The sequence below is a fragment of the Silurus meridionalis genome, chromosome 5, assembly GCF_014805685.1.
Source record: "Silurus meridionalis isolate SWU-2019-XX chromosome 5, ASM1480568v1, whole genome shotgun sequence".
Classification (NCBI taxonomy): domain Eukaryota; kingdom Metazoa; phylum Chordata; class Actinopteri; order Siluriformes; family Siluridae; genus Silurus; species Silurus meridionalis.
This window is the reverse complement of record NC_060888.1, coordinates 26,721,776-26,854,268: the sequence shown is the minus strand read 5'-3', so window position 1 is coordinate 26,854,268 and position 132,493 is coordinate 26,721,776. Positions and strand designations below refer to the sequence as shown.

General features: G+C 39.3%; 1 protein-coding gene across 1 annotated transcript; it reads left to right on the top strand.

The window, feature by feature from the left end:
• The first annotated feature begins 30,724 nt into the window (after positions 1-30,724).
• On the top strand, positions 30,725-101,288 carry si:dkey-106n21.1 (solute carrier family 23 member 2). Its single transcript, XM_046849907.1, is given in 13 exon segments — positions 30,725-31,016; positions 48,056-48,202; positions 72,679-72,836; positions 72,935-73,106; positions 74,242-74,423; positions 77,381-77,498; positions 79,575-79,620; positions 79,623-79,730; positions 86,344-86,597; positions 91,209-91,373; positions 95,099-95,207; positions 99,082-99,177; positions 100,929-101,288. Coding segments are annotated over 13 exon segments (1,821 nt in total). The 5' UTR covers positions 30,725-30,941; the 3' UTR covers positions 101,120-101,288.
• The last annotated feature ends 31,205 nt before the right edge of the window (positions 101,289-132,493 follow it).

The following is a 132,493-nucleotide window of genomic DNA, read 5'->3' as shown; positions in this document are numbered from 1 at the left end:
ATACACACATGAAACCTATTTCTCTGGGAAGTTATTAAATATATTTTACTGATCATGAGATTTATTTTTTTATTTCTTTGTCTCCAATTACCTATTTTAACACTTACATACATACATATACATATTCTTATACACATCATTATATACACACATAGTCTCATATGTACCTACACATAAACACTCTCATGTACTTAAATACTCATATATTAACCCTTATACATACATAGTTACATACATACTCTAATACATACTTACATACTTTTATATGTACGTACTTACACACACACACACACACACACACACACACACACACACACACACACACACACACACACACACTCATACATACGTGAATAACTTACTTACATACACACTTATACATACTTACATATGTACTTATATACTTTTATACTTACAAATATTAATACATACTTACATAGACACTTTAATATGCACACACACACACACACACACACACACACACACACACACACACACACACACACATATATTCTCATACATACATACATATATATATATATATATATATATATATATATATATATATATATATATATATATACTCATACAAACTTACTTACATAATTACATATATACACTCATATGTACATATTTACATACATTACATAAGGAAAGAAGGACATATGTAAGTAAGTAAGTGAGTTCTAGTTCCCCTAAAAGAAGTAACATGTGTCCTAGTAACCAGTCTGTTGCTTCACCACTGCTGTTCTGTTTGTTGTAACACTTGGTACCAGGAGAGATATGTCACTGAGGTCACTTCCTGCTCAGGAAGGCCCCGAGCCGTCAGCATATCGTGAGAGCACCTGTGTGCTTGCTAATGACGTATGGCTATTTGATAATCCGGTTTATGTTCTGAGATAAAGAACACTTTCATTTTGCAGGAAGAGAAGCGCCTGAAGCATGGTCCAGTCACAAAACCCGAGAACTATTTTTAATCCTGCTGTATTAGTATCCAGGCCAGAATGGGGACTCTGGAGCTCTTTAGGCTATTAGTGAAATCATGGATTTTCTACAACTGCTCTTTGTACAGGCAGAAATCAGAGCCTTGGGATTGTTAATGATGTTGCGTGAGATTGCTCAGTGTGTGTGTGTGTTTGCTTGTTCTCCTATTACTAAAATATCCAAGTTTATACTAGAGCTGTAACTGAATCCAAATGCATTCTCCTGTGCTTTGATAGAAGCCTTTGACACAAAGAGTAATAGATACTATACATTTTTGGGCTTTTACACGAAAGTTTGGGGGAAAATTGATTGAAACTTAAGTCTGAGGTGTGGACTTGGGACTGGGATCTCACAACAGAAAGAAATCACATGACTAAGAGGTTTGTTTACTTCTACAGGTGGAAACGAGCAGGAAAAACTATAAAGCACATGCTTATTAACAAAATACTGACTTCCTTACTTTCTGGTCAGGGTCAAAGTGATTACGATGAAGTTCCTTACTTATACATGTACTTTTTACTAACTTTTAGTAAAGGTTTTTACATACTTTTACACTTATTTACTTATGTATGTCCTTCCTTCCATCCATCCTTCCTTCCTTACTTATATATGTACATATATACATACTTACTTACTTTTTACATACTATGTCTTTTTTTCTGTCCTTTTTTCTTACTTTCTTACTTACTTACTAATTTACTTATTTACTCATGTACTTATCACATAATTCTCTCCATACTCACTTCATTACTTATGTTCTTACTTACATACATACATACATACTAATACACACTTATATACTTATATACTTACTTACTGACTTACTCTCAAATGTCCTTCCTTCCTTCCTTCCTTTTGCCTACTTCACCTACATTCATCTACCTTATTTACTTATAATACTTACATACTTAAATACTTACTTACATACTTATGTCCTTACTTACATAATACATACTAATTTGCTTATGTCATTACTTCCCTACTTCTTTCCTTTCTTACTTACTTGCATGCTTTCTCACCAACAGTGGTACAAAAATGGGATATGTAGTATATGTAGTGCTTAGAGGTGCTGCACATGGGGGGCGCCATTGCATGTAGCGTCTTTATTGATCTTGCCTACCCCTCAGCAAATGTGCAGTTGCACCCTTGTCAGCTACTTAATTCCTTCTGCCCATACGTACTGTACGTACATTCCTACTTACTAATATGCTTACTTTCTTTCTTGTATTTTTGTTGAACAGATGTCATGAGATAGAGAGAAAAAAATGAAGGCCAGTTATGAAGATAACACTTGTACTTGGCTCCACATGACCACCAGACAAATACATCTATTCATGAGCTCCATCAAGGGAAGAGCTTTGTGTCACTGGCTGTGTTTGAATTCATCCAGCTTTATTCGGGACAGGAAACATTGAAAGTGACCAAATTAAAGTTGGAGCCAAAACACAGAGTTTAAACTACCAATGCTGTGATCAGATCGGACCCTGAACTCAACCAGAAATCTAATAAAACTCGATTCTCTGTGGAACCGAGTCGTCTTACCTGTTGCATTACCTCTGAGTCAGAAAGTGTTGTGCATTTGATTGGGGAACTTATACATGGGGTACATTCATTATGGGATGTAATGCATTCAGGTTGATTCAGACATGTGTCCAAGTCCAAGTTATTCTCAAACCTACAATGTGGGTTTGGTTAGAAAAACATATTCCAAACTTTAAATATTACACTTTTTCACAGTGTAAATTAATCTGTTGAGCAGGTAAAGAGGACATTAGCCAGAAAAACACACTTCTATATAGATTTTCTCTACATTATAGGATACGGGGAACCGGAAAGCAACTTTGTGCTGTTCACGGGATTTAGATCCAACGACTAACCCACAGTATAACCTTAACTGCACAGACTCATATTTTTCAATTTTGACCCCCTCCCACACACACACACTTATTTGATCCCACGACCCTTAGTATTGTGTTTTATGTACTGATTAATAGAGTTTTACGGTTGGAACAGAATCTTTATTGCAGCACAACTAAGGAAAATGTGATGTGTGCAGCTGTGCCAATAGCATATAAAATAACAATAAAATTCATGCATGGTGGTGATCCAGGAACTTTTACTACAGTCATCACAAAATTAATGACGAGGCTGATTCACCTACACACATTGTAATATGCATTGTGGGATTGTTCTTTCCTTCCTTCCTTCCTTATTTAGTATGTAGATACTTACTTGCCTACTTATTTATGTTCATACTGACTCAATTATTTTCTTACTTATTTGAATTCCTATATTACATATATTACTTACTGACTTACATTTATACATACATATTTACTCATGTGCTTAGTTTTATGCTTACTTACTTACTTATATACTGACTTACTTACATAAGTATTTACTCAAGTAATTTACTAACTCATGTACTTACATAATGACATACATATGTATTTATTTATGTATTTACTTACTTATATACTCACATACTTACGTGTGTACTTACTAACATACTTAATTATATTCTTACTTACTTATATTCCTATATTACATATAATACTTACCTACTTACTTATATTATTACTTACTTACATACTTTTCTACATACATATTTACACATGTACTTAGTTGTATATTTACTTACTTACTTATATACTTACTTATTTGCATAAGTATTTACTTAAGTACTTTACTTACTCATGAACTTACATAATTATATACATATGTATTTATTCATGTATTTACTTACTTATATACTTACGTGTGTACTTACATACTGACATATTCTTACTTACTCATATTCCCATATTACATATATTACTTCCTTTTTTTTACTACTTACTTACATACTTTCCTACATACATATTTACTCATGTACTTAGTTGTATACTTACTTGCTTACTTACTTACTGACATACTTAATTGTATAATTACTTATATACTGACTTACTTGTACTTACATGTAAGTATTTACTTAAGTACTTAACTTATTCATGTACTTACTTACATAATGACATATGTATTTATTAATGTATTTACTTACTTATATACTCACTTACTTTCATACTAACATGTGTACTTACTAACATACTTAATTATATTCTTACTTACTTATAGTCCTATATTACATATTACTTACTTACTTATTTATTTTATTACTTACTTACATACTTTTCTACATACATATTTACACATGTACTTAGTTGTATACTTACTTACGTATATAAGTATTTACTCAAGTACTTTACTTACTCATGTACTTACATTATGACATACATATGTATTTATTCATGGATTTACATATATACTTACTTACTTACATACGTGTGTATTTACATACTGACTTATATTCTTACTTTCTCATATTCCTTTATTACATATATTACTTACTTACATACTTTCCTACATACATATTTACTCATATACTTAGTTTTAACTCACTTGCTTACTTACTTACTTACATACTTACTTTCATAATTACATTCATATGTATTTATTCATGTATTTACTTACTTATATACTCACTTACTTTCATACTAACGTGTGTACTGACGTGTGTACTTAATTAATTATATTCTTACTTAATTATATTGCGATATTACATATATTACTTACTTACTTACTTATTTTATAACTTACTTACATACTTTCCTACATACATATTTACTTACTTTAATACTTATCTTTTCTTACTTACTTTATAACACATATATTCTCACTTACATACTTACATACATACTTACTCATGTACTTACTTACATATTTACTTATATACTCACTTATATACCTATTTACTCATGTACTTACTTACTTGTGTATTTACTTATATACATGCATACTTACATACTTATGTACTTACTTACTCATATACTTACTTATATACTTACATACATACTAACTTAGTTACATACTTCTGTATTTACTTGTGCATTTACTTACATACTTACTTATGTATTTACTTACATACTTAATTACTAACTCATGCATTTACATACTTACATACTTACATTCATGTCCTTATTTACATATCTATGTCTATTTATGTAGATTCTCTATACCATATCTACTTACTACAATCTATAACTCTGCCTGATCTGCTAACACCTGACGCAAACATTAGACCTCTCTGGCCCTGCTCAAACACACCTCCCCTTCTCTCTCCATCCCTCCATCCCTCCCTCTTTCCTTTACCACCACTTTATCACCAGTAATAAAAATTCCTCTGTGCTCTGCTTGCTGTTGGAGTGCTGAATGTTCTGTCTATTGGCAGGAGGTTCAAAAGGTCAGCGTGAAGGAGCAGGAAGAAGGCCACACCTGATAAGCAGGAGATTACATTACGTCCCACAGCCAGCACATGCAGGGCTCCATTCAACCTTTCCAACAGGAGGATAGTGACGTCTACACAGTGTGGGGTAGAGCAAAGGTGCTGGAACCATGCTCCTGCTTTTAATGATGCTCTCGTTTCAGAATGTCCAATTTTGCCTCAATTGATTGTTAGAAGAACTGGGAAGATTTTCCACTAGATCTTGTGGAAATTTGTGCTGAATTCAGCTACAAGGGTGTTAGTAATGTCAGGTGTAGTTGAGGAGGCCTAAGGTGCAGTTACCATTCCACCTCATCCCAAAGGTGTTCTGTAGGGTTGGAGCTCTATAACTAGAGATCTTTCACTCCAACTCATGCAAAGTAAATCTTAATGGATCTGGCTTTGAGAAAAAGAGCATTGTCATTCTGGAACAGGTATGGGTCTCCTAGTAGAAGTGAAGGAATAATTTCATGCTACCGCATCCAGCGACATCCAATGATACAAATGTGTGCCTCCAACATGGTGGGAACAGTTTAGAGAAGAACCACATCTGGCTGGGAAAGTCAGGTGTCACTATACTTTTGCCCAAAGAGTGTAATATCTCAAAATAGTTCTAGAATGAATTTTGTAGGAGAAAAATGACAGCTGTGGGAGAGAATGAGTAAGAATGCGTTACAAAAAAAACCTGGAAGTCAAAGTGAAATTGTCACGCTGTTTTTCCAAAATGTGCAGAATACTGTGAAAAATGTGGATGCATCACGTTTCCGGAGCAGATCCGGAGTGTGTGAAAGTGTGTGTGTGTGTGTGTGTGTGTGTGTGTGTGTGTGTGTGTGTGTGTGTGTGTGTTGTTTGCTCAGGCTTCAGCTTGCCATGCACTTACTCACCCTGCTCTCCAGTTACTGAGCAAAGAGAGCATTAAAGCCAAAGAGTTAAGACTGCATTAAAGCCGATTGATGCCAGAATCAGCTCCTCTCAAGTGCTGAGAGAGAGAGAGAGAGAGAGAGAGAGAGAGAGAGAGAGAGTGGGGCAATAATAGGTAAAGATAAAAGAGAAATTGAATTTTCTACAGAGAGAGGAATGGAGGAAGAAACAGATAGAGAGAGAATGGAGGAAGAAACAGATAGAGAGAGAAAAGATAGAGAGAGGAAAGGAGGAAGAAAGGAGGAAGAAAGGAGGAAGAAAGGAGGAAGAAAGGAGGAAGAAAGGAGGAAGAAAGGAGGAAGAAACAGGTGGAGTGATAGAAAAGATAGAGAGAGAATGGAGGAAGAAACAGATAGAGAGAGAATGGAGGAAGAAACAGATGAGAGATAGAAAAGATAGAGAGAATGGAGGAAGAAACAGAGGAAGAGATAGAAAAGATAGAGAGAGGATTGGAGGAAGAAACAGATGAGAGATAGAAAAGATAAAGAGAGAAAGGAGGAAGAAACAGATAGAGAGATAGAAAAGATAGAGAGGAATGGAGGTAGAAACAGATGGAGAGATAAAAAAGATAGAAAGGAATGGAGGAAGAAACAGATGGAGAGATAGAAAAGATAGAGAGAGGAAAGGAGGAAGAAACAGATGGAGAGATAGAAAAGATAGAGAGAGGAATGGAGGAAGAAACAGATAGAGAGATAGAAAAGATAGAGAGAGGAATGGAGGAAGAAACAGATGGAGAGATAGAAAAGACAGAGAGAGGAAAGGAGGACAAAACAGATGGAAAGATAGAAAAGATAGAGAGAGGAAAGGAGGACAAAACAGATGGAGAGATAGAAAAGATAGAGAGAGGAAAGGAGGACAAAACAGATAGAGAGAGAAAAGATAGAGAGAGGATTGGAGGAAGAAACAGATAGAGAGATAGAAAAGATAGAGAGGAATGGAGGAAGAAACAGATGGAGAGATAGAAAAGATAGAGAGAGGAATGGAGGAAGAAACAGATGGAGAGATAGAAAAAGACAGAGAGAGGAATGGAGGAAGAAACAGAGGAAGAGATAGAAAAAGATAAAGAGAGAAAAGGAGGAAGAAAGGAGGAAGAAAGGAGGAAGAAAGGGCAGTGTAGCTGAAATCTTGATGAGGTAAACACACAGTAAACTGCTTCTCGCTACATCTCATCCTTCATCACAGGAACGACTGCATCACTCATCAACTCAAACACACACTGAAGGATGCAGATGTTCGTTGAAGACACAAGCAGATGAAACTGGAGGTCATGAGTTCCTCGTCACGCTTTATCTTTTGATGATGTTATGTTCAGGAAAATATCAGAGATTCAACCGTTTTGCAATTTGATGTTGAGGAACATTTTTCTGAAATGATTCCACAATTTCTAGCCACAGTCTGGAGAAGCTCCGCCCATCATTACTTCTGAGAGACTTTTATTTATACCTGATCATCTCACTGACCTGCTGTCAATTTACCTCATTCATTGCAAAATGTTTCTAACTTTAATAACATTGACTTTTTTTTGCCTCGTCCCAACTTTTTTGAAAAGTGTTGTAGCCATCGAATTAGAAAAAACATTATTTCATCCTTCGCACAACGAGCAGCGTTCAATCAAACCAGTGATGAAGGTGACCAGAGACTGTGATCTTCATGTGATGATAAATCAAAATCCTATTAGACATTTATTTCAGTTCAACTCAATTCAGTTTGATGTGTTTATTTGTTTCATATTTTTCTCTCATTAGAGCGAGAGAAAGACTTTGTCCTGGTCAGGAACACTGTATTGTAGAAGCGTATTCAGGATCAGAAGAAGTGAAAACACACTCTGGATTAAACCCTGAACTACGAAATCATCTTCACGCTGAATTTCCTGTCGTTTCCAAACTCGGCGGTTACGCAATCTTGCATCACGCGGTGTGTTTAAATGTGTGTAACGCGTCAGGTAGAGTCTCGCTGATCTACAGAACAGCTGTGTGATTCTGCTGTTACACAACATGGATGGAAACCTCATCAGGAGGAGTAGAAAAGTGAGTAACAGGAGCCGCTGGAAGCCTGGAGCTCGATGGAGAAACATCCTGAAAGAGGAGAGAATCGATTAATGGCTTCCAGCGCTTTCAGCTCCACTGTCAGGCTCACATTCAGGCACGTCCAGGCCTCGTTCCCCAGAGTCCAGGAAGTGATCAGATGTATGGAGAGAAAGAGAGAAAGGACGGGTAAAAGAGTGAGAGAAACAGATGGGCGAGAGGGAGACATTGAGAACAGAGAGAAAGAGAGTGATAAAGTAAGTAAACAGAGAGAGGGAGAGACATTTAGGAAAGAAATAGGAACAGAGAGGTATTAAGGAGAACGATAGAGGGGGAGAAAGATTAAGGAAAGAAAGAGAGGGAGAGATTTGGGGAGGGAGGAAGAGAGACATTAAGGACAGAGAGAAAGAGAGAGAGATGGATTAAGGGAAGGGAGAGGGAAAAGAGAAGAGAGAAACATTTTGGACAGAGAAACAAAGAGGGTGGCATTAAGAAGAAGGATAAAGAGAGAGAGAGAGAGAGAGAGAGAGAGAGAGAGAGAGAGAGAGATGGGAGAGAGAAACATTATGGACAGAAAGAAAGGATAGAAGAAGATAAATAGAGCGAGGGAGAGACATTTAGGACAGAAACAGAAAGAAAGGAATTAAGGAGAGCAATCAAGGAGAGAGATTAAGAAAAAAGAGATACAGAGTGGGGAGAAAGAAAGAGAGACATAAAGGATAGAGTCGGAGAAACAGAGAGGGGACGACAGAGGGACCAGGTGATAGAAGGAGAAACATTGAGATTAAGAAAAGAGGGAGAAACATATTGGGCCAAGATCGAAAGAAAAAGTTATTAATGAGAGGAAGAAAAAAGGAGAGAAAAAAGAGAGAGAGAGAGAGAGAGAGAGAGAGAGAGAGAGAGAGAACAGGATCTAGTGTGTGTTTGTTGTTCAGCCATAAATGTGCAGAAGTGATCTAGAAGGTATCAGTAACTCTTCCTCTTCCTCTCATTTCCACTCACATCCGATGAACAAACCTCACGTCACACCTTGTCAGTGTGTGAACCAGCGTGATTTACTAACCTGTCTAAAGTGTTTCTCACACACACACACACACACACACACACACACACACACACGGCTCTGGCTTATTATACCGTACCAAATCACATTACACCATGGTACTGTTGAATTCTTGAATGTGATTGGTCGGAACTGCGCTTTCCTGTGAGAAAATGTTCATTTCCTGTTTATGGAGTGTCACTTCCTGTTTTCTTATGTGCATGATAAGTGGCTTTGAAGAAAAACATGGCACGAATGATGTTATGATGAGCGAGCTAATTAGCTGCAACAGATTTAGTTAGCTAGCACAGATAGCAAGCACAATTAACAAGCACAGTTAGCTAGCACAATTAGCTAGCACAGATAGCTAGCACAATTAGCTAGCACAGTTATCTAGCACAATTAGCTAGCACAGATAGCTGGCACAATTAGCTAGCACAGATAGCTAGCACAGTTAGCTATCAAGACAAGCAAAAATAGTATTATTGTATTATTTCGATTTCAAGAAAACAACAATATGCTGCCATTTTGTACAAATCGGATTCGCTCTTTCTCTCTCTCTCTTTCACTCTACACACACACACACACACACACACACACACACACACACACACACCAGAGCTGAGTAGGAGGGGTGTTGCTGCCTGTTCTGGACAATTGTGTGTGACACACATTCCCACGTCCTGAAAGGTGTTAGATTAGGCTGCGAGTGTGAGCGGTTATTCTTAGTCCGGTCTGTGTGTTCCTGTCAGAAGCAGTGCTGGAGGAGATGATGGCCATTCGGCAAGCTTGCCTTGGTACCACCTCTTCTTCAAGTGTGTGTGTGTGTGTGTGTGAGAGTGATAGAGACTTAAACTTTAAGAAAATCCTCCATATCTATTCCAGTCCTCAGTCCAGAACTCTGTACAGTTTCAGTGTTCGGGAGAGATGAAGGTTCTTGAGAGCTTCCTGATTGGGTGAGGATTCGTGTCTCAGGAAGATCAGGATGGTTTCATGATTGTGGTGCTTGTTTAGGTTCTTTGCGATGAGTTTCTTAGCATAGAAAAACCTTCATAATGAATCATTTAGATTAATATATATATTCACCAATCAGGTGTAACATTATGACCACCTGCATAATATTGTGTCGGTCCCCCTTTTACTGCTGAATCAGTCGTGACTCGTGGAGCATCAACAGCATGAACTTCTTCAGCGGTTTGAGCTACAGGAACTCGTCTGTTGGATCGGACCACACGGACCAGCCTTCGCTCCACACGTGCATCAATGAACCTCGACCCCCATGACCCTCTCGCTGGTTCACCACTGTTCCTTCCTTGGAGCATTTTTGATAGATTCTGACCACTGCAGACCAGGAACATCCCACAAGAGCTGCAGTTTTGACCCAGTCGTCTAGACGTCATACTTTGTCAAACTCGCTCAAATCCTTACGTTTGCCCATTTTTCCTGCTTTTAACATCAACTTTGAGAAGAAAATGTTCACCTGCTGCCTAATAAATAAATCCACCCACTAACAGGTGCCATGATGAAGAGATCATCAGTGTTCTTCACTTCACCACTCAGAATGTCCTAATGTCATAATGCAATGCCTGATCATTCCACATTTAGTCTCCATTTTCCCTTTTAATAACCTTCACTCTTCTGGAAAGATGTTCCACTAAATTTTATGGAGATTTGTGAGTCAGCTATAAGTAAAGTCAGGTACTGATGTAGGTGATGTGAGGAGACCAGGGATGGAGTCAGTCAGCATTTACATTCATCCCAATTGTGTTCTAAAGGGCTGTGGTTCTCTATAGCAGGAGATCTTCCACTCCAACTTATAAACCCATGTAAAGAATATCTTTATGGAGCTGGTTTTGTTCACAGGTGGGATTGTCATGCTGAAACAATGGAAGGAAAATGTAATTCTACTGCATTCTATATATAGTCATATGGAAAAGACACACTCGTATATACACAAGGGGTCTTAAAAGGTCTCAAATGTGGAAAAACCTGCAGAAACTCTGTATATACCTGTGCTCATGTCTTTTCTTCTCTCAGGATCAGAGAGATTGAATTATTATTAAACGAATGGCACAGTTACAAACAGAAAGAAATCAGAAACCCACTTGAAAACACACATGCATGAGAAGATTTCAGCTTCCAAACCGTGAAGGCACACAGCAATCTGTGCGATGTAACATCTTCACGGCCAACCTCCTCCCGTCTGTGCCGGGAAAAGAAGACAAAACAGACGCGCAGGGCGTCAGACTGTCTCTACTGCGCCCTGGACTGGATGTGTGAGAGAAATATCTCACCTCTCCTGCAAACCTGGATCAAACACATACCTGCTGACTTTAACACACACACACACACACACACACACACGATCTGGCTCTTCCTCGCCGACGCTGTCCTTTTCCACTGTGAGATGCTTCATGCTGAACGTGTGATGAGTTCCCGTTATGCATCAGACCTTCATGCAGGTAGAGTAAGAGCGAGAGAAAGTCTGATGGAAGTCAAAAGTTCAGGTGTAACACTGGAAGAAGATTCTCGAGATCTCGCCTCACAACACGTCCTTCTGAAAAACCCTTTGTTATTCATTTTGACAAAAAGCTTCTAAGGACAAGGTTTTCACATGCTCTCGTTTATTTTTCTTCCATACAATCCTGTGTGAAGCTTCTTTTTTTTTTTTTACTTCACAGAACAACTTTTATTTCCTTCCGAAGGGCGAAGTGTTGGTGGAGAAGAAATGACTAGAGGATATTTGCACTGTGTGTAACTGAAATTACACCACCACACACACACACACACACACACACACACACACACACACACACTGCTCAGACCCATTCAACATTATAAGGACACATTTTGTGGACACCTGAACATATGATTGATTTTTTTTGAACATCCACATTAAGTCTCTATTTGCTGTTATAATGAGCTCCACTTTTCTGGGAAGATGCTCCACAAGATTATCTGAAAATCTGTGGAGATTCATTCATTCACGTACTAGTGTAGGTGAAGTGAGGAGGGCTGGGGTGCCGTTCCAAATCATCCCAATAGGTTTTATGATCTATAGCAGGAGATCTTCCATTCCAACCCATGTAAAGCAGATCTTCATGGAGCTATCGTTATGTACAGGTGCATTGTCATGCTGGAACAGGTTTCGGGTCTCCTAGTTCAAGTGAAGGGAAAATTTTCATGCTACAGCATCCAGAGGTCCTACACCATTGTGTTCCTCCAACTTAGGGCTGGAAATCCAATGTCTCTTATTAATTTGGGGAAAATGAACAGTAATAAAACAGATGAATAAGTAAATCATCACACACTCGTTTGTCGCTCTGGACATTTTGATTAAACATTTTGCCTTACATTTCTTGGAACCAGGAACGCTTACTGAAAAAAAACCTCTCCAGCTGAAGAACTCGACTTGAACTGGGGGTGTGAGAGAGAGAGAGAGAGAGAGAGAGAGAAAATGAACCATGCCAGGATGACTAATGGTTTACGTAAGTGCAGAGAATCCCTCTCGGTGCTCCTCAATGGGCTGCGGATTGCATTTTTTTCCATCGTTTTCTTTTTTTTTTTTTTTGGAAGCCTCCCACTTCCCCTAAATAAAGATCATACGCTGTGAAAGTTCACCGCCATCAATCATTCAAAGTCTCCTTTTTTTTCAAGGAGGTACGAGTATGGAAAGTGTGAAAAAAAGGAGAGAAAGGAGGGAAAAAGTTGGCAAAAGAAGAGAACAGCCAGGTTCTGTTTCACAGGGTTTTTGGTTTCTTGAAGCAACAATAAAAATTGAATTTAGATTTTTTTTTACAAAGCATTTTACAAAGCTGCTTGACAGAAATAAATACATTCGGAATATACCTTTTAAATTCTGGAACCCGGACCCCAAAGCAAACCCATTCTCACCCAGACACCAGATCTACTATCCACTGTAATCTCATGTGTCCATTTGGAGAACATGCTCAGCAGAATGGCTTGGCTCTGGCAATTCCAGAATCACTGGTATCTCCAGACCTTTTATATTTGTAGCAAAAGATCAAAAGCAGGATCCTTGAACACCCAGTGGGTCCCCAGCCTTCTGGAGGAACCTAACAATACTTTTACTGATTACACAATTATACATTCTTGACCATATCTTTATAATTTATGTAGAATCTGGTGTCTTGATGAGGACAGTATCTCTTTCAGTCTGGTCCTTTCAAGGTTTCTTCTTCATATTGAAGTTGCATCTTCACTACCGATCAATATACAAATCAAAATTGAAAAATAAAGGACGCTCATGTCATACACAAGACACGTTTGTCATACAGGATGTTCTCATAATATTATATTTTGAGCATTTTCATTGTACAAAAATGTGAAAATAGAGTTTTCATCTAAAACACTGAATCTAAATCCGGACTTCATATTCCATCGTTTCCCAAAAGTCGCTCATCCACACTGAAACACGTCCCTGTACTGCGCATGAGGTAAACGTAAGACACTTGGACCTGCGTTTATTTGATGACTAAAAAGGTGACATCGTTCTCGAAAGCCTTTTTTTTTTTTGGTCCACACTGCGACGGAAAAAACCTCGTTTTCAAATCTCTCGTTGGACGAAATTCCAAAACAGAGAAAAATATGCGTTTTCGAATGAAGACGTATTAGTGTGGACGTGGCCTTCACAAAACAGATTGCGTAAAAATGGAGAGAGAGCGATAAATGGAGGACTGTCTCGTTATATATAAAATGGAAGACGCTCTCACCATAGAAAAATGGAGGACTGTCTTGTCGTTCGAAATGAAGGACACTTTTATCATACAAAATGGAGGACTGTTTTGTCATAAAACGCTCTTACGTCATACAAAATGGAAGATAATACATTATCCTATTAATACGTTACCGTTTCTATAGTAACAGAGTAAAAATATGTGTGGCGTATGTGACGTGTGAGATGATAAAAAATGACCAGGAAAAGATTTTATTTATTTCGATTTTTTTGACTTTTGAATTGTTGTTTTTCTCTCACAGCGACGAGTCTTTGAAGAAGTTTCTCTCGTTATTAGTTTTTAACATATATGGATGTTTATGAGTTGAAATTCAGCTGCGTAAATGTCAGCACTACGTTCCTCATGAGTAAGTACGTGACAGATACGTACGCATCTGATGGATCTGTATTCTTCTGTGTGACTGTACAGGTTTTGACGTCACCCCCGGGTCCAATATTAGCTAAAAAACGAATCATGTTTAGAAACCAGTGGTGAAATGGAGTGGGAGACTGGCGAGGAAATCCTTCTTGAGGTGAATGATGGGTAAGTAAGCGTTTGTGGGCGTGTATTAATATCCTCATTGGTGTTGCTCTTTAAAACAATAAAAAAGAAAAATCCCACTTCCTGTCCTATTTCCATCCACACTGCGGTGGAGATTTCTGCGTTTGCATCACTGACAGCGTCATCAGCCTCCTCCAGCCGTAAGTCTCTCTCTCTTTTTCTCTTTCCATCTCCCCCCCCCCTCTAAAGTTTGTTGCCTCACTGAAACCGAAATAATCTTCCTACAGAACGGGATGAATCACTCGTCCCCTCGTTCGTCCCCTCCCTCTTTCCTTTTTCCTGTACTTTTACAGGGCACTTCTCCCGGAAATCACGACGCTGCCTGAGTTTTATTTTGAGCCCTGAGTGCTTCTGGGAGAGAGGGAGGGGGAAGGTGTTAGCAGCTGAGATGTCCCAGAGATCTGCAGGCGCCAGCGGTGAAGTTTGAGGCCCTTCTAGGCGCCGTATTGTTTTCCGAATGACCCTGGACCTTTTTTTCTGTGCGCCCAAAATTAAAACGCTTGACTGCTCGTTCCGTCCTTGATAAATGACCAGCTGTGTCCCACACTTTTCCTGAGAAAGTTTCTCTCGTTCATACACTACCAGGATCGCCTTCTTTCACCTTAAAAATATTGCTAAAATGAGAAATATAGTGTCGTTACAGGATGCAGAAAAACTAGTTCTAGTAAATGGACATTCGGTGCAACCTAGATGAGGATGAGGTTCTCTCTTGAGTCTGGTTCCTCTCAAGGTTTCTTCCTTATGCCATCTCAGGGAGTTTTTCCTTCACCACAGTCTCCACTGGCTCGCTCATCAGGGACAAACGTACACTTATAAAGAACATTTTATTCATTTTTATCACCACATTATCTGTGTAACGCTGCTCTGAGAGAATGTTCATTGTAAAAAGCGCAATACAAATTAAAATTGAAGTCAATTGAATTGAAGGCTGCTGGCATTTTTAATAAAACAATTTCTAATAAATGACTAGAAAAGCTTGCACTCTTGAGTTGTTTGCTTTTTGGTCAATAAAAAAAGAGAGAGAAGGTTTAATTGCTCGTTATTCAGTTCTCTTTCTGTTGCTTGCTGTACGAAAGCTAATTAGCCATTATGATATTGTGATCGTAAAATTAGCAACAAGGAAACTACATTTCTTCAGATGACCCTTATCCAGAGCGACTTACATTTCTCTCATTCATACACTGAGCAGCAATGGGGTTAAGGTCCTTGCTCGGGGGACAGCTTTGCGTGGCTGGGATTTGAACTCACAACCTTTAGATCAAAAATCCAATGTGTTACTGTGAAAACACGTGTTTCTAAATGGTTCTGGCTGCTTCTTCAATTCAATTCAATTCACGTTTATTTCTATCGCGCTTTTCACAGTGGACGTTGTCTTAAAGCAGCTTTACAGAACGTAAGAATTATAGAACAAACTTCACTTATACTTAAAGTAAGTGTATAAATGTGTCACATGACCACATCAAATGAAAATACGTAATGGTTTTCCTCACTTTACACTACATAACTGAGCCAATCAGGAGAGATTTCCAAATTGATCTGAATTCATGTAGCCTCAGGGCCCATTTGTCATCATCATCATCATTTTCGTCATCATCATCATCATCTTCCTATTGGAATAGGGAGGAAACAGATTTGGCTTCTCCGAACATTTGCATCAGTTCTGCGGCTGAGTAAAAAAATTTCGATGAACAATTTCATCATCGTAATGAAGAGGTGCTCAAAGCTCAGAGGTTAAAGCTCTTCGTTACTGATCGGAAGGGTTTTTTTATGAATCCAGCACACGACCCAGTAAATCTCTTCCAAAACCATCCACATCTCGCATTTTTCAACAAAGACTTCTTTTTTTAGGAACACTTTGTTCTTCTCTTTGTTCACCGTCTTCATCTTGATGCCCGGCGAGCGAGTGCTGTATTACATTTTTTTTTGTCTGACTGCACCCGATGATGTCATCTAGGCTACGTCGAGCACAAACGTCACCGAACACACCGGCGCTGGCCTGCTTTCACTGCGCACTCAGGTTTAACGGAAGAAAAAATACGTTCCTGGTCCGATCTCCATCTCCAGTGCCACCCTGATCTTCTACATCTTCTCCATGGTCAGCACTGAGTTCTCATAAACTCATACTGTAGACAATTACATTGATGTTATTGTCCTGTCATCTGAGCATCCAAAGTGTGTGTGTGTGTGTGTGTGTGTGTGTGTGTGTCAGACTGCAGTGCTGTTGCAGAATCCAGCCCCATGTACTGTGCTGCATTTACCACAGCGCAGCAGTGACGTCATCAACCTCCTCATCCTCACTCAGTGATGAAGGTGGGGGATAGGGTGAGGCTGACTGATAGATAAGACCCTCCCACTCAGACCAATCCCTCTTCCCTTCATTTCGCCACTCTCGGATGAAAGGAGGTGAAAAAAATATATATGAATGAATCAACAGCCATCTCTCTGACACTCGTTCATTCACCCTTCGTTTTTCCACTCTCAAGTTTTTCCCCCTCCTTTTCCTTGTTGATTCCTCTCTTTCTCCATTATCTCACTGTGGGTGAGAGAAGGAGAGAATAGAGAGAGAGAGAGAGAGAGAGAGAGAGAGAGAGAGATGTGGAGACTGTTGCCGTGCAGATTATGGGCTGTAATCCTCAGCCAGTGGGGCTTTGAATGACAGATCTGCTTCCGTTTTCTGAAAACTAGGCCGGATGTTTGCGTGTACATATTTAAATATATCATGCCGACAGCAGATGCAGATACCTTCAGCATCCCTCCTCCTCCTCCTCCTAGTCTACTCTTCATCCCTCTTCCCTCCCATGCATCCTTTCTTCCATGCCTCAGTCAGGTACAGTCGAGGAGCTGCAGAGTGATGGAGGTTTCATTCAGCATCTCTTTCTTAGAATCCATTGAGAAAAAAGAGACAGCCAGCCAGAAGGGGAGGGTTGGTGCTGCAGTGTGTGTGTGTGTGTGTGTGTGTGTGTGTGTGTGTGTGTGTGTGTGTGTGAGTGAATGAGACAGAGCGAGAGATTATGAGTGTGCAGTCACACCCTGTGAACATTATGACACTTTGCACCAGCGGCGCACTGTAACGCCACATTTTAGGAGAGTTACGATGTTTAAATGAAAAATGCTTAAAATAAAAGAATAAAATGAATTAATAATAATATCATATCATTTAAATAATATTATATAATAATAATATCATATTTAAAATGTTTTAATATTAATACAAATAAAATTATAATGATTATAAATGAGATAATAATGTCAAAAATATAATGATAGGTGTAATAAAATGTAATTCATATAATTAGTGTAATATGTTTTTGTTAAAAATATATTTTTTATAGTAATACCATTAATAGAATTAATAATAATATAATGATTATAATAATAATAATCACTATAAAATAAAAAAATGAATCGTAATAATGATGATCATGATGTTTATATTAAATAATAATAATAATAATAATAATATTAATATTATTAATAATAATAATAATGAGAATGATGAAACAATAATATAATATAATATAATATAATATAATATAATATAATATAATATAATATAATGACAATAATAATATTAAGAAAATAGTAAAAGTAGTGCAGATAATAATAATAATAATAATAATAATAATAATAATAATAACAGTGAATATAAATGCATACTGTGGAGTTTAAAGGAGCATCAGGAAGGAAAGTCTGAACAAGCACTCAAGATAAATTTACTGATAAATGAATGAATAAATTTGGTGTAAAATGGATGTTTGCTTTTTCTGATTGTTTCCAGCCATTTGGACTTATACAGAATATGAATATATATATATATATATATATATATATTTACACTGCTATGCGTAGGTGATGAAACTCCTCATGCCCTGTTTCTGCTCCTTGCGCCTTTTCTCAATACAGACACTCCTTTACAAAGCACCTTTGTTTTCAATCTCATGATCCCACTGGAGATTTGCCCCGAGAGCTGCTGCTGTAGTCATAAACACTGTTCTGTACACATCCCAGGATTCACACATGCTCACCCTTTCAACACACTCAGTACTTATGCTCATCTTTTCATTTCTACACCTAGATAATGATCTATAATCCCATCCATGTGCTGTTACTCAGAAGAGGATGAGAGATCTTCCTCATCACAGCTCTCTACCTTGCCATTAAACACACTTAACTCTACAAGTGACTGCAACTCGTACTTTCAATCAGAGAGCAGTTTTTTGAGTTCATACCTACTCTCATAATTCACCTTCTAGCTGTCGATAATTGAAATAATTATTGAGACAACTCCAGAAATAGGTGGTTCTTCCCCAAACCCTTAGCACAAAATTGGAGGCACACGGATGTCTTTGAATGATGGTGGCATGAAATATTTTCTTCACTTGAACTAGGAGACCCAAACCTGTTCCAGCACCACAATGCCCCTGTGCACAAAGCCAGCTCCATGGAGATCTGCTTCACATGGGATGGAGTGAAAGATCTCCTGCTGTGGAGCTCCAAACCCTATTGAACCCTTTTAGGATAAATTTCTCATGCTGACTGCACCCCAGGCCTCATCGCCTCACCTACATCAGTACCTGACTTTACTAACACCCTTACTAGAACTAAGAAGTAGTAGAACTAATAGAACTAGTTAAGCTAGTAGAAGACTTAATGTGGAGTGGGACGTTCAAGAAACACAAAATCTTATGGCCCACAACCTTTAGTCCATAAAGTGTGTTTTCCAAAGCTGATCGATCCTGACTGCTAAAAAGAATGACCCTATTTAACATCCTTTTAACACATCACAAGCAGTCAATAGTAACATAGGAAAAACAAAACATGGCACATAATTAATTGATTGCGCTTCATCACTCTGGACTTTCTGAAAGAGTCTGGACATTAGTGAGCAGCTCACGCATGGGGTAAAGGGGTGCCAATACATTGTAGCAGAGTAGCTACAATCAGTACTTATAGACCTGCAATGTTGCATGTGGGCACAAACCAAACCCTTGTGTCTTGTGGGTGTGGCCTGAAGAAACACCAGCAGTGGTTATTAGAGATACAAAATCTGGATGAACTCGAATCTGTGTGAAAATCCATGTTTTGATGATCACATGCTTTAAACTAGTCATGCTAGCTCCTTGCTAACTACTAGTTTTACAGATATCTATCTATCTATCTATCTATCTATCTATCTATCTATCTATCTATCTATCTATCTATCTATCTATCTATCTATCTATCTGTAAAACTAGTAGTTAGCAAGGAGCTAGCATGACTAGCTTGAAGCATGTGATCATCAAAACATGGATTTTCACACAGATCCGAGTTCAGATTATTTATGGCAAAAGTATTGGGACACCTGCATTTTTCCAGCCATATCTGGTTCCTCCGCAAATCAGAATCTGAAAATTGGTATGTGTTTCATTTTAAATGTTCCATTCCACATTAAGTCTTCATTTATAACCCCCTCTCTGCTGGGAAGATGTTCTACTAGATGTTGTGGAGATTTTTTGCTCATTCACACCACACCACAAGGGTGTTAGTAAAGTCAGGTACTGATGTAGGTTTGAGGGTGAGGAGGTCTGGGGTGCAGAGTTCACATTCATGGCAATAGGGTTTGGAGCTCTATAGCAGGAGATCTTCCATTCCAGCCCATGTAAAACAGATCTTCATGGAGCTGGCTTTTGTTACAGCTTTAACACACCAGAGACTTAAAAAATTTACTGTTAAACTTCTCCTTAAATATCCCTTTATTCATATTTATTTCGTTTTTAATTGTTTTTTTGTTTTAATTGGTACATAACCTTGGATTTATTTTTAAGTCATACAAGTTCCTGTTAATGAGCTGTTACTGTAGAAACGATTATCATTCTCTGGAAATTACATTTACATTTTACGGGATTTGACAGACGCCCTTATCCAGTAACACTGAGGGTTAATGGCCTCGCTCATTGATCGTTTGGTGGTGCTGGGATTAAAAATCATGCTGTTTCTATCCAATAATTATTCATTATTATTTCTTAATTCTCCCACATTAATAAATGAGGTGGTGGAAGCACAGTGATTTATGTGTTGGACTTTGGATCCGAAGGTAATGAGTTTACACCCCAACCACACCAAGATGTAACTCTTGGGCCCCTGAGTGAGGCCCTTAACCCCATAGCTGTTTAGTTGTGTGTATGAGAAAAAACATAAGTCGGGGCATCTGCCAAATGGCGTAAATGTAATGAATAAACCCGCTCTCATGTCAGCATGCAGCATCTGAAATAACTGATTGCACGAAACAGTATATAAGCAATAATTCAATCTTAGAGGAGAGAGAGAGAGAGAGAGAGAGAGAGAGAGTTATTTTTATTACTGTGTGTTACAGTGCATTGTGGGTATTGTGGCTAAAACTATTGTGGAGCAAAACAGTGAATCTAAAACAGTGTGATGCTGCCACCTGCTGGTAAATGCCTATAAAAACAGGCTTAACTGCTTTTTGGGTTTAATAAAAATAAAAATAATAATTATTAATATTTATTATTAATATTAATCATCACCTTCGTGATGATAATAATAATAATAATAATTATTATTATTTTTATTTTTTGACACTATGTCCATGATGATCCGGATTTGACCTTGAGTGCTCGAGAAAGTACGAGTGTAACACAATGAGCTGATGGTCTTTTAAATAGCAATGTCATGTACAGTGGAGCGAGATCTGGAGCATGTTGGAAAGCAGAACTTCATTTAATACAGTCACACACACGCACATTTTGGCCTCCTTTCATTCTAATCTGATTTGAATGATACGGGTTATATAACACCAAGCGGCACATATGAGGCTCATGACTCATAATGCAGCTATAATAAAGAAAGTATGATTAGATAGAGTCAGGCTTTATTCTAATTACACTGTAAAACCAACTGTAACTCGCCCTGTCGTGCCAACGGGTGGTACAGTGATTACAGCCCTGCATACCTCAGTAATTATAGAGGTTTATTGGTTCAGAAATACCAGACAAATGCACTTGATTTATTATAAGTATGTTGTTGATTAGAATGTGGATCACTTTTGTAGACTTTTTATGATAGACTGAGTTCAGGACTGATTCAGATCTTTAATGTGTTTAGTGGCTGAGGTCTTTTTGTTCGTATTTTTATTCGTAATTATCACACACATACACACACACACTGGCACATTAACTGAAGAAGTGGTAGCTTAGTGTTTAAGGCATTGGACTCTCAATTCAAAGGTCATGAGTTCAAATCCCAGCCACACCAAGCTTTGATTCCTGGGCCCCTGTGCAAGGCCCTTAGCCCCATAAGCCACTCAGCTGTATGAATAAGATACTTGTAAGTTGCTCTGGATAAGGGGGCATATACCAAATGCCCTAAATGTTTAAGTAAATAAAATGAAGGCAAGGTAACAGATTCCTGTGTCCAGAGCAACTTACAACCAAGCAGTTGAGGGTCTAAGGGCCTTGCTCAAGGGCCCAGCAGTGGCAGTTTGGTGGGCCCTATGTTATATGCATGAACAACATCTGAAGATAGGCTGGAGTAAGTCCGTTTCCTGAGAGGGGCATCTTACAAAGATTTCGAGTTCACATCACAACAATGAGTCCATCATTGACCAGGACTCAACATTTGGTTAACACTGTAACTGCAGGTAGAGGTGTTGAAGATGCAGGAGATTACACATACATTTATAGCATTTGGGAGATACTTCTATCCAGAGTAACTTGAGGAGTCGAGCAGTTAAGGGTTAAGGGCTCACCAGTATCAGTTTGGTGGTGGTGGGTTTTTAAACCTATGAACTTCCAATCCAAAGCATAATGTCTTAACCACTGAGCTACCACTTCAACATAAAGCGAGCAAGCTGGCCGTGCTAGCTAGGTGGGTGAGAAATACACAGGACAATGTCGTTTGGCACACTGACTTATGGAGTTCGGTGCTTCCTGTGACTGTGAGTGCAGCCTTGTGCTGCCATCTGTTGGCATGTTACAAAACTAGTCTTGAAACTTTTTAATACCACTTTGTACAACACCTCACAGATGTACACGATTGGCTAGTTTCGCTTTGATGGACAGGGAAGAAAACACAAACCCCTCCCACCCAGAGATCATGGTGAATTTTTGCTTCATGAAATCAGCCAACCCATGAACCAGTTCCCATGACACGGCTGCACGATGGACATGATGATTAAGAAAACTGATGAGAAACTGAAATGATTCATCCACTAACATGTTTTTTATGTTGGCCAGAATTTGTAACATAGAAACTGCAGCGAGGAGCCGATCTGCTTCCTGTACACATTAAAAAAAAATTGACTCGCACCAGAAGGAGGTAAAGAAATCATTTCTGTCTCCTGTACAGAGTCAAGCGAAAGACCAACTCGGACCAGAAGACTCCAGTTTCGGGTTCCTGTACGGATCCTGGTGTTATGCTATAAACAGAATGTTGTGCATGTGCCGCAGAACAAATGCATCACTGAGCTGAGTGGTGAATGAATCATTCCTGTTCCTCATTATTTGTTCTCGACTGCATGATCTTTTTTTTTTCCTTCCTTTTTTGAAATACCATCAGAAGTTTGCACAGATGTTAAAACATGGGGGTTTGTTGATATGGGTGGGGGTGTTCAATTATTTCAGTGATGATTGTTTAATTTTAATGATCAAGATCATTGAACATTTAAAGGTGGAGGAGTTGGTGTGGAATCTATAATGAGCTCAGATGCTTTATTGCTCAGGAGGTTCCACAACTGTACCTGACTGTAGAAAGCTGTAGAAAGGACATGACTCATAATCACACACTCCTGTGTTCATGAGATTTCTCACTCTGTTTGTAATGTTTTAAATAAGTATAATTACACTCTTGGTGTCACCCAGATGAGGATGTGTTCCCTTTTTAAGTCTGGTTCCTTCCTCATGAAGTTCTGGTTCCTTCCTCATGAGGTTTCTTCCTCATACTATCTAAGGGACTTTTTCCTTGGCACAGTTGCTCCAGGTTTCTCATCTGGGATAAATACATGTTGAGCAATAGAAATAAACTTTAATTGAATTTGAAGATCCAAAACAGTAAAATAATCCAATTTTCATGAAGGACGTTGCGTTAAAAATGGACAAATCGTTCTTTGAGACGACTCGTTAGTCCTGAGACATACCAAAATGTTGGAAATTTACGAATTGCTCAGGAATAACGCAGAGCTAATCATCAGCCAATAGCAATGGCGGACACCATGGTAACCTTCTAATTAAACATTTATTTTGTTGTCTTGAGGAAACTCAAGGAACCGCCTGAGAATCGAACGTGTGCACTCTGGAATTCCGGAGTCCTGCATTTTCATCTCTTCTCATCCTGTACACAAAATTTGACACAAACCATTTGTAGGCACATGGCCAATTCTTCTGTCTGTACACAACTTCTTTACTGGATTCTCCATATCGTCCATTCACAGCTTTCCAATCCTCATCACGCTCCTCATGTCGCATGAGTTTCCCATTAGTTGAGTCCGTTTGTGTTTCCTCTCGCTTTATTGGCACATACTTCAGGAATCTTGTTCGTTTGTCTTTCATCTCTGTAGGAATCGAAAATTCTTTCTTTCCTTTCCAGAAATTCTTTTTGTCGAACGGAGAATCGATGTTATAGTCATCTTCAAAGTTGAGTGTGCTGTTGATTAGTTCTGTTTATAATCATGAATAAATGAAGTGAGGAATACAGTACACTAGTGATCATTTTTACACATTATTCATTTATTTAACATATTTACCAAAGATTTTAGCTACGTCTACACAAATCCGGATAAATTTAAAAATGGCGTTTTATCTGAACATCTCAAAACGTGAGCAAAATGTAAGACGCCTCGATTTACTTCTCGGGATCTTTGAAGCTTTGCAGCAATGACTAAAACTGCGACATCATTTTCAAAAGCCTCCGTTTTCACAGTTTTCACACAAACAAAAATGGCGTTTTCAAATGTATTCGCTTTGAAATGAAATTTCATAGCGAAATTTCACAATTTTTCGTGAACTAAAAACGTCATCTCAGTGTGGACGGAAGGCGAAAAAAACGGAGAGAGAAAAATATGCGTTTTCAACAGAAAAAGTATTAGAGCGGACATGGCCTTATTTATTTTTAAATATATATTTTTGTATCTATTTACATGCTTTTTACATTAGTTTTTTAATGACAAATGTATTTTTTTATAACTTTTACACATTATTTGTTTATTTTAGCAATTCTTATTTTTTCACGAGTGAAATGTAGATGCAATTTATTGATTGCAGCATACGTTTTTTTTGTCAGCAGACAAATGTATAGGATAACATGGCGCATATTCATATATATATTATATACACAGTACAGACCAAAAGTTTGGACACACCTTCTCATTCAAAGAGTTTTCTTTATTTTCATGACTATGGAAATTGTAGATTCACACTGAAGGCATCAAAACTATGAATGAACACATGTGGAATTATATATGGAATTATATACATAACAAAAAAGTGTGAAACAACTGAAATATGTCATATTGTAGGTTCTTCACAGTAGCCACCTTTTGCTTTGATTACTGCTTTGCACACTCTTGGCATTCTCTTGATGAGCTTCAAGAGGTAGTCACCTGAAATGGTCTTCCAACAGTCTTGAAGGAGTTCCCCGAGAGATGCTTGGCACTTGTTGGCCCTTTTGCCTTCACTCTGCGGTCCAGCTCACCCCTAAACCATCTCGATTGGGTTCAGGTCCGGTGACTGTGGAGGCCAGGTCATCTGGCGCAGCACTCCATCACTCTCCTTCTTGGTCAAATATAATATACAAGTATATTATGGAATGCCGTTTAGGAAATTATCCACGAGAGAATTAAATGAAAATTCTAAATGTATTGAATGAAATGTGAGAATATTAAATGGATTCTGAATATATTGAATTCCGAGAAATAAACTTTTTTCGAGAATTGAGACTTTTTATCTCGCAATTCTGACTTTAGACGTACTCACCGATGTGTTAACCATTTCTTCATTTCTCAAAATGTCAGTTTTCTCTGACTCACTCATTCTGCCTTAAGTATTTTCTCTTATTCTGCCTAAAGTACAAGATAGCAGAATCCATTTAATATATTCAGCGTTTTCATTCAATTCTCTCTCCCTCTCTCTCTGACTTTACTAATACCCTTGCAGCTGAATAAATCTACACAAAAATATTTTTAGTGAATAATCTTCCCAGAAGAGTGGAAGTTATTATAACAGCAAATGGGGAATAAAAATGAAATGGGATTTTCAAAAAGAAGCCGATACCAGACTCATGGTCGGGTGTCCACACACTGAATATACAGTATATATTGGAGAAAGCAGCTGTGTTTGTAGGGGGTGAGACCCCAGGATTTGAAAACAAATTGAACTAAATGCTAAAAATACAAACTTTGCAGATTCCATCAGGAAAACAACACAAATCAAACACAGCCAATGCAGCGCAACATGCTGACCTTTCTGACCCTGAGTGAGGGGGTGTTTACGTCTCAGACACATTTTTACACATATCACAAAAACCTCACATATCGTAGTCAGCCATATTAAAGCTTTTCTTTTTTTTTTCGAAACATATTTTAAAAAAAGATAACACTTCCTGGATAAGTGACCAGTTGAGGCATAAAACATGAAAATATTCAATTGTCCGATGGTTTGATTAAGCAAAGTTACTGTTAGCATCAACAACAGTGTGTCCTGAAGTGTTTTATTCTTCTTATACCACAGCAGTTTGGCAACAATGACACTTTTTCGCTTCATGAACACACATTTTCTCCTCATGTAGTGGCAATCTGTTCTCGTTTATCTTATAGCCACGCTTCCTCACGAGCAGATCTTCATCTTTTACAGCTTTAGCTCTCATTTTAGCCTCAATACAAGTCTCTGAAAGAGAAAACTCCTTTCTTAGATGCTAAACAAACACCTCCTTAAATAAAAATTCACCATGACATTGCTTTATCTTTTATCATTTTTGTTTATCATTAGCATTCACCATAGAAAATTCATTAGCATTGGAAAAAGTAATACAGGGATTAAATTGCAAGTGTAGATCAGTGAAGTGAATAGAAGTCGACAGTGTAATTATGATCGTGATTGACGTTTAAAAAGACCGGTTCCGCACATTTAACCTTATAACATGTCTTTATGAAACTCATTACAGCTGCCAGCTTTAATGGGTGTAACAGTATATAAGGAGCGTAAACATACACTTCACATGAGAGGGGGATGAATAGGCCTACTGTTATAGACAGATAGTATTGCCGGCGGTAATAATTATAATGGCGGGGTGTTGACAGTGAATTAAACCGCTTTTGTGTCATTTTGAAGTAATGCTGTAGGGGGATGAGTCTAAAAATATAGAGCATTGTCAGGTATTCTGTACATATAAAGACAGGTGACACCATAAAGAAAAACATGCCATCAAGTAAAGCAACCGGTGACCAAACTCCTACATTTTTCTACATCATTTCCCATTTTCTCCAATTCTCCATCTCAATTCTATGCATATATGATATTTCACATCATATATATATATATATATATACAGTACAGACCAAAAGTTTGGACACACCTTCTCATTCAAAGAGTTTTCTTTATTTTCATGACTATGAAAATTGTAGATTCACACTGAAGGCATCAAGGGCTATTTGACCAAGAAGGAAAGTGATGGGGTGCTGCGCCAGATGACCTGGCCTCCACAGTCACCGGACCTGAACCCAATCGAGATGGTTTAGGGGTGAGCTGGACCGCAGAGTGAAGGCAAAAGGGCCAACAAGTGCCAAGCATCTCTCGGGGAACTCCTTCAAGACTGTTGGAAGACCATTTCAGGTGACTACCTCTTGAAGCTCATCAAGAGAATGCCAAGAGTGTGCAAAGCAGTAATCAAAGCAAAAGGTGGCTACTGTGAAGAACCTACAATATGACATTTTTCAGTTGTTTCTCACTTTTTTGTTATGTATATAATTCCATATATAATTCCACGTGTTCATTCATACTTTTGATGCCTTCAGTGTGAATCTACAATTTTCATAGTCATGAAAATAAAGAAAACTCTTTGAATGAGAAGGTGTGTCCAAACTTTTGGTCTGTACTGTATATATATGTATATTGTATACACTTAGATATAACCCTAATTCCAAAAAGAGTTGGGATACTGTCAAGTCAAGTCAAGTTTATTTCTATAGCGCTTTTCACAACAGACATTGTCTCAAAGCAGCTTTACAGAAATCAACAGTTAAGGTGAATGGTGTGTGTTTATCCCTGATGAGCAAGCCCTGGCGACTGTGGTGAAGGAAAAACTCCCTTAGATGTTATGAGGAAGAAACCTTGAGAGGAACCAGACTCAAAAGGGGAACCTCATCCTCATTTGGGTGACATCAAGAGTTTGATCATAAATCTTTCAACAATACAGAACACTGGAGAGTGAGAATTAACATGAGCACTGAAGTATAAGATTATAAGTAAATGTTCTTTCTACAGTCTTATACAGTCTTTATGGTTATAAAACTAGGAGCTACTGAGCTCATCATTTGTGATCATCACAGATCCAGCATCAGCTTCTCCATGCCAGAGCCTTTAAACACTCCAGGAGATCCAATGTCAAAACTCCACACATGTAGCGGGATCCAATTGGCACTGGTACGTCTCTAGATGGTACGTGATGTTTGCGAGTTCGGCATCTACTTCTTCAAAGGTCCATAATCTTCATGAGGTGGGACGTGACTGGAGCTGGCCAAACCTCAGGATTCCTCGGGATGGGGAGAGAAAGAGAAGCAGTGGAGAGGAATTATCTTAGCTGCTGTTCATGATATTAACAGCACAAGTTGATAATGTCAATGTGATCATATGTTCTGTTTAATATTTAAATAAAAACTGAATACAATGATTCGCAAATCTAATAACTGGATTTTTAATTCACAATAAGACAAAGAAGAACTGAAGAAATTTACTATTTTGAGGTAAAAATAAGGTCATTTTTCAGATTTGATGTCTGCAAAACATCTCAATAAAATTCGAGACAGAGGCTACAAAAGTCTGGAAAAAGTAAGTGTTATTAAGTTTAAACAGTTGGAAACATATTTTGCAACTAGTGAGGTTAATTGACAACAGGTCAGTAAGATGATTGGGTATTAATAGTGTTACATCATCAATCAATAGTTACTCAGAAGTAAAGACGGGCAGAGCTTCACCAATCAGGCAAATGCAAAGTGGAAATCTATTCCAGCAATATATATTTACATGAGATTTATACAAACCATGGAAAATGTCCTTAAACTGCCTTATAAAAACATAACTATCGAGCATTGTGTTTATGCAGGAATCGTGCACCAGACACCCTCCTGTGTGTGAACAGATGTTTAAGAACATGGAAAACACACTTGGTGACAAAAACAGATTTTCTACAAGTGAAGTTATACAGCAAAGGCAGATGATATGATTCAAGATTCAAGATTTTATTTGTCATAAGCATATTTATATACAGAATAACACCTGCAGTGAAATGTAAACTTGATCGGCTGCTGAAAAAAATTGTGCAATAAATAAAAGGAACTATAAATATAAAATAAAATATATCAGATAAAGATAAAGCGGTAGGTAAAAATAGTACAAATATGTTTAATTTGCAAAATAGAAGTACAAATTGTATGGAATGCAATGAAGTAGGAAAATATCAAAACCAAAAACAGTAAGAATATAAGGTGCTGTGTGCAAATGCAGAATTACATGAAAACAGAACAAAAATCTGGATTTATTGGATCATACATTTTGAATAAAATGTCTTTAAAATCATAAAAAACAACTGTGGTAAAGGAAAAACTCCCCGAGATGGCATAAGGAGGAAACCTTGAGAGGAACCAGACTCAAGAGGAAACCGATCCTCATCTGGGTTGCACCGAATGTCCATTCATTACAGATATACAATGTTGCGAGGGACAGTGATGGTGATCAGAAGCAAACTGTAGTCCTGAGTCAGTGTAGCAGACTGTTGACATTAACTACAGTCCAAATCCATCCTCAAAGCTCCTGTCCTTACTCTGGAATTTGATGGATCCACCCAAGGCGTTGATGAGTTGATAGTTACATTCATATTGTGTTCAAACCCAGATGAGGATGTGTTTCCTCTTGAGTCTGGTTCCTCTCAAGGTTTCTTCCTTATGCCATCTCGGGGAGTTTTTTCTTGCCACAGTCGCCACCGGCTCGTTTATCAGGGACAAACTTACTTATAAAGAACATATTCACTTTTAATCACCACATTATCTGTGTAAAGCTGCTTTGAGACAATGTTCATTGTTAAAAGCGCTATAAAAATGAATTGAATAAAAATTCAAATGAACTACTTTCTGTCTTCACTTTAATAAATACCTGTCAGCTTTTCTTTGGGGGAGCTAACGCAACATCTGATCCTTCTCCTTCCATTTCTACCACTGATCTTTAATTCAGCTACTCGCGTCTACTACCTGCGTAGATATCAACAGTGCAACTGGAGTGTAGGTTGCCAGGTTGAGGTCATAAATGCTTGAAATTAGTATAATGTGCTGTGTAGGTTGTATGCATTTTATTTTATACAATTTTTAGCAACTGGAAAACCATAGAATAAAATATTGATGTGATTATGCATATAAGGAGGTGTGGGCAATACAAATTAGATAAACAATTTAATAGTTCTTCTGAGAGGAACAAAATTGGAGGAGGGCAGGAGATGGGTGTGAAATCAGGAGTGTTGACAGATGCTTTAATGATGTTATAGCAGCTATAAACAGCCATTGTGTCACCAGCATTGATACGTATAACACTGTGATTAGACCTATATTTAAAACTGTGGTTCTAGACAATCAATCAACACCTTCTGACCAATCAGAACCCAGAAATCAAGAGCAACGGTCCTGTGAGTTTTTACTCAGTCTTTGAGTGTGGTAGTATACCTTTCGGATTATGAAATATTAATCACAAGTTACCTATAAATCAGTGACCTTTGGGTAAATTATAACATTGGAATGTGTAGAATCATCAGGTAGATGCCCTGAGCCTGTTCTGTGTGACTGTTTTTTCAAGTGTATGGAAAATAAACACCACCCTTGTGCCTGGTCAGTCCACTGAGCATTCGAGGAGGAGTGGTTAACCAGGCACATGACTGACGTAGGATTAGGGACAAAAAGCCTGAACACACAACCGTGCAGTCTGGCTGGTGATCACAGAGACTATAATTGAAGCCTGGGGCAATATGCAGCTCTGGTAACCCTGAACACCAGCTGGACATACCCTCTGAAAGCTCTGAAGGCCAGGCTTGTTTTGATTTTCTCATTTAAGTGGAGTGCAGAAACCTGGATGCTCTTCATCCTCTTCCTTCTTCTCTTCATTGTCTATACTTAAGCCAGGTCAGCCATGAATCTAACTGAAGAGGGGCGAACCGTGGACAAGGAGACGAAAGAAAAACCTGCCAGTGAGCCGTCATTTGCAGTAAGTGCAAGAGAAAATCTGCAAACTCATGCCACTGCGTTGCTCGTTTTGTTAATGTATTATTTATTTATTTTTGTAAAACATGTGACTTGAACCCCCGACCTTCCGATCAGTAGCCCAGCACCTTAACCATTGAGCTGCCACTTCCCCATAATATAAAAGCAAATGGGGACTAAACGTGGATGGGATGCCCAAAAATAAGGACAAACCAATCTTATGGTCAGGTGTCCACAAATTTATTTTTGTCCATATATTGTGTAGTGCATGAGAACAGGTGCATTGATATAAATCTGTGATTAGACATACTTTCTTTGTTGCTGTTTTACCAAATAAATTAACACCTTCAATTAATGAAAATCATAAGGTTTACACAGTCTTTGTGTATTGTAGGATACCTTTTGGATTATGAAATGTGATTTAACACATTTGGTCAAACATAAATTATTACTTTTTTTTAAAAAAGAGTTTAGTTGTTGTCCAACATCTATAGTAGGAATCTCTAAACTTTTGTACACTGTATATTTATATGATCGGAACAATCACTTATTTATTTACTTATTCAACAAATTGTCTCCATAGCAACTTCATTCAACAACAACTTAAACTGAACAGTCCTTAATTTACATTTAGCCCATATTTAGCATAACATTTAACATTATATTTAACATTTATATTTTACATGAAACCATCATGTGAGCTTTTGAACTTAAATATGAGTCACATTTTTGGTTAAAGCCTGCTTTCTTTTTCCTTTTTCTAGCTGTCTCTCTGTTATCACTAGTAGTTGGTCTTTTCTCACTTCCTCGCCCATAGAAACTTTCGGGAAATGTTTGTGTAATACTCGCGTTAAGAATCAGAATTGGAATCTGCTTTAATGGCCGAGTTTGCCTGAGAATATAAGGAGTTTCCAGTTTAAATTAAATCAGCAGTTTACATTTAGCATGCAGGTACGGCACTGCACAGCTGGAATAAACTAAACATTCTGTACAATACCGCAAACATGATTACAATTTACACAACTAAATGACCAATTAGGAGCCCAAAGAAGACAAAACACATTCTGTCAAAAAAGTGACATAATAATATAAAGAAGGTTTTAGCACATGATATTTAGAGTCATAGACTAATATAAATATGATTACACATACAACTGAAACACAACTCGCAAACATCCCGAACCATCTAGAGACGTACCAGTGCCAATTGGATCCCGCTACATGTGTGGAGTTTTGACAATGGATCTCCTGGAGTGTTTAAAGGCTCTGGCATGGAGAAGCTGGTGCTGGATCTGTGATGATCACAAATGATGAGCTCAGTAGCTCCTAGTTTTATAACCATAAAGACTGTAAAAGACTGTAGAAAGAACATCACTTATAATCTTATACTCCAGTGCTCATGTTAGTTCTCACTCTCCAGTGTTCTGTATTGTTGAAAGATTTATGATCAAACTCTTGATGTCACCCAAATGAGGATGGGTTCCCCTTTTGAGTCTGGTTCCTCTCAAGGTTTCTTCCTCATAACATCTAAGGAGTTTTTCCTTGCTACAGTCTGGGATATCAGGGATAAATGCACACCATTCACCTTGACTGTTGATTTCTGTAAAGCTGCTTTGAGACAATGTCTGTTGTGAAAAGCGCTATAGAAATAAACTTGACTTGACTTGACAACTAAAACACAACTAAATGGCCAAGCAAGAAGACAATACACACTTGTGTGCTGCCTTGTACTGTACTTTTCTGACATAACAGCAAGTGACATAGTGAGCTGAACTTCCACGTGTAGAAATGGTCTTTTCTGAAATTGTGCTGTATGTACATTTATTTGTGGGGAAAAAAGGGGTAAAGAGCAATGGTGTATACAAGAGAGAAGATGTGATCAGACTCCCTCACCCCCCACACAAGGAGGTGGAAGTTTAATGGTTTGGGGTTATATTGGAGCAGGGAAGGTTCCAGAAAGTGAAATAAATCCTGAATCAACATGGCTCCCATTCCATATTTCAACACCATGCAGTTCCGTCTGGACTGCGGCTCATTGACTTCACCGTACAACAAGGCGATGAGCCGAAGCGTACGTCTGAGTTCTGTAAGTGTTATTTAGAGAGTAAACAGTCGTCTATCATGGAATTGGCTGCCCAGAAATCTTCATCTAGTGAAGAACATCTTTGGTGAGTTTTACAAGAGGCACGGCAGCTAAATGTTTGGAGAAACGAAGTGTCGGGATGCAGAGAGCGTGTAAAGCTGTTCTTCATGCTAAAAGAGGATTTTTCAATGAAAATAAAGTGGAACATCTGGACAATTAAATATTTGTTTGGTCAAAGTAAATGTTCCTAAAGTTTCATTACAGAGTTTGTGCATAGAAACAAAAGGAACATGGTTGTGTCTCTTGAAAACCATAAAAGGCTCAGTGTTTCCACATTTTTAAAAAGGCACTGTACCAAATGCTAAGATAGTAAAGTATAGTAAATTATTGTAATCACTAATTTACTAATCTGGAATCTGTGCATGTGTGCTTCTCTGTGCAAACACAAGAAATCTGCAACACAGAATGAAAGATTGTAAAAAGTTTATTCTCCGTTCAGTATTATAGAATCTCAGGTTTCTCTAATTGATGTGAAGTTCAATTTTAAGACAAGCATCAGCTATTTTCATTCTTTGAGTCTACAGTTACATGGAGAAAAATGTGGTTGACTGTTTTTTTTTTTACCAGCTGTAAGAGAATCTTGTTGGTAAGGGAGAGACAGGAGATAAAAGGCTCAATGCTTTGGCATTCCTCACTTTTACCATAATATTGAACATATAAAATAAAATGTATGTAGTGTAAACAGTGTAAACATAATCACACTCCATCGCACAAGCCTGTAGTTGATTCATCTTCTTCTTTCGGCTGCTCCCATTAGGGGGCGCCACAGCGGATCATCTGTCTACACCCCCCCCTGTCCTCTACATCTACCTTTTTCACACCAACTACCTGCATGTCTTCTCTCACCACATCTATAAACCTCCTCCTTGGTCTTCCTCGTTTCCTCCTTCCTGGTGGCTCCATCCTCAGCATTCTCCTACTGATATACCCCATGTCCCTCCTCTGCACATGTCCAAACCATCTCAATCTCACCTCCCTCACCTTGTCTCCAAAACGCCCTACATGCGCTGTCCCTCTAATAAACTCGTTTCTAATCCTGTCCATCGTCTTCACTCCCAATGAACATCTCAACATCTTCATCTCCAGCTCCACCACTTCTTCACCCACTCCACCCTGCCTGCACTTATTCATATATATATATATATATATATATATATATATATATATATATATATATATATATATATATATATATATAGATTTAAAGTGAAGCCAGAGTGCTAAAATTTACACTGTTCAAAAGAAGTTTTTTTCATGGAAGCAAGAACCTACAATAAGATGCAAATCTAATGGTTAGCACTGAAGCTCCTCTCTGCCTGGAGATGATGCTATGCAGTGGATTGTCCATGATTGACAGGAGCCTGCTCTGCATCTGCTCAGTGCTTCCTCACCAGCATTCCAGACGTGAGGCATCCTTCTTCTCGACACCGCCGCACAGAAGAGGGCATTCGCCACAACAGTCTAATAGAACATCTTCAGCAGCTTTTTGCAGATTTTTAAGGATTCCAGTCTTCCATATTTCAACAAGAAATTGCAAAACCCCATTTCGCATCTATTACAAAAGCAAGGCTTCACATTAGAAGAATCCAGGTGCTAAAATGACCTGCCTACAATCCAGACCTTTCACCAATTAAAAACAATTGGTGTCATAAAAGAAAAAATACAACAAAGAAGACCCAGGACAGTTGAGCAGATAGAATCCTGACACATAGAGAACAACTCAAGCTCTAGCAACTGGTCTCATCAGTTCTAAGACGTATATATGGTTTGTTGAATTTTCCTTAAAATGGTACATTTCCTAAGTTCATACATTTGATATGTTTTCTATTCTACTTTGAAATTAAATATTTGTTTACGAGGTTTGTGAATCCTTGCATTCTTCTGGACATTATACTCAGTGTCTCAATTTTTTCGGGACTGGCATTGTATTAAGCAGCTGGCACTTTAAAATGAAAACTCTGCTTTTATATTTATATATATATATATATATATATATATATATATATATATATATATATATATATATATATATATATATATATTAAAGAACATTTTGTCTTTTATTACTGTAATTGTGGAAAAAATGATTGCTATGAGTTTTAATTTGCGAGTATTTTCACTAAAAAGAATCTTGTGCTTGTTTTTTTGCCATTTCAAATAGATTTTGCAAAACAATAAAGACAAAAAAAGTCACAGCATTAAGCTGTTTTGGTTTTATTGTTCTTATCAAGCTATCAGACCCTATTTTATAACGGGGTCACAACCGCTAGGTTATTTTGTGAAGAAAATACTCAAAGAAAAATGCATATTTTTTAAAAATAATCCAACATGATCTGTCTCCTAAATATCATGAAAAGAAGAAAGTAAAGTTCTTCGTTTCCAGTGGTGTTACGCACACTATACGGACAACAGTACTGGGACACATGATTTTTCCAACTGTGGTTCCTCCTCAAACTGTTAACAGAACGTTGGAGAAACGTCTTTTTAATGCAGAAGAAGCTAATTTTGCCTTCACTTGGAACGAGGAGACCTAAACCTTTTCCAGCATGGCAATGCCCCTGTGCACAAAGCCAGCTCTATTAACATGTGGTTTACATTGGATGGAATGTAAGATCTTGAGTGTTCTGCTATAGATCTTTTGAACCCTATTGAACACCTTTGGTATGAATGTGAACCCCATGAATGTGGACTGCACCCCAGGCCAGGAATGAAGAACTGAACATTACTGAGGTTCTATTGCGTACCAATCTTTTCTCAGGACGCTGTCCATCGTCTTCACTCCCAATGAACATCTCAACATCTTCATCTCCAGCTCCACCACTTCTTCACCCACTCCACCCTGCCTGCACTCATTCATATACATATATATATATATATAGATTTAAAGTGAAGCCAGAGTGCTAAAATTTACACTGTTCAAAAGAAGTTTTTTTCATGGAAGCAAGAACCTACAATAAGATGCAAATCTAATGGTTAGCACTGAAGCTCCTCTCTGCCTGCAGATGATGCTATGCAGTGGATTGTCCATGATTGACAGGAGCCTGCTCTGCATCTGCTCAGTGCTTCCTCACCAGCATTCCAGACGTGAGGCATCCTTCTTCTCGACACCGCCGCACAGAAGAGGGCATTCGCCACAACAGTCTAATAGAACATCTTCAGCAGCTTTTTGCAGATTTTTAAGGATTCCAGTCTTCCATATTTCAACAAGAAATTGCAAAACCCCATTCCGCATCTATTACAAAAGCAAGGCTTCACATTAGAAGAATCCAGGTGCTAAAATGACCTGCCTACAATCCAGACCTTTCACCAATTAAAAACAATTGGTGTCATAAAAGAAAAAATACAACAAAGAAGACCCAGGACAGTTGAGCAGATAGAATCCTGACACATAGAGAACAACTCAAGCTCTAGCAACTGGTCTCATCAGTTCTAAGACGATATATGGTTTGTTGAATTTTCCTTAAAATGGTACATTTCCTAAGTTCATACATTTGATATGTTTTCTATTGTTCTACTTTGAAATTAAATATTTGTTTACGAGGTTTGTGAATCCTTGCATTCTTCTGGACATTATACTCAGTGTCTCAATTTTTTCGGGACTGGCATTGTATTAAGCAGCTGGCACTTTAAAATGAAAACTCTGCTTTTATATTTATATATATATATATATATATATATATATATATATATATATATATATATATATATATATATATATATATATTAAAGAACATTTTGTCTTTTATTACTGTAATTGTGGAAAAAATTATTGCTATGAGTTTTAATTTGCGAGTATTTTCACTAAAAGGAATCTTGTGCTTGTTTTTTTGCCATTTCAAATAGATTTTGCAAAACAATAAAGACAAAAAAAGTCACAGCATTAAGCTGTTTTGGTTTTATTGTTCTTATCAAGCTATCAGACCCTATTTTATAACGGGGTCACAACCGCTAGGTTATTTTGTGAAGAAAATACTCAAAGAAAAATGCATATTTTTTAAAAATAATCCAACATTATCTGTCTCCTAAATATCATGAGAAGAAGAAAGTAAAGTTCTTCGTTTCCAGTGGTGTTACGCACACTATACGGACAACAGTACTGGGACACATGATTTTTCCAACTGTGGTTCCTCCTCAAACTGTTAACAGAACGTTGGAGAAACGTCTTTTTAATGCAGAAGAAGCTAATTTTGCCTTCACTTGGAACGAGGAGACCTAAACCTTTTCCAGCATGGCAATGCCCCTGTGCACAAAGCCAGCTCTATTAACATGTGGTTTACATTGGATGGAATGTAAGATCTTGAGTGTTCTGCTATAGATCTTTTGAACCCTATTGAACACCTTTGGTATGAATGTGAACCCCATGAATGTGGACTGCACCCCAGGCCAGGAATGAAGAACTGAACATTACTGAGGTTCTATTGCGTACCAATCTTTTCTCAGGACGCTTTCCACGTCTTCCAAGTGTTATCAGCTTTGGCTTGATCTCTGCTCCAAAAATAATAAAAGATGCAGCATGTGATAGAGGATTTGTGGTTTTGGCAGCAAAAGAGTTTGTAACAGGTTCTGATTTATAATTTTGCTTTTACCATCTGTTCGTCTTCTGGATTTATTCATTTCTTTTCTACTTTTTTATGATTTCGATATCATTCATTTGAATTTATTTTTCATTATATTTTGAACAACAACAAAAGTATGTGTACCCAGCATCTACTGAGCATTTCAGTATAAATAGTGCCATAAAAAAGCCCATTAGAGAATTATTGACACCCAATAACAACAATAGTTAATATATAAAATCAATAAATTGCTACAAGGATTTCTTGGCTATATAAACCAGTCTAGACTCCCAGTGTTCCTGCCACTCCCGGAACGTGTATTGGAAGTCTCCTTTTAGAAACATCTTCTGCAATTTGCGTTGGATCACCGTAATAGTGTCAAAATGCTGACCTATGTGCAGGATCTTCACTTTCAGGAAGAGGGTGAAGACAGCAGGAGCCAAATCTGGCGAAAGTGAAATCATGTGGATTTCTTTTCGAAGATCATCATGCACAAGTTGCAGAATGGTTTCGACATTTTCGGGGGTCGAGCTTGTTGACGGTCTTCAGCGAGCTCAACCCCCCAAAATGATAAAACCTTTCGGCAACTTGTGCATGATGATCGTCCGAGAACAATCTACATGATCTCACTTCCGCACCCAGCCTACTTTTGCCTTCTGCGGACTTCACCATCTTCCAAAAGATGAAAGGTCATTACACAGATCCAGTGTGAATCGCAGAAGGTGTTTGACGCGCTTCGAAAAGAAGATTTCCAGAACACTGCAGAAACACTGGGGTTCACTGGGGTACTGCTGTGCAATGGGACTATTTTGAAGGTGATAGTGTGTAAACGTAGATCAATATAGTACTCTCTTGTAAACAGAGCCTCTCTTGATACCTTTTGATACCACCTCATTCACTATATGGATAAAAGCATTGTGAAACCAGATTTTTCTAGCCATATGTGGTTCCTCCACAAATATAGAAACACAAAATTATATTGAATGCCTTTGGATGCAGTAGGATTATTTTTTCCCCTCACTTGAACTAGGAGACCCAAACCTGTTCCAGCATGACGATGCCCCTGTGCACAAAACCAGTTACATTAAGATCTGCTTTACATGGGTTGGAATGGAAGATCTCCAACTATATAGCTCCACCTCAATCCTATTGAGCACCGTTGGGATGAATGTGAATGCTGTCTGCAATCCAAGCCTCCTCACAATGAATTAAATCTTATACATTTCCACAAAATCTAGGGGAACATCTTGCCAGAAAAGTGGAGCTTATTATAACAGCAAATGGAGACTAACTGTGGACTGAAATGCTCATAAAGCACATACCGATCTTATGCTCAGGTTCCCTCAACCTTTTGTCTGTATAATTTGTCATAAAGATGTCAGATCCAAAGCATTTAAGAATCACATTGGTGATCTAGATATCTAGGTGTCTAGTCATGTCCAGGTTTTCGAGGTGTGACAGTAAAGAGATAAACATGATCCATAAAAGAAAACTCGTCTAGTCTTGACAAAGTTCGCAACGTCTGCGTCACTGTAAGAAATTCTGCTGCCAAATAAAACATATAAAAATTATAATTATATGTTGTGTAAAACATATGTCATGTAAATTTGGGGACGTTTTGACACTTTGGCCTCTGGTGGTATGATGTAATGGGATTTTAATGATGTGAATAAAATGGATTGCAATCAGCAAAGATTATAATTAATGGCTCGACTAGATTAATGGACGTGCCGTTTGCCTTCTGCGCTCGCTTCGAGTCAGGGCCAAATTCTTCTACTCGTTCTTATCAAGCTGTCAGAGTCGCCTTGATTATTTTATAATGGGGTCGGTTAGTGTGTGAAGAAAATGGAAACTTTTTAATGGTAGATTCATGTTTCTAAATCTATAAAATGAATGTCTGGAAAGACAGACACTGACTCTTGCCATAAGTCTTTACTTATCGTATAGCTTGTTCCAAATGATTTGAGGTGGAGTCCAAACACATCATCTAGCACTTCCCATACAGACAGCTTCAGACCAGACTCCTGAGAGAGCTGTTGTAAGAGCAAAAAGATCAACAAGGAGCCATGTTCAGAGTTCAAATGTATGGAAGTGATTATTCAGGGGTTGTGGTACAGGCCTTCGACTCAGAAGGTGGTCAGTTTAAATCCCAGTACCAACAAGCTTCCACTGCTGGGCCCCTCAGCAAAGGCCCTTAACCTGCACCAATTTACTGGGAAGGTTGGGCATATTCAGAGAAGGGCTGTGCACCTGCTTAAGACCATTCAGGGTTTTAAAATCTGATTAAAAAAATTATTAATCTAAAATATTTATTAAAAAAATCCCCAGCTCAGAGATTCCAGCTGCGAGGTTTTTCAATATTATTAACACTTAAAAAATTAAACTTACTTGTCATAAGATGCGGCTTTGTGAAGCAGGTCATGTTTTGTGTATTTATTTGTTTATTTGTTTATTTATTTATTATAATTTTTTTATTTATTATTTTGTTTTATATATAGATACAGTACAGACCAAAAGTTTGGACACAACTTCTCATTCAAAGAGTTTTCTTTATTTTCATGACTATGAAAATTGTAGATTCACACTGAAGGCATCAAAACTATGAATTAACACGTGGAATTATATATGGAATTATATACATAACAAAAAAGTGTGAAACAACTGAACAATGTCATATTGTAGGTTCTTCAAAGTAGCCACCTTTTGCTTTGATTACTGCTTTGCACACTCTTGGCATTCTCTTGATGAGCTTCAAGAGGTAGTCACCTGAAATGGTCTTCCAACAGTCTTGAAGGAGTTCCCCGAGAGATGCTTGGCACTTGTTGGCCCTTTTGCCTTCACTCTGCGGTCCAGCTCACCCTAAACCATCTCGATTGGGTTCAGGTCCGGTGACTGTGGAGGCCAGGTCATCTGGCGCAGCACCCCATCACTTTCCTTCTTGGTCAAATAGCCCTTGATGCCTTCAGTGTGACTCTACAATTTTCATAGTCATTAAAATAAAGAAAACTCTTTGAATGAGAAGGTGTGTCCAAACTTTTGGTCTGTACTGTGTATATATATATATATATATATATATATATATATATATATATATATATATATATATATATATATATATATCTTTGTAATATCTGGATTTTTTTCCTGCCCTATCCATTTTTGTTCTGTCCTATATGATCTTAAAACAATTACAATAAATCAAACATTAACCGGACTGGGATAAAGTGACCTATTTGTTAAAATCTGACACATTTCCCTCATAAATACTGAAGTTCAACAAACATACAGATGCATAAAGTATGAACATAACACTCTGTGGTTACTTCAAACTCTCCTCGATTCTGTAAATTCGTCCCGGGTTCTTAATATTAATGTACAAGTGAAGTATTGACTCTTTACTCTGGATAAATTCTAACACTCCTGTGCTGTAAATCTAATAATAATAATAATAAAATTATAATAATTATATTAATAATAATAATAATAATAATAATAATAATAATAATAATAATAATAATGTGCTTATACTTAATAAAATGTTTGAACTGGAGGATGTTTTTAATCACATTCCTGCCCCACCCCCACCTGAAGGAATTCTGACTAGACCCCTCCCAGAGCAATTCCTGTAAATACACATACAATTTTTTTTTTTCATTCAAAGAAAACCTTTCTTTAATCATCTGCTGACTCAGATGTGGCTTCATACATCCTCTATTTCGACCATATTTCACCCAAACTCATTTCCTGAAGCTGAATAAACAGACGTTATGAACACGTTCATGTCTGATACAATGTCCGTGTCCTTTCTTTGTCTTTAGAGATTAGCATTTTCCTGCTCGCTCCATCAGAACGCTCAGGCTTTTGTGACATTAGCAAGAACCACCATGTGTGCGAAAGCAGACTCACGTTCGCAGATCGCGTTTCAAAGTCGTCTCTAGCATGCAAACTCGTGGACATTCGTAACAACAGGAGAATGACCTTATCCTTCCCCTGTCACGTTTCTGTAAAAAACTTATTCGTAGAATAATAAATATCACTGGTATGATGGGAACCACGCTGGGGATTGGACGGTGCGTTGCTGCCTCGGTCCAGCCTCGGTCCAGCCTCCTGTGGTGCGTTCTGGGAGAAAAGGTTCTGAAGTGAGTATGATTTATGGAGTTGTTCTCAATTAAGCAGGCTCCAGATGGGCTTTCATGACAGAATAAAGCTTAAGAAGGGTTCCATCCTTCACACAGGCAAACACACATGAGCATGGACACACAAACATAAACGGGTGATGCGAGTCTAAAACAGCCTCAGCAGGTGTCGAGAAAAAAATATAGCTTATATGGACAAACTTTTGTGGACACCTGATCATAAGATTGATCATAAGCTCCACGTTTAGACTCCATGTGCTGTTATAAGAACTTCCACTCTTCTACTAGATTTTGTAGAGATTTGTGAGGTGAGAAGGCTACTCCAACCCATGTAAAGCAGATCTTCATGGAGTTTGCTTTGTGCACAATTGTCATGCTGGAATAGGTTTTGGTCTCCTAGTTCAAATGAAAAGAAAATGTCATGCTACCTTATCCAAAGACATTGGTGAAGAACCATATCTGGCTGGAAGTTCAGTGTAAAACAGATTTAATTGAGATGAAGATACCAGGTGGAGAAATAAAAAAACTCATAAGAACCTAGAAACTAACACTTTTTTTTATTTAAAACTAATATTCATTTTGATTTTATTTTACCACTCAGTCTTTTTTTTTTGTGGATTCAGGTCTGGGATTTTGCTTTTTCACCCAGCAACATTCGGACTTTCTGTTGCTTTAGATGTACGCTTTGGGCCATTGTTCTGCTGGAACCTGGTATTCATTTCCATCTTCAGATTACAGAAAAAAAAGCTGCCATTTTTGGTTTCCTTTATCTTGAGGACAAAAGTCTCATTTCCTGAAGAAAAGCAACCCATAAGCATGCTGCTACCACCACCATGTTTTAATATAGCGATGCGTTTTTATGATGTGTTTTTCTTGATGTAAGCGTCCCTTTTGGAATTTGCCTCATCAGATCATAACACGTTTTTTCCTCATGGTTTGTGGTGATTTTTTTCCCACTTGAGCTTGGATTCTATCCGCCCTACCCCTCTACCCCATGTGAGAGATATATGAGATTCCTGTCTCATGCAGAGAATAATCAATTCTCTTCAGATATTCCTGCAACTCCTTTAATGTTGGCATAAGTCTCATGGCCGCCTCCCTGGAAAGGTTTTATCTTTTGGATGTCCTGTTCATGATGAGGTAAATGTTGTTGATAGTGTTCTGTAGAACATGTTTAGAAAAAGTTTTTTATCTTTCTCCTAAATAATTCATTTTAACAAGGTGAATCTAGAAGCTGTTTGACTTCAGTGGTCAGATAAAAGCTCTACAGCAACAACTGAACTTTATTTGAGGTTAATCAGAATCTTCTTTTTCTTTTGGCTGCTCCCCCTGTCCTCTACATCTGCCTCTTTCAAAACCCCTTTGCCTCCTCTTTTTCTCTATCCCCAGCATTCTTCTACTGATATACCCCATGTCCCTCCTCTGCACATGTCCAAACCATCTTAATCACACGTCATCTTGTCTCCAAAATGTCCTAAATGCACTGTCCCTCTAATAAACTCGTTTCTAATTCTGTCTTTTACTCAATGCCACTGTCTCTAATCCATACAACATCTCAGGTCTCACCACAGTCCTATAAACTTTCCCTTTCACTCTCACAGATACTCTTCTATCACAAATCACTCCTGCTGTCACTCTTCTCCACCCACTCCATTTTGCCTGCACTTTTTTCTGCACTTCTCTAACACACTCTCTATTACTTTGCACTGTTGACCCTAATTACCTGAACTCCTCCATTTTCTCCACCTCTTCTCTCCAGCACGTACCTCCAGCTTTCCAGGCTTTTCACAACCTGGTCCCTACTCTCTCCACAAATATCATTTGCAAACATCATAGTCCATGGAGACTCCTGTCTGACAACAGCCTTCAACCTGTCCATTACCACTGCAAACAGGAAAGGGCTCAGAGCCGATCCTTGATGCAGTCCAACCTCCACCTTGAACCAGTCTGTCGTTCCTACTGCACACTTCACTGCTGTTACACTGTCCTCATACATGTCCTGCACCACCCTCACATACTTCTCTGACACACCAGACTTCCTCATACAATACCACAACTCCTCTCTCCACCCTGTCGTGCGCTTTCTCTTAATCAGAGATTAATCAGAAGAGTTTCATTAATATCATGTCTTTGGATGCTGTGGCATGACATTTTTCCATTTAAACTGGAAGACCCAAAACCTGTTCCAGCATGACAATGCTCCTGTGCACAAAGCCAGCTTCATGAAGATCTGCTCTTCATTTGTGGCATTTGCTGACTTACAATTATATAATTTATACAACTGAGTTGAGTGTTAAGAGCCTTGTTCAAGGATCCAGCAGTGGCAGCTCAGTTTTGGTGGGATTTTAACTCACAACCTTCTAATCAGAAGTCCAACATCTTAACCAATGAGCTATCACTTCCATATGCTTTACGTGGGTTGGGGTGGAATATTTCCTATTCCTATTTCATAGAACTTGGATACAGGAGCATGACAGTTTTCCTTCAAATGAACTATGAGTTCACCTGAAACCTGTCTCCACCAAATCTAGTGGAGCATCTTTCCAGGAGAGTGGAGCTTATAATAAAAGCTAATGAAGACTAAATGACTTCACTGCTGTCTACACTGCTGGACAGATGAAACCGAGAAATCTCCATCTCGAAAAAGTGTTTTTCATACCAGTAGGTGACAGTAAGTCCTCATCATTTCATTCCTCCCTGCTGGTTGGAGTGTTACGGAGGTCTGCCCGTGCACATGTGTGCGTGGGTGCATGAGAAGCGAGGGTGCTGGTTTTCTGTTGTTATTCCAGCGTGAAAAAGCTTCAGCTATTCCTTCTCTTGGCTCAGCAACCTCCAAAGAGTAAAATGTGTGTGTGGTTATAGAGGGAATGTTATTTATTACACTATGTTATGAATTAAGCTCCGATATGAGGGAGGATATAAATCAATAACATCAGCGCATAAAAAAAGTATTGCACTTTATTGTCAAATTATAAGTATAAATTCGTGATTTTGAGCAAAATCTACTCAGTGCGCATCGTTCCCTCGGGTTGCGATGTACAATATGCCATGTATTGCTGTGATATAACGCCTTGTAACCCCAATATTTATTAAACGTCTTTATATCGAAGAAAAAAATGCTGAAATGAATCATTTGCTTTGAGGCTTGTGTTTTGAAAACAATCTTGTCAAGATGAGCTTTTTGAACATCCAAGTCCACATTTCCTGTTATAATAACCTCCAATCTTCTGGGAGGATGTTCCACTAGATTTCGTGGAGATTTGTGAAGGTTCAATCAACCATGAGGATGTTAGTAAAGTAAGGTACTGATGTAGGTGAGGTGAGGAGACCTGGGGTGCAGACAGCGTTCAGATCTTCCACTCCAACCCATGGAAAGCATATCGTCATGGAGCTGGCTTTGTGCACAGAGGCAGGAACAGGTCTGGGCCTCCTAGTTCATGTGAACAAAACACTTCCTGCTAAAGACATCCTATACAACTGTGCGCATCCAAGTTTGTGCTGAGACTTTGGGGAGGAACTTCATGATGGCTGCAAAATGAGTTTAAATTAAGAATGCATGGAGGATCAAATGAGGCAACTTCCTGTCCTGGTGTGAATGAACTCAAATATACAGTTGTAACTTTTGAAAGTTTTAAAGCATTAAAAAAAAAAAAAAAAAAAAATTCATGTTTTTTTTAATAAAAAATGAAAAATTCATTCTAAAGGTGTTTAATATGGATGGAGCTCTATAGCAGGAGATCTTCCACTCTATTCAAAGCATGTATTAATGAAGCTGGTTGTCTCCTAGTTCAAGTGAAGGGAAAATTTCAAGCTGAAGACCCTCTATACAATTGTGTGCCTCCAACTCTTGCGCTAACAAATCACATAAGACTGGGAAAAAAAAACGTTTTATCCATAAAAGAAAGAAGAAGAACTTTTTTTCTTTTTCCCATGATATTTAAGAGGATCAAACATTGCAACTTCCTGTCCTAAAGTGAATGAACTCAAATATACAATTTTAACCTCTGTAAGTGTTTACAGAAAAGGGCTAGAAGCTTTTTTTATGTATTTAAATGATTATACTGTATTTTAAACTGAAGTCTGTGTGTGTGTTGGCAATTTGGATATGTTTTAATAGGGTTCTAATAACGTTTTAGAACATTGTTAATCTATTTGTGTGCATCCCGTACGCTTGACGGACAGACATTATCATGTTGTCTTTCCCAACATCGGGTCCTCTTCGTTTCTCCAAACGGACTTGTTTTTGACGGTGAGGATTATTGCGCTGGTTGAACTTTGGGACTCTAACCTCTCTGCCTGTGACAAGTCATCATTTCCTGTTAAAGCCGAGTCGCTGGATTGCGCTCAGGATTCATGTGTTTCCAATGAGCTGAGCTGCCAGCACAGCAGATTAATCACTAACTTTGTGCTGTAGAAAAATCTGCTCGACTCATGTACGAGGTGGTGATACAGTGCTGCACAATTACGTCCCAAAGATATGAAGGAACGTATAGATAATAAAGGGCGAGTGTAATTCAGTGACCCTCTCTGTGTCTGGTTTTGGGGGGTTGAAATAGCTGAAGTCATATTCGATCCAGAAGTAGGTCTGGTCTAGCCCGGGAGATGTTTTTATTTTTGTTTTGTTTTTATTAAATGTCCACTCTACTGCCATGTGCCTGAAAAAGAAAAAAGGGGGCATTTCACAATATATGCCATAAACAGAGCTTTATTCAATTTCCAAAACTTGTGCAGTTCCTCACTCACCCCTGTAATTTGGGCTCACCAGCTCATAATAACGTTAGTAATAAGATGTCATAGGGGTGACGTTATGGGAACATTTGTATCTAATAGAACTCAATAAGCTAGAGAATTATCTTGTCATTTTTCCAAATCAACGAACTGGGTCTAGCCAGAGTTATAGTTTTGGGTTCTGTTCCATTTCATAAAGATCAGAAAAGAACATCTTCTTCTTCTTCTTCTTTCGGCTGCTCCCATTAGGGGGCGCCACAGCGGATCATCCGTCTCCATACCCCCTGTCCTCTACATCTGCCTCTTTCACACCAAATACCTGCATGTCTTCCCTCACCACATCCATAAACCTCCTCCTTGGTCTTCCTCTTTTCCTCCTTCCTGGTGTCTCCATTCTCATCATTCTCCTACTGATATTCCCCATGTCCCTCCTCTGCACATGTCCAAACCATCTCAATCTCACCTCCCTCACCTTGTCTCCAAAACATCCTACATACTCTGTCCCTCTAATAAACTCATTTCTGAACCTGTCCATCGTCATCACTCCCAACGAAAACCTTAACATCTTCAGCTCTGCTACCTCCAGCTCCACCTCCTGTCTTTTACTCAATGCCACTGTCTCTAATCCATACAACATCTCAGGTCTCACCACAGTCCTATAAACTTTAACTTTCATTATTGCAGATACCCTACTATCACAAATCAAGATCAGAAAAGAACATGAACAGGATCAAAAACACATGCTATAAATGTAGAAGAGGATGATTTTTGGCTCTGGACAAAATCTGGTCATATTGCTGCGGTTTGTACAGAAATATGGTAGAAATTGGCTTGGATTTAGTTAAAGTGTGTTTTCAGTCATGCTCATGGAGACATATACATACACTATATTAATACATTTGTGGACACCTGAACATAGGATGGGTATGTGCTTCTTTTTGTACATTCCATCCCACATTTCGTCTCCATTTACTCTTATAATAAGCTTTACTCTTCTGGAAAAAGGTTCTACTCAATTTTGTTGAGATTTGTGGAGATTCAATCAGCTTCAAGGGTGATAGTAAATGAACTGATGTAGGTGAGGTGAGGAGGCCTGGGGTGCAAAAATTCATGCCAAAGATGGTTCAGTAGGTTTGGAGCTCTATAGCAGGAGATCTTCCCTTCCAACCCATGTAAGCATATCTTCATGAAGCTGGATTTGTCCACAGGAGCATTGTCCTGTTGGAAAATATTTTGGGTCTTTTAGGTTAAGTGAAGGGATAATTTCATGCCACAGCATCCAGAGGCATCCTATACAATTGTGTGCCTCCAACCTTTTCATGGTAACAGTTTGGGGAAGAACCACATATGGCAAAAAAAAATTTGATGTCCCAACACTTTTTACATATAGAGTAGATATGGACAATCATTTGTAAAAAATAAATTCAATTTATATTTGTATTTAATTATTAATGATTTGATGTCCATTTTTCTTCCCCAGATATCAGATGAAATCCGCCTGGCCAGCAATGTCATTCCAGCAGAGTCCAAAACTGAGGAAAATCTGACTCAGCAGTCTGGAGGTAACCTCATCTACTCCATCAATGATCGTCCACCATGGTACCTCTGCCTTCTCCTGGGCTTCCAGGTAAGAAACAATCACTTTTGCAGTTAGTACATCATGAGTGGTCAGTACGTGTACATTAGATTCTTTGTTCTTTTCTATTTCTTTTGACTTGATTCAATGATTCTCATTAGCCAATAATAACACAATGGATAGCAAACTTGTGGAACTGCTGCTAACTATGGAAAAGTAGAATAGAATAGAATAGAATAGAATAGAATAGAATAGAATAGAATAGAATAGAATAAGTTGGTGTAACTTTTAAAATATAATAAATCTATCTATCTATCTATCTATCTATCTATCTATCTATCTATCTATCTATCTATCTATCTATCTATCTATCTATCTATCTATCTAGCTAGCTAGCTATCTATTAATTTACTTATTCAAATTTAATCATCCGTCCGTCTGTCCGTTTATTTATTTATTTATTTATTTGGTAGGCACTTTTATCCAAAGCAACTAAAACTGAGCTGAGCACATGAGGGTTTAAGGGCCTTGATTATGGATCCAACAGTGGTATTGTCAAGACCGCTATTATTAAAGCCAGAACCAGATCAAGTCTAAATTTACCAATTAACTGCTTCCGCTTTGTTTGTGTAATGGGTCCATGATTAGGCTGATTTCTAAAAGGAAATCCTGCAGACATTTTTTTTTTTCAAACGAGCAAGAACAATGCCAATGACTGAGCCAAGTCCAAATACAAATTCCAATATGTTTGAAACACGTTTCATTCAATACTGAAAAAGTCTCAGGAGTGGATTTGTGCCCTTGACACCAACATTATCATGGCATGTTAGATTTCGAAAGATTGTTAAGATATCAGGATGCACTTTCCTAAATTAAAGACAAGTATTAAAGATGTAATTTACCAGTTTACTCTTTTCTTTTTAAATAACATGTACGTTTACTCTACTCAACAGTGCCTCCTTTTCAACTTTACTCAAGTCTGTTTTTCACAATTCCTTCATTTCTAATAAAAACACGCACTGAGCTCATATCGCTGTTCCTGGAATCACTTCTATCGCACCTGAAACAGAGAATCATCCAAAAAATGTCTGAATACTTCTGCAACATTTATTAGATTATTAGTCGTGATCGACTGGGAGATCCTGGGATTAGTGCAGCATCACAAGCTATGTGAACGGTCAACGAATTATTTGGATGTACTGACCCAAATGGCTTTTTGCATGTTTCAGATTAGATATTTTGTTGGAAAAAACTGCATAGAAACACAAAAATAAATCACAACTTTATATACTTCAAACTTACATAAATAGCGGTTCGGTTTGCACAGACAATGAAGAACATCAGTCTGAAAAGTCTTGTTTTTCTAGATTTTTTTCCCCAACCTCAACTTAGAAGGATATAAATGCAGAACAAAACATTTGGGGCAAATGTTATTATAGTATTAATCAAATAGAGGGTACTGGGATGTGGATTGATGCATATTGGAGTAACTTTTACTGCCCCAATATTTATTATTTTCCAATTGCATAATGTTAAAGTGTTTGATTTCACTTACACCACCGGAATTTGCCACCGCTATTAATCAGCAACGTATCTTCTTCTTCTTCTTCTTCATCTTCTTCTTCTTCTTCTTTTGGCTTCTCTCATTAGGGGTCGCCACAGCGGATCATCCGTCTCCATCCCCCTGTCCTCTACATCTGCCTCTTTAAAACCAACTACCTGCATGTCTTCCCTCACCACATCCATAAACCTCCTCCTTGGTCTTCCTCTTTTCCTCCTTCCTGGTGTCTCCATCCTCAGCATTCTCCTACTGATATACCCCATGTCCCTCCTCTGCACATGTTCAAACCATCTCAATCTCACCTCCCTCACCTTCTCTCCAAAACGTCCTACATGTGCTGTCCCTCTAATAAACTCATTTCTGATCCTGTCCATCATCGTCACTCCAAACGAAAACCTCAACATCTTCAGCTCTGCTACCTCCAGCTCCACCTCCTGTCTTTTACTCAATGCCACTGTCTCTAATCCATACAACATCTCAGGTCTCACCACAGTCCTATAAACTTTACTATAAATACTCTTCTATCAAAAATCACTCCTTTCTTCACTTCTCTAACACACTCTCTATTACTTTACACTGTTGACCCCAGGTACCTGAACTCCTCCACCTTCTCCAGCTCTTCTCCCTGCAACTGCACCACTCCACTGCCCTCCCTCTCATTCACACACATGTACTCTGTCTTACTCCTACTGACTTTCATTCCTCTTCTCTCCAGCGTGTACCTCCACCTCTCCAGGCTCTTCTCAACCTGCTCACTACTCTCACCACAAATCACAATATCATCTGCAACCATCATAGTCCAGAAAGACTCCTGTCTGACCTCGTCTGTCAACCTGTCCATCACCACTGCAAACAGGAAAGGGCTCAGAGCCGATCCTTGATGCAGTCCAACCCCCACATTGAACCAGTGAACCTACTGAACACTTCACTGCTGTCATACTGTCGTCATACATGTTCTGCACCACCCTCACATACTTCTCTGACACACCTGACTTCCTCATACAATACCACAACTCCTCTCTCCACCCTGTTGTACGCTTTCTCTAAATCCACAAACACACAATCCAACTCCTTTTGACCTTCTCTATACTTCTTCATAAACAAAATGCATTACTCAGCAACGGATTATTATCGTTATTCGCTTATATTTAAGGTTAGAATAATTGAGGCAAGTTATCATTTATGTTAAAACAGATGTAATCAGCTGTTCCTTCATCAGCCCTTCATTGTGCCCTCTTTTGAAGTTAAGACAAAAAAAAGAGCTTCTAATATCATAGAAAATCTACAATGCACCAAATCCTGAAGATGTCAGAAAGCTTAAATTATTCAGCATCTTCTGTCTATTCAGATTTGAGATTTGTGGCCCAAAGATAGACATTTCTGTTTTTCAAACATCTGAGCAAAACAGAACGGACAAACAGGAAACAACTGTTGAGCAGAAACACTTAACAGTGTTTCAGAATCCAAATGACTTCATATAAACATTAATTATGTATGAGAGCCACAATATCTTTTGGGAGATGCAGGACTTTGTCATGAATGTGGACTCGACAGCAGTGAATGCGAATGCAGATCTATTTATAAACAGTGCAGACCAGTATTGAAAGAGCAAAAACAAGAATCAAAGGCCTGACCCAGAGACGTCAGGCAAAACGTGCCATCTAAGAGCAAGACTATGGAACTAACAGCAAAACAGGAATACAAAATATCCTGGTACAACAAGAGAGGGTGGGGCGATTGAGAAATGTATTTCTGTGGCATTTGGGTGCTACCATGACAGAACCACCCTGTCCACATGCTGTTCCTAAAAAACTAAACGCAGTTAAAGTGCGTTGTGGGCAGTCAGAAAAGATGTTTCTGCTCCATGATCAGGGTCTTTAGAGGCCCTAGTTATGATGGTGAACTATAAGACATGACATCCAAGCAATAAAAGCTCCCCCACATCACTGCTGAGTGGTGCAAAGCTCAGGGCAGTACATGAGTGTGATGCGACAAGCACTGCAACACCAGTGGGAAGACATGTGGGCAACAGCCTCTAAAATGCCAGAAGGGAGATTGACATCCTTTGCGAAGCAAGAGAGAAGAGCAATGTACACCACAAACCAGTGGCTTTCTTCTCTTGTCTTCAGAGAAGTAATCACATCGTATTGTCCTGCAAGAAGCGATCCCTTCATTTTGCGCGAGTCTTTGATGTGACTCACATGGAATGACGCCCATAACTAGGCTGTGAGAAGTAATGATGTCCCTTATGGTGCACAGGTCTTCTCAGGAGAAAAAGTGTCAAATGCTTGACATTAAGCTACGTTTCTCTCTAAGAGGGCTTCCTTTGCAGCAAAACAAATCAGCCGTATCCATGTTTGGATTAAACTTACTGTCACAAATGTGAAGTAGGACGTTAAATCAGGGGGACACCAGTGAGGGACATTCTGGCGCTGATAGGAAATATTGTTTCTATCATGACAGAATATGTAGATGTATAATTGAGATAATAAGTGGAAATATAGTGAAAATATGGCTGGCAGCCAAAAGCACTGAGAATCCCTGCATGTGTGTGCATGCAGACTTTTCAACAAAAGGAAATAAAAAGAAAACCTACTGTATGACAGTTTTTGCAATAAATATCACTGTCATATTGTGTTCGATTCAAATCAGAACAAAACAAAGGTTTAGTGTGATTCGATAACTGACATTTGTGACACTAACACAGAACTAGCGATCAAGTAAACATGCTTTGGTTTAACCCGAAAACATCCAGCTGACACAAATTATCAATGCTCACCAGTGGTGCACACTTCATGTTTGATGCTTCAACAGTAAATATATCGGCAAGGCATGGTATCTACAGTAGGTGGGGGATCTAGGTGGCCATTGACTAGCAGTTCCATCTGTTGAAAACCTTCGTTTGAATCTTCGTTTCAATAAAACACTCAACACCTTTGCTATCTACTTTGGATTCATAATGAAGAATTTAAATCAGTTTAAGCCACATTAACATTACAACCATAAATACCCATGACCACAACTGCATAAGCTGCAAAAGTCATAAATACATAGGCATTTATTTATTTCATCTGCATTTTTATCCAAAGCAGCTTACAACTGAGCTAAAAGTTTACATCGTGTATAACAAGTGATGGACAGTAACATAGTAAATGTAATTCGTTACTGTACTTAAGTAGCTTTTTCATGCATTTTTAACTCAATTTCTTTATACAAAATCAGTCGTTCGTTTTTATTTATGAGGATAAAAACTGGTCAAACGCAGCAATCCACTAATCAGGGTCGAGGTTGCGCTCTGGTTTAAACTTGTTCTGATTGGCGCTTGGTGTATCTACTGATCACCAATATACAGTTCAGCATCAGTTTAACATCAAGCAGAACATTTTGAGAAGAATAAATGATGGAAGACTCGAAGTCCAGACTCGAACTCACCACCACACACATGGTTTTATTTGTGTAATTATTTTGAAGTAGTTGAAAAGAAGGTTTTGGGCTTTTTATAGATATCAATCAGTGTTTGAGTTATTAACATCATTACATTAATAAATTGTTGTGCTGAAAATAACAAAGTCTTTTGACATCAACTGAGCTGATTAAGTAGAGTCTTGTGATAAAATGACAATATTATAGCCGTAATAAATCATAGTACTTTGGATACTTAAGTACATTTGAAAGCAATTACTTTTGTACTTTTACTCAAGTGAAAGTTTAAAGGTAACATTTTTTATTTTATTTGGCGCAACATTTCTACTATAACTCAAATACATGGTTTGTGTCCACCAATGTGTTTAAGGGCCTTGATCAAGGGCCCGACAGTGATAGTGTGAAAGTCGGGCTGTTGTCTAGACAACTGGTATCAGTTTCAGTCCTAATGAAAGTAAAACCGGTTTAAGATTGGCACTGAAAACAATTATGTTTTTTGAGACTAAGACTTGGCTTCATTTAGGTATTTAACAAAGGATAATTGCCAAGGGCACTGAACCACCGTGGTGCCTTTCCAGATGCATGTGTATGCATGCTGAGTCTTTTTGACAAAAGTAACAAAAGTGACAAATAAAGTAGGCAGTTCTTGCAATAAATTTTATTGTCATGTTCCATCTTCCCTGAAATTCTTCCCTGAGTTCTAACTAAGTTGTTATATTGGCACAGAAACTCAGACTTCCTAATACTTCCATTAATACTCATCACTTCTCGCACTGCACCACGCTTCCTCTGATCTTCTAGCACTGCTTCACTGTCCCACCATCTCTCAGGGTAATGGGTAGATATACATCAAGACTCTTTACTGTTCTGGCATCAAGTGCTGGACTTCCCCTGAACTTCCCTTTAGGGGAATGAACTTCCTTTAGACAGCTGAGTCACTGGATATCTGGATAAACGATGGGTGAAGACCAGCCACTTAAAGACCAAGATGATATCTACCAGTCAGTGAGTCAGGCTCTGTTTAGTCTCCAAAATCTTTTCTTTATGACAAATGAACATTTAGTCTGAGGCTGTTTTATAAGGCTGAGGCTGTTTTTTTAGTCTGAGGGTGTTTTATAATTGTTAAATGAACTTTACCGCACAGTGAAATTCTTTCTTTGCATATCCCAAAAAAAAGCTGGGGTCAGATCAGAGGGTCATGTGCCACAATACAGCACCCCTGAAGCACTAAGGGTTAAGGGCCTTGCTCAGGGGCCCTAAAAGTGGCAGCTTGGCGATACCAAAGTTTGAACTCCCAACCTTCTGATCAGTAAACCAGAACCTTAACCAATGTTCTTCCTGGCTAACAGTCTGTCTTAATAATACCATAGCTCTTGTATTGCACAGACAAGGAACGCTCTGTAGAGTGTTTCACCTCATGGAATCCTGTAACAAATATTCAATTCAAAATTATTTGACATTGAAAGAAAAATCCAGGTTTAGCTTTCAGGTCGCCCCAACAATCAAACATTATGTCACTTTATAAACGTAAAAGTGTACAGTATTTGAAATACATAGTTTAAAATGTTATTCCCAACGTTCCTGAACATTCTGTCCCCTGCGGATTCCCTTGAATTTTAATATAATCCACAACTTGCTGTTAGTGAGGATCCAAACAAAGTTTCAGAGTTGCGAGTTTCTGAGGCGCGAATTATCAGGGTTTGACTGTACACCAAGCGCTAATCAAAACAAGTTTAAAACAGAGCGTGCGCTCGACTCTGATTGGTGACTCGCTGCGTGTTTGACCAGTTTTTAATCCTTATAAATAAAAACAAACGACTGATTTTGCAAAGAGATTTGACTTTAAAATGTAGTGAAGTTACAGTGAAAGTTTTCCCAAATGGAAACACTTCAGTAAAGTACAGATACGTGAAAAAGCTACTTAAGTACAATAACGAATTAGATTTACTTCCTTACTGTTCACCACGGACCTTTAGTGACATTAATGACCTTTAGGACCTGAAGGAGAAACTACACCAGGCAGTTGGAGAATGTAGGGCCTGGAATGTTGCATATTCCTAAAGAAGATTAAAAATTAGAAAAATAATTGAGTATTCTGGGGCCGAGCGGTGCACTGGATACTATCCATTGTGCTTTGTGTTACGGCTTGACAACTGCTTTAGAAATGTAATTTTTTACCTGTCAAATAAAAATCTGTTCTCAGCAGAAATATCTCCTGCCTGCTGGGTGAACAACCTGTACAGCTGCAAACACATTTTCTGGCTTGTGAACCCTACAGTTATTTAGTCAAGTCTATTGCTAATCTATCATTCTGATAAGTGGGCTGTCTGACAGAACCGTTTATGTTCTGACAGCCAAGAAAACCGGAAATAACAAAACAATTATTAAACCAGTTTGATTTAATTCAAGATGGAAGTGATTATGGAAATTAAAATGACCTGAATGTGAAACACAATAAATAGAGATTCATTTTTATAGCAAAATTAAAAGTCAGGTCAAAAAGGTTACCTAGGTTTTGAATAATTTTTCATTAGTTTGCTGCTTTTCTAGGACACACTCCATGAACTTTTTTTTTAGGTGTATATTTAAAGGAGGTATGCACAATTTATAGGGAAGCTCCTTAGGATGTGTTTGAATAGCCTTTATTACTTCTTCGCATTTCCCAACTTGCTCGGAAGCTGGGGTCAGAGCGAAGACTCAGCCATGGTACGGTGCACCTGGAGCACCGAGTGTTAAGGGCCTTGCTCAGGGGCCCAAAAGTGGCAGCTTGGCGACGGTAAAGTTGATTTGTCTGTTTAGTAAAATGTGCCATATTTGTACCCTTAAGACCCCTCAATTCTGCACCACAGGTGTGAAAACATGGCTCGCCGCCACATTTTATTCGTTTCATGTTAAAAATAATATTTAAACAGGCTATAGTGCGAAAGATTTTCGCATTTAGGAGCCACAGCAGATTGTATTGCCTGTGTTTTCGCTGTCATGGCTGAAGTGTTAGATAAAATCAACACATATATCTGCTGTGTCTGATGCAAATCTAGGCCACGCTAATAAATTTACGTTTGAAAGCACATTTTTTTTTCTGTTTTCTCTCAACCTTTTAAAACCCAGACATAAGTTTAGTCATTAGACGTTTCAAAGAGCCGTAAATGAATAAACGTCAGGTGGAAATGACGCAGAATGAAGCGTCCCACATCGTACAGGAAAGTGAGCATCTTCAGACGATTCAGTGTGGATAAGCAACTTTTGGGAATTGATTGAAAAAAATGAATCACGGTCTTAGTCTTTAAGTGGCTACTGGCCAGTTCCTAACATGCCAGAGTGTATTTATCACAGGGGATTTTACTTACAGGCAGGACCGTGCACAGACATTTTGAGGGGCAGTGGCCAAAATAATAAAAATTATCCAGTTGTTGCAAATGTACATTTAAAAAAAGACAGAACACTGTAATAATTTCAGCCTTTATTGAAGATGTTTTGATAGGACACATCGCTGATAATAACGCAAATTATTCACTGTTTTACATTGTGTGTGTGTGTGTGTGTGTGTGTGTGTGTGTGTGTGTGTGTGTAAAAATGGCCAATTTTGTAACTTTGAAATAATGTTGAAATATATGTGGCATATTATGTACAAATATCTGACATATATTTTGGTGATGTTGAGATGTTCATTGGGAGTGATGAGGATGAACAGGATTAGAAAAGAGTTTATTAAAGGGACAGCGCATGTAAGACGAGAGAGGTGAGATTGAGATGGTTTGAACATGTGTAGAGGAGGGACATGGGGTATATCAGTGGGAGAATGCTGAGGATGGAGACACCAGGAAGGAGGAAAAGAGGAAGACCAAGGAGGAGGTTTATGGATGTGGTGAGGGAAGACATGCAGGTAGTTGGTTTGAAAGAGGCAGATGTAGAGGACAGAGGGGTATGGAAACGGATGATCAGCTGTGGCGCCCCCTAATAAGAGAAGCAGAAAGAAGAAGAAGAAGTATCTAACTTTCTCCTGTGCCCTTGGCCATATACGTGTAATCTAACACAGACTGAAGATTGTCGCATTCATTACAACAATAAATCGTTTTAAATTACAGCGTGTGTTTGTGTAAGACATGCGAGTAAATTATAACCTTTTCACCAGCTCTCTTTTATCGCTATTGGCAACAGAGGTACAAATGTGCTGTAAGTATCAAACATAAAACTGTCATAATTTCCCAAACTGAAAACGCTTCATACTTCTACGAAACGTTCTTGTAGTGATCCCGTTCTGATGCGTCTACAGAGGGAACACAACTGAGTGAGGCAATGGCAAGACAATATATTTAATAAATACAATAAATGTGCAATCAGGACTGCAGGTGCATGTTAGGTATGCGAGAATTCAAAGGTTTTCTTTAGGTTCACGAATTACCCAAGATGGATGCCAGCGGGGTAAATGATTTTCGTCCACTGGAAATGTTTAAAAACGCAGCTGCATGACTTGTGTTCAATCTGCCCAAGTTCTCCCACACCATCCCACTGTTTCACTCCCTTCACTGGCTTCCAGTAGCTGCACGTATCAGATTCAAAACACTGATGTTCGCCTACAAGGCCAAAAATTGACCAGCACCATCTTACCTCAGTGACCTCATCACATCTCGCACGCTGTCTGAGATCCTCCAGCACTGCTCGACTGGTACCACCTTCTCTCAGAATGAGAGGTAAGTACACTTCAAGGCTCTTCTCTGTTCTGGCACCGAGGTGGTGGAATGAACTTCCCCTAGATGTCCGTACAGCAGAGTCCCTGACTATCTTCAAGCGACGATTAGAGATCTACCTCATCCTGAAATACTTAATTTAGCACTTTCCAAGTTTGCTTTGTAGAATTCAAGAGTTATATTTATATTAAGTTTGTAATCTGGTGTACCAGTGTAGATTATTCATTACTAGAGACTCAAAACACTTTTGTACGTCGCTCTGGATAAGGACGTCTGCTAAATGCCGCAAATGTAAATGTAAATGACCGTTAGGTGTGAATGTTTGTGAATGGCTGCCTGGTGACCTGCAGTGAATTGGCATCGTCCAGGGTTTATTATTTGCTCAGCCAAAGTGTTTCTGGAACAAACCCCGGAAGCAATGCAACACTGACCAGGATAAAACACTTAATCTTTTATTGATTTCTTTCCCTTTTTTTGTTTGTCTTATGCGTTGAGATTTCATCATTATTATTATTTTAATATTATTACAATTCAATCAGCCTTTTGAATTTAAAGATGTTTCATCTGCATATGTTCTCTGATCTTCTAGCACTGAACCTCTCTCCATTCCTTGCACCAGAGAACTCACATCTGGAGCTTGATTAGTTACAGCATTTATATTGTGAAACATCACTACTCCTAACCCTAAACCATAAATCTTCCACCTTTAATATTTATTTGATTCTTTACAATAAGAATCAGAATCATCTCTATTGCCAAGTATCACAGGTCGCATGTAAGACATTTGATGAATTAAAAAAATATATAAAAAATATATAAAAAATATATAAAAAATATATAAAAAGTATAAAAAACATAATGATAAAGTAATAAATATAGACATTAACTATACAATTTGTGCAGGGATGTAAAAGTGAGGCAATGCAAATAATAAAATTTACCAAAGGTTTTTCCCAAAATTCCAAGGTTCAGGTTTGTGATATAGTTGATTATGTGGTGTGAGGTTCCTTCTGCCTGAGGGGACTGATTCAAAAAGTGTGTGTCCAGGGTGAGAGGGGTCAAGTACCATACCAGCTTCCTTCTTTGGTGTCCTGGAAGTGTACAGGTAAAGACAAATTCAGCCAAAAACCTTCTAAGCAGAGTGGATGCCTTTCTCTGCCATCGCAGTCTGCCTTTAGCAGAGTATCAGAGGGTGATGGAGAAGGTAGGTATGGACTCAGTAATGGAGGTGTAGAAGTGCACCATCATTTTCTTTGGAAGGTTGAACCTCTTCAGCTGTTGCAGGAAGTACAACCTCTGTTGTGCTTTTTTAAATCTGAGAGCTGATGTTCAGCTCTCACTTGAGGACCTGAGAGATGATGGCTCTCAGGAAGCGGAAGGAGTCGTCAGTATCGACAGCAGAGTCACGCCGTGATTGTCATTTTCTTGTTTCATTGCTCTAAATATTAATTATAATTTCAATGTATTCTTGTTTTTCTAAAATTGTTTCTAAACATTTGCACTTTAACTGATGTTTTCAGATGATGTTACCATCAATGCCAGCATTACTCTTATTAACATCTGTGGCATCATTTCACTGCATGTTGTACCCTGTGTGTATGTACAGTACAGACCAAAAGTTTGGACAGACCTTCTCATTCAAAGAGTTTTCTTTATTTTCATGACTATGAAAATTGTAGAGTCACACTGAAGGCATCAAGGGCTATTTGACCAAGAAGGAAAGTGATGGGTGCTGCGCCAGATGACCTGGCCTCCACAGTCACCGGACCTGAACCCAATCGAGATGGTTTAGGGGTGAGCTGGACCGCAGAGTGAAGGCAAAAGGGCCAACAAGTGCCAAGCATCTGTCGGGGAACTCCTTCAAGACTGTTGGAAGACCATTTCAGGTGACTACCTCTTGAAGCTCATCAAGAGAATGCCAAGAGTGTGCAAAGCAGTAATCAAAGCAAAAGGTGGCTACTTTGAAGAACCTAGAATATGACATTTTTCAGTTGTTTCACACTTTTTTGTTATGTATATAATTCCATATATAATTCCACATGTGTTAATTCATAGTTTTGCCTTCAGTGTGAATCTACAATTTTCATAGTAATGAAAATAAAGAAAACTCTTTGAATGAGAAGGTGTGTCCAAACTTTTGGTCTGTACTGTATGTGTATGTGACAAATAAAACCAGACTCCTGCCAAGACACATTTCAGAACATTGTAAACGCAAAGAAGATAACAACAGCGTATAATTGTTTCCAACTGAACATTGCATTGGTGCATAAAACATTTATGTTGCTTTAACTGCTAAGTAAACTTGATCTAAAAAAAAAAAAACCAGTATGTTTTCAGGACAAAAAAACAAAACAAAAAGAACAAAATAAACAGTGGATAATATTAGGCCTAGGCTGCTCAAGTAGAAGAGATTAGGCTTGAAAAATATTTGGTCTAAAGCAGCTGAAATTGTTGTAAGAAATCTTTAAATGGTGCAGAAATATGAAATATTATACATATTATGTAGAATCAGACCTCAATAACTTTTATCCAGTTACAAAATTCAACCAGGATGGAAATTTTCCCATGTTACAGAGGATCCCTGGATTGGTGGGGACATGGTCAGAATGGTGATGGGTGTCCAAGTTCACTGAGCATCATCAAGTGCTGTATGGGTGCAGCTCACACCTTTTTTACTTGTTTAATCCTTGCTGCTGTTCACTGTAACAGAGAACAGGTGTCATTACTTTTCTCAGCTCCACCCTTTTCCACCAAACTCATTTTACTGAACTCATGTCCCCACATCTACAGAGTTTCTGCCGTTTTTGCACATTTTTGTTTATTTTGGATTGCTGCTATTTGCTCTTTTGCACAATATTTTGTTAACATTTTTGCTACTGTTCACTTCATCTCGTTACAACAGGTTCACTTGCGGAGCTATTTTGTGTTTTGTGTGTTGTCTTGTACTATCTTGTGTTGTCTTTGCACTGTTTGCACCAGGTTGCACACATGCCCTTTATGTGGCGAGGACACTTACTAGTCATTGGCCCTGTGTTTTCTGTTCTGTGATTGTTGTTTAATGTTGTTGTATGTAGCATCAGGGTTCTGGAGGAACGTTGTTGCATTTCACTGTGTACTGCTTCACCTTTATATGTTTGAAATGACACCAAAAGCTTTTTGACTTGACTTGACTTGACTTTCTCTGAAAAAGTGGGACAATTGCAGTCCTAAATGGCATTGAAAATGTAATAAAAGCTGTAGACCATTCAGGTCCGAGTTTGTATTAAATATTTAATTTTCAAGATTCTGCACTAGTTTGAGATAACTATTTAACCTACGTGAATAAGGACAATTTTAACTGCTTTGTGCAAAAGGTCACTTTTCTGCATTTTTTGCAACCAAGGCTTAATGCCATATCAAATGTATGTAATTTTTTCTAGACGTCTTTTTCCTAGAAACAACATGTTTATTTAGCAATAAAAAAGATTGTTTTATGCTACAAATGCTCAGGTGCAAACAATTATGTGCTGTGTTTATATCCTTCGCATTTACAATGTTCACATATGTGTCTTGGCTGAACTGAGGTCGTAGCATGGAGCCTAAAACCAGAATTTGCTGATTTGAAAGGCACGGCTCCAAAAGCAACAACCTCGTCATTAATCAGGCTGAAGGATTTAAACTAAAGTCTTTAAAACGTTGTGAGAACTTATGTAAATAATTTGAATGTGGTTTGACCAATACAGTATTTATTCACTCGTTAATTCATTTACAGGAAATGCCGTATCATGGTTAGGATCATGGTGGATCCAAAGCTTATCCTTGGAATGCCTTGTGTAAGGAAAGAATACACCGTGGATCAAATGCTGGTCGGTCAGTTGTGATCTAAATATTGAATGTTAATTAAACATTTTACAGACATTTTAGAAATCATATCCAGATTGCCACAGATGTTTGTCAGAGTAGTCGATTCAATTAAATTTATTTGTACTTGTAGAGCGCTATTAACAATGGACATTGTCTCAAAGCAACTTTACAAAGATAAAGTGGTAATAATGAATGTATGAGTTTGTTCTTTATACTTGTAAGTTTTACCCTAATGAGTGAGTCAGTCCTGTCCCCTGGTGGTCTAGTGGTTAGGATGTGGCGCTCTCACCGCTGCGGCCCGGGTTCGATCCCCGGTCAGGGAACCAATCCCAGCCATTAGGTTTGCACAAGCCTTAGTGCCGGTCCCAAGCACGGATAAATGGGGAGGGTTGCATTAGGAAGGGCATCCAGCGTAAAACCTTGTGCCAAATCAAACATGGGGATGATCCGCTGTGGCGACCCCTAATGGGAGAAGCCGAAAGAAAGAGTCAGTCCTGACTGTGGTAAAAAAATCTTTGAGATGAAATGGGAAGGAAACCTTAAGAGAAACCAGACTCAAGAGCGAACCCATTCTCATCCTCATCATCGAATATCCATTCAGTACAGTTCATTGTTGTTGAGGTGTGCAGTGACGGGCGATTAAATGCAACTTGTGGCACTGAGCCACTGTAGCACTGTTCACATTGAAGACACTCCATATCCATACTCTACACTCCTGTGTTGCTCAGTAATGTCATAGATTTGCATAGAATTGATTTGAAACCCTCCCCGGCTGCAATCAAAGAGAAGCCCATATCCAGAGGCAGGGCACTGGGATGAAACTGGCAGATCCAAGTAGTGTAGGCACTGAAGTCAGTGTCATCTGAAAATAAAAAAAAAGACCAGATTCAACATTTGAGAATGATATCTGGCATAAAAGTGAAAAGATAGCTGAAAAAAAGGATTGAGATGCATTAATAATTTGGGAGGAGAAAATTTTCCAAAATAGATGCTGCACCTGATAAAGCTCAAGCTCCAGATGTTGTCTGGTAGAACACATGGTGAGCAACACAGTGCTAAAGGATCAGCAAATATGTGCAGGTGACTCAACTTGAATTTGAAGGAAGGCAGGTTTGATAGTAATAATAATAATAATAATAATAATAATAATAATAATGATAATAATAATAATAATAATAATAATAATAATAATAATAGTAATAATAAAATAATAGAGAAATAAAAATAAATCAATAAAAGATTAGGTGCTTCATCCTGGTCAGGGTTGCATTGTTTCTGGAGTGTGTTTCAGAAACACCCTGCTTTGAGCAAATAATAAACCCTGGATGCAATGCCACTTTATTCACAACTAAGGCCAGACATATTGGCTTATTGTCTTGCCCTGGGAACTTGTTCTTGAGATGTGAAAACCAGGAGGGAACCAATTCATTCCCTTATAGCTTTAAAAAAGAAAACAAATGATGTTTTATGATGTCTACAGCACGTAGGCACCGTTGCTATTAGCGATCGGAGAGGGGCGGTGATACGTTTGAAATTTACTCTCGTGTCTTACATACACACACTCTCTCTTATGTCAACACTGCCATTTAAAATAATTTCATGTTGTCATGCATGCAACAATCTTTATTCTTGGTTAGATATATAATTATGCATGTATAGCTGAGGGCACAGGAGCGAGTTCGACACTTAAGTTAAAAGTAAAAATTTAGACCTACAACATACCATTCTACAGTTAAATGAATGGAAGTACACCTTGTATTTGACTGAATATAGATAAGACCATAGAGGATCAGTTTTTAAGTGCGATATAAACTTTCTCATTATTAACCATATTTCCTAAATAATCAGTAAAGCAACGGTCTTGCCGGAACCTGCCATCTACTTGTGTGTCAACTACAAACAAATTGTCTTCTATGGAATCCCTCTTATGCTTGCCCTGACAAGAGCTTTAAAGCTGTCTGTTCTTTGTGACTCCAACTGGTGTCATATTTAAGAAATCAATTATTCTTGCCACTTTGTTAAACAGTTTCTTGAAAGCGAGCTCTCGTTGCTTTAGTACATTGCAGACTTCGTTACACAATTGACAACAGATTTTATGCCGGATACAGTTTTGTGTTATGCTCTTAAAGAAGTTCCTCGGGCACTCCAAGTCTCCATTCATAGCAGACACAATGACAAGTCCTAGCACAGCTTTGTCTTTTTGAAACTGATCTTTTAAACCAGTAGCTGTTGAGGCACTATATTACTGGTTTGTAGAACATCTGTTGGACTCTCGAGAGATCTTAGAACATAGGTATATTGTTGTGTGACTGTTCCTAATTGGTCCACCCATTCATCTTGACACTAGTGAGAGTTTAGTCTTTCTGCATTTACATTTATTGGATTTGGCAGATGCCTTTATCCAGAGCAACTTACATTTATCTTATTCATACAACTGAGCAGTTATGGAGTTGAGGGCCTTGCTCAGGGGCCAGCTTGGTGTGGCTTGGATTCAAACTCATGACCTTCAGATCCAAAGTCCAATGCTTTACCCATTAAGCTACCACCTCCTCTTTCTCTGTGATCAGTTGGGTAAAATGGGCAACAATCCTGTACAGTTGTATGCCTCCAGCTTTGTGGTAACAGTTTGGTGAAGAACCACATATGGCAGGAAAGGTCTTTTGGCAATATAGTGTATTTAAGAATTAAAGAACATCTGCTGCAGTTTTCCAGTTTTAAAGAATTAGACCAAGTGACATGGATGTGATTGGTCTCTGCAGATACTCTACTTTTGTCCAACACAGCTCAATGATTGGTTATCTCTCTGTGATTAGATCGCTTTATGTTAGAACTTGGGCAGGTGTATGCAACCTTGGGGAAGTTGTGCACAAATGAATCACATTGTGCCCATTATATTGCATAGTTCTCATCTACAATATCAGAAATCAATATCAGCCTCTCCACCATCACCCACTTGTTCAGTTCTTAATACTCAGACTTGAGAAATGCAACTTGTCCATTTGTTTTCCATTTGTATGTTATCAGACCCTTGCAAATGATCCAGAATGCAACTTGTGGATGCCATAAATGCAAATGTTGTTTTCAAGTTAAACAAGTTCTCCCAGATTGTCCCATTGCTGCATTCCCTCCCACTGGCTTCCTAAAGCTGGCCGCATCAGATTTAAAACAATGATGCTTGCCAAAAGCTGACAGAAATAGACTGACCCCCCAGGGCAGTGGTAGCTTAGTGGTTAGTGGTTAGTGGTTGAGATGTTGGGCTACTGATTAGAAGGTCATGAGTTAAAACCAGAGCACTGCCAAGTCGTTACCATCCAACCCTGCTCAGATGCTAACATGAGATAAATGTCTGCCAAATTCCTCAAATGTAAATAAATGTAGATTTCCTTGCAGCACAATTTTGGCTCAAACCAATGTTGTGGGAATGAATGGTTTTTACCCCTGAATTATTTTCTTTTTTTTCATCATGATGGCCTCCTTTTTTCTCTCTTATCCAACAGATGACAAAATGCTGTACAACAATAGAACGAAGGTTGCAGGATGCAGGATGCAGGTTTTATTTGTAAAGTCATCAAGTATTGTGTTCGATTTATCGTCAGCTAAAATGGACTTCTTTTCAAAATATTGGATTCCCCTGTGTCAAGCCTAAGCACTATATTACCCAACAGCCACTGCACTTCCTTGTTTGTGACATGTCACCTTGATTATAACTGGTGTATAGACCCTTCTGCATTCATTGTCTCACATTTGTCTTCCATGCTTGTTGTTATGGGCCTCAGGTTTTGTTGATTTTGTCTTTGTAATTCTTGATCAGGGACCCGTTCTTACTCAATTAGCTCGAATAGATTTTTACTATTTGACATGTTTCAGGAGTTCATCTTGGAGTTGTTATAGAAACAGGTCAGTAAGATCAAGCCTGCTCAGGAGCAAGATTAGTTTACCTAGCAGGATTAGATCATGGTTCTATAAACGGAGGTGATACAGGAAGTCTGTTGTAGCCATTCCTCTTTCCATTTTTATGCAGGTGACCTGATGTGGAAGTAACAGGAATAATATGGAGAGTTTTCCAAATTCAGTGTGTAATGTGGGATAGATGGGATCCTTCAGCACAGCCTGATAGTGTACCTTTGGATCTTTTTTTAATCTTCCTTAGAACAATTATCCATTGTTAAAGCTGCATACAAAAAAGTATTAATTAAAATTAAGTTAAATTTCCTTTTTGGTTTTAGTTTTTGTGGGTCCTGTGGCAGCTTGGACATGGCTCTGTAACAAAGATGTAAAATTTATATCATGTCAGTAACTTTCTGCCAGTCCTCTCTCCATGTTTTTGCAGATTTTAAGGTTCTCCCTGGTCGTTTAACAAGGTCTTTTTTAAATCCCTATTACCTTTGAATAATGTTTGCTCCAAAGTGGTAAAAAATATTATAGTAAAGTATTTAGATCCACTTCACTGTTTTCAGTGTTATGTAATGTTATGATTTTTCCCCCGTTAATCTTCACTCAGTGCCCCACAATGACAAAAAGAAAACAGAATTCTACAATATCTTATGTAAATAAATATTCCGACTCTTTACTCAGTACTTAGTTGAAGCAACTTTGGCAGCAATTACAGCCTCGAGTCCTTTTGGGTTTGACGCAACAAGCTTTTCACACCTGGATTGGGGATTTTCTGCCATTCTTCAGAGCAATCCTCTCAAGCTGGGGCAGGTTTGAGGGGGAGCGTTGGTGAAGAGCCATTTTTAGGTCTCTCTGGAGATGTTCAGTAGGCTGGACAACTTTAAAACATTCAAAGAGTCGTCCCTAAGCTACTCCTGTGTTGTCTTTGCTGTGTGTTTAGGGTCATTGTTATGTAGGTAAACCTGTGGCCCAAACTGAAGTCTTGAGTACTGTGTGAGTAATCTTCCAAGTCCCTACTGCAAAAATAACACCCCCACAGCATGATGTTGCCACCACCATGTTTCACTGATAAGAATGTTGGCAGGTAATGAGCAGGGCCTGAGTTATTCCAGAACTCAAGTTTTGAATTGAGGCCAAACATTTAAATCTTGGTTTCATCAAACCAAAGAATCTTGTTCCACACAGTCTGAGAGTCCTTCAGGTGCCTGTTGGCAAACTTCAAACATATTTCCATGGGATTTTTCACTGAGGAGAATCTTCCGTCTAGCCACTCTACCATAAAGAAAAGGTTGTAACTCAGTGGTTAAGGCATTGGGCTCTGGATCGGAAGGTCATAGGTTCAAATCCCAGCACCTATAAACTGCTATTGCTGGGCCCTTGAGCAAGGCCCTTAATCCTCAACTGCTCAGTTGTAAGTTGCTCTGGATAAGGGTGTCTGCTAAATGTCGTAAATGTAAATGTAAAGCCCACATCGTTAGAGGGCTTCGACTTCAGTGATGGTTGTCCTTCTGGAACTTCTATCTCCACACAGGATATCCAGAACTTAGTCTGAGTGACTATCAGGTTCTTGGTCACCACCTCCCCTGATTGCTCAGTTTGGCCAGACGACCAGCTCTTGAAAGAGTCTTGGTTGTGACACGCTTCTTCCATTTGAGAATTATGGAGGCCACTGTGCTCTGTGTAGCCTTCCCCAGATCTAGGCCTTGCAGCAATCCTGCCTCTGAGCTTTGCAGGCAGTTCCTTTGACCTCATTGCTTATCTGCATCGTCAGCTGTGAGGCCTTCTATATAGAGGTTGCTGCCTTTCCAATTCATGCCTAATCAATAGACTTTTCCACAGATAGACTGCAGTCAAGGTGTAGAAACATCTCAGCAACAAACAAGAGAAGTGGGAGGCAACTGAGCTTTTTTTAAGTGTTGTTGCAAAGGGTCTAATTATTTATGCATGTGACATTTCAGGTTTTTATTTTTTTTTGTTTAGGAAATTTACAGACATTTCTAGAATTCTGTTTTCACATTGTCATTATGGGGAACTGAGTGTACAGTGCATCTGGAAAGTTTTCGCATCGCTTCACTTTTTCCATATTTTGTTATGTTACAGCTTTATTCCAAAATGTATTAAATTCATTATTTTCCTCAAAATTCTACAAACAAAACCCCATAATGACAACATGAAAGAAGTTTGTTTAAAATCTTTGTAAATGTATTAAAAAAATGAAAAATAAATCACGGTTCACAGCCGTTGCCATGACACTCAAAATTGAGCTCAGGTGCATCCTGTTTCCACTGATCATCCTTGAGATGTTTCTACAACTAGAATGGAGTCCACCTGTGGTGAACTGATTGGACATGATTTAGAAAGGCACACGTGTCTATATAAGGTCCCAAAGTTAACATACTTTAAAGTATTCATTTCTTGTGTTTTCCTCACAAAGACATCTGATGATCATCTCTCGATAATCCATACGACACTGAGTTTGTATTATTTTTCCTTTTTGTTTTGAAACGACCTTTTAAAGTTAGCGGTCATAATCAAGAGCTTGTTGCGACACAGAAAACACAAACACACAAAAAAAGGAAGAATCCAGCAAAGGAAAAATGGAAATAAAATTATTTTGAGTCAATATTGTATTATAAAACAAATCCCATTTTGAATTTATTAAATGTTTTGTGGATTTTGGCTACAATAGCGTTAGCATGTGATTAGCTGAGTTAGCGAGCTAGTCACGAGTTTTGTTTTATGAATCATGACAGATTATGGTGGTTAGCTTCGATTGATTTTGATTTTGATTTGTGGTTTAAATACCATTAGGAGCAACTACCTGAGCATGATCTGTAGATATTTGTAGTTCCTCATTGTTACTCTTGGCTACATTTAAACTGAAATCTAAATGGGTTTGTGTATGTTTACTATGTAAAAGGAAAAAACGAGATCAAAGCTCTGATTTCTAAAGAAAAGGTGATTAAAACAGACTTCGGCTGGCTTCCAAAAGTGGAAGATGTTTTTTGAGAAATCACAGGACGGTGCTGTTCCATCAGCACCACTTAGATATTGCTGAAGCCAAAGTAGATATAATGATGCTGTTTTCAAAAAAAATATTAATCGGCCAATAAAATCTACGCAAAAGGCTGGTCTACAGAGTGACGAACAAATATTTAAGTCCATGGATTAATAATTCAATTAATTGAAGTTTCTGTATATTTAAAATTATATCTTAAATGTTTGTTTTTTTCCAGATGGAAAAATGTTTTTTGTTTTTTTTTTATAAAATTTTTTTTTTTCAAAACTGATGTTCATACATTCATACATATGGACAAAAGTTTGTAGGCCATACGATTCTTTTTGAACATCCCATTCCACATTTAGGGCTAATTTGCTGTTCTAATGAGCTCCACTCTTCTGGGAAGATGTTCCACTGGATTTTGTGGAGATTTGTGCTCATTCAGGTAGTGATGTAGGTGAAAAGTTGAGGAGGTCTGGGGTGCAGTCACATTCATCACAAAGATGTTCAATAGGTTTGGAGCTCTATAGCAGGAGATCTTCCACTCCAACCTGTGTAAAGCAGATCTTCATGGAGCTGCCTTTGTGCACAGGAGCATTGTCATGCTGGAACAGGCTTTGGTTCTCCAAGTTGAAGTGCATCTAAAGACGTATTATGCAATTGTGTGCCTTCATGTTTGTGGTAACAGTTTGAAGAAGAAGCACATATGGCTGGAAAAGTCCCAATACTTTCTTTTAATCCGACCAAAATAAATCAAGAGAACTCAGTGTTCCTTTGTTTTGTTTTGTTTTGATCCCAAATCTTCCATGGGGTTATTCGATTCTGATTTATATTTTTTATTTTGTAAAAAATGTTATCTTGCTTTTTATTTATTTATTTATTTATTTTTTTATTCATAAATGTTCACATCATTCACTTTAATTGAACTGTTATGTGAAGTAAATGTAAAAACAAAGTGAACATCAAAGGCAGAAATAAATGGATGGAGGGAAAGACGACTGGAATGAAGTCTGGTGCAGAAGCGTGAGACACTTTAAGGTTTGAGTCAGATTCTTTTCTTTTCCTCTCTCCTCTTTTCTTCTCTTCTTTTCTTCTCTGGTCTCCTCTTATAATATATTCTCATCAAAATTGTTTCTTATCTCTTCTCTTCTCTTCTCTTCTCTTCTCTTCTTAATTCTTTTCCTCTTATAATCAATTTTTTTCTTCTCTTCTCTTCCCTTCTTCTTATATTCTTCTTCTTTCAATTCTTCTTCTTCTTTTTCTTTATATTCTTCTTATTTATCCTCTTTTTTTTAATGATCTTCTTTTTCTTCTTTGTTTCTTCTTCTCTTCATCTTGTCTGGATGCAGTGTCACCCAGATGTGAGAATTCAGCCCAGATGTTATTGATATGGAGTAGTTTATAAAGGAATATATCCTGAACAGCGTTAAAAAAAAAAAAATAAGTAAATAAAAATGAAGATGAATACAGTTAGATGCTTTTAAAAGCTTTCAGAAGGTTCTGAGTATTAAAATGTTACATTTGTTCTATATTATTGAAGCTTTTAGTATGCTAATTAAATATCTGGTTACACTCATGCTAATAAAACACAGACGAAGTTTGTTCCAGAACATTCTTAACATGGGTTCTCTGGCAGAGATCCGTCATGGCTCTGCTAAGATGTTCAACTCGAATCATTTGTTTTGGTTTAAGTTTTGGTTTAGAGCGCAAAGTCGGTGCAAATCTAAGCACATGAATTACTTAAAGCGAAGTCGTTTTAGCAAAACATTATTGACTCTTCATTGTAGAGGAGATGTCTTCTGCCCAGATGAATGTTTGTCTGAAGGCTACCAGGGAAACACAATATTAGTTCATGGCTGAAATTAAACATCTGTTTAAAGTATGCTAGCTTAGAGAGCACATTTCACCCTATTACCCCCCCTCCACACACACACACACACACACACACACACACACACACACACACACACACACACACACACACACACACACACACACACACAGACTTACTACCCCCCTGCCTTTGGATCGAACCACTATTTGCTTTTATGAACCTTCATAAACTGAATCCATCATTTCACCATGTTTTACCAATCAGAGCTCAGCAAAATGAATAATAATAATAATAATAATAATAATAATAATAATAATAATAATAATAATGAATAATAATAATAATAATAATAATAATAATAATAATAATAATAATGAAAATAATAATATTAATAATAATAATAATAATAATAACAATAATAATAATAATAATGATAATAATAATAATGAAAATAAACAGCATGAGAATGAGAACAAATCTAAAAACACTTCTGCTGCGTGTAATGCAAAAATATCTCAAGGAGATGATGGTGTTTTAATGAATAAAAAAAAAAACCAAAAATTTGTTCTGTAAAATTGCAAAAGGAATTTAAAAGTTTTGTTTTAAATGTTTAGGAATAAAAAGAAATAAATGATGATTCTTTAATCTTATTGTGATGTTTGTGTGAAAGCTGTGATTTTCTGTAAGAAATGTAATGTATCATTTCCTTTCATTTCCTTTTCTATAATGTCGTTTCTACACTCTGTAGTTTGTAAAGAAAAAAAAGCATTTGTAGTTTTGTGCAACCTCTGCCTCCTCGACCTCCTCTTTTTCTTCCTCTTCTTCAGCCCTTTCTTCTTCTTCTTTCTTATCGTCCTCTTTTTTCTTTAGTCTCCTGTTATTTTTCATTCTTCTGTACCACTACTTCTTCCTCTTCTACATCTCCTTTTCCTTCATCCTTCATACGTTTGTTTTTCTTTTTTATTGATCCTCATTTTCTTTTCATCATTCTATTCTTTTCTTATGTTTTTCCTCCCTCCCTGCCTTCTCCTCCTCCAATTCTTTTTCTTTCTCAATATCATTTTCTTCCTTTCCTTCTTAGTCATCCTCCTCTTCTTTTTGACTTCAAATTATTTTCCTTTTTCATTATGCTCTTCTTCTTCTTCTTCATCTTTTTTTTCTTCATATTCCAACTTCTTCATATTCATCCTCCTCTTCATTCTTCTCTTTTCTCTCTTCATATTCGTTTTCTTCTACTTCTTCTTTGTATTCTCCTTTCCCTCAACTTCCTCCTCCTTTCTTTTTATTCCTTTTTCACTTCTCCTCTTTTTTGTTTGTTTGTAAAGGGCATAAGTTTAAATCCCAGCACCACCAAGTTGCCACGGCTGGGCCCCTGAGAAAGGCCCTTAACCTCTTTACTTCTTAGTGTATAAATGAGATCTGTGTCGCTCTGGATAATTTGCTGTGAATGTAAATCTACCAAGAAGAGTCAATCACGTTCCCCAGGTTTGACTTGCATGATCTATCTAAATCCGCCAAAGAATCGGATCATATCTTAAGTGGTGTTGCCATGGTAACACATTTTAAGACCATGTCAATCAGAGCATCAAAAAAAATGGAAGTAAAGCATCATTCCAGTAGAAGTCATGTGACTCCAAGTGATGCAGCTTGATTTTTTCCACATCCCCGTACTATGGAATGTTTGAGATGATGTCACAGTTGTTGACGAATGTTTGGCAGCCTGAAATGACTATTTTCTGTAACATAACCCTCTATAAACTTGCAGTATATGTTTTCAGTGTGATTTGGATGCAAATTCCTACAGTATTTAATATTGTTTTTATGCCCAAATTGTCAAAGAAAGGTTTGTTTGCTCTACTTTCTTTCTTAGCTCCAGTATGTAGATGCAGATGAGTCCAGTGTGGCCACTTTCACACATGCTCTTCTCCATCTTTATTTCCTGATTCTGAGGGAAACGGACTTCACGAAGCTCAGCTCAGCCTGTACTGAGAGAGGAACACATGAGAGATCTGCTCCTACATGTGAAGTGTGAGAAGGTTCTGTTAGGCAGGATGAGAGAGGTCATACTCCTCGACTAAAAGGTGTACAGGGAGATTACGAATAGAAGGGTGTGGGAATTTGATGTCAGTGAGAAATTCCTCAGAGCCTCGTATTAGCCACCTCGATTTCAGTCGTAAAATAGAGAGAAATAGTGTATCAAATCTTCTAGAGCCAAGCCTGAAGGTTTTTGTTCAACAAATGTCTGCATGAGCTGATTAGTGTTTCCCCTGTCTTCTATTTAAGCATTACATACTGGCTTTCGGTGGGATCCTGGCCATCCCTTTAATCCTCGCAGAGCCGTTGTGCATTAAGGACAACAACGCGGCCAAGAGCCAGCTGGTCTCCACCATTTTCTTCGTATCAGGAATTTGCACCATGCTTCAGACCACCATTGGGACCAGGTTGCTCATTTACTTTCACATGCTTCCCATGATCTCCCTGTTATTTAATGTACACAAGGTATATTATACACAAATTCAAAATCATCATGTTTGTCTAGATTGCCGATCTTGCAAGGAGGAACGTTCACTTTCGTCACACCAACGTTGGCTATCCTGGCACTGCCTAAGTGGAAATGCCCGAAGGGGAGCGTGACCCCTGACTTCAATGCCACAGTGGCGTCTGTTTCCCATACAGACCCTGAGGAAGTGTGGAAAATGCGCATACGAGAGGTACACATGCGGCATGCTTTCAACCAGTCGTGTTAACAACTTTGTTTACATGATCCTATTTTCTATACAGAGATCCGATCTATCCTGGTGATTCATATCTTGGTTTTTCTCCGGAACAGAAAAATATTTGCGGATATTTTCCACCCATGCAAACATGTGGGTGGAAAATTGCATTTACACGAAATAAATAATTAATTAAGCATGTAATTAAACAGATGTCATTTAAAAAACAAAGCAATTGAATGAGTGAATGAGTAATTTATTAAATAAATACAGTAACGATTTTTATGTAAATAAATACCTGTATACATAATACAATTAAGCATGTAAGCGAGTAAATTAATAGCTATTTACACGTTGATATGTGAATAACTAAAGAAGGTTAGAAAGTGAGTTTTCTATTTTAGTGAGTACTGAAGTGGTTCTTTAACACATCTATCAATAAATCTAAATATTCATATGTTTTTGTAATAGAAACCAATGGTTAATGACTAATAGTAAGACGATGATATTGAGAAACAGGGTTCGCAAACAATCACAAAAAAACTATGCCTTGTACTTGCCCCACTAGGGGGCGGTGTAACATCCTCACTTCCCCCTCTCTAGGGCCCCTGTTTGTCTCATTCGAAATGACTTACAGGTGAAGAGCTGATAGTGACAGTAACTTTCCACCAGTAAACAAGAAACAAGTGGAAGCTGTTTGTAGGAAGAACAGAGGGAACCACAAATAACATACTGTTTCGAGTTAAGTGCTGGAATACCGCACACATCGCAGTCACAATGCAAGAGAGGTACAAAGGATGCGACTTTGGAATAATACTACAGGTGGAACTACAGATTTACCCCAAAGGCACTCTCATGGCATGAGGGGACACACCCAATGAGACCTACACACACCCATTCAGAGTGAGAGAGAGCTGAGGAATTCTTTGTAAGATCAGTGAACCATGGAACAGAAATGAAATATACATATGTTTAGTTGTATTAGAATTACTGAGAGGAGTCATTTCGAGCTACCTCACAAGTTCAACCAAGCTTTTAGCTTGTAATATAAACCAAACTACACTGAGCTTGAGAACCTTCCATCATTGGTGTAAGAAGAAGTGCTTGTGTTTAATGAATGCTCCTTTCCCAGATCCAGGGAGCCATCCTGGTGGCATCGCTTCTTCAAGTTGTGCTCGGACTCTCAGGGCTGGTGGGATTTGTGTTGAAGTTCATCGGACCGCTGTCTATCGCACCAACCATCAATCTGATTGGTCTGTCGCTCTTCATCCAAGCTGGAAAGAAGTCAGGATCACACTGGGGCATTTCAGCTATGTGAGTCAGCTTGTAGTGTGAGACACTAGGTAAGGATAGAGCAGGAGGTTTGGGGCAGGAGTTTACTTATAAGAAAGTAACCATGCCCATTTGAGACAGAAATTAGTGACATTTAGATCAATCTGAGGCAGATATTCAAGACAAAGAAAAGTCAAAGTGAGGCAGAAATCTGAGAAAGAATCTAAATCCAGCTAAGGCAGAAGGTTTAGACAATAAATAACTCAAGCTAAGACCAAAATTCAATACAGAAAGCTCATCAAGCTGAGGCATAAATCTAAAAAAACAGTTACCTCAAGCTGAGGCACAAATTTGAGACAGAACCAAACTCATGCTAAGACAGAAATGAAAGACAAATGAGGCAGAAATCTGAGGCACCGTTAACTCATGATAACCCAGAAATTTGAGATAACAGTTAACTCATGCTGAGACAGGCATTTGAAACAGAAAGCTCATCCAAATGAGGCAGAAACCCAGACAGATCCAAACTCATGCTAATTAATTAATCACAGTTAATTAAATCTAAGGCAGAAATCTGAGACGCAGTTTACTCGAGTTAAATCAGACATTTAAACTTTGTTTCTGCCACAGCATTAGTTTGGTTTAGTCTCAAATTTCTGCCTCAGCATAAGGTAACAGTTACCTCAGATTTCTGTCATTAGCTTGAGGAGATTTCTGTCTCAAATGCCTGCTCAGCATGAGTTAACTCTTGCCTCAGATTTCTGCCTCAGCTTGGGGAGACTTCTGTCTCAAATGCCTGCTCAGCATGAGTTAACTGTTGCCTCAGATTTCTGCCTCAGCTTGAGTTAATCATTGTCTCAAACTTCTACCTTAGTTGGAGGTCAATTCTGGCTCAGCTTGAGTTACATGTAGTCTAAAATGTCTAAGCATGAGTTAACTCTTGCCTCAATTTTTTGGGTTTAGCTTGAGTTAAATGTCTCAGATTTCTGGTTTATCATGAGGAGATTTCTGTCTCAAATTTCTGCCTCAGGTTGACTTAAATGTGGTCTAAAATGCTTGCCTCAGAATGAGTTAACTGTTGCCTCAGATATCTGTCTAAGCTTGAAAAGATTTCTATCTTAAACCTAAGTTGGAGTTAGATTGTGGCTCAGATTTCTGGCTCAGCTTAAGTTACATGTAGTCTAAAATCACTATCTAAGCATGAGTTAACTGTAGATTTAAGTGGACTCTAGACCTATTAACTTATACTGATGCAAATGATGGACATGGCAATCAGCTCAAGGTGAGGCAGGAGATTATGCAGCCATTAATCTATTTTGAGGAAGGATTTACATGTTTAAAAAGAAGATTTTTGAGTAAGAAACTTGAAGAAAAAGAAATTCAAAGCCTTTGGTTATTTGCTTGATGTTAACCTGAGACTTTGAGGCAGTTTAAACCAACAGCACCACTGCTAATGACTCCATATTCATAAATCTGTCAAACACCACAGCATTATATACTAGTGACAGCAGCTTATAAGAAAGTACAATCAGTTCAGCATTGCTTACTGAAGATCAGGATCGGCTTTCCAGTCTGTCCTGTTTCATTAATGACCTATAAAAGAACATTTAAAGTCTGCCAGGTGTAACACAGAGCGCAGCATTCACTGAGCGGCAGGCTACGCATCTCCTTTACCAGCCCATTAGCCCCCCACTCCAGGTGCCTCTGTGTGTATGTGTATCGCAGTGTACGCCTTTGTGTGCACACGCCTTTGTCTGAGTGGATGTGCATGCGAGTTTGTTTGTCCCGCTGTAGACTCGTAGCCTGAGGCCAATCAGTGAAGTCCATTCATTATGCTCAATGCATGTTTCGATGTTGCAGCGCATTGCTTAGCTGAGTGCACTTAGCATAAGGGGGGACTAAAGAGAAAAAGACCTTTCCCTCATTATGAACCGTGTGGACTTTGTACTCACATTGTTGAGTCATCAAACCACATTCCAAATGCCTTACATTTAGTCCATAGCCTGGAGCAGATTTCATTTTAGCATAAAAAATATTATTGATTTTAATAATTTAATAGCATTGGTTGTTCATATATTGTAAGTCGAAATATGGCCTAGCCTACCCAGGAGCTTCAAAGAATGATGAGTATGAGTTTGTATACATAATTTAGCAAAGCAAAGCAATTTACAGTACCGTAACTGTATCGTGTGTGTATATATATATATATATATATATATATATACAGTATACACAGTGCAACCTCAATACTCACGGTTCTATGACCCAACAAAAAATGGCGAGGTTTTGACTTTCTCCTTTTGATGGTTTGATGGGGAATTGAACATGTACTGTAGTACTGTACTGTAAACTCTACAAAAAAAATTAATTACTTGTCATAAATGTTATCAGTTGCAATTTCCTAAGGCAAAGTCAGCATTTTCTGGAGGTGTTACTGGCCTGGCTTTACCCCAAACAAATCATCTGAGTAGTGTAGTTACTTTATATGTATAAAGGTATTTTTCCAGCTATATGTGCTCCTTCTCCATACAGTAACCACAAAGCTGGAGGCATACAATAGTATAGGATGCATTTGTGTGAAATATTTGAGGTCAAAGCTCTATAGCAGGTCTTCATGGATCTGACTTTGTGCACAGGGGCTTTGTCATGCCACATATAACTAGAAAATTTACATGGCCCAGTATTTTTGTCCATACAGTTCAATCAAAAGGTAGCAGTTTAGTCAACTGTGATCTCAAGACATTTGAGAATATTTTAACCAAAGAGGCAAATGTTGAGGTTTCAGACAGCAGTTAAGGTTCTAGCAGCAGTTACACCAAATCCAACATCTGATCTGTGTAGCAAATCAGTATATATTGAAATGATAAATGAATATTTATTTCCTGGTTATTTATTTAGGGACAATTAATCCACACTTTCTGACCAATCAGACTTTTCCGGGAAGAAAATAAAAAATTATAAGAATGTTTTTTTTCCTGAAGTTTCTTTTGTATTTGCAGGACTGTGTTTCTCATCCTCTTCTTCTCCCAGTATCTCAGTAAGATCAAAGTCCCTCTTATTGCCTACAGGGACAAGAAATGGATAGTGTTTCATTATCCTCTCTTTAGCCTGTTCTCGGTAAGTTTTATTTGTTTTGTTTTTTTTGTTTAGCTGTTGGTGTGAGTTCCAGCTGGTTTTCTTAGAAAGAAAAAAAAAACCAGCAGTTAAAAATAAAGCATCTTCTGCTGGATCTTTTCATCTGACAACGTCAGCTTAGTGTCATTTCTAATCTTATTAGTTTCAGTTTGGCGCACAAAAAGAATGGAGGAAGTTTTGTGTGTCATTTGTCAGAAGAAATGTAAAACGAGTTTAATGGAGGATAAAACTGTATTTCTCTTTTAAAGCTCAGTCTGTCAGTATTACAAAAAGGTCACAGATTTCTGACAAACCAGAGAAACAGAGAACAGAGAAACCTGTTAAGAAGTATATCCTTTAACTCTGCAAGGTTCAAGGTTCTACGAGTGCCATAAATTTGAACCACGGTTTGTGTTCATTAATATGTCATGGAAACGGTATTTCAACAGTTATGATGTTAGACTTCTAATCAATAGGTTTTGAGTTCAAATCCCACCACTGTCAATTTGCTGCTCTTCTCAAGGGGTTAAAGATAATAATAATATAATCACAATCTTTATTTTATACAGCGCCTAACATCTCAAAGCGCTTTCCAAGCATGGAAGAAAAAAAATAAGAATAATAAATAAATAATAGTAATGAGAAAACATAAGAAAAAAGAGAACTAAATAAAATAAGTATATAAACATCACAGAATACATCACAATAAAAAGATCACATAAAAAGAGAAAAGAGAATTGCACAGCTTTGGTGCGGGGAAAAAGCCCAAAGCGTAAACAGCTAGGAGGAACAACCAAAAGACTGGAATCAGAGGAACGACGATCTCGTTTTGAAGGGTAGACAGTTAAAAGCTCTGTCAAATAATAAGGTGCTGTACCGTACCATGTGGGGCCTCATACAGTAGGTCAGCATTAGAACTTTTAAAACAATCCAGTATCTGACAGGGAGCAAATGCAATGACACCAAAACTGGAGAAATCTGCTTACCAGACCTGGTCAGGCAGAATCCTAGCAGCAGAATTTTGGACAACCTGTCGTTTGTTTAATGTCAAGTCAAGTCAAGCCAAGTCAAGTTTATTTGTATAGCGCTTTTCACCACAGACATTGTCTCAAAGCAGCTTTACAGAAATCAACAGTGAAGGTGAATGGTGTGCATTTATCCCTGATGTGGCAAGGAAAAACTCCCTCAGATGTTATGAGGAAGAAACCTTGAGAGGAACCAGACTCAAAAGGGGAACCTCGTCCTCATTTGGGTGACATCAAGAGTGTGATCATAAATCTTTCAACAATACAGAACACTGGAGAGTGAGAACTAACATGAGCACTGGAGTATAAGATTATAAGTAAATGTTCTTTCTACAGTCTTTGGTATAAAAGTAGGAGCTACTGAGCTCAACATTTGTGATCATCACAGATCCAGCAAATGTAGATTTCAAAACCCCAACAAGCAAAGCATTGCAGCAATCGATGTGTGAAAAACCAAAAGAATTTATCATTTTTTCTGCAACCCGAAAAAATTAAACGTGGGTGGAGTCTTGCAATGTTTCTGAGATTAGACTGTATACAGTGCTCTACTCTGAACATGAGAGAAAAATGTTACATTTGGGTCAAAAATCACCCTCAAGTTTTTTTTTAGCTTTGATTAAAACTCCAAAACAGAGACATCTAATTTGATCAAATGTTTGCTGTATGTTAAATTCAAATCAAATCAAATGTTATTAGTCACTTATACATTCATACAGAGTGAAAAGCATGTAGTGAAAAGCTTCTAACAACTGTCCAATAAGGAAGAATGTGCATGTAAATAGAAATAAAATATAACAAAATATAAGTATTAACAAGTATAATTATAAAATATAAAATATAAGCATAAAACATATACTATGTATAAAATATATATACATAATAAAACAGAAAGGCATGGGAATGGATATGACAGATACTGACTGAAGTCCAAATTTAAAATACCACAGTGTCATTGTTACATTTTTTCACAATTTCTACTTCTCCTGTTAGTTCCTTCAGCATTCCTCTTGGTTCTGAGGAAAAGCTGAGGAACGTTTCCTCTCCTCCTTGGCAGGTGTTGTTCGGGATGGCTGGAGCTTGGCTGGTGTGCTTTCTCCTGACATACTCAAAGTCCTACCCAATTCGCCGCACCAGTATGGATACCAGGCCCGGACAGATATCAACCTCGATGCAGTTAGCAGTGCTGAGTGGTTCTTTATGCCTTATCCAGGTTGGTGCATTAGCGATGCTGTAATGATACCTTCTGGGTTACTGGATGCACCAATATTTTTTTCCACAGTACCAGTGAAATTCTTATTTATTTGAATTCATACTATTAAAAATCATTTTATATGAGAATAAAATAACATCCATGTGATATAATCTCAGCGCTAATAAACAATATAAAATGTATATTTCATGGGTCATGATCAAAGCAAATCAGAACGCCAACTATGTTCTGTACAAATATCAGGAGGTGGATATACAGCATCTTAAAGTCACTTGGACATGCAGGTATCATAAGTTACATGTAACTGTATCATAATGTTATGTAAATGTTATTTATAGAGCATAGTTAAAAGGAACTGGCAAAAGTGGTCAAATGGAAAAAAGAAGGAGAGAATGAAAGCGAGAGGTGCAAACATCTGGGCTGCATCTCTACTAATAATGTAGCCTGTTGTTAGTGTTACTCCTGGTGCTGCTATAAACGTTTAAGGCAGCAACTAACTCCAGCTGAGGCAGATTCATTCCACATTTAGTCTACATTTAATGTTGGAATACGCTCCACTTTTCTGAGATGATGTTCCTCCAGATTTTATGAGATTTGTCTAGATTCATTTAGCCACAAGGCTGTTAGTAAAGTTAGGTACTGATCAAGGTGAGGTGAGGAGGCCTGGGGTGCAATCAGTGTTCACATTCATTAAGGTTTATAGCTCGTTTATAGATCTTCCACTCTAAGAAAAGTCTCAGATTTTGGATCCTCACTGAGCACACACATCATACCCACATATTGTACAGCATATAATATAGAGTTAAACGTTCTCAGTGTTTATGGACAAAAACTTCATTTGAGCTTTGATTTTAAAAATGGTAACAGATGAAACATGAGCGTCCTGCTTCAGCCAAGATGAAGAAACAGTCAGCAGTAGCCGCGCAATGGACCTTAAAGATCTTGCCGCTGTACGAGCATGAAACATGTTTGCAACGTGGTTTGATAAAAACAAATATAAAAATCATTTATTCTGCGTGAAAGTGGAAGCCAGCGGAGGGAAGCTGGAACCGGCGTAACATGATCCCTGTTCTTTTGTAAGTAAAACCGAGCTGCAGCTTTTCAAACAAGTTGCAGATGTGTGACAGATGACTTCACTGATGTGAACACATGAGGCATTATGGTAATCCAACCGGGAGAAAATAAAAGCATGAAATATCAACTTACAATAAAAAATACAAAAAATAAAAAAAAAAATCCTAGAGCTCAACAAAACTCTACAAAATCATTTGTAATGATTTTATAATAAAAAACATTCTGTGAATTACAAAATCATAACAAACCATCATCTGTGAACCATCGTCCTGACGTCCTAGTGGTCCCTAATGTTGTCAAGTAGACACCAATACGTTGCCATTTCCATTAAAACCATTATAAAATCTTATAAAGGATTTGAAATTCTTGTCATCTAAATTTTAACATCCTATTTAGGGTTTAGAGTAAATTGGTTTAGAAATGCATACGTGTGGAAAAATGTGTAGATCCCAAGGTGGAACCCTGAGGACTGACAGGAGTTCCCTATAGTGAGAGAATATGTTCTCTCTGATTGATCCAACACTGAGATCTTCACCAAAACCATCAACAGAACCATCTTCACTTCTGCAAGTTCGGAGCTCTGAGCACTTCTTCCTTTAATCCACCAGCAGGAAGAACTTAAACATAAAACTCATGTTTGAAAAGATCATTTACTAGCAGCACAGGGTAACAGGTGACAAACAGCTGTATGAACAAAAGTTTTGGGACACCTGAATTTTTCAGCCATATGTGGTTCTTCTCAAACTTCCACAATCGTACTGTAGCGTGACATTTTCCCTTCATTTGACCTAAGAGACCCAACCATGTTCCAGCATGACAATGTTCCTGTGCACAAAGCCAGCTTGATGAACAAATGCTTACCATGGGCGGAAGTGGATGATCTCCTTCTATGAAGTTCTGACCTAAACCCTTTTGAGCGTAATGAATTGGAACGGCACCCCAGGCCTCCTCATCTCACCTAAATAAACATGTCTTTGTACTCTGTCTGGAAAAGAAAATGATTTTATTGCAACTAATAAAAAAAATCTATTGTATCAAATGAATGCTCCAAACTCATGCAGTTAATAAAATGATTTACTTTTCATAGAATAAAAATCATTACAATTATAATAATGTATTCTCATAAATATTAGTGTGCTCTCTCAAAGTCCTAAGGGGCAAAGTTATTGGTGCCCCTACTGAATATTTATAATAAACACAAACCAAAATGAATCCTGTACAGTACAGGGAGTTCAAGATTCAATGTTTGCAAGAGCTCCTGAAGCACTCAAACTGCTCTTGCAAACATTGATGGATCACAAATTCTGTGGTAACAAGAGATTTTAACTGTGTCTGGTTAAAATGCACAAATTTGTGGTTGAAAGGATCCACCGTAACTATCAAAGATCTCGATTATGAGCTTCAGGGAAATGTAGCTTCGGAGAACTTCCTGTTAAATGTATCAGAATATTATACATATTTCCTAGAGCTAAATGTGTTCAGGTGACTGTAAATGTAAATTTATTTTTTTCATAATGACTTTATTTATTTATTTATTTATTTATTTATTTATTTATTTAGGAGAAAGCCTCGGAAAACTCCCCAAGTTTATTTTACATTTTAGGATATCCGTATCAGACGGTTCGTAGGAAAATGTTTTTCGCTTGAAAAGGCCCATTGTGTCATCCTGAGAACATTTCCTGCTTATTTGTAAGCGGGTTTGAATACTTTATATATTTCTGTAACACTCAGTTCCTCAGATATCTCATCGAGAACCGCCAATCTGGCTGAGGGTTTGGTGTTCAGGCTGAACAGCAGTCATGAAACCTGCACATTGAACACGTCTGGAACACGTTGAACAAGTCTCGCTTTTCCAGCCAGAACATAAATCTTATTCATAACAAGAACTTACAGCTACACTCCAAGGATCTGTAAAGCAGGGCAGGGAGTGTGTGCTTGTGTTATCCTCACTGGTGTAAGATCACAAATCACTACTATGGACCATGGTGTTATTCAGAATATTCTCTGTCCTAACTCCACTTCTCTTCACTTCACTCTACTTCACTCCTCACTCCACTCCACTCCTCATACCATTTCTCACTCCTCTCCACTCCTCTCCTTACTCCTCTCCACTACTCTCCACTCCTCTTCACTCCACTCCACTTCTCTTCACTCCACTCCGCAGACCACTTCTCATGCCACTTCTCTTCACTCCACTCCACTCCTCACTCCTCTCCACTCCACTCCACCCTCTTCACTCCACTCCTCCTCTCCACTCAATTCTCCACACCACTCCTCTTCACCCTCTCCAGTCCACTCCTCTCCACTCCACTCCACTCCTCTCCACTCAATTCTCTCCACACCACTCCACTTCAATCCTCTCCACTCCTCTTTACTTCACTCCTCTCGACTCGACTACTCTCCATTCCACTCCACTCCACTCCATTCCACTCCACTCCATTACTCTCCACCCACCTCTCCACTTCTCAGTCCTCTCCACTCCTCCCCACTCAACTCCACTCCACCCTCTTCACTCCTCACACAATTTCTCACTCCTCTTCACTCGACTCTACTTAACTCCTCTTCACTTCTCTGCAATCTACTCCTCTCTACTCCTCTCCTCTTCACTCCACTCCTCTCCACTTCACTTCAATCTTCTCCACTTCTCTCCACTCCTTATTCCACTTCTCACTCCTCTCCTCGCACGGCTCCTCTCCACTTCGCTTCAATCCACTCCTCTCCTCTCCACTCCTCGCACCATTTCTCACTCCACCCCACTTTCTTTGATTTGGTGCTGAATGCTCAGAATGTTGCAGGCGTAAAAGTTCCTCGGCGCCTGGCGGTGCACTTTAAAATCTCTCACGCGTGTGGTGGAACAGATGCCTTCAGATTAGACCACACTTCACCACCTCAATGAAGTTGTAGGGCCATTACAGATTCTGCATGAACAACACCAAAGTTTTAAAAACTGTCCAATCTCTCCAGTAAGGCTCCTAGATTTCACACATGGTTGGTATCTCCTTTCTGCTTCCAGCTGAAAACTTCACAACCTTGAAGTCCACAATCTTTTGTCTTCCCAACATTCAAGAGTTCTCCAGGCATTTAATCTTCTCCAAATAGGAGATCAGGGCCACCTGAGTGGCAAGGTGCAGCAGTGGTCTGTCTCAGGTCCCAGGTCGTGAGTTTGGAGGGAATTTTAGTGTTAAATGCTGAGCTGCAGGCGGCAAACAGCTTTTTGACATAAAATACTCTAAAGTTCTCACACAGGTGCTGCACTCGTTATTGACATGCTGCTGTGAATTAATGTCTAAACTGTGAATGGAGAATTGCTCTCTTTTCATCTGTTCTTGGCAGCATGCTGAGATAAACACGCATTATGGCACTATTCTTTCAGTGACACTGTCTGTATATCTTGGCACAGGACCCAGTTTAACCTGTTGCTCAGTAGCTAACAGGGTTTTAAACCCTTTTCTGCAACTGTATAGGTACAGATTCTTTATTGATGCCGAAGGGGAAAAATGGTGGATCTAAGGGCGTTAATTGTTATAAAAGACGCATGAAAACGTGTGGTACATGAGCAGAGTGTAGCGATCCGCATCAGGCAATCACAACCAGGACATTGTTTTCCTGAGTAAGTCATCGGTAAATTTTCAACCACCAAACAGATCAACACACACTTCACCTGAGATACCTTAAAACCAACGAAACCATCACAGGGCTGCGTAACACACTCGGAGAAAAGCGCTATGTGTTTGCCCTCTTTCACATACCCAGGTTCATAGAATTGTGTGATTGACAGGGGAAAGAGAATAAGCCCCTCCCACCTTGGTCAGTTTTGCATTCCCGACCCTAGATGGTGGACAGTTTAGAGGTTTTTCTATACAGAACACACATTTGAAAAATTATTTTAATCTTCATCCTCCACTTGTTTCTCACTACATCAACAAGAAGCGTAAACCCACGGTTCTGCTGAGAGTGTGTATGAAGTAAAGGATCTCTCAAAGTGTTTGTAGCTAAAGAAACCTCTGTCCTGATAATATGATAATCTCCTGATGGGCAGGAGCATGGAACCCTGCATCCAAGTTCTTATGCATCACCAATTTTACTGAAGTTTTTTGTACTTTTGTATGTGTAAATGCAGTATATTATGTTCTTAGTGCAGGTATTAGATATCGACAGGTTCAGTGCAAATTGTGCAAATAAATGTGTTGGAATGATCAGGTGAGAATAGTGAACGGTCTGGGTTACTAATTAGAAAGTCACGGGGGGTTCAAGCCTTTGAAATTAACAAGCTGCCACTCTTGGGCCCTTGAACAAGGCCCTTAACCCTTTGTGCTCAATGGGCTCTGTATCATTCCTGACACTGCGCTCTGACCCCAGCTTCCTATGCAAAAAGAGAATTTCACTGTGCTGTAAATGCATCTATTCTATTGAAGGTGTTTATACAGAGATCATGTAGTAAATATGTTATAATTATAACATATCATATCCGACTTACGATTTTTTTGATCATACGATGTATGCAAAAATATTTTTCACGTTTTGTGCGGCAGGCAAATGAAATGCTTTTCTTCTGCTAGCGGGCGACAGAGTCCAGTTGTCTCAGTGTTAGAGCGCATATTATTTTTAGTTTCTAGTTTTTAGTTTTTAGTTTCAAAGCCCTGTTCTAGCTCTTGCCGCTGAACACTGAAACAGTGTATTGATTCGTCTCATCTGCTACTCGTGTGCTTCTTACCGCTCATTTAGCGTAGCTCCGCCCTCCGCTTCGCAAACCGGGACTCGTCCGCGCACCCGCTGCCACATATATACACTATACACACAAAAGTATTGGGATATCTGATTTTCCTGTTATATGTGGTTACCACAAAGTTTAAGAAACACAACTGTACAGGGCGTCTTTGGATGTGGTAGAATGAAATTTTCTCTCCACTTGAACTAGGAGACCCAAACCTGTTTCACCATCACAATGCCCCTGTGCACAAAGCAAAATTCATAAAGTTACGCTATTTATAGATTGGAGTTGAATTTATTAAATTATTAAAAAATGACAGTATACTACTGCATACTGATTAACATTTTTCCAGACTCCTGGGTAGGTCATGTCTCGACTTACAATATTTTCAATTCATCAGAACACATCTCCATTGTAAGTCAGGGACTAAGACTACCTGTACATGCATTATAATAAATACATTATGCATAATACATTATATATATTCAATATATTTATACATTACAGAGACCAGGGACCAACTGCATTATTAATAAACAGGATAAATGTATATGTATGTATAATATACAGGAAATGTACATTTGTACAGTAGTGTACAGAAAGGTGCAATACATGAAACTGTGCAAACATTCAGTACAATTTCATTTCTGTAGCACTTTTAATAATGACTAGATCCCAACCCAGTAATCAGTGATTCACTTGCAGGTCATTCCAAGACATTCGTTTATGAATTAATTGTAAATATATAAAAAAAAAAAACACACTTCACCAAATATATATATATATATTGATTTACTGTATCCTTTCCCTCAAAATCTCCATCTTCAGGACAGTGGGGTCTTCCGAGCGTGAGCGTCTCGTCCGTCTTGGGCATGATGGTGGGGGTTTTGGCGTCCACCATGGAGTCCATCGGGGATTACTACGCCTGTGCGCGGCTTTCTGGTGCCCCAACTCCGCCCACCCATGCTATTAACCGTGGTATTGCGGTGGAAGGCCTGGGCTGCATCCTGGCAGGGCTGTGGGGCAGCGGCAACGGGACGACGTCTTACAGCCAAAACATTGCTGCTTTGGGAATCACCAGGGTAGGTGTTCAGATAATACAAATACTACTACTAATAATAATAATCAGAGGTATTAATTCCAGTCGGACTTGAGTAAAAGTCTTTGAGTATCTGATTTGAGTATTTGAACATAGGCTCAAAAATGCACAAGTCCTTAACACCAAGACACGTGTTAGTAAAAAGCCCCAAATAGTTGATTTGTGTGTCTAATTGTCCACCATAACACTGCATTAACAACAGTAAGGTCAACACAACAGCCTCTTCAACACGTCCGGATAAAACAAAGATCAACAAGTCGATCAAAAGAAAAAAAGCAATCTTTCAAAAAGGGATCTTCAATTAACCAATAAAATTACAGTGTCATTTTATAATGTAGAAGAACTGTTAGTATTCAATGGGCAAATTGAAGGAAAGTAAATAATTATAGATAAAGTAAAACCAAATACAGAGGTGACTGTGTTGTGATGCAGCTTTCAATGTCAGAAATGAAAGATTTTTTCGTTCAAAAAGCCGTTTTTCAGATTTTTTTGGAATTTATTTGAGCTCTTTTTGGAGTGAAAATAAGACCAGCAGTGTTAATAAAAAAAGTCGCTCACTGGCAGCGGATGTGTGGGGGGGAGTGTAATGACATCTTCAACAGAGGTGCAAAATTTAATAGTTTATTTAAATACAGTGGAGTAAAAAGTCTACTGAGGAAGTCTAGAAGAATCTACAAAATCAACTGAATCAGAAATGTAGTTGAGTAGAGAGTAAAGGTTACTTACATCTTTGATGTAACTAAAAAGATGTTAAAAAATCACTTAAGTACAGTAACTGAGTACATTTCCTCAAATACTTTACACCACTGGTAATAACAGGAATGCTTCAAGTATTCTTTGGTCCTCAATAAAGATCTTATCATTCAGGAACATGTTATTTCTATATAACTCTATAATGTTTATTTGATTCTTTATGGTGTTAGGAAATGGATTCGAAATGGATTGGAAGCTTGAGAATCACAACTTCATAATTCCTAGGAGGACTAGGATTTCCTGAAATAAGATTACTGGAAACTGTCAAAGACATTTTTCCAGTTTAGTTAAAAGTAAGCTCAGATCAGCTCAGACTGGGGAAGTGGTAGCTTAGTGGATAAGAAGATGGACTTCTGCTCAGAAGGTCAGCACCATCAAGCTGCCAATACAGAGTTCTAAGCAAGGCCAGCTGTACATTTCTGGATAAGGGTTTTCCAATTACCTTAACACTAGTTTTTCTCGAGTTCCTCTTTCACTCTGGGTTTCTGCGTCTGTCACCTCTGTCGTCTTGTCTGTAATTACTCTGTCTGCTCAGTTCGGTTTCACTGATTCTTCATCTTCTCCAGTTGCTTGTGCTTTTCACAGTGCATACCGTGTTACCTCCTGCCTAACACCTTATACCCTGCTAACGGGTGCTGAGGTTTGCCTCACTGCCCTCACCTTGGGGTGATTTGTCTGATGTGAAACGCAACACCCCCTGCTTGGATTTACTCAGTGCTGTAATTAGGGTCTGCATGCTATCCTTCAATCCAGGCTTTTCCAGCCACGGCTAGGATTTTCCCACGTCAGCCACGTCTGCTTTCTGTCTGTGGTACATTCTTAAGGTTTTTTTTTTCTTTCTGTCAGCTACATAATAAAATGTACATAAGGAAATAACGCAATTTACTTCACATGACACACAGTGATGGAGTTACTGATGCCACCATTACATTTTCCTATAACAGCAGAACAGTGTTTTACTCTGTATGTCTTATGAATGGCACATATTTTTTATCCATTTATGTGCACATTTAAAGTTAATTCTTGTTATAATATACACTCTGTGAACAAACGTTTGGAAACGTCTTTGCATAAAATTGGGATGTGCTTCTTTATGAACATCCCATTCCACATTTAGTCTCTATCTGCCATTATAATTCTATCCATATAGCTCCATTCTTCTGGAATGATGTTCCACCAGATTTGGTGGAGATTTGTGCTCATTCACCTACAAGGCTGTTAGTAAAGTCAGGTTCTGATGTGGGTGAGGTGGGGAGACCTGGGGTGCAGCCAACGTGGTGATCTTCCACACAAATGTAAAACATATCTTCATGTGAAGGTGGGAACTCAGTGGTTAAGGCTCTGGGTTGCTGATGGGAAGGTCAGGGTTTGAAGTTCAGGGGTATGTACAGTATCATGTCAAGTCAAGTTTATTTCTATTGCGCTTTTCACAACAGACATTGTCTCAAAGCTGCTTTACAGAAATCAACAGTTAAGGTGAATGGTGTGTGTTTATCCCTGATGAGCAGCCATGGTGACTGTGGTGAAGGAAAAACTCCCTTAGATGTTATGAGGAAGAAACCTTGAGAGGAACCAGACTCAAAAGGGGAACCCATCCTCATTTGGGTGATATCAAGAGTTTGATCATAAATCTTTCAACACTACAGAACACTGGAGAGTGAGAACTAACATAAGCACTGGAGTATAAGATTATAAGTAATGTTCTTTCTACAGTCTTATACAGACTTTATGGTACTCATCAGTACATTGGACAAGTATAAAGAACCTTCATTGTTTCCTTTTTTGCTTTCCAATGAATATTTTGATGGTGCTGGTTTTGTGCACAGGTGCATTGTCATCTTAAAACAGGTTTTGGCTTCCAAGTTCTCCTGGGGAAATTACATGCTTGCACATGTCTTATACAATAATGTGCTTCCAAGTTTGTGGTAAGAGTTTGGAGAAGATCCACTAATGGCTGGAAAAGTCAGGTGTCCCAATACTTTTGTTCGTATTTTACAAATATAGTAACTAGGCAACCAAACAATCTTTACTTCTGACAGTTTTAGACTCCTTCCTTCCATGAATGCTGATTAAATATGCTGAATATTCTCGCTTGTCGGATTGTAATATCACGTGATCACGTGAAGGCGATAAACACACGTTGCATGATGCAGGAAGAAGCACAGCATGGAGATTGCGAGGAAAAGAGTTAGTTTTGAAAGGAGGGGAGACGGCGAGTGAAACTACGACCCCTGTAAGAAAGGAAACCTCGGGCATGTCGGTGTCAACAGATTAAGCATTACTCAAGTTCACATGACTAATTGTCACAGGTAGAACATGAGTCACGAGCTCAGTAAGGAGATTAAAAGTCATCCTGTCACACGTTCAGCACTTTTAAGGTCGAAGCCTGTGGATCAATGATTAAAGGCTTATTCTATTATTACAGTCTACATTGTGGAAGCATCCATTTACAGGCAATTCGAATCGAATAATCTGTTTCAGTGTGTGTGTGTGTGTGTGTGTGTGTGTGTGTGTGTGTGTGTGTGTGTGTGTGTGTGTTTCAGAGTATACACAGTGTATCCATTTGGGGAGATTTTTACTGTAACTTCACTACATTTCAATATCAAAATATCAATACTTTTTACTCAACTACATTTTTTGAAATCAGTCATTCCTTTTTATTTATTTGGATAAAAACGTAACTGGTCAAACTCGCAGCAATCCACCAATCACGGTCGAGCGCACGCTCCATTTTACACTCGTTATGTTTGGCGCTCGGTGTATCTACTGATCACCAACATACAGTTCAGCATCAGTTCAACATCAAGCAGAACATTTTTAAAAGGATTAAATGATGGAAGAAACTCCAGACTCGAACTCACACAACAACCGTGACCTCATTTACATAATTTTTTTGAAGTCGTTGAAAAGAAGGTTTTGGACAGACTCATCAGTGTTTGAGTCATTAATATCATTCTATTAATAGATCAGTGTGCTGAGAGTCACATTCGAGTCTTTTCACATAAAGGTGATTAAGTAAAGAGTCTTGGGATAAATTTGATAATAGGAACATTATAGTTATAATAAATCAGTACTTTGGATACTTAAGTACATTTGAAGGCAAAAGCTTTTGTACTTTTACTCAAGTGAAAGTTTGAAGGGACACTTTTACTTTTACTGAGTCACATTTTGAATCTCTACTTTAACTCAACTACATAGTTTGTGTAAATGATTCCTGTTTATTGACATTCATTTCTCAAATTACATAGTCTTTGTTGATTAAAAGGTGGTTTTATTTAATGATTTATGGAAGGAGTCTCTAATGGAAGTGTTGTCTGGATACCTAGAAAGCTTCAACTAGCAACATAGTTTGCTAGCATAATTAGAAAAAAAGCATTTTGTGTCCACAAACTTTTGCTTATATCTGGGGGAAAAACACATATAACTGGAATAGTTTAGAATGTAATAATAATAATAATAATAATAATAATAATAATTATAATAATAATAATAATAATAGATATAATAATAAAAATATTAATAATATTAATAATAATAATAATAATAATAGTTATAATAATAATAATAATAATAATAATAATAATAATAACAATAATAATAATAATAATAATAATAATAATAATAATAATAATAATAGTTATAATAATAAAAAAATATTATTATTATTATTATTATTATTATTATTATTATTATTATTATTATTATTATTGCAATTAAACAATAATAAGTAACCCAAGAGGTGCAGGATTTTCTTTGCATGTTTTTTTGCTGCACTCAGTAAAGTTTGTGCAGCATTAATCAGAGTGTGTCTGATCTGAGCTGTTGTGATTAACGTCCCCAGGTTGGAAGCAGGCTTGTTCTGCAGACGGCTGGCCTCCTCATGCTCATTCTGGGACTCTTTGGGAAGTTCAGTGCTGTGTTCATCACCATCCCGGAGCCAGTGATCGGAGGAATGTTCCTGGTGATGTTTGGGATGGTCGCTGCTGTGGGAATCTCCAACCTGCAGGTGTTATCAACTCATATATATATAGGTTCTTTTCACTCTGAAAGCTTATTTAATATATTCTGGATTCTTCCCTGACGTTTGAGAAGCTCGTGAGTTAAAAAGGTTCAAGCTGAGATTCGCTCGGCAGAACAGGTTTCAGACAAATAGTAATTATTAAGCAACATTTTTATGCCTATGGTTGTTAATGTCAGTCATGCAAAGATCAAAAGAACGATGGCATGACAACACATGATTGATTCACACTGAAGACCGCACAGAACGTTTCCTTTTCCCACAATGTGTTTATTTATCAGCGCTGTTTACCTCACAGTGTTATTTATCATCATATCGACAGCAGTCGACGGTAAACCCTACACGGAACGAACGAAAACGATCGTAGCACTTTCTCTGAAACCATAAAACGATTCCAAAACACTCATCAAACAAAATCAGCACTTACCATGAAACTAAAACTGAATTAATCACCTGAAAAATCACATGTGGAAGAAAAATGAGTCACCTGGAAATGAGTCATTATATAAAGTCAATGATTCATGTTTAAACTGCACATGTGAGAAGAATGATTCATGTGAGAAAAATGAATAAAAAAAATTATTAATTAATTTATTTTTTTTAAGTGGATAACAACTAACCATATGAATAAATAAATGAACAAATAAACAAAAAATCTAACTAATAACAACTTAAACAAACTTAAATGCCACACCCCCCACACTCTCCACTCTGCTCCACACTGCACCACACTACTCCTCACTGCTCCACACTGCACCACACTACTCCTCACTGCTCCACAGTGTTCCACACTCCCCACACTGCACCACACTGCTCCACACTGCTCCTCACTGCTCACACTGCACCACACTGCTTCTCACTGCTCCACAGGGTTCCACACTCCCATACTGCCCCACACTGCTCCTCACTACTCCTTACTGCTCCACACTGTCCCACCCTGCACCACACTGCTCCACACTACTCCTCACTGCTCCACATTGCCCTACACTGTTCCACACTCCCCACACTACTTTCTCACTGCTCCACAGTGCTCCACAGTGCTCTACACTGCCCCACACTGCCCTAAACTGCTCCACACTCCCCACACTAGTTCTCGCTGCTCCACTCTGCTCCTCATTGCTCCCCACTACCCTACACTGCTCCACAGTGTTCCACACTGCACCACACTGCCCCATACTGCTCTACACTGCTTCTCACCGCTCCACACTGCTCCCCACTGCCCTACACTGCTCCACAGTATTCCACACTGCACCACACTGCCCCATACTGCTCTACACTGCTTCTCACTGCTCACACTGCTCCCCACTGCCCTACACTACTTCACAGTGTTCCACACTCCCCACACTGCACCACACTGCTCCTCACTACTCCCCACTGCCTCACACTGCTCAACACTGCCACATACTGCTCCACATTGCTCCCACTGCTTCACACTGCTTCACACTGCTCACACTGCTCCACACTGCTCCATACTGCTCCACACTACCCCCACTGCTCCACACCACTTCACTTTGTCCCTGACTGGACTACTGCCAAAAATGTGACCCTTTAACCCTAAAAGGATATTTCGGAACCTAAACGAGTCTGTGGAGAAGTGTCTGTGTGGTGTTTTTCTGCACTTTATTGGCATGCCAAACATTTTTCAGTGTGAGAGAAGAAGAACTAAACAAAAGAAGAAAGTGAACAAGGTGCTCTGTAAAGCAGGAACATTAAGAGAGAAATCCCAGTTTCACATCTGGAGGCATCAGAAGCTTTCCTTCTTGCTGAAAATCCTTCCTTTTGTTTCTTCTTATTTTTCATGACATGAAAGTCACAGTGTTCTCTGTCTCAGCACTGACCACATGGGCAGTATGCACACACACACACACACACACACACACACACATAAGAGGTCCCTGTGTGAGCTGCATGAAGCTGCATGTCGAAACAGGAAATACGCCTGGTGATCAGTGCTGCAGGCTACACAAGGCAACACGCAGTAAAAGACAAAATGCGTTTGATCTGTGGTCTGGCTCAGAGCCAAGAATAAGTGTGTGAGTGTAAGAGTGACTGAGAGTGTGAGAGTGAGTGTGAGCATGAGCATGAGTGTGAAAGTGAGTGTGAGCGTAAGAGTGAGTGTGAGTGTGTGTTAGTGTGAGTGTGAGTATGAAAGTGAGTGTGAGAGTGAGTGTGAGCATGAGTATAAGAGTGAACGTGAGAGTGAGTGTGAGAGTAAGTGTAAGAGTGAGTGTGAGCGTGAGTGTAGTGAAATTGAGAATAAGTGTGAGAGTGAGCGTGAGCGTGAGAGTAAGTGTGAGAGTGAGTGAGCATGAGTGTGAGAGTGAGTGTGAGTGTGAGGTGAGAGTGACTATGAGGTGAGTGTGAGTGTGAGAGTGTGAGTGTGAGAGTAAGTGTGAGGTGAGTGTGAGTGAGAGTGAGAGTGAGTGTGAGTGTGAGTGTGAGTGTGAGAGTAAGTGTGAGTGAGTGAGAGTGAGTGAGTGTGAGCGTGAGTGTGAGAGTGACTATGAGTGTGAGTGTGAGTGTAAGTGTGAGAGTGAGTGTGAGCGTGAGCATGAGTATGAGAGTGAACGTGAGTGAGTGTGAGAGTAAGTGTGAGAGTGAGTGTGAGAGTGAGTGTGAGCGTGAGGTGAGAGTGACTATGAGGTGAGTGTGAGTGTAAGTGTGAGAGTGAGTGTGAGCATGAGTGTGAGGTGAGTGTGAGGTGAGTGTGAGTGTGAGAGGAGTGTGAGAGTGAGTGTGAGAGTGTGAGAGTGAGTGAGAGTGAGAGTGACTGTGAGAGTGAGTGTGAGAGTGAGTGTGTGTGAAAGTGAGCATGAGTGTGAGTGTGAGAGTAAGAGTGAGTGTGAGAGTGAGTGTGAGAGTGAGTGTGAGCATGAGTGTGAGAGTAAGAGTGAGTGTGAGAGTGAGTGTGAGAGTGTGAGAGTGAGTGTGAGCATGAGTGTGAGAGTGAGTGTGAGAGTAAGTGTGAGTGTGAGTGAGTGTGAGTGAGTGTGAGAGTGAGTGTGAGAGTAAGTGTGAGTGTGAGGTGAGTGTGAGTGAGTGTGAGTGAGAGTAAGTGTAAGTTTGAGAGTGAGTGTGAGCATGAGTGTGAGAGTGAGTGTGAGAGTGAGGTGAGTGTGAGAGTGAGTGAGAGTGAGTGAGAGTGAGTGAGAGTGAGGTGAGTGTGAGCATGAGGTGAGAGTGAGTGTGAGTGAGTGAGTGTGAGAGTGTGAGAGTGAGTGAGTGTGAGTGTGAGTGAGTGAGAGTGAGTGTGAGAGTAAGTGTGAGTGAGAGTGAGTGTGAGAGTGAGTGTGAGAGTAAGTGTAAGTTTGAGAGTAAGTGTGAGAGTGATGAGATTGTGTAAGAATGAAACTGAGTGTGAGATTGTAAAGGCATATGTGTGTGTGTGGGTGTATGTGTGTGTGTGTGTATATATATATATATATATTTACTTACAATAGATTTGTAGAGCGTTTTTTATAATAAATCTTGTCTGAAAGCAGCTTCACAGAGATAACCAGGTTATAAACTTGTATTAAAGAATGTATATATGACTGTAATATAGACAGAAAAATGAAAGAGGGATTTTTGGAAAATGGTGTTTGTGATTTCCATTATTTAAAAAAATCACTCAATAGTCGAGAAACACAATAAATGTTCCTTCACTCATCATCTCTGTATGATGTCTGTCTGCCTCACAACATTTCTAATGAAAGTGTTTTGCTTCCCTGCAGTATGTTGACTTAAACTCCTCCAGGAATTTGCTGATCTTTGGGTTTTCTGTTTTCACTGGACTTGTTCTGCCAACGTGGTTTCAATCAAACCCCGACACCCTCAACACAGGTACGAGTCAGAATCATTGACTTTGGTTTTAATATATTTTAGTCCATAAATAGTCAAGTCAAGTCAAGTCAAGTTTATTTGTATAGCGCTTTTCACAACAGACATTGTCTCAAAGCAGCTTTACACAAATCAACAGTGATGGTGAATGGTGTGCATTTGTCCCTGATGAGCAAGCCGTGGCGACTGTGGCAAGGAAAAACTCCCTTAGATGTTATGAGGAAGAAACCTTGAGAGGAACCAGACTCAAAGGGAACCCATCCTCATCTGGGTGACATCAAGAGTTTGATCATAAATCTTTCAACAATACAGAACACTGGAGAGTGAGAACTAACATGATTACTGGAGTATAAGATTATAAGTAATGTTCTTTCTGCAGTCTTAAACAGTCTATATGGTTAGTAGCTCCGAGTTTTATAAGCTCAGCATTTGTGATCACCACAGATCCAGCATCAGCTTCTCCATGCCAGAGCCTTTAAACACTCCAGGAGGTCCAATGTCAAAACTCCACACATGTAGCGGGATCCAAATGGCACTGGTACGTCTCTAGATGGTTCAGGATGTTTGTGAGTTCGGCATCTACTTCTTTAAAGGTCCGTAATCATCACGAGGTGGGAGGTGACTGGAGCTGGAGCAACCTCAGGATGCCTCGGGATGGGGAGAGAAAGAGAAGCAGTGGAGAGGAATTAGCGTAGCTGCTGTTCATGATATTAACAGCACAAGTTGATAATGTGCATGTGATCAGATGTTCTGGAGCACAAGGTTATGATGTGATGTGTGTTATGTGTAGGCTTTGCTAAAAGATACGTTTTAATCTACACTTAAATTGGGTGAGTGTGTCTGAGCCCCGAACACCGTCAGGAAGACTATTCCAGAGTTTAGGAGCTAAATGTGAAAATGCTCTACCACCTTTAGTGGACTTTGCTATTCTAGGAACTACTAGAAGCCCAGAGTTTTGAGATCTCAGGGAGCGTGGCGGATTGTAGCGTGTTAAAAGACTGGATAGATACACGGGAGCCAAACCATTTAGTGCTTTATAAGTGAGAAGTAATAGTTTGTAGTCTATTCGAAACTTAACAGGAAGCCAATGTAGGGACGATAAGATCGGGGTTATGTGATCATATTTTTTTGACCTTGTAAGAACTCTGGCTGCTGCATTCTGGACTAACTGAAGCTTGTTTATTAATGAAGCAGGACATCCACCTAGTAACGCATTACAGTAGTCTATTCTGGAGGTCATAAACGCATGGACGAGCTTCTCTGCATCGGATATAGACAACATATTTCTTAGCTTAGAAATATTTCTAAGGTGAAAGAAGGCTGTTTTGTAACCTGATTGATGTGATTTTTGAAAGACAAGTCGCTGTCTAAAATAACACCCAGGTCTTTTACCGTTGAACTAGTGGTTACAGAACATCCGTCTAAATGCAGGTTGAGATGCTGGAGCGTCTGTATACCAGTTTTGGGCCGATGAGCAAAATCTCAGTCTTATCAGAATTTATAAGTAGAAAGTTATGGGTCATCCAATCTCTTAGTTCCTTAACACACTCAGTCATCCGGGTTAATTGAGCTGTATCGCCTGGTTTAGATGAAATATATAGCTGAGTATCATCAGCATAACAATGGAAGCTAATTCCATGCCTTCTAATAATATTTCCTAACGGAAGCATGTATATTGTGAAGAGCAGGGTCCTAGAACTGAACCTTGCACGCCATAATTTACTTGCATTAGCCTGGATAGCTCTCCATTCAAATCTACGAAATGGTAACGATCGGACAGGTAGGATTTAAACCAGCTTAATGCCTGTCCCTGAATGCCGATGTAATTTTGTAAGCGATCTAGGAGGAGATCATGGTCTATAGTGTCGAATGCAGCACTAAGATCTAGTAAAAAATACTAGATGTAAATATGTATCAAATAATTCCCAATAGTTTATTCTTTTCATTTCATAGCGTTTCTCTCTGTCTCATCCAAGTATAAGTTTCGGTTTGAGTTTCTATCCAATCAGATTTCAGTTGTGTTGCCGGCGTCGATCCCTCACAACGATCCCTGTAGGTGTCCTGTAGCTTACAATCCATGTTGCTCGTTGCTTCAACCAATCAGATTTCAACTTACTGACACCGAGGCACTTTAAAAGTCGTCCAATCACGTCTGCATTTTCACGTCTTTTGATCGGATGGTCAGAGAGTGCACTAGGCAGAGCTCACAACCTGCATGTGTAGCAAATATATACGTGTTGATTTAATAGCTGTAGGCTGAAAGAGGAGAAGAGAGTGATTTGGTTGCAGATGCACTTACAAGACAAGAGTTTTCAAGAAAAGCTGGACATCGTGATGATACGTCGACCAAAACAGTTCAAAACCATTCATACTTTATACAGCATTTTCTTTCCAGTGGAATTTTTGCAAAAACATACAATTTGCCTGTATTGTAAATCCCCATTTAAAAACTGTAATGCAGAGAAAAAATGCAAACAAAAACACAGGGAAACCCCATAATAACGTGATGAGGTGAATAGCGATGCTTCTGCTGGAGATGATGTATGTGGAGGTACAGTTGTGGCTCCAGTGAAAGGAGACGTGTTGAATTGTGTTCATTGGGTTTCTTGCTTTAGTGATGACTTCATTCTCTCGGTATGAGATCCTGTGTGTGATGCAGCGCTCTGTTCTACTGCACTTCTCTATAATACTGATGCTTTCTACATCTGTGGTTTAATTCCCTTGATTTTTTTATTCAAATTATTTTATTTATATTGCGCTTTTAACAATGGACATTGTCTCAAAGCAGCTTTACACAGATAATGCGGTAATAAAGAATGAATAATATTGTTTTTCATAGTTGTAAGTTTGTCCCTAATGAGTGAGCCGGTGGTGGGTGTGGTGAAGGAAAAACTGAGGATGAGGATGAAACCTGGCTGAAACCAGATGAAACCAGACTCAAGAGGGAACCCATTTTCTTTGTTTTTATTACAGTTAAACATGTGATCAAATATAACCTGTAGTATTGAGCCTTAAGTACAATCCATCCTCAATCCATCCTTAATGCTCATGTGTTGCTCTGTGATATCATGGATCCCCAGACCATTGATAAGAAACCATCCCCAGCTGCGCAGAGTGGCCTTCAAACGATGAGAACACCATCCAGAGGCAGGCTGGGGCGAAGCGGGCAGATGATAATAGAGTCATAATGATGGTGTTAAGAGGTGGATTGATTCAGGCAGGACACCACTGAAGGTCCAGGTGTGAAATGGACGACCCTCCACTGGAGTAACTTGGAGAGCATTAAAAACAAATATCTATTGGACATCATTTTGGTTTTTAAAGCACATTTGAGGATTAAGTAGTGATGATTTGCTTATGAGGAGCAATGTGACGATGTACAGTGAGGTGGTAATTATAATAGTGATAATGAGGATTAAACGATGGGTCTCTGGGATTATCTGCAGCACTGAGCAGCATTGTCTGGGCTCTTAAGGTCAGACCTTGTTGATCTGTAAATCCTCCTTGGAGCGTAATCTCTTTGCTTCGCTGGGACGAGACATGACCCCTCGCTGAACGTGTGACACTGACGTGTCTTCGTCACAATCGCAAGTCTACAGTTATCTCCTGAGTGTTTAGCAAACATGGGGGAAGGAGAGTTTTACTGGAAAAAACATGCCCTTAATACAGACCACTTAAGCATATTAGGTCCAAGCGTCCAATCGCTTTTGGATTGTTAATCCAACACATTGAACTCCTGACCAACTGGGCCTGGTGTGGGTCTGGTCAGATGAGGAGTAATCAAGAAACTGCTGCAGATCTACAGGCATTTTGTTCATCATGCAGGATTTAAGTATTACATACTGTAAGCATATTAAATGTGTTTGTGTGTTTACAGGGATTTCAGAACTGGATCAGTTATTCACGGTTCTCTTCACCACCCCCATGTTTATTGGTGGCTTCTTGGGATTCATCTTGGATAACACTATTCCAGGTGAGTCACCTCCCTCAGTCCAGAGCTTTCAATCTTTCATGAGCAAGAGTGCAGTTTATACTGAACAGCGAATTACAGCCGTTTTATATATTTGCTACATTTACATTTATAGCATTTTGGTATAGCATGGTGGTCTAGTGGTTAAGATGCAGCGCTCTCACCGCCAGCCACTTTTTCCCAAGCCCGGATAAATTGGGGAGGGTTGCGTTAGGAAGGGCATCCAGCGTAAAACATGTGCCAAATCAAACGTGCGGAGGATCCGCTGTGGCGACCCCTAATGGGAGAAGCCGAAAGAAAGTATAGTATTTACATTTATAGCATTTGGCAGATGCCCTTATAAAGCAACTTACAGTTATCTCATTTATACAAAAGTTTAGGTTAAGGGCCTTTCTCAAGGGCCCAGCAGTGGCAGCTTGGTGATGCTGGGATTTGAACTCATGACCTTCTGTTTAGAAGTCCAACATTTTAACCACTGAGCCACCACACACACACACACACACACACACACACACACACACACACACACACACACACACACACACACACACACACACACACACACACACACACACACACACACACACACAGCCTTTTTCCCTCGTTTTCATGGATGCTTTTATTCATTTTACTGAAGTAACCATTTTCTAAAAAGAGGAAGTGGACTTTTACTTTGCATACACTAACAAGCAAAGTCACACACAGACACACACACACACACACACAGGAATAAACCATTGTATAATAAAGCAGTAAAAGTCTGTCGAAACGTCATCATAATTTTTATCCATTTGTAACTACATTTGAATGTTGTAGACTGTCCAGAGAAAATGTGTCCTCACCTACATCATAGCATCTACAAACCCCTGTTCCTTCACCATTTATAGTCAACTCCTCGGACCAGAACTCATGGGAAAGGATACAGTTTTACCTGCCACAACGTTCCGACACTGGAGACTTCTTCCATAAATGAGGTTTTGTGTCTCTGTGGAGCATCTGAACCTTTTAACCAATCAGAGCAAAACTGCCGTAAAATACGCTTGGCTAAAAGTATGTACACACCTGACCATAAGATTTCTATCTGCTGCTTTTTAAACATCCCTTTCAACATTTAATCACCATTTGCTGTACTTATAACCTCCATTCTTCTGGGAAGATGTAGAACTAGATTTTAGAGTGTGACTACTGAGATTTGTGCTCATTGAGCCACAAGTCAGGGCTTATTGATCTCATTCATACAACTGAGTAGCTTTCAGGTTAAGGTTCTTGTTCAGGAGTGGCAGCTTGGTGTGGCAGGGATTTGAACTCATGACCTTCAGATCCTAAGTTAAATGCTTTAACCACTAAGCAACTACCATCCTCTGCTGTACTGATGTAGGTGAGAAGGTGCGAAGATGAGGAGGTCTGGGGTGCAGTCACATTTCACATTCAATCCAAAGGTGTTCGATAGGGCTGGAGCTCTATAGCAGGAGATCTTCCATGTAAAGAAGATGTTCATGGAGCTTTTACACTTTGGGGATTGTCATACTGGAACAGGTTTGGGTGCTTAAGTGGGTTTCCTAGTTCAGGTGAAGGGAAAATGTTGTGTTACTTCATCAAAAGCTGTCAAATACAATTGTGTGCCTCCAACTTTGTGCTTTCAGTTTGGGAAGAACCACATGTGACTAAAAATTTCAGATTTCCCAATACTTTTGTCCATATAGATTACATGGATTTGTTCAGCTAACTCTCACTCTTTCTCTTCACATTTACAGGAACGGATGAGGAACGAGGGATAAAGCGCTGGAGGAAAAGTGTTGAAAGCGGGACTTCAGTGCTCCTCAGCAATCAGTCGTTTTACGATCTGCCTTTCTGCACCAACTTTCTTCATAAATTTGATTTCCTCCAGAACCTTCCCTTCCTCCCCACCATGAAATCTCTGGCCCCTCTGGGAACACGCTTATAAAACCTTCATCCTCCTTAAAAGAACATATAAATCAGAGTAATCGTCGTGTACTGAACACAATTAACAATGTACTGTGATTTTTATGTTTTTATGACACACCTCATTTGCTCGGATGTTTGTACAGATGTTTCCTGTAATGTTTCATAATTAAATGCATTCAATATATAAAGTCTTACAAACACTTTAGCACATTTTATAGTAAGAAAAATAAATACTAATACAACAACTTATAGAGCCAAAACCTCACATTTATTTGAGCTTCCAGTCTGAAAACTCTTGACCTATGTAAAAGCAAATAAAAAAAAGTAAAGTAATTATTATTATTATTATTATTATGATTGTTGTTATTATTATTAATAACAATGCTAATGTTACTACTTCTACTTATAATAAAAATAATAATAATAGTAATAATAATAATAATAAGAATAAGAGGTAGCAGTAGTAGCTGTATTACTATTATTATTATCACGCCGGGGTCTGCCCGTTTTCCCAGACCTGCACATCAAGGTGTCCAGGTCTTAGGCTACGCCATAATTGGCACACCTCTTCAGTGTTGCTATATTCTAATATAGTTGTACTGAAAGAGTGTGGTTATGAGACTATGCCCCGAGTTGATGCCCCTTTGCACTACCTCTGCCCTGGTGGGCAAGGCTTATGCCTTAGCAGGTCAAGTCGCAGGCTATCTGCACACCATGGCTGTGGTGCAGGGCTATCAAAGCTTACCAATACCGGTTCTTTACATTTAGTCTTGCATCTGCATTCTAAATTATATCGACGATTGGTTGATATTTGCTCAGTCGAAGGAGCTGGAGGTCCCGCATCGAGATTTCGTTCTTGCCCACATGAAGGAGCTGGGGTTAAGGCTGAACGCCAAAAAGAGTGTGCTTTTTGCATCACAGGGAACCACCTATCTAGCCGTAGAATGGGTTTTGACCCTTATGCTGGTCCATTTTTAGCCTTGTAGGCAAGCATCAATGTTTTGAATCTAATATGTGCAGTTACTGGAAGCCAATGAAGGGAGCGCAGCAGTGGGGTGGTGTGGGAGAACTTGGAAAGATTGAACACAAGTCGTGCAGATGCGTGTTGGATCATTTGCAGTGGACGAATAGCTTTCAGAGGAAGACCTGCCAGCAGAGAGTTGCAGTCTCGAAATGACAAGACACTAAACAAGCACCTGTGTGGACAGAAATGGTCGAATGCTTCGGATGTTGTAGAGAAGAAATCGACAGGAATGAGCCACATTAACATGTGAGGAGAAGGATGGTTGATTGTCTGTAGGTACCCCAAGGTTACAAGCAGTGGCTGAAGGCGAGAGCAGAGAGTCATGAAGAGATTTGAGCAGAAACTGTGGTTTCTGAGGAAGGGAAAGAAAAGATTAGTTGAGTGTCATCTGCATAGCAGTGGTAAGAAAATGTGAGGATATGATTTTACCAATGGAGTGGGTATAGAGGGAAAAAAGGAGGGGACCAAGTACCGAGCCTTGTGGGACACCAGTGGTGAGTCTGCACAGTGCAGATATGGATCCCCTCTATGTTACCTGGTATGCGCGACCTTTCAGGTAGGAAGCAAACCATTCCTATGCTGTTCTGCGGATACCGAGGCTCCTTAGGGTAGACAAGAGAGTCTTGTGGTTGACTGTGTCGAATGCTGCTGAAAGGTCCAGGAAGATACGTACAAATGACAGCTTGGCTGATTGAGCAGCATGCAGTTTCTCAGAAACAGCCAAAAGGGCCATCTCTATGGATTGTGATGCTTTGAAACCTGACCGGTTTGGATCATAGATATTGTTCTCTGAGAGATAGACAGACAGTTGGTAAAAAACATTGCGTTCCAGAGATTTAGAAAGAAAGGAGATAAGTGATACCGGTCTGTAGTTGTTGATATCTGATGGATCCAGAGAAGGTTTCTTTAAAATGGCAATAAGCCTTGCATGTTTGAAGGTAGTTGGCATAGCCAGATGTTAAGGACCTAATGATAATTTTGGAGATAAAGGGCAGGAGATCTTGTCAGATTGTCTGAAGCATAGTTGAAGGTATTGGATTGAGAGAGCAGGTGGTGGGATTGCAAGATTGGATGACTTGCAGTATCTCATCTTCAGTTAAGGTTGAAAAGCTTGACAAAAAAGGAGAAGGGGATTCCTAGCTGTGTTGTGTAGTCATTGTTGGGAAGAAAGTTCTGGCAGAAGGTCTGGCAGATTTCCTTAATCTTCTCATCATAGAAGGAGGCAAAGTCATCAGCAGTCAAGGAGGATGGAGCAGGTGTGGCAGAAGGGTTGAGTAGTGAAGAGAAGACGCTGTGCAGCTTACGAGGATCTTGTGCAGAGGCCTTGAGCTTTTCCTTGTAGAAGGCAGTCTAAGCAGAATTCACATCTGAAGATGCAAGGTCTACATCTGAGATTCTTTCCATTTCCTTTTTGCTCATCTGAGTTCTCGTCAATTGCTGCACAAAACTTCTGACAGCCAGATTGTGGGACAAGAAGTCTTCTTTGGTTTTGTAGCCAGGAGGCAGAGGAGTTAAGTCTATGGTTGAGGAAAGAGAGTAGAGAAAGGAGTCAGTAGCAAAGTCCAAGGGTAGAGAGGAAAAGCAGTCAGGGTCAGGAAAAGATGAAAGAGTACAGTAAGCTACAGAGGAGGGAGAGATGGAGTGAAGGTTAGAACAGATAAGAGAGACATGTAAATTGCTTTTGCATCTGCTTCAAATGGACATTCGGTGCAACCCAGATGAGGATGGGTTCCCTCTTGAGTCTGGTTCCTCTCAAGGTTTCTTCCTTATGCCATCTCGGGGAGTTTTTCCTTGCCACAGTTGCTCATCAGGGACAAACTTACTTACAAAGAACATATTTACTTTTAATCACCACATTATCTGTGTAAAGCTGCTTTGAGACAATGTTCATTGGTAAAAGGGCTATACAAATAAAAATGAATTGAATTGAATTGCTTTTAGGTAGAATTGGAAGAGTGATTGGAAAGGAAACCAGGTGATGATCAGAAATTTGAAGTGTAGCTGTAGTCAAGTCTGTAGCTGGGGTAGGACAGGTGAAATCCAGGTCCAGGACATTTCCTCCCTCATGTGTTGCAGCTGTTAAATGTCAAGGAGAAGGTATTCAGAAAAGTCAGGAGGCAAAATTGCTAAATTTTGTCAGATTGGAGGTTGAAGTCACCAAGAACTGTCAGAGGGGTGCTGTCAGAAGAAAAAGTACTAAGGAGTGAGTCCATCAGATGGTGTTTTACACCTCTCCCTTTTTGTCTCATCTATCCATGTCTTCTTTTGAATTCCATGGATAGATGAGACAAAAAGGGAGAGGTGTAAAACACCATCTCTGTGACAACAGTAAACCCGTACCACCACCTTTACAGATTTCTCTTGGTGAGTGAGAGAGAGGTGATAGAGAGGTGGTATAGACCATTCTTTAATCCAAGGCTCCCTCTATGAGGGGGTGGTACGCTGCGAGGTATCGCCTGTCACCTGCACGGTGCAAACAACACCGCCTAGATCCAGTTAACTGCCTGGTCGGCCCAGTGCTGGAATTCCTTCAAAAACTGTTCGCCAAAGGGTTGGCTCCTTTATCTTTTTCAGGCCCCAGACCAGCCTCTAAGGCTTTGTCCTCTGGAACTTCCCTCTAAGACATCTGCAATGCTGCAGGCTGGTCCACCCAACTGACCTTTGTCAGTTTTTATAGCCTTGACCTTAGTGCCACTCCTGGCCCCTCTGTCCTTCAACCTAGCTGTGCCCATGCACACTAGGCAGGGACTTGTCAGTCTGGCATTTTTGGACTCTTGTTCCCAAAGCGTTGTTGATGCAGCTCGAATTTCTCTAGGTATGTAACCATGGTTCTCAGAGGGAACAAGACGTCTTCATGCCACACTGCCTGCATTCCTACAGCACTTCATTTTCTTTTCAGAAGTTAGCGCTGGTTTCACATGTGCTTTTATAGCTTCCTGGCCGGTGCTGGAGGTGTTGTTGAAACCATGGTTACACACGTAACCTGAAGACAAGTCTTTCAACCCAAAGATAATCCTTATTTTATTTATTTGCCTTTGACAGTTCAGCTTTAATCTTCAGCATTCCTGATTTATAGTTAGTGAAGTAGATTTACTGGTTGAAGGATTTACTATTCACCCTTTCATTAACTTTTCCTAATTCTTTCTTCCATCATCTTTTGTTGTTTTACCTTTAGGTCAAAAAGATATTTATGAGCGTAGCTGTAACATGACAGCTGCCAAAACACGGGATAAACAATTTAGTGGTTAAAGGTGTGTAGGAGCTTTTTAGTACTAGGAGGTTATGAGAAGAGAGAGAAAGAGAAAGAGAGAGTGAGAGAGATTTATGCCATTAATTGGAAATGCAATTGGTCAGAACAGGAATGCAATCACTTTTCATTTACTAAGGTTCATATTACAGAAATAATCCAATAAACACAAAAACACATAATAAATAAACAATAAAATAAATGAGTACATAAATATTAGTAAAATTAGCATGCATATGTGACATATATATATATATATATATATATATATATATATATATATATATATATATATATATATATATATATATATATATATATATATATATATATATATGTCAGGATCCACCAGCCACACCTTCACTTATCACTCCAAGCCACTCTCCCACTTACTAATCAGCTACACCTGGCCCTCATCAGCTCCCATGCTATATAACCTCCGTCCCTCCACCAGCTCATTGTCCGTTCTACAGCTTAGGCGATAGAACACTGTCGGACTACTTTGCATTGTTTATTTGTTTTGCTTCTGCCTGATCACCGCTCTTACCTGGTTTAGCAAACCTGGGGTTTCCTTATTTTTGTGCTTTTCTCATTAAAAGCCTTGTGGAATTTACTTGGTTTCCGCACGTTCTTTGCCTGACAGAAGAACGGACCTTTCACAAACGGAGGGGCACCTAACACGGAAGAAAAGAAACGCGTTACCTCAGCATGGAGGACCAGCTCGCTGCGCGTCCGGGTCAGCGGAGGACCAGCCCGTTGCCACGTCCGAGTTTGTGAGGGAGCTCACCGCCGAGAGGCTTTCCGCCGGAAGCCGCGCACCAAACCCTCCGTCATCTGGCAGCCCGATGGCTCTCCCAGCGTCTTTTTCCGGAAACGCGCGGAATGTCAGGGATTCCTGCTCCAGGCGGCCGTCTACATCGAGATGCGACCACAATGTTTTCCTAGCGAGCGAGCAAAGGTCGCGTTTCTGATTCGCTGCTCACCGGAAGAGCGCTAGCGTGGGCAAGAGCGCCTGAGCGCAGCGAGCCCGGCCCTGACGTCATACGCCGCGTTCACGAGTCATTTCGCCGAGGTATTTAGCACCGCCCCCGGGGATACCTCAACCGCTGATCAGCTGCTCAATCTCCACCAGGGGACAGACAGCGTTTGAGTTACAGCCTCCGCTTCCGCACTCTGGCGGCATCTGCTGGTTGGGATGAGAAAGCGCTGTTGGCTGTATACCGCAGAGGCCTAAATCAGGAGCTCAGGCTGGCGATGGCCACTTATGATGACTCTCTGGGGCTTGAGGCTTTTATTCAGAGATCCATCCGAGTCTCTCAACACCTGGCAGCCTGCAAATCCCCCGAGGTCGAACCAGCACAGGCTATGGCAGTACCAACAACTCCAGAACCAGAACCCATGCAACTCGGGTCACAGCGGCTGTCTCGGCAAGAAAGGGAGCGCCGGTGGGCGGCTGGAGCTTGCCTCTACTGTGGAGAGAGAGGACATCGCGTGGCCCAATGCCCAGTGAGGCCTCCTCGCCGGACGGTGAGTACGGTCACCCTTTCTTCTGACATTACTCACCTGTCTACGCTCAGGGTCACCTTAGTAACCCCTGCTCTCTCTCTATCGGCTTCTGCCCTAGTCGACTCAGGATCCGCGGGGAACTTCATCTCCCAGGCGTGTCTAGAACGCCTCCAGCTACGCCGGCAGAGGGGATCCCAGGAACTGGCCGTCCAGACCATCCAGGGACGACCATTAGGGAAGGGCAAGGTGAAGTACTGTGCTCCACCTATTGTCCTCCAAGTCGGAGTGCTACACCAAGAAGAGATTCAACTGCTCGTACTGGAGGATTCGACAGTGGACGTGATCCTGGGTCGTCCCTGGTTAGCCAAGCACTCCCCCACTTGTTCCTGGGACCCGTGCGACATCCTGGAGTGGAGCCCCGCCTGCCGGCATAAGTGCTTACTTCCACTCCCGACTCCTCCGGACCGCCTTAACCCTGGCAGCTACTCAAGTGGAAGGAGCTCCCCAACCCGCTCAGGTAGAGATCCCGCATGAATACCGGGCCTTTTCTGACGTCTTTAGTGAGGAGGCCGCCACTCAGTTACCCCCACACCGCCGTGGACTGTGCCATTGATCTAAAGCCGGGGCTAAGCTACCAAAGGCGGGTCTACCCCTTGTCAGCCCCGGAACACCAAGCCATGGAGGGCTACATCCAACAGGCCCTCCGACAGGGCTTCATCACCCAGTCTTCCTCCCCGGCGGCCTCTAGCTTCTTCTTCGTGGCTAAGAAGGACGGGGGTCTGCGCCTGTATCGACTACAGGGGCCTAAATGCACAGATCGCCCGCTTCCATACCCGCCTCCCCTGGTCCCAGCGGCCTTGGAAGAACTACGTGAGGCTCGCGCCTTTACCAAGCTGGACCTCCGAGCGCGTACAACCTGGTGCGCATCCGCAAAGGGGACGAGTGGAAGACGGCGCTCATTACTCCCTCTGGTCATTATGAGTATCGGGTCATGCCGTATGGCCTTTCCATTGCTCCGCGGTCTTTCAGAACTGTATGAACGAGGTTTTCCGTCCCTTCCTCCATCGGTTTGTAATTGTTTACATCGACGACATCCTGATCTACTCCAGGACGCTGCAAGAACACCACAAGCACGTCACCCAGGTCCTAGACCGGCTGCGAGAACACCGACTGTTTCTCAACCTTCCCAAGTGTGAATTCCATCGCCGGAGATACAGTTCCTGGGTTACAACATCAACGCAGCAGGCATCAGGATGGATGAAAGGAAGGTGATGGCCATACGGGATTGGCCCGTTCCCACCTCAATCAAGGAACTCCAGAGGTTTCTTGGCTTCGCCAACTTCTACCGCCGGTTCATTGGAGATTTCAGCCTGGTTTCCGCCTCACTCACGCCTCTCCTGCGAGGAAAAGCCAAGACTCTCTCCTGGACCCCGGATGCACAAAGGGCCTTCGAGGAGCTACGCACGAGGTTCTGTACCGCCCGCTTCTCCATCATCCTGACCCCAGCTCCCGCTTGTTGTCGAGGTGGACGATCTTCCACGGGCGTAGGGGCCACCCTCTCCCAGCATTCAGGAATCCCCTCGACTCCATCCCTGCGCCTACTTCTCAAAAAGCTGTCTCCAGCGGAACAGAATTACGACATCGGCAACCGGAACTCCTAGCCATCAAACTAGCCCTGGAGGAGTGGAGACACTGGCTGGAGGGGGCTGTCCATCCTTTTATAGTCATCACGGATCACAAGAACCTTCAGTACCTCCGTGAGGCCAAGCGCCTAAATCCTCGCCAGGCACGGTGGGCTCTCTTTACCCGGTTCAATTTCAGCATCACCTATCGGCCAGGATCAAAGAACGGCAAGGCCGATGCTCTCCAGGGTGTATGGACCTGAGGAACCCACCGAGCCTGGGCCTATCTTGCCTCCGACGATCATTCTGAGCCCGATCATATGGGAGCTAGACGAGAACATCCGCAGGGCCACACGAGGAGAACAGACGCCCCCTGGTTGTCCCGAGGACCGGACCTTTGTTCCTCCAGAGTGTCGACAGGCCTTACTTAGAGCAGTCCATGAAGTCCCCGGTTCAGGGCACCCAGGCAGGAGGCAGACCCTGCGTCTGGTTCAGGGACGATACTGGTGGCCAGGTATGAGCAACACAGTGGCCGAGTTTGTCCGAGGCTGCAACATCTGTGCCATCTCAAAAACTCCCCGACATCTGCCAATGGGCAAACTCGTCCCCCTGCCTACTCCACAAAGGCCATGGTCTCATATCGGCATAGACTTTGTCACAGACCTGCCACGGTCGGAGGGTTTCACCTGCGTTCTCGTGGTCGCTGACCGGTTCTCCAAGGCCTGCCGCTTTGTCCCTCTCCGAGGCCTCCCACAGCTCTGGAAACCGCGAGGCGCTCTTCCATCACGCCTTCCGCAACCACGGCCTCCCTGAGGAGATAGTGTCTGACCGGGCTCTCAGTTCACCTCACATGTCTGGAGGCGTTTTCCGGCTACTGGGAGTCACCGTCAACCTGTCGTCCGGTTACCACCCCCAGTCGAACGGCCAGACCGAGCGGAAGATCCAAGAGCTGGGGAGGTACCTGAGGTCATATTGCCATCAGGACCAGGAGGAGTGGAGCCGGTTCCTGCCCTGGGCGGAGTACGCCCAAAACTCGTTGCGCCAAGACACCACAGGTCTCACGCCTTTTCAATGCGTGTTGGGGTTCCAACCCCCACTGTTTCCCTGGTCCGACGAGCCCTCCAACGTGCCCGCTGTGGACCACTGGTTTCGGGAGAGCGTCCGGACATGGGATGCTGCACACACTCAGCTGCGCAGGGCAGTGAGGGAAACCCGGCGACATGCGGATGCACGAAGGTCGGAAGCCCCGCCACAGGCCCGGAGACTGGGTCTGGCTATCCACCAGAGATCTCCGACTGCGGCTTCCTGTCGGAAGTTGAGCCCCGGTACATCGGGCCGCTCAGGATTGAAAGGCAGGTCAACGAGGTGGCATACCGCCTGGAACTCCCGCCACAGTACCGGATACACCCCACCTTCCACGTGTCACTTCAAGCCACACCATCCACCGACTGCCCAACGCCCCAGCGAGGTCAGGCCCCTCCGCCTGAAGTGTTGGAACAACCTCGGTCTATACGGCACGGGAGGTGCTGGACTCGCCGCCGAGGCAGGGTGCTGGAATACCTGTGGACTGGGAGGGCTACGGCCCTGAGGAACGGTCATGGGTGGCGAGGCAGAACATCCTGGATCCAGCGCCCTAGAGGAGTTCCACGCTGCTCATCCGCTGCCAGCGCCCGGGTCGGGTCGACCCAGGCGCAGGGTTAGGCGTCGGGAGCCGCCCCTGGGGAGGGGGTACTGTCAGGATCCACCAGCCACACCTTCACTTATCACTCCAAGCCACTCTCCCACTTACTAATCAGCTACACCTGGCCCTCATCAGCTCCCATGCTATATAACCTCCGTCCCTCCACCAGCTCATTGTCCGTTCTACAGCTTAGGCGATAGAACACTGTCGGACTACTTTGCATTGTTCATTTGTTTTGCTTCTGCCTGATCACCGCTCTTACCTGGTTTAGCAAACCTGGGGTTTCCTTATTTTTTGTGCCTTTTTTTCATTAAAAGCCTTGTGGAATTTACTTCGGTTTCCGGCACGTTCTTTGCCTGACAATATATATATAGTATGAATAAAAATATAAAGTATTACATATTATAAATAAAATATTTTTATTAAATAACTTTAAGAAATATAAAAAATTTATAAAATATTAAAGGAAGAAAGAAATTAATTATTCGCTGTATTTTTTAAATAGTAATAATTGTATATCTATCTATCTATCTATCTATCTATCTATCTATCTATCTATCTATCTATCTATCTATCTAGCTATCTATCTATCTATAATATATATATTTAAAGAACATAAAAATGAACAAGTTCCCCTCATAATTTTTTTTTCAGTAATAACATTTGAAACCCAGCCGTTATGGTTGCACAAGTCAGTGCACTTTTAGTGCGGGTCTCAAACCCGGATAAATGGGGAGGGTTTTGTTATGAAGGGCATCCAGTGTAAAACATGTGCCAAATCAAATATGTGAATCACAAACCAGAAATTCATACCGGATCGGTCGAGGCCCGGGTTACCAACGACCGCCACAGGTATCGTTAGGAAACAGGGTACCCGTGGAAATTGGGCTACTGTTAGCCGAAGGAGGAGAAGGAGAGGAGGAAGACGTCTACAGAGACAGCAGGGAAAAGGTGTAGGAGAGTAAAGATTAGGGTTGGTACTTTAAATGTTGATACTATGACTGGTAAAGGAAGAGAGGAAGCTGATATGATGTATAGGAGAAAGGTAGATATGTTGTGTGTTCAGGAGAACAAGTGAAACAAGGCCAGGAACATTGGTGGTGGCTTTAAACTGTTCTACCATGGTGTGGATGGAAAGAGAAATTGTGTAGGGGTGATTCTGGATGAGTTTAGTAAGAGTGTAGTGGAGGTGAAGAGAGTTTTTGATAGGGTGATTAACATGAAGCTGGACATTGAAGGGGCGATGATAAATGTCATCAGTGCTTATGCTCCACAAGTGGGCTGTGGGATGAAGGAGAAGGAAAAATTCTGGAGTGAGTTAGATGGAGTGGTAGAAGGTGAACCTAGGAAACACTGATTGGTGATTGGGGCAGATTTTAATAGATATGCTGCAAATTAGAGCAATAAAGGATGGAGATGGAAATGTGTTGACTAGTGAGGAGAGCGTGTTGAGAAGATGCAGGGAGTATTTTGAGTAGCTGATAAATGAGGAAAATGAGAGAGAGAGAAGGTTGGATGGTGTGGAGTTAGTAAAGCAGGAGGTGGATAGGATTAGTAAGGAGTAAGTGAGAGCAGCGATTAAGAGGATGAAGAGTGGAAAGTTGGTTGGACCAGATGACATACCAGTAAAAGCATGGAGATGTTAAGGAGAGATGGCAGTGGAGTTTTTAAGAAGATTGTTTACCAAGATTTTGGAAGATGAGAGGATGCCTGAGGAATGGAGAAGGAGTGAGCTGGTACCAATCTTTAAGCATAAGGGAGATGTGCAGACCTGCAGTAACTACAGGGGAATAAAGTTGATCAGTCACAAAATTAATATATGGGAAAGAATAGTGGAAGCCAGGCTGAGAGAACAGGTGACCATCTGTAAGCAACAGTATGGTTTCCTGTCGAGGAAGAGCACTACAGATGCAATATCTGCTTTCAGAATGTTGATAGAGAAGTATAGAGAAGGTTAAAAGGAGCTGCATTGTGTGTTTGTGGATTTAGAGAAAGCGTACAACAGGGTGGAGAGAGGAGATGTGGTATTGTATGACGAGGTCTGGTGTGTCAGAGAAGTATGTGAGGGTGGTGCAGGACATGTATGAGGAGAGTGTGACAGCAGTGAAGTGTGCAGTAGGAACGACAGACTGGGTTAAGGTGGAGGTTGGATTGCATCAAGGATTGGCTCTGAGCCCTTTCCTGTTTGCAGTGGTGATGGACAGGTTGATGGATGAGGTCAGACAGGAGCCTGGGACATAGGGTATATTTCAGTAGGAGAATGCTGAGGATGGAGCCGCCAAGAAGGAGGAAAAGAGGAAGGCCAAAGAGAAGGTTTATGGATGTGGTGAGGGAAGACATGCAGGTAGTTGGTTTAAAAGAGGCAGATGTAGAGGACAGGGGGGTATGGAGACGGATGATCCGCTGCGGCGACTCCTAATGGTAAAAGCCGAAAGAAGAAGAAGAAGAAGAAGTGATAACAATTGAAAAGATTCAAAAGTACAATAACGCTGACTGAGAGTAGATTGTTAATACACACCATTGGCACAAAGATTTTGGGAAACCAGACTTTTTCAGCTAGATGTGGTTCTTCTTCAAACTGTTACCACAAACCTTCACATAAACTAGGGGACCCTGTGCACAAATCCAGCCCCATGAAATCTGCTTTACATGGGTTGGAGTCGAAGATCTTATGCTCTAGAACTCTGAACACCTTTGGGATGAATGTAAACTCTGACTGCACCCCAGGCTCCATCACCTCACCTTCATCAGTACCTGACTTTACTACTGATTAACAATATTGTGGCTGAATGAATCTCCACAAATTTCCATAAATCTAGCAGAACATCTGCCCTGAAGAGTGAAGGTTATTCAACAGCAAATAGAGACTAAATGTGGAATGGGATGTCCATAATCTTTGCTTGTATAGTGTAGACACATTTTTAATAGTTTAAAAGAAGTCCTCTTACAATTAGCTAGTCATGTATGCTAGTTAACCACAGTTTGTATGTTTGCTAATTCTATGCTAAAACTCTACTCTGCTATGCATTTTTAGAGCTGAATGCTGCAAAATAATTCAACTTTTCACATTTATTTTCTTATGGAATGGTTAAAAATGAACATTTTCTCAAACCTAATGCTGGAAAATGTGCTTTAAAATGTTATTTGACAGCACAGTCGTGAAGTCGCTAATATACAAATGTATTTTTAATGAAAAAGTCGATTTTCCTTAAAAACCTTTCCTCAAACTAGTTGAGTTTAGGAGAAAAACTATGATCATTTGGGAAATTAATAAAAATAAAAAAGAATTCAGGGAGAAAAACATTTTGTTATTTGAAAAAAATATAAGAAGATCCCAGGAATGAATGTGTTATTAATCACTTTATAATTCCATGTTGTTTTTGGTGTTTCCACCTTCATTTATCTTCAAGTCCAGGACATTCTGGTTCTGGGGTGGGAATACCCTGTGGATGGGATGCTGGTTTAATGCAGGACATCACACACAAACACACACACACACACACACACACACACACACACACACACACACACACACACACACACACACACACATACATAGGGACAATCTAATCTAGCCCATCAAGAGCCGGTAAATTCTCATTAAATGCATTTGAAAGGGTGCGTTTATTATATATGGATGTTTATATTTTCTCAAGATAAGTATGTTTTTAAAGAATTTCTTGCATTTGTTTGTTCACATTGGCCTTGTGATACCTCAGCTGATTGTGCCAAAATATTTAATTAAAAAAAGCTTTTTCTTTTAGGTTCATTTTGCTTAGATAAGGCTTTTATCTCAGGAATGTTGCTGAAAGAAATAATGGCACATTAGCTCGGGAATGCGTTCTCATTGCTAGGGAAAGAGAAAAGCTTAGACGTATGCACGCTATCTCTGAGTCTGGAGAAAGTTTATTAATAAATCGTATTGATGCATCTGCATTAGTTTTAGAGATATTTGCAAAATATGACTAGTATTTTTTTTTTTCATTTCATATTTTAATTATACATTTCATTTAGTTTCATTTCATTTAGTTTTAATGCAAAACTTTTTTAAATCAACACTTTTTTTATCAATTATATATTTTATTTTATCAATAATAGTAAAAAAAAGTGTATTCGACAAGGTAAAATAAATAATCAAAAGACGGGATACTTTTACACATGTACATTGTGTATATGTTGCTCACATTATATATAAGACACATTTGCTTCACTGTGAGCTTCAATGCACATTCAAATTCACTGGGTTCCTCCTTTTTATTAAAGCAACACAAATGTGCTGATTATCATAAACTAATATTATTCAGAAGTACTCCAACAATGCAAACAAACAAATAAATACATAAATAGAATTCTGTCTTTTCCTGCTTATTAATTTGGCCATTGGTGCTTCACTATTTCATTTACAGCTGTGACACGGAGCACCAAAATTCAGGCTTTTACGATAACTTACACTTATAAAGAACATCTTATTCATTTTTAAAAGCGCAATACAAATAAACATGAATGGAATTGAATTGAAAATCCATTGTGTTGTGCTGTTTGTACAAATTGTTTTGAGAAATGCACTTACTGGTTTGCAAATACTGAGAAAAGACTGAGAAAAACTGTAATTAGATTTATTCTACTTTATAAATATAATATGATTTTATATATTATTTAACCAGCAGGTATTTTGTATGTAAATGTAAACTGTTCAAATGCTGATGATCACAAAGGTTAATAATAATAATAATAATAATAATAATAATAATAATAATAATAATAATAATAATAAAACAATAATAATAATAATAATAATAATAAAACAACAACAATAATAATAATAATAATAATAATAATAATAATAACAATAACAATAATAAACTGGTTTAATAAAAAAAAATGACAAGCAATTTTATGTTTTGCTTATCTTCTAATATATATTTAGCTTATTTTTCTTCTTCTTTCTGCTGCTGCCATTAGGGGGCGCCACAATGGATCATCCGTCTCTATACTCTCCTGTCCTCTACATCTGCCTCTTTCACCCCAACTACCTGCATGTCTTCCCTCACCACATCCATTAACCTCCTCCTTGGTCTTCCTCTTTTCCTCCTTCCTGGTTGCTCCATCCTCAGCATTCTTCTACTGATATACACCATGTCCCTCCTCTGCACATGTCCAAACCATCTCAATCTCACCTCCCTCACCTTGTCTCCAAAACGTCCTACACACATCCTATATATATATATTATGCTTCGGAGAATCGGCATAAAAGTTAACAATGTATTGATGTGATGCATCGCTTTAAAAAGGTTTGTATTGGATACAGGTTGGCATTTGTAAAAAACTATTTTTATATTTGTATATAATATCAGTAGATGTACTTTTATTATTTAAAAAGTGGCCAGTAATTTGTGATCAATATTTTATATATAGATGTAGGCACGTTTTCTCGGTACCACTGCTGCCACGTGAATATGACGTATCTATATGTATTTGTTTAACATTTTAAATAATTTCACTGTTTTTTGTTTAAATATATGTATTTGTTAATGGATTTAAAAACTTATTATTTATATCTTGACAAATTTCAAGCATGAACCATGATCTTAGTTTGTGTTACACAATGCTAAATAATTATTTATTGACTATCTAGTAAAAGTTGCAGTTTTATTTCTTCTACCAAGTCTCTAAATGTAAGTATCTGATAAACAGACTTTTGCTGGAAAGTAATAACAAGCTGACATTTAAGTTTGTTTAATTCTAATTAACTTGCAGTATCTGCTCTCTTGGTCTCCCTTTACGAGCTCTAATAACAGTGATAACAGTGCCATGGGACATCATCTCAACTGTCTCAACCGTCTTAGTCCTTGCAAAGCAGAAAGCCTTGAGCTGGATCACTGCCACAAAGGCTCCTGTCTTGGGCATCAAAAGAGTCTTTATCCAGCATTAGCCCAGAGAACATTGTATTGCATTATCTCTACTGAAGCTGAGGCTCGCCAGCTGGTGTCTTCAGATCCCACATGGATAAGCACATGTGATGATCGTACTGCCATTAAGTAAGCCAGGAAAAGCAAACTGTTCAAGCATCAGCTCCACTTGAACCAAAGTTCTAACACATCACTTATAATAAATAAAAAACTTGAGGATTTTTCTCCAAAGTAGCCAAAAGTTAACTGTCAAGTCAGAGTTTTGATTTGCAAAGATACTCTCATTGGAAACTTACCCCATTCTTAAAAAAAACCCTATCAAATGAGAAGTATCACATCAACTAAAACATACCCCATCATAGGAAATGTACCCTGTTCATTTAAACATAACCCTTTAACTTAAAACTACACTCTCAAAAAAAACATATTCCAATAAATGTAACATTCCCCATCAACTGTAACATACCTCATCAACTGTAACATACCCCATCAACTGTAACATACCCCATTAACTGTAACATACCCCATCAACTGTAACATACCTTATCAACTGTAACATACCTCATCAACTGTAACATACCTCATCAACTGTAACATACCCCATTAACTGTAACATACCTCATCAACTGTAACATACCCCATCAACTGTAACATACCTCATCAACTGTAACATACCCCATCAACTGTAACATACCTCATCAACTGTAACATACCCCATTAACTGTAACATACCTCATCAACTGTAACATACCCCATCAACTGTAACATACCTCATCAACTGTAACATACCCCATTAACTGTAACATACCCCATCAACTGTAACATACCCTATTAACTGTAACATACCCCATCAACTGTAACATACCTCATCAACTGTAACATACCCCATCAACTGTAACATACCCCATTAACTGTAACATACCCCATCAACTGTAACATACCCCATTAACTGTAACATACCCCATCAACTGTAACATACCTCATCAACTGTAACATACCCCATCAACTGTAACATACCCCATTAACTGTACATACCCCATTAACTGTAACATACCTCATCAACTGTAACATACCCCATCAACTGTAACATACCCCACTAACTGTTACATACCCCATTAACTGTAACATACCTCATCAACTGTAACATACCCCATCAACTGTAACATACCCCATTAACTGTTACATACCCCATTAACTGTAACATACCCTATCATCAGTAACATATCCTATTAACTGTAAAATACCCTATTAACTTAAACATACCCTATTAACTGTAACATACCCTATTAAAAAAAACATACCCCATCAACTGTAAAATACCCCATTAACTGTAAAATACCCTATTAACTGTACCATACCCTATTACTGTATCATAACCTATTAACTAAAACATACCCTATTTACAAAAACATACCCCATCAACTGTAACATACCCCATTAACTGTAACATACACTAGTAACTGTAACATACCCTAGTAACTAAAACATACCCTATTAACGGTAACATAACCTTTAAACTGTAACATACCCTATTAACTATAACATACCACATTAATTAAAACATACACCATCAACTAAACCATACCCTTTCAACCTAAACATATCCCATTAACTCAAACCATATTCCATAAACTGAAATGTTCCCCATCAACTACAACATCCCATATCAACAGAAACATGACCATTAAAGTATTTTAAAACAAAGTGATCACATCTTGCAGCTTCAAGAGAATTTTGTCCAGTTTATTCTCACCTTGAGAAAAGACGGCTGCTGCTCTTTCTCTAAACTCTTGCAACTGATCTAGAACACTGCTGCAACCCTCTCTTTTTAACTTCCTCATTTGCTGTGTGTACCTTACAGGTAACTACTGTAAAGTCCAATAGTTGAGCCATGGGTTGGGCATCACTGTCTAATCCCCCACAGCTAATTTAGAGTTTAGGGTGCATGTAAATCAGCATGTAAATCATTATATTTATATATATATATATATATATATATATATATATATATATATATATATATATATATATATATATATATATATAAAATGATTTACATGCTGTATTGTCTTTATCAACTATTGGTCCCTCATGCTAGTTAAGGGTCTTACTAACTAAAACCCTGAATACCCTAAACTCTATTAATTAACTCTATTTTTTTTTTTGTTTTTTTGTTTTTGTTGTTTTTTTTTGTTTGTTGTTTTCTATAAATGTACTCCTAATTGTAAATACGTGTGTGATACTTATCTGGAACACTTTTAAATCTTTGTCTCTTGTTGAAGACAAAACAGCTACCATGTGAGTTTTTTGTTTGTTTTGTCAAATTGCTGTTTTGTTTTATTTGGGGTGGTCTGAGTATGCTGAGTATGATGAAGCATTTCCAAAATACAACATTCCCCCTTTTCTAACTAAAGTACTCACTCTTCATTCCACCTGCCATGTGGTATTACTTAATGGAATAAATCAGGCTGTTTTATTAAGAACACACTCAAGCGGCTCATGGGAAGGCTACGTCCTGTCGACGCGTAATTTATAAGGACTCTGTGAGACTAGCCAAGAGCTACTCTTGCCAAGATTTTCATAGCAGTAAAAAAAAAAAAAAGCCTGGAAAGATCAGAAAGTTCAACTTTGTGAATGCTAGTGATGTACAGAATGCAGTGTTCTTTAGCCAGAATGGGAGTGGAAGAAGTCATAAAAGTACATGTTTGCAATAAAGACTTTGGCTGCATCCCAGTCTTGGAAGGTAAATGTGGTGTTTGTAGATACCGGTACAACCAGCAACGGTAGGCAAAGTTCGTCTTGACAAAATTTGACACTGAAAGATACTTGAAAGAGCCAGTGTGATGGTTTAAAACTGTTTCATAAGCTTGTAGATAGACTGGAGTTGGAAGACAGGAAGAAAGAAAGGTTGAGAGAAAAAACAAATGGAAAGGCAAATTAATGGTAGAACATCGGATAGTAGATTAGAGAGTACTTTATTAATTCCCAATGGGAAGTTTGGCGAATTGCTTTCAACTTGGGATGAATCGCAGGAATATTGCTCACAATATCCAGCTTTGTGAATTTCTTCTCCTCACATATCTCAACTTGTTAGAAGGTTCTGGGGTCAGACATGAAGCAGAAAGGGTTAACTGCCTTGCTCAAGGGCTAAACAGTTGTAGATTGATAGATTGAAAGAACTTGTTAATGGTACGATAATGGAGACATAGAGCGTGTGTTACAAGTGCCTTAAAAGATTCAGAGGGCAAGAAGGGCTTCAGGTTGGAGGAGAGTTTGTTTTAGAAGTAAGGATAATGAACATTCCCTCAGTGGACGTCCATGAGAGTTTTCACAGCTAGTAAATGGATGGTTAATGGTTAATACAGGAAATGAAAAAGTCCAAGGTTTTTTAAATAATTAATATGTTATATATAATATGATTGACCTCAATAGATGTGAGCAGTCGGAAGGAGTGTGCTGAGTTTGCTGAATGTAGCTTAAAAGGTTTAGGAGTTAAATCAATGCAACTTTTTCAATGGACGTCTATGTTAATTAAGGAAACTTTGACCATTTCTATAATTGGCAAGACAGAACAGATTGGTGGGCTGCAAGTTTGGTTAATGTAGCTTGAAATTTCTAGAGGAGAACATTAAATATAACAACAACAATAATAATAATAATAATAATAATAATAATAATAATAATAATAATACCGTTATTACTGTGTTATTAAAATTATTATTATTATTATTATTAATAATAATAGTGATGATGAAGATGATGATGATGTTAATAATAACAGTTATTATTATTATTATTATTATTATTATTATTATTATTATTATTATTATTATAAACAGAAGAAGAGAAAGTTGTATTTGTTAATAAGGCATAATTAATACCCCAAAAGTATTGCTCTCTCATGCTCATTCTCTCATTCGTTCTCTTTTCCTTCTCACATTCTCGCTCTCAATTTCTATCACTCTCTTGTGCTCTCTCTCGTTCTCCATCATTCTTTATCTCATTTTTTTCTTTCTCATTCTCTCGCATTGTCTGTCTAATTCTCTCTGTTTCTCATTTTCTGTTCTCCCTATCATTCTTTCTCTCTCACTCGCTCTTGTTCTATTTCTTGTTCTTTCTCGCTCGCTCTCTCTCTCTCTCTCTCTCTCTCTCTCTCTCTCTCTCTCTCTCTCTCATTTTTTGTTCTCTCTCTCATTCACTTTCTCTCATTCATTCTTTCTGTGGATCTCTCTCTTTCCCTCTGTTCCTCTCTCATTCTCGTTCTATCACCACAATAATTCCCAAATGTACAGCCATGATGAAACACAGCAGATGAGGAGATCTGAAACAAACCAGTCACAGGAGGCATCTGTTAATTTTTTTGTTTGTTTGTTTTTGTCATTCATAAAAATAAGTCTCACTACATTTTTCTATGGATTCTATAAATGCCGTACCATCACGACGTATCTGTAAGCAAAACTAAATAAAAACATGAGCGTTTTTAGTGGAATTCTATGGAGTTGTGGTTTCAGTCAAGCATGCGAGAAGAAAAACATACATAAAGGCCAATTCACAACGGACTTGTTTCTGTAATATTTCTCAGATATGTATCCCATTCCATGCCGGAGTTTTCTTCCATTTTGAGAAGTATTTCAGTTCACATCGGCGGTGCATCAATCATCACACTTTGCCCCAGTCTTTTTGTTTATCCTTCATTCTCTTATTTTACCACCTGGTTGCGTAAGTGAAGCTTAGAAGCCGGAGAAATCCCACAAATCGAACATAGATTTGTAGATTTGGTATTCACGAGAATGCCTCACGGTCTTGTATTGGGTTCTGCCCTGATCACAGCTTTGCTACGTTTGGGAGATAAACTGATAGCATGAGAAAGTGTGTTTCAGGTCAGAAGAAGTGAAGTAAGAAAGTGATACAGGTAGATTGAGAGAAAGAAAGACAGCCATGCTCCGAACATACCCTTAATGAAAGTCAATAATTTGCCGAGTTGGCTGAAAGGTTTTGCTCGAAAGGGTTTGGGAGTTACAGTTAATCAGTGCAATGGTTTCAATGGAAGTCTAAGGGAATGTTTTGCTATGATACCATCTAGAAACACAGAAGGAGTGAAAGAGTGATGCAGGGTGATTAATAGAATGAAACACACAAGTCAAGCTCTGGACATTCCCTCTATGAGAGTTTTTGCAATGTTTTTGGAACCACCTGAAGGTGTGTGCTGGGTTTTTTAAATTTAACTTGAAAAGGTTTGGGAGTTACAGTATATCTGTAGTAGTCTAGATAAACAAAAGGAATGAAAGATTGATACAGTTAGATTGATAGAAAGAAACATAAAGCAAAAGTTTTGGAGTTATATCAGTCCAACAGTTCCGATGAAATCTATAGGAATTTTGCCCAATTTGAGTTTCTGTAATCAGAAAACTGGAAATTACAATCAGTTCATAAAGTCAGACCACACTAACATAAAAAAGGCCATGGAAATATTGTTGCGTGCAGTTTGAAGCTTCTAGAAATGTCTCAGGAGAACATTAATAATATTCACCTCAATAAGTTTGTATTGGGTTTTGCTTTAATTGCAGCTTCCCTATGTTTGTGTGGAAATCTGATCGAGTGAGAGAGATGGATTCATGTAGAAAGACAGAAAGAGGCAGAGGGTAAAATAGGGGATTGCTAGAAAGAAATATAAAGCCAGGATCTGGACATTCACCTCAGTGGAGGTCTACAGGGGTTTTTGGGATGATATGAAGGAGCAGAGTTTGGTGAATGTCGCTTAAAAACATTAAGAGTTTTATCAGTCCAACAGTTTCAATGTAACTTTTTGAAAAATATTGGCCATTCTAAGACAGAACTAGCCAATGGTGTGCTGTGAGTTTGGTGGTTGCAGCTTGCGAGTTCTGGGAGGGTCTCGGAAGAACATTAATAATAACAAGCTCAATAAGTTTCATTCTGATAGAATGAAAGAGTGACAAAATGATGGAGATGGATGGAGATGGAGAGAAACTGATTCGAGTTGATATAATGAGTTAATAAATGATGAAGGTAGAATGATTGAAAGAAACTTGAAGCCATGCTATGGAAATTACTTAATTGTTGGTCTATGGGAGTGTTTGGGACCACTTAAAAGAGTGTGCTGAGTTTGTAAAATCTTGTTTGAAAACTTATAACAGTCCAACACTTCAACAATTTGAATGGAAGGGAATTTTGGCCATTCTGAGCTTCCATAACCGGAAAACTGGAATTCCAATCCATTAGTAAATTCAGACCGCACTAAGACAGATTGATGGGTTGTAGAGAGTTTGGTGCTGAAGGTTGATGGTTTATTCTGAGTTTTGCTCTGATCACAGCTTCCTTATGTTTGTGAGCTAGACCTGGGCTTGAAGTCTATGTGTTTATAACATGTTTATGTCACTTGGTATGGATTGAAAAAACTTGCTAAACTGGTGGCTGATATGGCTTTATAATTTCAGAATCAGCAACGAAACAAAATGTTTTACATGCTTTTACTCAAGAGGGTAAAATCCTTTCCCTCCTGCTTTGTTTTTTTGGGTGTGGAATGCAAGAACTCTGATTTATTATCATAAGACTTCTTATTTCTCTCTGAAGGCTGGAAAATGTTGGAGGTTTTAAATACCGCAAATAAATCTTTAGCTCCTGTTATGCAACTGTCTCACACGATCAGCCCAACAATACACTCACTAAGCGGCAGAGCAAAACGTACATCAGAGCCGGCATCTAACGCACTTCAAATCAGGTTGTAAAGAAGTATACCATGAAGCATGGTGGCCCTCTGAGGAGTGCCTGGTTTGTCAATCACTCTTTCAACCCTTTCAACCACCACACACCACCGCCCACCCTTCCCCCCACTGGGATATCATGGTGTGATGGAATGAAAGTGGAGAAAGTTGGAATAATAAAAACGTCAAGCGTGATCAGAGGGATGCAATGTAGTCCGTAAGGCGCACTTTCTTCTGAAGGATGCTTGGACAAATATGCTTATAGGACACAGGAGGGAAGACAGCTAGCACCCCGTAAAAACAAGCTTGTGGCAATCTGACAGAAGGGAACGCATGCAAGAGAAAACTTAAGCTTAGTACTGTTTTGATTTCCTTGGTTATGCAATATTTCCAACATGTAGCCATTCCAATCACTGACCTCGGCTTCTCAAAAGTATACCATTGAGATCTAAACTCATAGCAATCGCTATATTTCCTTGGCACTTCATCGATATTTTTGCTATAAATACAATTTGTTTAAGGTTATGCTATATGGTGTATGTTTGTATTTTTTTCCATTTACTCCACTTTCCCGAGGCACACTGGTGTTGACAGACCGACTACACACATTGTTGTGATTGTAATTTCCTGCAGCCCACAGAAGGAATTTATTTCCCCTCTAAAGAAACTCACTTTAAAATCTTTCTTTGTGCATAGCAAGTACTGTGAAAAGAATAACCAGAAGCAAGGAGCAATATAAACCCTTTTTTTTTTTTTTTAGTTTATACCCAGTGTGAGGGAATAAACAGAAGGAAATAATCTATTAAAATTTAAGTAGGTTGGATGGCTTTCCAGATGTAGCATGTGTGATATTACAATCAAAACATTGTGTATTTTTATAGGATTTGTACAAATCTGAGGAGATCAGTTGGCCACAGAGCAGGAGCATTACAACGAGAAAGTCCTCGTATGACTAATGCTCGCAAGAATTACAGATTAGAAGGCTCATTTGGAAAGTTCCTGTTATAGAAAATCAAAAAGAAACCTTTTTTTTTTTTGCAAAGCAGCTTGACAGAATTCAACCGTCCAGTCACTCTATCAGCTGGGAACCTGAGTGAACGCATGAGAAAGCATCATAACGTCCAGTTTGAACAAAACTTTGGGTCCCAATTCTGCAAAACAAAATATCTAAATTAACAAATTGTCATTTGCCAAATGGGATGTGATATCGAGTAATAAATTATTCTCCAAGTAAAAATTACTATTACTTCAATAAAATTTTATTCACGTACAGTACATGTTACTTTTTTGGGTGGGGGATTCTATTGTGGTTCAAAAAGGACAAGGAGATAAACATCTTAAACAAGTTGTTTTCAAATGAAGGAACACCTTTACATATTAAAGTGCAATGCAAAAACACTACAGTCAATGACGAGTCTAATGTGAGTTGTGCACTTTTGCAGTAAAATTAAATCTCTTGTTATAATGTCATTTATGATAACGAAAGAAAACTCAAATGTAGATTCAGAATTCCGACAGCGAGCAAACAACTTTCCATTCGACGGCATTTCGTTTTCGGCTGGCGTCATCACCGATGACGACGTCTTGTCCGTGTGTGAGTTTAAAGTGTTTGTTCGCTACACATAAATCATCAGTGCATTTTTTACGTAGTAAAATGCAGTTAAGTACAATATTCCATCAAAACATGCTGAAGTAAAAGTAAAACTTCTGGTTTTCCACCTCAATGTTTAAGGCATTGGACTTTGGATCAAAGGTCACAAGTCCAAATCCCAGCACCCCAGGTTGCCACTGCTGGGATAAGGCCCAAAACCAAGAGTTCAGGCAATGCTCTGTCCGCTTACAGGCAAATGTCCTTGTCCATGGTGTATTTTGTCTTTTTGCCACTAAAACAGCTCTGACCCATCAAGGCCTGGACTCTCTCGCCACAGCACTTAATGCCTTCCTGTGGTATCCAGCACCAAGACATTAAAGCAGATCTGATAAGTTTATATTTACATTTCTGGCATCTGGCGGATGCCCTTATCCAGAACACCTCACCAATATCTTATTTATGAGCAGTTGAGGCCTTGCTCAAAGGGCCCAGCAGTGGCAGCGTTCAGTCAGAATTCCAACATCGTTTCCACTTGTTGGGAAGCGGGTATTTCAGTCATAAGTTTAAATTCCAGCACCACAAAGTTGCCAATGTTGGGCTCTTGAACAAGGCTCTTAACCCTGAATTGCTCAGTTGTAAGTTGCTCTGGATAAGGGCATTTACCAAATGCTTTAAATCCCCAAAAATCCCAAACCACTGAGCTACCACTAACCTAGGTACAATGGGCCATCACACTTGTTTGTCAAGAACATGTTTGTCAGCAGGCACTTGGTGGGACTTGATCGGATTGTGATCTAGGGAATTTTAAAGGCCAAGTCAATACCAATAGCACTTTTTCTTGTTTCTTATACTATTCCACAGCAGTGTTGATGTGTAGGGAGGGTGAAGGTTTTAGCCCAGTGGTTAAGACACTGGATTTTGGAATAGAAGGTGATGGAAGATTCACTGTAGATGCACCAGGATGGTCAAATCCCAGTACCTCCAAGCTGGGTCCTTTAGCAAAGCCCTTAACCCTTAACTGCTTCAGTCACTCTGGATAAGGGCGTTTGCCAAATGCCATGAATGTAAATGTAGGGCACATTATCCTGCTGAATGAGGCCACTGCGATTAGAGAATTCCATTAACATGAAAAGGTCTACCAACAATGGTTTGCAACAGTGATTAGATAAACGGTCCAGGCTACTTACAGGATTTAAAGGATTTCTTTGTGACTTCTGGAGGCCAGATACCACAACACACATTTAGAGATCTAGTGGATTCCAGGCTTCAAAGGCTCTGAGGTGTTTTGGTGACACAAAGGGAACCTACACCCTATTAGACAGGTGGTTGTAAAATAATTGTTTTTTTCTTCTTCACTTCGGCTCCCTGTCCATTTGTTTATTGTTAATTTGTTATATGAAAATGTAGTTCTTTGGAGAACTTTTGCGTTAAGAAGAGAAAAGGTACCTTTTGGATGTATTATGAATGTCATAGTCCACTAATCATGACTAATGACCAGGTCATTTGTATTGGGGCCCCTGAATTTTCCAGCCAAATGTGCTTATTTGTGAATGTTGAATGTTGGAGACAAACAATTGTATCAAATGTCTTCGGATGCGGTTACATTAAATTTTCCCTTCACTTGAGCTAGAGACCCAAACCAGTTCCAGCATGACAATGCCCCAATGCCCTCTCCATATAGATTTTGGTGTGGAAGATCTGGGCTCTGACCTTAACCCTATTGAAAACCCTTAGGACGAATTGGAAAGACGAATGCACCTCACTGTGAGGTCTCCTCACCTTACTGGCATCAGTACCTGTTAACAGAGAAGCCCTGAGTCTAGTTGACTTTGTATTTGAGGGTTCATCTAACATAGCTGTGGCACCATATCATCAATCTAAGCACACGTTTGGATGTTGTTTTGTACCATAAACTGATGAAATCTCGTGGAATACAATCTTAGACTTGTCTTCTCCCCTATTGGATTTAACTATGCTCTCCAGTCAATAGCAGGCTTTAGCCAGGTTTTTCCAATCTGGATGACTTCATAAATTGACATGCTAGTCTTTTGGCAGGGACATCTTTGCAGATTTTGAAAAAAGTTGTGAAAATAAAGTTTATGTTTTTACAGATTTTTTATATAAATATATGTACTTTTTTGAAGGGGAAGATAAGAATGATGTTGAGTAGGAGTGGACATTCCAAATACAATAATCAGTCTTTGTTTTTGTTATTTAATATACAGTACATGTACATTGTTGTGATCAGTAAATTGTCATAAATGACCAATGTATCAAATATGATAAAAAAAAAATTGTAAATGTAATCAGTTGGTTTTTTGTTCGTTTTTTTTTTGTTTAAAGACCACATAAACACTTCAATTTCCAAAAAAAAATATATAATTTTCTGTTAATTATTTTCATAAGTTAAACTTCACAAGGCTAATAATAATAATAAAAAAAAAAAATTAATAATTTACACAATCCTTTTAGCCTTCCATTTATGTTCATTACCAGACACTGATTTGGCACTTGTTCCCAGTGCGATAAAAGCTCACACCTATCAAAAACAGGCGAGTACTTTTCCTGAGATAAACGATCATGTTTGGTTTGGGATAATTATTGAGCCACTTCCTTATCTCAGGAAACCAATCAAATTCACAGGGAGGAGATGTCTACATCGGAAAGAAATGCTTCCCTTTGGCCAGGGAGTTTCACCCCCATAACATTCATCAAAAAATTCACCAGATAACCAGGTCCAAGTATCTGTTAAGGACAATAATGTTTTGAAATGGATCCATTTTCTTCATTTATGCATACAACCTTATTTTCCAGCAGTATGTGGTTTTTCACGAAATTATTCCCACATGAAATTTTTCCTTCACTTAAGCCAGGAGACTCAAAACTGTTCCAGCATGACAATGCCCCAGTGCACAAAGGCAGATCCATGAAGATATGGATGCGTTAGATGTTACAAGGCTATAAAGTGCTTGAAAAACCTGTTTGGAAACAAGTGCTTGTTTGTGTTTGGATGTTTCTGTTGATAATTTTATAGTCACTTCACAGTGCTGATTCACATCACTGCCATCTCAGCGTGATATTTGTCTACACCAGAGTTACCTAGATAATCAGATCTATCTATCTATCTATCTATCTATCTATCTATCTATCTATCTATCTATCTATCTATCTATCTATCTATCTATCTATCTATCTATCTATCTATCTATCTATCTATCTATCTATCTATCTATCTATCTATCTATCTATCTAGTATGGTTTATATAGTAAATTATAACCCAGTCATTATGGTTGCACAAGTCAGTGCACTCTTAGTGCCGGTCCCAAACCTGGGTAAATGGTGAGGGTTGCGTTATGAAGAGCATCCAGCGTAAAACATGTGCCAAATCAAAAATACAGATCACAAACCTGAAAGTCATACCAGATCGGTCGAGGCCCGGGTTAACGACCACCACAGGTATTGTTAGCCAACAGGGTACCGGTGGAAACTACTGTTGGCCGAAGGAGGGGAAGGAGAGGAGGAAGATGTCTACAGAGACAGCAGGGAAAGGAGAAGTGTAGGAGAGTGAAACTTTAAATGTTGGTACTATGACTGGTAAAGGGAGAGAGGGAGCTGATATGATGGAGAGGAGAAAGGTAGATATGTTGTGTGTTCAGGAGATCAAGTGGAAAGGGAGTAATACCAGGAAGATTGGAGATGTTTAAACTGTTTCATCATGGTGTAGATGGAAAGTGAAATGGTGTAGGAGTGATCCTGAAGGAAGAGTACAGCAAGAGTGTAGTGGACGTGAAGAGAGTTTCTGGTGATGAATGTGAAGCTGGAAGTTGAAGGGTGATGATAAATGTCATAGGTGCTTATGCACCACAAGTGGGCTGTGAAATGGAGGAGAAGGAAAATTTCTGGAGTGAGTTCAATGAAGTGGTAGATGATGTACCTAAGAATAAACGATTGAATAAGGACTGAAAGAAAAATAAAATGGTGGAAACTGAAGGAGAAAGACTGTAGTATGAGATTCAGGGAAGAGGTCAGACAGGGGCTCGGTGTTGGTGAAGAGATGCTGGATAATTGGGCAACTACTGCAGAAGTGATAAGTGGCATTGAGTAAAAGACAGAAGGTGGAGCTGGAGGTAACAGAGCTGAAGATAGACAGGATTAGAAACGAGTTTATTAGAGGGAACGTGCATGTAGGACATTTTGGGGACAAAGTAAGAGGTCAGATTGAGATGGTGTGGACATGTGCAGAGGAGGGACATGGGGTATATCAGTAGGAGAATGCTGAGGATGGAGCCACCAGGAAGTAGGAAGAGATTAAGACCAAGGAGGAGGTTTATGGATGTGGTGAGGGAAGACATGCAGGTAGTAGGTTTGAAAGAGGCAGATGTAGAGGACAGGGGGGTATTGAGATAGATGATCCGCTGTAGCGACCCCTAATGGGAGTAGCCATAAGAAGAAGAAAATGAAGAAGATATAGAATAGTAAATTATAGGAAAAATATATGAGGGAAGCATCCATCGTTATCGTGACGCGATGACCGGGAACTTCCAACATGGGGCCCTGAGACAGGAACTCAGAATCTCTCCAGACATATAAGGAACATAGGGCTCGCCGTGTTATCTTGATTGTATGGAGCGAATTGTCCCTCTGAAAGAACCCTCGGGTCCTGAGCCACCACTAAAGGTGTGTCATGTGCAGGAGGCCAAGTGAAACCACATTGGACGCCTAAGTAAGTAGTTATCTTTAATGGAGAAAGCACAATCTTTTTGACCTTCAGCTGTAACTCCAGTTCCTTCATGTGAACGAAAACGACACCCCGATGCCGGACCATTAAGTGCTCAACCAAACGTTAATATAATTTAAGATGCGGATGCCCTAAAGTCTCAGAGGGACCAGAGCCACATTCATTCACTTGAGAGGGCAAGACCAAACGGAATGACCCAATATTGGTAAACTTCCACCCCAAAAGCGTACCTCAGGAACTTCCTGTGAGAAGGGAGGATAGATATATAAAAGTATGCATCCTTCAGATCTATTGTGGCAAATTAGTTCTTGGATCTGATTTGAGACACAATCTGCTTGAGGGGCAGCATCTTGAACCTGAGCCTCATTAGTGAGCAGTTCAGCTGATGTAGATCTAGAATAGGTTGCAACCAAGCGGTTTGACCTGCTGAAGCATAAGCCTTACCCAACAGCGTGGACGTGTTATGAAGGGCCTCGGTGGGCAGTGTTGGGGTCTTGAGGGACAATGCAACACCCGGGGAGAGACAGCTAGCGTGTCTTCAGCCTGGGGCACCGACCGGTAACCACAACCATTTTGTCCTGCTACGTTGGAGTACAAACGTGGATTTGGAACTTTAGAGGTGGGACACCTTGGTGTACAGGTCTGGAAAGAACGGCAGACCCCGACGTGGAGGTTGTGACGTAGGTTGCAGAAAGCGCTCATCAAGCTTACCAGACGGAGCAGCTTTTTGCTCATCAGCCGGCCAATCCAGATCTAACTTGGCTACGGCAGGGGTCACAACCTCCATAAGCTCCTCAACCTCCAGCTTGCAGAGTGCAGCAGCCCTCCTCAGAGGAAGAGAGGCGAAGCTGAATGCTCTCATCGCAAGGGGAAGAAACCGCAAAAAGGCGTGCTTCTGAAGCTTGCGAACGACTGCCTGACCAGGCAGATGAGGCAGGAAATGGGACAAGCCCGTCTCAAAACCCTCAGCTAGCTACATCCTCCCCAGGAACTAGCGCGCTGCTCCGCCTCAGCGAAAGAGTGCCCAAAAGGAGCGGAGCATTCGCAAAGACATGTAAACACAATATGCACAGTTGGTTCCCTCGAGAACCGACATAGCGTATTCCGCTTCCAGGAAAGCCACACAGCTGGAAGGTGTGCTTAGTCTTCTTGCTTCCCTTTATTTTATTTTTATATTTTTTTTTCTCAGACATTACAACTTACCAAGAGACAAACACAAAACAGAGAGTGCTTCATGAACAAACAGAAGATAGTGCCAGCTTCACTCCATGTGCTTTTATAGCTTCCCGGTTGTGCCATTTCTTTTCCATTGAACAGATTACACACGTGATTCAGAGCGTGAACAACACGGAGGCGTTCCCAAAACGTTGTTGGCGCAGCTCGAGTTCCTGAAAGGGAAACAAGGCTCACCTGTAAATTAAAAACCATTCCAAGTAACATTCTCGTGAATCTATTGAGAGAACACTGCCAAGCTGGGATCAAAGCTAAATGGAGCCATTTTGTACTCTGTGTTGTTTATCACTTTTTGATGACTATATAAGTCCATGAGTTATTTCATTGTTTGGACATCTTCAGCATTAATATGCAATTTTGAGAAGGAAAAGGTGAGCTCAAACCTTTAGCTGGTACTGTAGATGCAGACGTAAGCAGGAATAACAGTCCTCTTGGCTGACTGTGACTGTGTGAAAATGACAAAACAATGCAGTAACCTCAGTCTGGCGCTTTCGTTCATTATTTTTCTCCACACAAAAGCACATGGAACCTTCCAAACTGGATAAACTGTAAACTACAAAGGGCCTTTTGATTAAACTGATTAATCAGGCGCAAGATTTTGTCCCAAATCCAAGAGCATATTTTCCCAACACTGCCATTGTCGTGCTACTAGCTTTTCTTTTCTTCTTTTATTTTGTTTGTTTGTTTTTTTTTTTTTCCTGGTATAACAGGCTGTTTCTCAGGCTTCTTCAGATGTCCTAAAATGTTTAAGCTCATAGTCAGGAAAAAGAAAGGTGTGAAAAAATGTGCTAAAGCTATTATTGTGCTCCAAGAATTTGTCTACAAACAACACACCATGTTTACGAGACAGCATATTGGACACGTTTTAATGTGTCGTTGTTAAACTGCCTCATAAAATCCAAACTGAAGTAATGTGATCTGGAGTGGTGTGATTTTTTCGGAAAAAAAAGTTGTACATTTCAGCAGAAACATCTGCCCACCAGATAGAATACTTCTCCACTTCCTTACTCACTTCTTTGGTACTGGTTTGGTAAAACTCAACCGTACCCATGTTGTACCTTTTGATTACATAGTAACTCTAAAAAAGTCCAATTATGTACCTTACATACATGCATGTAATATATATATATATATATATATATATATATATATATATATATATATATATATATATATATATATATATAACACAAATTATATTAATGTATCTGAAGGAGCATCACTTTCAGGCTCTATCTTACTAGGATGCTGTAGATTTGCACTTTAAAAGACTTAACTGTGCAGCAGAGATGCAATTATGGGAAGCTAAAGCTAAAATGACACATTGTAATCTAAGCAAATTTGGAATTTGGACACCAAAGGGTGTTTCTTGGCCCAAGCAGGTTCCTTCTGTGTGTTGCTCTTTTGAAGTAACGTGGTGGCCATGCTGGTTAATTGTGCCCTCAGATTTAATCTATTTACCAACAGTGTCACCAGCAAAGCATTGCCACACCATCATGCTTTACAGTTGGAACCATACATTCAGGAACCATCCGTTCACCCTTTGCATATCTACGACTCTGTGGTTAGAACTTAAAATCTCAAATTGAGACTCAGACCAGAGGGCAGTATTCCAAAGATGTCCCATAGTCTCTTGTTGCTTTTCCGAAGCTTAACTCACACAGATTCCTTTAAATGCAGAATAGCGTTTATGTAAATCAGCAGTCTATGATGATAGTAATTCTAATAAACGCATCCTCTGCAGCAGAGGTAGCTCTTGGGCTTCCAGGTCTTCCTGGACAGTCCTCAAGAGAGAATGTTTTATTAAAGCATTTGACAGTTCTGTAGTCTGCACAATTTTTTGCGACTTTTCGGATTCAATGACAATGATTTCCTGAAGTGATGATGGACTGTCTTTTCTTTACTAAACTGAGTGTTTCTTAATCATCTGAGCACCTCAAGAACTTTTAGGATGGATTTTGTTTGTAATTAATATTGACAGTCTGCTACAATGGCTCAAGACTGCAGTTTGCATGAAGAGTTTTATTTAAGTGCATATCACAGAACAGCACCTCAACAAGGATGGAACTGTAATGAATGAACATTGATGATGAGGATGAGGATGATGATGGGATTCCTT